Source organism: Lytechinus variegatus, chromosome 13 (genome assembly GCF_018143015.1).
Source record: "Lytechinus variegatus isolate NC3 chromosome 13, Lvar_3.0, whole genome shotgun sequence".
NCBI lineage: Eukaryota > Metazoa > Echinodermata > Echinoidea > Temnopleuroida > Toxopneustidae > Lytechinus > Lytechinus variegatus.
The window spans coordinates 31,288,323-31,432,501 of record NC_054752.1 but is presented as its reverse complement, the minus strand read 5'-3'; the positions used below and the strand labels follow the sequence as shown (position 1 = coordinate 31,432,501).

The following is a 144,179-nucleotide window of genomic DNA, read 5'->3' as shown; positions in this document are numbered from 1 at the left end:
TACAAAAATGGACAGTGCTCACTCAAGTGTAAAATTCTGTCAAAACTTTTACTCTCATTGGATAGATGAGACCCAAGCCCAAGATTATATGTGAAAAAATTACCCACATGTTGTATATTTTTTAATTGTCAGGGATTTTTAAAAGTGTAAACTTTTTTTTGATACGCACTGTATATAGCACATAGGAGATAAGAACTTCTAATTCTCTCATTCAACCTACAGTACTTTGAATTAAAAAATATGTGTTACGACAATGATATTTATATAAAAACATGTCAATTTTACATGATCCGATAAAAAATAGAACATTCCATTTGGCTGGTCATAGTCAATTTGTTCAGAATCATTGGTAACTTTGCAATAAGAATGATTCCCTCATCAACCTATATAAATTCCACTAACCAGTAGTTCTAACATTCATGCTTTCAAACATTCCGGCCCGTATACTGATAGCAGGTTTAACTTAAACTAAGGTTTAAAGTTGAGTATGGGGAGTCAAAAGTATCAAATTTTTTATTAAGTTGTATGTTTCTTATATTTACTGTGCTCTTTCCTGATTCATTGATGGTGAAGACAATCATCTATTTATACTTCTTAGGCAATTATGAATGATTCGAGAGCCAAATGAACTGAAGTATGATATCTCTAATGTTAGTGATTCATGTAAGAATTGGCAATCCATACTTAAAGGTCATATCAAGTCCACCTCAGAAAAATGTTGATTTGAATCAATAGAGAAAAATCAGACAAGCACAATGCTGAAAATTTCATCAAAATCGGATGTAAAATAAGAAAGTTATGACATTTCATAGTTTTGCTTAGTTTTAACAAAATAGTTATACGAACGAGCCAGTTACATCCAAATGAGAGAGTCGATGATGTCACTCACTATTTCTTTTTTTTATTGTTTGAATTATACAATATTTCAAATTTTACGAATTTGACGAGGACCTCCTTGCCTGAAGCACAAAATGTTAAAATAATGGAATTCCACGTGTTCACATGGCAATGACGAGAAAATAAAAATATTTCATATTTCATATCACAAAATACAAAAGAAATAGTGAGTGAGTGATGTCATCAACTCTCATTTGGATGTAACTGGCTCGTTCATATAACTATTTCGTTGAAAATAAGCGAAACTTTAAAATGCCATAACTTTCTTATTTTACATCTGATTTTGATGAAATTTTCAGTGTTATGCTTGTTGAATTTTTCTCTTTTTATTCAAATCAAGTTTTTGTTGGGGTGGACTTGTCCTTTAAACTACAACTTTAAACCTGAGTTTAAGTTAAACCGCTATCAGAATACCGGCCGGATTGTTTAGTACATTTCAGATGCAGCACCAATAATGATTATTTATAATGGAAAATATCTTGAAATTTTGTAGATTATTTAGTTTTTATGTATTTACAGGTTTGGCATTTCTTTGAAGGATTTGTAAGTAACGTTAAATTTCATTATGTATTGCTTATTGTTATATAATTTTCCTTGTATGAATTGTGCTTTAAATCGTTTGTGTAAAGCACTTATCAAATCTCATTATCATTCAGGAATTCATTACAAGTATCATAACAGAAAACTGAATTATCTATCACAGACATACCCGACATGAGTTTCTCACGAGATGCTGCTGCATCCCTTGAGCTGCCGACTGAACTTCCAGTAGTATACACTGCTGATCCTACTCCTGGAACTTCATTGCTGGTAAGGCCAGCTCCCTGCCCTGGGCCAGGACCAGCCATAGCAGGGGCCTGGCTGATTGCTAATGATTCCAGGTCAGGAAACCTGATGAGAGCACTAGATTCTGGCTCTAGTACATTCCGGACAGAATCATATCCTGGCTTTGGAACTTTCATGATGACATCGGCTCCTAGCGCTGGACCAGTGAGGGCCGGAATTCCTTCCTTTGGAACTGGATCATCTCTGTCTGAGTGCTTAGATTTCGGCTCTGGATACTTTTTGCGAATAGCTCCAGGACCTCTGGTCATCGAAGGGCCCTGGCTAATTGGTAAGGTTTCCAGATCCGGAGGTTTCTGAACCTTGCTGGCAGCTACAGAGTCTGGCGCTGGACCTTTGTGAGCCATAACTGGACCAACTGGGTTTTGGGAATCAGATTTTGGCTCTGGATTCTTCTTGCGAACAGCTCCGGGGCCTGGCAGAATACTAGGCTGTGTCTGTGGAAAGGAGAAACTACATGCCAATCTTGGCACTTGTCTTGGGGCCTTCTTCTCTCTTCTCACCATTACTTCTTTCTTCTGCAATTCTTGGTCCTGGACTTGCACTGTATTCACAACAGAAAAGAGTACTGAAGGTGTAAATACACCAGGTCAGAGTGCTTGCCATCAAGAATTCTAAATCATAATCTAATCTTATGGAAGCTATTGGAGGATGAGGAAATGCATCACAGTCATACATAATACACTTATATCTCCAAAAGCATAGACTATGCTACTCTAATGGAGCATTGCAAGAAACTTGCGATCAATTGCAAGTCTATTTTCATTCCCGAAATCAAGCACATGCCATGCAATTAATTGCAAAGTTGCGATTGATTGCTAAGCTGCTCCATGAAACAAGGAGTGTAATCTGATTTGCTAAAGTTAAAAAGTGATCAATCAACTGCAAAACTGAAACAGAATATTTGCGATTGAATGCAAATATTTTCTTGCAACACCCCCTAAGTCCTTGAAATTTTTAAAAGATATAATGCAAGATCATAGAGGAGTATGTAGATATGTGACTGAATGTTTGACTCAAAAGTTACTATAGTTTTAGACCTTCCATATTAGATCATGCCCCATGTCCCATTTTCAGATGGTGCAAAAAGAGACACATACAAAATACACACAAAGGAACAAGAACTAGAAAAAAATGCCCTTGAAATTTTTACCTGGCAGACATAAGAAAACTTGGGAAGGATTTTTTCCAGCAATAGTCTTGAAATCATGGAAATTGCACATATTTCACCCTAGCCCACGGCCTGTCACGCCACCCCCCCCCCCCCCCCAATATGCACTGGACGTGAATTTCAAATCTTAATACAAAATCACTACTTTTTTAAATTTCATTTTATCTTATTCATTAATTTATTATTATCATTTTCTTTCTTTCATTCCTTCCTTTTATTTATCTATTTATCGTATTAGTACTATTTTTTTTTGGGGGGGAGGGTTAAAATCTTTAGTCTTACCATTCAAAATGTGCCCCAGCTCATCAAGAAATTGCTCTGCAGTTAGACCATCAGTGGTGTATCCTTTACGAAGCAAAGCAAACAACGCTGTCTCTTCTTTCTATAAAGGACAAGAGAGAATGAAATCATAATTCTGACTCTTTTTTTTAAAGAAAAGGGATAAATGACTATTTTTTTTTTTAAATGGTGTACATGAAAACAGGTTTGCTTTATATCAAGTGTAATACAATAGTGAAACAAATTACAAATGAGTTTCAAAATGATAACTTTTTTAAGTAAGGAGGGGTGTTTGATTTAAATGATGTGAAAATTATGGAATGGCTACATTTGATTGCAGTTGGCAAAATCTGAAAACATAGAAATGCAGTGTCTTTAGTCAGAGAAAAGAAAATTATAAAATTTTGGCCCAGTGTCGGGAATGCTCTCAGTGCTATCACATTGAACCATCAAAAATTGAAACAGGTTGGCCGATTTTGTGCAGTCCCATATATTCAATTACGTGCAGTGAATGTTACTTGGAGCGTTATAATTTGGATTATTCCTATATCTTGCATCATCACCCACAATATCATCCTTCAGCAAGAAAAAGGGGAATAAGACACCATCGATTGCATAAGAAAATATTAATACTCTAACAGAAAATGAAAAAAAAAAATTGTTTATATTATGACCTCATTACCCTTTGACTTTCCAATCAACAATCAATGTCGTAAATGATCTACAGTTCCCTCATATTTGGCATTCACAAAGTGACAAAAATAGTTGAAATAATAAAATAAATAATAGCTGGTTTTTATATAGTGCTTTTTGCCTGATGATACAAAGCGCTGTTATTATCTCCAAAGCTTTAACTGGAGCTACCATCACCAGTGCTCAGTGCATTCAAGGAATTCATCCTATCAGCTACCCATTCACCTCACCTGGGTTGAGTGCAGCACAATATGGGTAAATTTCTTGCTGAAGGAAAATACAACATGGCTAGGATTCAAGCTCGCAACCCTCTGAAAGGTGAGAGTCAGAACCACTAGACAATGACATGCCCACAAAAAATGTCACCTTAACCACTTGCGTGCAGTCCCATAAATGCAGTCGCGTGTAGTCCTATACACGCAACTATGTGTGTAGTGCTTGTAATCATTTGGTGATTCCCAAGCCTAACAACATTGTTCGCTATATCAATGTGTTACACAAGCGGTCCCAATGTACCATGAAGCTATTAGGTGTGTATGTACCTGGTTGCTATTCTGAGCATCCCGAGGTTTGTTCCTCATGTAGAACTGATACAGACCTCCCATCACCTTGCACAATTCCCTCATATCAAGAAAACATTCTCGAATCAGCTCAGCTCCTAAACAGATAATGAAATGCGTGCATGTGTTGGTGTGAGGTTGGTCCACAAACAATTCAGAAATGCACGGGAGTTAATACATGTACACATAATAATAATTACAATGGAGATGGTGTGATGCTATGAACTAACAATTTAGAATAAGATTAAGAATACCCTCCTACTCCTGTCTCGACTTCCCTGGCATGAATACGTGAATGTGATCAGAAAAAGGGTACACTGAGCTATCACATAAAATTTGCCCCTAAAACGGCAATTACTCTTGTCATTTGCAAAAGAGTCTGTGTAAATAAATTTGGCATGAAATACAGTGCAAAAAATATCACCCACAAGAAGCCCCCCAAAATATCAATTTTCCCATGCATGATGTATTTTTCATTTTCTTTATTTTTATCTTATTTATTTATGTATTATTTATTCTCTATTTATTTATTCATTATTGACTTTTTTTTGGGGGTGTAAAGATTCCGGGTCCGACCACTTGACCGAAGGTCCGCGAGACCGACTTTTTACCCGTCATCGCTTGCCGCAGTCGAGTGGTTTAAGACACCTCATTGCAGCAGTGTAACAGGTTCGTGTTATCGGGGGGGGGGGGGGGGGCAAATAACTAAATAGAATCAGTGGCGTTGCTAGGATTTCACTTAAGGGGGCGGTAGTGAGTACGCAAATCGTGCGAAACACGTCCTGCACGCACGGAACTTCTCTCTAGGGGTGGGGGTGCAGGGAGGGGGTGTTTCTGCTACTTACAAGTATAAACTTGCGATGCCTTATTTCACTGACACTACTTATTTTTATGGTAATTCTGCTCCATGATCTTGAACATGTAATGTTTAACAAGAAAACTGGAAATAGTATGGAAATACATTGAATCTTCATTACTGGCAATCCCATCTTAGCTTTTTTTTCCATTTAAAGAAGAAGAAAGTTCTAAATTCAAATGGAAGTGCCGGTTTAAATCAGTTTTCCTCCGGGAAGCCTGTAATCGGGAGAATGGTCATTCGGCGGAGTTTTCATTGGGGAGTCGCCCTCTGGAGGAGTAGTCCTCTTTTATTGTTGTTGTTACTATTTTTGTTATCATGATATCAGTAGCTGCAGCAGTAGTAGTAGAATTAGAAGTCATAGTAGTAGTAGTTGTTGTAGTAGTAGTATTAGCAGTTATACTATTCTTGTTGCGTTTATCATCATTATTATCATTATTATTATTATCATTAAATCGTTAACATTATTCGGCATTTTTGTTTTGCTTTGTTTCATTTTGTCTCCTTTGTTTTATTCATCACTTTAGTTTATTCAATACATTTTTAAAACCGACACTCCAAATAAATGGATGAATATTTTTCTAAAACCAGACGTTTTATAAACAGTCCTGTATGTTCACGTTATGTCTCTGAAATCCAGATGAAGAAAAAAGAAATAGTAGGTGAGGTAAATGATAACAAAAAAAGGCAGTAAAAGGGAAGGAAAAGGGCCGAGTTCACCTAGAGCATAGAGAAAAGACGTAGACAAAAATCACGAAGAAAAAAAGAAGCGAAATTATTTAGGAATAAGATGTTAACATAATTAAAGAGAACAGAGGAGAGAGAGGGGGGGGGGGGGTTCAAGATGAACGATAGGAGAAATTGAAAGTAAAAAGAGCTATGAGAAAAGTACAGAGGAAAAGAACTGGGAAGAATATCCAATTTATTTGAATATGCTCTGTGTCTATCAGTGTGTGGGATGAGTCTGTGCGTTTCTATGCAAAATATGGTTAGGATATTTTTTTTTAAAATCTTGAAATTTGCAACAACCCACTTCGGATGCGGCGCCACTGTATTTGGGTTCATCAGTCTAATTGTTGTAACATTTTTCAGTTTCACCTCCGTTGTGCAGATTTCTTCAGAGACTATGGCATGATTTCGTTAGACGATGAAGTGAGAGAGGGGATGGGGTGTCCGATTTCGTAGTGTTATGAAAATCATTTTTGCAAACTATTCCCAGTCTAATAATACTCCGGCAGAAGCTGAAATGTTATCTAAAAATTGATATGAAAAAAGGAATATATTAATGAATAGTTAAATGAATGAATTAATGAAAAAAGAACATTTATTACTCGATTACAACTTCTTAGCAAAAAAAAAACGCCACCCCCCAAAAAAGGGGGAAACGTGAGAGAGAAAATAAAAAGGTATAAGAGTACCTAAGACGAGCGAGAGCAGTCACAGCTTCTTCCTCCATTCATGACCCCCCCCCCGGAACGCGGTTCAGTAAATGTTTCACACGCTTCGCGTGCTCACTACCGCCCCCTTGAATTAAATCCTAGCTTCACCACTAATTTTAGACTTAGTTAATGGGAAATTTTGGCTGTGCCCCTCCCGTTTCAGGCAGAAAACGTATAAGAGCGGATGCAGACAAGGAACAATTCAAAGAAACGTCGGACCTTCCGCGCTCCTCGTGGGGGGGGGGTAGTACACTCCCCTCCCTGCACACCCCCTCCCCGGAACGCGCTTCCCGTGCTCACTACTGCCATCTAAACTGAAATCCTATATTGTAGACGGAATTACTGGGAAATATTTGGCTCTGCCCCCCCCTGATAACAGGCACCTGTTACGCCGCTGCAACGAGGCGCCTTAAAAAAAAAGGGAAAAAAAGTCGGTCTCGCGGGCCTTCAGTCTCGCGGACCCTCAGACTTTCGGTCTAGCGGGCTTTCATCAAAGATTCCTTTCACAGTAGAAGGCCAGACCATGTGGTACTGCAAATACAAAAATGTGCGCATTGTGCAACTAAAAACAATTAAATAATCTAGGTAACAATGACTGTTACAGTGCTCTAAAAGCTGAATTTCTATACTCTCACCATTCTTCATTTTCTTTCATTTAGTTTGCTTTTGATGTATATTGCTGGAGTTTTTAAATACAAAATGGTCTGGGAAGAATAAAAGTACAAAATGCAGTTAAGCAAAGGCAGTATATTTTAAGAGATCCATGCATTGAACAGACAAATCCCTTTCCATGAATTACCCTGCTTAATGAACAACGCACTTAATCTTTTTTCTTTTCTTTACAATAGACCAAGATTTTTCATTTTATTTTTTTTTTTTTTTGGGGGGAGGGGAGTAGATGTCAAATCCAAAGATGTAGATGTAATAACATCTTAATAATTTCCTTGAAAAAATGCAAACAAATAATTTTTTTGACAAAAACCGATGCAGATGAGAAATTATTTGTGAAACCTTAATGTCATATCGTCACTATCCAGCACACAAAAAGAATAGTTTTGTTGTTAGTAGAACAGGGGAGGTGTTTCACAAAGATTTAAGTATGACTTAGGTCGCACTTAAATGCCGACGTGTATCTGAAATGCAACGCGCAATCTTATTGATCAATATGCAGTAGTGCGCGTCCTCTTTGCTTGATCTGACCAATGTGGTCAAGCCTTTTATACCTCGCACAACTAGGCATTTAAATGCGACTCTAAGTCATACTTTAATCTTTGTGATACACCCCCCAGGTGTGCCTCTCTGTCCCCTTCCCCAACATACAGTTGAGGCCAAAAGTACATACACCAATGGAATTCAGTGAAATTTGTTGGCTTGCCAAACATCATAAAATTTATTATATCTTCAGAAATATCAATACTACCATGACAAATTTTGTATCAAATGAAAGAGCGTATTAAAGGGATGGTCCGGGCTGAAAATATTTATATCTAAGTAAATAGAGCAAAATGCTGAAATGTCATCAAAATTGGATAAAAAATAAAATTATTGAATTTTAAATTTTATCAATATTTTGTGAAAACAGTTATATGCACATCATCATGAATATTCATTAGGTGGGCTGATGATGTCACATCTCCACTTTCTCTTTTCTTATGTTATTACATGAAGTCATAAATGTTTCGTATTTTCATACATGTGTAAATGATGTGTCTCCATTATGATGAAATAAGTTGCAGCAATAAATAACTAATGCACTTAATCAGTTGTCAATCCAATTGTTTTAGTTCTTGATAGAAAAATTTTGAATAAACCTAATTTCATATAAAATACAAAAGAACAAGTGGGGATATGACATCATCAGCCCACCTAATGAATATTCATAAAGACATGCCTAGAACTGTTTCACCGGAATAATGCAAATCTTTAAAATTCAAGAACTTTGTTGTCCGATTTTGATCCAATTTTCAACATTTTGCTGTGTGAATTTTACACTATGTCTTGAGATATAAATATTTCCAGCCTGGACCATCCCTTTAAGCTCTTTCACATGATTGGGGTGCCATTGGGATTGAAGTATATTTCAGGTGGAATTTTCTTGGAAGAAAAAAAAAACATTTGCCAAATGTATTCTATTGTTTATCATATTTTCAAGCAATCATTTCATAGAAATATATAAAGGTCAAATCTATGATTTTCATGACATTTTATATCATGATATGTCACCACTGAACAAGAAAGTGTAATCTGAAATGAGTGTGTTGAGAAGTAACTAGCACAAATATGAAATGTTTTGTCAAGTTTTTATTTTTAATTTGTCTGAAATATGAAGGTTTGATGGATAAAATGGCACCTAAATATTTTTCAGCTCCTGATGACAAAGCAATGTGATGAAGGGACACAACATACTTGTTTGATATCAAATCCGTAATGATTACCATAGCACAAATATTTTATAAGATAAGTGAATTTTATGTTTGGCAAGTGACAACTTTTCTTTGAATTTCCTGGGTGTAATGTAAACTTCTGGCCTCAACTGTAAAAAGTAAAAAAAAATATGAAGATAATCCACACAACACTCAAGAGTGACATATTGATTAGTACATACTGAAACAATGTGCAAATTGTTCTTCGTGCACCCAACCACTGAATTATCACAAAAATATTTATATATTTTTTCTTACTATTAGTCTGCATCTTAGACTTCTCACTGGCAATAAGGAAGGCTCGAAGGAAGTCATTTATGTGGATATTTCCAGCTGAAAAAAGGTGGAAAAAACATACTAAAAGCAAGTTTTGCTGGAAGTAATTCTTATTAGAAAGATTTAAAATCTCTCTTGTCAGGATAGCCGTTTCATTTTACAGTTATTAATCACTTATTTAGTCTCTTGATTTCATATTATTAGTCATTTTAAATGGCTTGTAAAACAATAGCAAACATGAACTAAAAAGAAAATAGAAGTGGCATTAAAGGTATTGTTTAACTTTGTGAGCAGCTGATTTAAAAAATTCTCAAACCAAGATGAAACATGTGTACAAGTGCATGTATTAGAACTAATAAACCCTGAAAACAACCATTACTGAGACTGAAAAGCTGAAACTACAAGGCAAACCCCGATTTTGTAAATAGGCATCTTATAGACACCTAAATAGTACACATAAGTGTATGGGATTAAATTAAGATGGTGTTTCCGGTCACTTTTTATTTCAATTTTTGAAGCACTAGATAATCATTTTCGAACGCAATTTTTTCTGGGCTTCATTTTTGGAACATATCACAGACACAGGTGACAAGTGTGACCTTCTAGCTCAGATTTTTTTAAAGTCAAACCAATGTTAACAATCACTTTAACCTCATTTCTGACAAACAAAAAAACATAGTTTTTTAATAGCCAAATGAGAGGAAGAGTGAATTCTAATAGAAGTTCCGGGAAAGTTGCCATAGCAACAACCCAAACAGGTTACCCAATACACAGTCCCAAGAGGGCAGGAAAATTCCCCCTTTTCAGTCAATTTTCTTGGTGGTTGGCAAATTGTTTCTTGGAATGATGATTCTTGGAATAAAGATGAGTGACATTAACTCAAAATTTCTTTTGTATATATGTATACATGTATCATCAATGACTTATTTATCAGAGTACAAATTATTTGTCTTTAATTATCGTACTGTGTCCTACACCAAATAATCTTGAATCTTCAGCTGCTGATAATCAAACCCCAAAATATGCAATTTTCTGCACCTCTTTTCCTCACCTTGCATATCCCCATAAACAATGGACTTGTCATGGTAGTCCTCCGCAAGACTCCAAGCTACATCTTGGACAATCTGGAGGACATCATCTAATTCAAATCTCCACTTGCGTCCATCTGATAGCAACAACTCATTCAACGAGACAACGTAACGCACAAATTGCTCTTCCTTCTGTTGGCCAAAAATTAAGATCATAGAAAGTAAGTCAGGTGTTTCACAAAGATTTAAGCATGACGCACTTTAATGCCTAGTTGCGTGTGGTATAAAAGGCGAGACCATATTGGTCAGATCATGCACAGAGGACGCGCACTACTGCGTATTGATCAATTAGATTGCACATTGCATTTGAGATATGCGTCGGCATTTAAGTGCGACTTAAGTCATACTTAAATCTTTGTGAAACACCCCTCAGAAACAACAACTTTATATACACCTCCTATAAAATTCAATAGGGCTGTTGACAGAGAGGGTCAATGTTATAGGCTTTTTTTTTTGCTGGAAACCTAGTTCCATATAACATATTCCACTAAACCATGAGTAAAAGTACATTTTTACCTTTAAGCAATAAACTACAATGCTCTAATTTGTATAACGGTACTTGTGTAAAATTACCCTCTGTCAAAGGTTATTGACGTTTATCTTTGTTGAAAAAAAGCTCAACTAAAAACTAAATATATTTTAGCAAAAAGCCTACAATCCCATTTAATGAGCATTAACAAAGCTACGTGTAGGTTTCCATTGTCAGATATAATTATTAATTTTTAGATCATACCTTTTTGGTATTGGACCATTTCCTTGTACGCAAGACAACAGCAGCTTCAAGACTTTCTTCTCCCTGATGGTTGCAACTCTCAAGGTCAAATACAGGATGTGATTCCTATATCATAGTACAAGAAGGCATACAGTTAATACACTTTGACATTTATACATTTATAGATGAACATTGAACATCTATCATGATATGGGGCTAACAAGAAAAAAAATTAATGTTCAAGCATGCTAACCTCCGAAGTGTGAAACAGTAATGCATAGAGATTTGTTACATCTTTCAAGAACTGTTTAAACTGTGACAAAATACTTTTTTTAAATAACTTATAGATAACGCTGTTTTTATTTCATCCAATTCACACATGGTATATTGATAGGCTAAATACAGATTAACAAAGAATGTGTTTTGAATTTAAATATATACCAATTTTCAGGAAAAACAGTAATTTCTCCTAAGTCAGGCTAACAGAACAGCTTTATTATCATTTTGATTTTAATATTCCTCATATTCATTCAAATTAAATGTAAAAAGCATATGGAGAGCTATTCTTCTCAAAGTACTTAGTAAGACTTAAGGGCACAGCATTAAAAATTATTGGTATATTAAACAACAAAATGTGGTCATGGATTGTTGTCAATAAAGTTTCATGCAAACTTATCACATCTTGGATATTCAGTACAAAATGATTTATATTACCCAATCATTCAAGTGTCAAGTGGTGAGCAGACAGTCTATTATACCATCTGGGACAAAGGTCAAAATTCACAATTCATAGCCCATCTAAAACTGCACCTCTCACAAAACAGATTTCAAAATTAAGTGAAATATGTAATAATTCATAAGTCATCAACCATGTAAGACTGTGCCTTTACAAAAACAGATAGCAAAATTATGTAAAAATTAAATGTGAAGGTGTTACATGATTTTACACAGAACTATATATGATGTTTACTACAGATGTTCATTATCAGTCATTGCTAACTATTACCATTATTGGCTACATTAATTATCAAGTCACTATGATTACAAATCAAGCTTAGGCTAGTTAGTAGTTTGATGAATGTTTAAAAGATACTGACCTCCTGCCTGATATCATAATTCTGGTTTAGGATGTCCCTTTGCCATGCCTGGAAATGTTGGCCATTTGTCGGTCCAAGCATAATCTTCTTTTTTCTGCTGCACAAGTCACCAGGGGACAAGGATGTATCTTCTACCACCTCACATGTACTATCCTAATAAAGTAAAAGGAGATGACATGCAGCATATTTGGCATTCATGGACATAGTAGGCATTATTATTACTGACACTTTTTCTTTCAGGGGATATTTCTATATAACAGCACATATATGTTATATGATAAATATTTTTTTTTTAAAAGGGCACAACTAATCTATAAAAAATAACTCCTGTAAAGAAATTATCAATTTGTTCTTTGAACTCTTGATAAATCAAGAAATGGTCAACTAATAATGAAAATAAAATAAAAAAACCCTCCCAATCCCTACTTCTTTTTAAACTTTCTCATATCACTTTTAACAAGCATGACAAGGAGATTAGAGCACATACCACAAAGAGCTTCCAGCTATTTTGTGTCGCTTCAGAATATATATTTCCTGGTATTGCACAATTTGCTATGCATTTTTTCCATGTATACTACATGTAGACAAAATATATTTCATGGAGCAGATTTTCACAATGAGCTTTTCAGAATCATGTTAAAACGTTTCTCCACCAACCTTAACTGCGAATCAAATTTGAAGAGTAAGATCATTCCCATTATATGAATGTTCTCTACTCACCTCAACAAGGTGAAATCCCCTTTCTTCAAGGGAAGGCTGAAATCCCTTGAAGTCCTCCTCTAGATTGATCAAATGGACATCTGAACCTGTGTCTTCCACAGACGTTCCTAGTTCATCCATTTGAATGACTACCACCTATTTGGAAAGAAAGAAAAAAATGGCTATCAAACTTTGTGAAATAGTCTCGGTAAATATACTGAACTATACTTTGCACTAGTACTCCAATCATTTGTGACTTCCAGTAGTTAGGTAGTACATGATGTACTAACCCAGGGAGCTCCCGCCCGCACAGTTAACGATGTGCATGATCTTCCTTTCTTGATCCCATATTGAGGCATTAGTACTAGGTTTGGATCCAATATCTGGGAGACGTTTCACAAAGACTTTTTTGTCACCAAATACAGAGAAATTAAAAAAAAATTGTTAAAAAACTTGAGACAGACGGCTGCCAACTGTCTAACGTTAAAAGTGTATTATTAGTCATATGGTGAGACTACCACATATCGACCACCTCTTTTGAAACCGACCACTGTGCGCACGTTAAAATTATTGCGTATTACAAACGATACGCGCGGGAGAGTAGGCGCAGTGTCCGTAGAAACGGTAAGAATTGATTTTGCGAGAAAAAGAAAGCAACAAAAAGTAAAAATTTAGTAGAATTAATCAAAATTGTATTGACCAGACCCAAACCCCGCTGAAAAACCAACACATCCGACGGCTTTAGAACAAATATCCGTCGTCAGTCGTCGAATCATGTGCCGGAGCTCGCAGTGGAAGTAGTGAGGCGATCATTTAGCATGTTGACATAGAGTAAAAATATTTCGCCACCGCGACAAGAATTGGCCTTAAACTTACACCCTTTTAATAAGCCCATCCTCCAATTAGCCGCCTAAGAGTAATACGGATAATTCAATAAAAATTGAGTTCACAAACTCCGAAAATAACCCGCACTATTTTTACGAGCGCCCGTCCTGAAAAAGGAGGATAATTGTCATGACAACTGCACACACCCCCTTTGATGCGGTTGTGTTGGAAAAGGGTGAACTTGAGTTGTGACCGCACCATGGCAATTATCCGCATTATTTGGAAATGCGTTCATTAAGTCAAAATCTGGTCCCGATGCTGCTATTATTATGCGGATAATAGCAGCATCAAAATAATGCGGATAACTCTGGTCCTCCTAGCCTGGAGGCGTACGGGAGTAAAGTGGTTGAAGCGGGACATTTTAGCACTTTTTAATCTAGCACCGCTCATGATTTTGCCGCCCTCTATACGCGTCACGTAACTAGGTTGCATTAACAATGGATCAAACATAGCGATGACAACAAATGTGAGTAAACTCTCTTCTACTTTTATTTCTTCATCGCATTTCTGTGATGTTTTTCAAGCATAAGTTTTTTTTTTTTTTTACCAAACGTTGCCAACCGATATTTTTACCCATGTACAGAAGTGTTAACCTCAGATTCTAAACATACTAGCAGTTTGGTGCATTTGTATAGTTGCTTTTCCTTTGGTGTGTGGGACCCTATACATCCCCACGCCAGGCGTTAGGGGGTAAAGGTACGATAGTACTATGATTTTTACTCCCGAACGCCTCCAGGCTAGGTCCTCCTCTGATTTTACGACCCAATTATGCTGCTATTAGCTGCATAATTGGGTTTATGAAAGGGGTATGATACTATGAGTGTATCGCGGGTGGTCGGTTTCAAAAGACGGGTGCAAATGAGCAAATGTCAAAATGTTGTATTCCTTGTTCGTCCATACATGCGCGGATTGAATCAGAGTCGCCGTGGGAAACATGGGAATCTGATCTGCTCGATTTTCTACACAAATGAGATGAAAACTGGGTAAAATTTATGAATATTTTCCCAGATACGAGGCTAAGAACAAAGAAGATTAGGTGGTCGATAAGGCCAAGGGGTAGTTCCAACTTAGACCAAAAGCTTCGCTCTCTGTTATGTTGGTTGTTCAGCTGAACTCCGTTGGCTTCACTCACCAAATACAAAGACCGAAGTTCTAGCGCGATCTGTACAGGGGACTCAATGGCCATATGTTTGTGTACTTAAAACGGATAAAACGGGGAAGTGAATTTACGCGACAGCCGAGGTAAGTCACTGTTTTTGTTCCTTTTAACTTGATTTTTCTCCATTTTTTGGCAATTAATGCCAAGAGGGAATATTCATTTGCATTTTGGTCGCGTTAATTTTCAAAATTTTTATTCACTAAAGACCAAAATTGAAGAGCCCCGACGGGGGATTTTTTGCATTGCAAGTCCCCTAATGGTGGCTGCACGATAGCGAGCCGTCTGTGTACGTGTACGAGGAGAAATTAAAAAAAAAAATTATAAAACTCCTCGAAACAGACGGCTGCCAGCTGTCTAGTTCCAACCATACTCAGTCATACTCTTCATAATGTTAGACTCTAGACTTGAGATCAGTTTAACCAGGGCTCGACACTAGCGGCGGTCCGACGGTCGCAGACCGGTAAAAATCGCTGTCAGGCCGGTAGATTTTCAGAAATAGGAAGATTTACTGGTCCGACATGACCAGTAAAAATATCATTGTCGGACCAGTAATTTTTCCAAAAATAGCAAGATTTTAAGGGTCCGACATGACCAGTAATTGTAATAAAAACCATTGTTGGGCCAATAACTTTTCCAGAAATGGTCAAATTCACCACAAACCATTCCCCCCGATAAATTCTGTCATTCACACGCAGAATACACACAGAATGAATCGCACGTAATTGCTACTAGAGCAGATACAGTGTACATATGCAGCTAGCCAGCCACACAACCCACGTGGTAAATTCTTTACTGGCTGCGCGAACGAAGCTTGGCTAAACTCTGGCAGAAATCTCTCACAGAACTGTCAAAATTCGCGGTTCATACTCATGAAAGGCTCTTATAATGTCCATATTTCCTAAAAATTGGAGTAACTCTGTCATTTGTAAGCAGTAAAAGGATAAATTTTCACTTCTGTTTGGTTCAAACAGATCGGGTTTCGGGTGATATCGTCTGAATACAAGTTAGCCCCACATATGCATTTATGTGTGTGTTGATACACTTGGTTTCTGACTTTCTTTCGTAGCTATTTTAATTGAGCCAAAAAGAAATTGATAAATTATTTATGATCATAAATTTAGCTTTCTTCCTATCTTTCTTTCCTTCTTTCTTTTCAATCTTTCTTTGTTTCTTCCATAATTTTTTTGTTACCGTCTTTCTTTTCCCTTTTTTTTCTTTAATTCGTTCTTTCATTCATTCTATCCTTTACAAAAATATTTTTCTCTATTTCTTTTTTTTCTCTCTCTTTCTTCCTTCCTTTCTTTTTGATATTTTTCTTTAATTCTTGAGTCCATCCATCCTATATTCATCTCTTCTCTTCTTCCTTTCTTTCCTTCCTTTTACCATTTTCTTTCCTTCATTCTTCTTTACTTTCTTTCTTCCTTCTACCCATCATTTATTTACCCTTTTCTTTGTCTCTCAGTCTTTATTTTCTTCCTTTCATCTATTCTTTTACCTTTTTTTTTTATATTGCTTGCATCTTTCCTTCCTTCCTTCCTTTATTTCTTTCCTTCTATCATTTTACCTTTCCTTTATTTCTTCCTTAATTCCTTTCTCCCTTCTTTCAATCCTTCCTTCCTCTCTTTTGTCCTTCTTTCCGTCTCTCCTTTAACCCTTTCTTTTTTACTGCTTCTTTCTTTCCTTTACTACTTTCTGGATTTGTTCTTTCTTTCGTATTGCTTGCTTCATTTCTTTCTTATTTTCGTTCCTTCTTTATTCCTTCATTCCTTTCCTTCTACAGTTCTTTCTTTCCTTCACATCTATCCTTTCTTTACCTTTTCTTTTTTTTTACTTCCTTCATTCCTTCCTTTTTTATTCTTTCTTTTCTTCCCTTTCCTTCCTTTCTCTTATTCTTTCTTTCTTTCCTTCCTTCCTTCTTCGTTTCTGTCTTGCTTTCTTTTTGTCCTTCATTCCTTCATTTCATGGGGGGGGGGGGGTAACAAAAGGCTAGACAAATAAACTTGCGCCTTTTCTTAATGTTTTCTTTATTTTTGGGGACCAGTAGATTTTAGGTTCGGACCAGTAAAAATTTGAAAAACTGGGTATCTACTGGTCTGACATGAATAGGTTGGACCAGTAGAAAAAATGGGTTAGTGTGGAGCCCTGGTTTAACTCAATTGACTTGTAAGTTGTAAAGAAAAATGGAAATTGCGTGAAGCCATTTTAAAATTCTCTTCCAAACAAAGCCATTGCCAAGGTCTCTTGGTGATCAGAGACAAAGCTAAATTCAGCTGGACAATCGTGAGTACGGTCATGACGGACGGTAGTCGGTACAGTCTACACAGTAATGATTAGACCAAAAGCTTCAGTCTCTGTATTTTGGTTGTTCCGCTGAACTACGTTGGCTCCACTCACCAATACATAGACTGAAGAGCTTGGACATGTTGAAGGCCCGTACGTACAATGTACAGACAACGTATTGTGAACTAACGTTTTATAGGTCGCGATTTAAAACTGTTTTTTTAAGCGAAATTTACAGTTTCATGGTTTCTATTATCAGCATGATCAGGAATATATAAGTAACTGCATACCTTGGACCGGAGTTATTGATAAAAATCCTCTGGATGATCCAGACACCTTTCATCTAGACATTTTCACCGGAGCCGACGGTTTTTCTCGCAAGTTGCCATCTTGAATGACGTCATTATCGTTAATATCTCAATATATCGAATGTTGTCTGCTACCTGTGATCGTAGCGGTTAAGCTCGCGTGTGGAGCAGATCGCTTTATGATTAATATCGAAAGCAATATCGATATCACATTCAAAATTGTCGATGCACTCTCCGTTCGTTTGTTATTTTGTGATTTTTGGCTCCTATTTTGGGAGTGATTCTGGCATCCAAGTCGCAAGAAAACATTGGTAAAATACCATTTTCATACTTTTTGATATTTTTGCCATTTTGTCATTTATTATATAGGCCTAGGGCCTATTATAAATTGATATCTTGAGTTGTAGTTGATAAATCCTTAGAGTGTAACTTCGATGTGTAATAATATAGTTTGGACTCTAGCTCTAGGCCCTAGTCTAGATCTAGTCTGGATCTGAATTGACAAAAGTGCTGGTGTTATAATCATGGGAGCCCGCACAGACACTCTTTACCGCATACCGTCGGTGAATGGGGATGAAAGTAAAAACTAAAATGTCAGAAATTGTTGAATAAATCCCCAGAATTTTTGGCAGAAACGACGGTTATTCCTGTCTACAGCCAGGTCTAAGTAATGATTTGCTGGTATTATGTGTTTGCATCTCGCAAGAGCCCGATTCCAGGCCGGGCGGCGGCATCGCCCATCTTTTGGTTTGTCTCCGCATAAATGCGCATTTGCGTAGGCCTTTTAAAATGACAATATTGTTGTTGTCATTTGTCATGCCGCAAAGTCAAGACAGTGCAAGTAACTGCAATTGTCACTGAGAAAGTGAGATGAGTGACCGTCAGTGTCAGATTCTCGGACATGTACCGGTACCGTACCTAACTCACAAGTTATGCCTGTTCAATGCTTAAAAAATAGATACACAAATGTCGAAAATGTGCTTACAATATCGGATAATCTGCCGGATGAGACAGGACCTGGTAACTCGCCCTCCACTAGCTAGCTGTACATGTGCTGCTATATACCATACGATCCAATACGTCATTCTAAAGGCCAAGGGGCGGGGGACCACAACCCGACCATACCATGTACCACCGGACAGCCCGACCCGCTTCCCTGGACAACTCGTCCCGATCGAGTTGACCAGGGTTGGCTCTATCTGAATCGGACAACTCGACCACTTAAATTTTTCTTCAAAATTTCGTGAAACGAAATTTCAAATGTATTTTCCCGCATAATCCAGTCCGATTCAGAGCCAACCCTGGACAACTTGACCGGGACGAGTTGTCCAGAGCAGCGGGTCGGGCTGTCCAGTGTCGGGCTCTCCGGTGGTCGGGCTGTCCCGGAATCATGTAAGGATGACGTAATGCGTACACATGATTCCCGCGCTTCTAGTTTGCAAGAAAAATGCAAGCAGCGTTCTATGCTATGGCAAGCACAGTCTCACATTTCACACTTTAGGTCTAGAATGAAGACTAGACACCAAGGGCTCTGCATGCCTGTTTCGAATGAATAAGAGCCAGCCACAGTAATCTAGTCTCAAAATCTCTCTACTTCAGACTCTGCACAGCAGTCTGCATTATGCACTTTGCGAATAGGGAAAACAAAGGGTCTGCGCCTGCAGACTACACTTTCCTTACAAGGAACAATAAAAAAAATTGGACCTAATTAAATTGATTCACGAACCTATGCCCTTTCGGCCCTTTCCTCCATTGTGTTGTAATTTTCTAAAGGTATGAAGCCATTTTAATTTTTAATGTTATATTTTCCAATTTAGACCTAACGTTACATATTTTCAATGAAATGAAAATGTCCAAGCGATGCATGAAAACGATTTTCAATCATAATTATCAATACAATGAAACGTCGTAATCAACGAATGAAACAAAATAAAACACCCCCCCAAAAAAAAAAAAAAATAATAATCGAGAGGATTACAACAAAAGGTATGCATTCTTAAAACATATCCGTCAAATTGACTAGACCAGAAGTCAGCTGGATGCAACTGATATTATTTAAATGACCCCCCCCCCCTCCGCATAAAGTACGAAAATGAGCAGAAAGTTTACCTTTCTTTTTAGCGATTTTGTATTCAATATTTGCTTTATATCATTATTATTATCAATATTCTTATTAATATTGTTATTACTATTGTTATCACAATTATTATTGTTATCATCATCATCAATATTATTAATATAATGCAAACTTGAAGCCCTTTGCACGGTCGTAAAGATCCTTATTAGCTTTTCTTTCTCGAGGGTTCCACAAATGGGACAGAAGGGTTCCCCTTCGTATACTTCTTTTTTTTATGAAGAGTGCCAGTGGTGGCGGAGTCAACAGTATTTTTTTCTAAGGGATCGATATAGCTGACATGCATGCAGATGACGTATATAGGCGACCCCAAAACTCTTTTATGGGCTACTCAGATCCTTTCTCCATGATCATTGGCGGCGGAAGCCCGGGGGGGCCACTTACATTGACGAGTGGATACCATGCGCGACCAAAAAAACACGTAATAAGGATGTCTTTTTCACGACAGGGCACGTTACGTACGTAACGTGAAAAGGGTGTCAAAAACACAAAAATAATGAAAAAAGGGTATCTATTTCGCTAGTAAAATTACGTGTTTAGGGTCGAATTTGCGGGGATGATAAAACAAAATTAAAATGTTTTATAAAGGATGTCCTTTTTGCCCCAACACTACGTGTTTAGAGTCATATTTGCGCGAGGTGTAGAAGGTGGGGTCGTACTAAACCAAATAAGGTAAAGCCGACAGGACCCGTAACAATAAAACAAGGCTTTACTTGTTTAGGGGTTCATTTCAGGGAATATTTGCCAAGAGTATCGTTTTGTTTCCAATACTTGTTAAGGGTAGGGTTTCACACGCCAATACTTGTTAAGGGGTGCATTTTCAGTATATGGAAATTACGTGTTTAGGGTGCTTTTCGAGACCCCATGGTCGCGCATGGTATCCACTCGTGAATGGAAGTGGCCCCCCCGGGGGCGGAAGCCAAAAATTTTAGGGGGGACGCAGGAAACAAAATTGACATGCAAAAAAATGAAAACTATAAGGTTATTAATTAATTTTTCAAACATTTTCCAGAAAATCTTAGGATGCTGCCTATGGAGAACAATACACGCAGCACTCCCGGCGGCAGCACTATGTATAGAATGTCGAATTTTCTTGTAGAAATAACATACGCGCTGGGCAGTGTTCAAATTTCATGAAACTTAGAGACTATAGCATAATGGGATCAGGACGGTGGAACATATTTTCGTGTTATATATAGGCAAAGGCCAAGTTATGTCGGGGGCAAATAGTTATTTCAGCAAGGCCAGATTACCTGAAGTAGCTGTGTGTTGACTGTGAAAATAAAATTTTGAGCAAAACTTTTTGCAAGGGGATTTTTTTTTAATGCCGGTGAGCGAGCGTAATTCGTAAAACATAATTTGGGGCCCGTTTCATAAAGGACTTGTAGGTGTTGTAACTTTGCCATTATGGCAACTACATACCACTGAAACCTTGATTATGATTGGCTGCTGAGCCCTATCATGGTAGTTTCCATTATGACAGATTACAACAGTTGCAAGTCCTTTATGAAACAGGCCCCTGGTCAGTTATGGCTCTATAACAACTCTATCATGTCTATAGTGTGTTATAAACGTTTAAAATTCTTCCTCTTGAAATGATTTTATTTGTTGCAGAGAAGTGAAGTTATCGTCAGATTTTTCCCTCACGAAACACAATTGCTTGAAGAGAACATAATAGGGCCAAATTACGGAGAGAGAGAGAGAGAGAGAGGGGGGGGGACATTTCTTTGCCTGACCCGAGGGCATGCACTGTAACGTGAGAGGCCAAATGCCATATAGGCCTATTGTTTGGCATGTTAATTCGTTGGATGGAATTCACCCAATTATTTCTCTGTACACAAAGTCATGTAATAGTATACCCCTTCAGGGGTGATGAAAAAAGGATATAAAAAAAATTAAATTTCCAAACAACAATATGCATTACAAATATTAAAAAGCAATACCAGGAACGAGAATTAGTAGATTAAAAATAGTGTTTCTTCCCCAATGGCAAATAAAAAAAAAGATTTTTTTTCGGGGCAAGTACGCCCTGTGCCCCCTCCCGGTTCTGATATTTGGCAGAAAGGAATCAGACTGAAAATTTTGAACAAGCTATAAAAGAAAAAGGGCACTTATCAGAAGTAAATAAGGGCATATTCAAATGGGGCAGTTGGAATGTCATAATGAAGAACAAAATGAGAGTGATGATTTTTTTTAAAAGGATCATTCGGTTAAAAGACAGAAATAGAAATGGTTAATTTTTATTGAACAAAAATCATTTGCGGCACAATGGCCAAATTGCAATGATTTTCAAACATGAAATAAGCAATTATAGGGCCTAACACATTAAAAAAAAATTGTTAATAACTAAGCAATTAGAAAAGGCACACAACAAAGTTTGATGCATTCCAAAGGTGATTTCGGTCAGAAAAAAGGGGATAAGTTTCGCTTCAAAATCGGGGTCGAATCTCTCATACCGAACTCGGCTACGGTGGCCGTGCATAATGGTGTAACACCGGACCGCAGACAAAATTCTTTGCCGGGGGGGGGGGGGGCTGATTCGGGCACCCCAGCACCCTCGCAGTCCCAGAGCCAAACATTCTCTTCATATTAATTTTTGTTTGCTTTGATCCTAGTAATGGTCATCGTATTGCCCAAACTCTATAGGAGATGGATAAAATCATGAAATCATGGGAAATCAACTGGGTTATACTGGGTTATACTGGTATACATAGGTGTTATTACAACACCTAAAAATATGGTTGTTATACATTTACACTCTTTGGTTTTATGTTCAATCTCTACTGAGGGTGTTATTTTAACACCTCAGGGTGTGGTCTCGAGTCTATTAACACCAATTGGTGTCAGTTTTAACACCACAATTTTTACAGTGTAAGTTTGTATAATCCCTTTTTTTATCAAGTATCCTAATTCCGTTGAGTACAGGGTCTGCTGAAAAGTTATGAAAGGGGAGGGGCCGGGTGATCATGCAAAAATGAATCACATATATAAGGCTAATTTCAGAAGGTAATTTTTACGTTTTTTATGTGGTTTTCATGTATTTATTCTTATTTTTATTTATTTATTTATTTATTTCCGTTCAAACAAAAGATATAATACAAGTACAGTGTAATATACACGTTCAAAATAATACATACTCAAAATAATACATACAGTTCTATAACATATCATAACAAAAAGGCAAGTCCCCAAACTTAGTTCCAATACTATATACTGTATATACAAGAGACGGGTGGAAAACGAAATTAAAATACATAATCTACAAAATACCAAAATAGAGCGTATAAGCGACAACAAAAAGTGGAAAATAATTTGGATAATAATTGGAATGATAACGATAATAATGTAAATAGGGGGGGGGGGGGGTGACATTGGCGGCGGAAGCCAAAAAATTAAGGGGGCACCTGAAATTTTGTGATGGATACAACAAAATTGACAAGCAAAAAAAAAAAAGGTTATCAACAAAAAATTTAGGGGGATCGTCCCCCCACCTCTATAATTTAGGGGGGGGGATGTGTCCCCCCATCCCCCCCCGCTTCCGCCGCCTATGGGGGGGGGTGAAGGGTGAAGTCCACCCAGCATCCAGTACGTGGCAGACGCTTTCTCCAACTAAAAGGCAATGTTCAAAATTAACTTTCGGCGAACTCTGATGGGCGCCAAATTTTAATGCAGATTTTTTCCGTGAACTCGGCCGGCGGGACTCGGCACACCGACAAATTTACAATTTTATATGTGTAGTATTTTTTTGTCAAGTTTGATTGTTTTATGGCGCTTTATGATGTTTTTTAAACTCATTTTTGCAAGTGGATTCATTTTTTTTCCTTTTGTCAAAATTGCAGGGCAAATCGATGTTTGCCACATCCCCAATATTTTCATGGGGCGATCGCTCCCTGTCCCTGTCCCATGATAGAAGCAACATGTGTAATGATTTGAGTCTATTTCTTGTGGACTTTTGTGTTATAGGGCCTCACAAGGCAGTGATCATTGGGTCGTATTTTTTTTTACTTTGCAGCAGCCTATATGCATGTTGAGTATCCCATATATTCACTTACATTTATTTGGAAGTTATACGTCCTCCAAACGCAGGTTTCATTCTCACTTGTCACCACTTTCCCTCTTAATATTTTTAAGGGCCGGATGTCGATCATTGGCATTAAAAACTCATCTCCGGCCATGTTCTATAACAAAATTTGAGAATATTGATCTTGATAAAAAAAAAACCGCCAGGCCGAGAGCAACAACACAAAAACCTATTTCCTAACCATTGTCCTACCCCACCATAATTAAATTAATCATCTACATCTATAATACCCATCATGCCCTGATGCATATTATAGATGAAAAATTCTGCAGCATTTTTTTCGCTCGGTCGCTTTATACGTACGCTTCCTCGCATGATATTCTAAATATTTTTTATCGGGGGCGGGCGGGGAACTTGCTTGATCAGTATAAGGCTATATACCCACAATAGGTAATTTTCATTGTAAACCAATGTCGAAAATTTCTCAAGCCCCCCCCCAAAAAAAAAACCCCCAGAAACTTTTAGTCCAGAACCGCGGCCTACTAGATATCGTTAACTTTGTTCAGAGGCAGGACGACGCTGCTGTTTTGACTCGATTCTCAACTTTTCAATTTTCTGTGCTTCTGACAAAAGATTCGTCTGCGTTATAGAAAACGACTGCGAAGTGATTGATAAAATGCCCTCAGAATATTTTGCGTGCGGAAGTTTTCGTATCAATGATAACCCCGGGGGGGGGGGGCACTTCCATTCACGAGTGGATACCATGCGCGACCATGGGGTCTGGAAAAGCACCCTAAACACGTAATTTCCATATTCTGAAAATGCACCCCTTAACAAGTATTGGCGTGTGAAACCCTACCCTTAACAAGTATTGGAAACAAAGCGATACTCTTGGCAAATATTCCCTGAAATGAACCCCTAAACAAGTACAGGAATGTTTTATTGTTACGGGTCCTTCGGTCGTCGGCTTTACCTTATTTGGTTTAGTACGACCCCACCTTCTACACCTCGCGCAAATCGGACTCTAAACACGAAGTGTTGGGGCAAAAAGGACATCCTTTATAAAACATTTTAATTTTGTTTTATCATCCCGACAATTTCGACCCTAAACACGTAATTTTCCTAGTGAAATAGATACCCTTTTTTCATTATTTTTGTGTTTTTGACACCCTTATCACGTTACGTACGTAACGTGCCCTATCGTGAAAAAGACATCCCAGCCTGTTTTTTGGTCGCGCATGGTATCCACTCATCAACGTAAGTGCCCCCCCCCCCCCGGTATGATAACACTTATCACAAGATCGTCTGGTTCTCGTTTTGCCAGTTTGCTGCTGCTGCTCGAACAAACATTTTGATTGAAATCCTTATTCTGATACGACGTCCGCCAAAAAAAAATCAAGGCCATGGGAACAGTTCTTTTTAAATGATATACAGCTTGGTTGTCGCTATTGCCAAAACAACCGATTAAAATTCATGATTACCGTACTACAAAGAGGCCGTTCACTCTCTCTCTGTTTTGATCCTCCTTCCTTCGGAGATTAGCGAAATCTATCGCTATCATTATACTAAAAAAAAAAGAAGAGATCCATGGTGAACCAAGTAAAATGTCATGCAGATCGTTTTTTTTTGGGGGGGGGGTCTTATGCGAGGGTGGAATTTTCAGAAGTGTCAGTCATATGCCCTTTTTACACAGGATTTTCTTAACCCCGGACTATCGCTAACCCCGTACTATCCTTAACCCCGTACTATTTTTTTTCCTTTTCACACATGCCAAATTGTTATTGCTAACCCCGGATAAGGAATGCTTGCTTTTTACACACGAAACTCGCTAACCCCGACTAGTGGTTTTTATCGATCATTCGTAGTACAAGTGCTTCACTCGTACACTTTTTACACACGCTACAATTTCCTTAACCCCGTACTATAGGTGGGGGCCAAATTGCCATTTAGCCCCACCTATAGTACGGGGTTAAGCTTAGCCCACTTTCGTTTTACACATGCGATCTTAACCCCGTACTATTGCTCTTAGCACCGCAATTGGTGGGATAACCCTGCTTTTTTGCAGGGCCAAATAATCCCGTACTATAGGTGGGGTTAGCCCACTTTGCAAAAACGCTGTGTAAAACGAAAGTGGGCTAAGCTTAAAGAGAAATTCCAGTAGTTGCAGTTAACACTGATTTCATGAGAAAGTCTGTAAAACAAGGCTTAATTGTCAGTATATCATCGAGGATCTAGATCTGGTACAGTTACATTAACTGGACTTTGTGAAATCTTGAAATCTACGCTGAAAAATGTTCACTCCGAAAATCCCCAACACAGATATGCGCACGTGGGACAATGTATAATTATTGCTTCGGGCGTCGGGCCCGACGCCCTACCCGAATCCCGTGCTTATTTGCTGATTTCTCAGCAATTACACAATTTCTTCCAGAATCCTTTGGCACATGCGTTTTATTTATACAAACAGACACTTTAGTGGTCATTTCATTGGATTCTGTACGAACTCATTTTGATATCGTTACCAAAACTAGCATTTACCTTTAACCCGTACTATAGGTGGGGCTAAATTGCCATTTAGCCCCACCAATAGTACGGGGTTAAGGAAATTTTAGCCTGTCTAAAAAGGGTCATAATTGCTTGCTTTTCTATTTTTATCCATTCATTTTTGGAAATATACTGGTGTTTATTATATGAACGCACCAATAACGTGCGTATATATTATGCTTGGGCATAATGCATGGTAGGCTACGCAGAGATACACAAATATTCTCCTAGCAGACGACACTATGATTTGTCTTTGTTTGTTATAGAGAGGTTATTTAAAGTTTTATGAAATCAATGAACAAACTTTATAACTCAGTAAATATATTTTATTTCATAAAATTATAATCAATTTGTGATTAATTTTGGATTATTATTTGTTCTCCCCAAAAAACAATAATATTTAAAAATTGTGTTGGCAAAATATGCTTGCTCCACTAAATGTTGTTATGGGAACTGCCTGACCGCATCACACTAATGTACTATAATTAATCATTCGCAAATAATGGAAACTGTATTCTATTGAAATATTTCGCCTGCTTTAATGTATATTTTTAAAAGATATATTACTCCCATATCTTTTCGTTTCCATGAGTTGACAATTTGTTGATTATATTATAGGTCAGTTAAGTACTATTTTATCCATCGCGCATGTGTTCAACTGTGAGAAGTGTACATAATTCTGCTCAAGGCATGCGCAGGAAGCCAGGAAAAACTTACGTTAAACTCAGACTCGAGTAACTTTTAAATTTTAAAAGAAAACGTGAGGTGAATATGAAAAATCTTTTTCACATGTATTCCTCTATCTTCTCTGATTTTAAGTGGTATTAATGATTTGCATTTCTCCTTTTGCTTTGACGTAGGTAATTGTTTTTACGTGATTTGGTTCAGTGTTGATCATCAATTCGAAGTTCAATTTGTATTGTCCCACATGTTGAAGATTATGTAGGTTCTGAGATAGACCAAAAGCTTCGGTCTCTGTTATGTTGCCTGTTCAGCTGAACTCCGTTGGCTTCACTCACCAAATACAGAGACCAAAGTTCTAGCGCGATCTGTACAGGGGACTCAATGGCCATATGTTTATGTACTTAAGATCGGACAAAACGGGGAAGTGAATTTGCGTGACAGCCAAGGAAAGTCACTGTTTTTCACTTTTTGTTCCTTTTAGGCCCGGCTAGGCCCTAGGGGCCTACTTAGTTTTAACTTGATTTTTCTCCGTTTTTTGGCAATTACTTTAGGCCTAATCTAGGTATGTGACAAAAAAAATGAAAGTCCTCAAATCTCAATGAATTTGGTATCATTTCAAAGCCCTTTAAAAGACCTTTCAAATGATACCAAGAACTCAAATTTTCATCAAGAAATTATAAAGTTATTCCAGTTTAAGTCGCGCATATTTATTCAAATTTGTGGTCATTGTCTTAATGTAAAGTCAATGGAGTGCATAACCGATTTTTGTGACCATTTTGTGACCATTTTGAACCCAAGTCTTCAACGGGCTCTAACTTCTTTGTTTTTGAGCCCTTTGAAGTGATTTAGGTATCAATGGAAAGGTGAAAGAAAACTCAATTGATGTGTAATCATTTCACTTGGTAATTTTTCTTCTTATTATGTGTAAAATAATTTCTTTTAATTAATTCTAATTAATTATGCAAATTACAATTACTCGCCTCTTTTTTTGCCAAATGAAGGTAATAATGAGAGATAATTTGTATATAATTTAGTTGGCATCAACACAGCATCATGTAGATAATTTCCTAAATGAATTTGTTTAAAGTATTGTTTTTGTAATTTCTAATGTATTTCTTTGTTTTTCTGATATAAATTACAATTAGCTCTTTTTCAACTTTAGTATTGTGTACATGTATGTATGGGGTCGTTTTTTTTTACAAATGAAAAATATCATTCCTTTTGTACATGTACTTTGTATGGTATAAAAATACAAGTGTGCTTTTCTGATGTATTTGATTGTTTCACCAATTCTTTATGTATTTTATTGTTTCAACAATTTGTTTATAGATGGATAATGTAGCTTTCATTTTGGAGACCGTGGGCATTCGATTCCAATTTTTTTAGGAAGGATGAGCAGCAGAGTCTGAGGGTGTAAAGATGTAGCATTGCATGTAATTCAAGTATCAAGAAGGAAACATAAAAATTAAGCTTTAATATATGCATTTCTTAGATATGTATGATTACAACAAAGGCCATGTTCGAGCACTCCTTTTTTAATGAAAAATAAGTTCATATTCTAGCATGAAATCACTGCACATAAATAAAGCTCTGAACAGCAACAAAAACAGGCATCAAAGCTCCAACACTCAAAACAAGAGAACAAAAGTGACACAAAAACTTATACAAATCCCATCCCCATTTCAACTTATGAACACAACCCCCCCCCCCCCTCCTGCACCCTTCTTGAAAAAAAAATAATTATAATAAAATAGAAAAAAAAATGAATTATAGAAAAAAAATAGAGCCATGTGGAAGTGAAATATTTCCTCTGAGAGTGAAAAATTAAACAACAAATTTTTTTGCATATTAAATCATGGGCGGAAATTGACCCCAAAGGTAGGGGGGTGCTGGCATCGGCGGCGAAAGCCAACAATTTTAGGGGGGACCACCAAATTATTTTGATAATCAAAAAAATACACCAAAGGTTATCAACCAAAAATTATAGGGGGACGCAGAAAACTAAATTTGACAAGCAAAAAAAAAGAAAAGAAAAAAAAAGGTTATAAAAAAAAAAATTGAGGTGGGGGATCGTCCTCGTCCCCCACCTCAAATTAAGGGGGGGTACACTTCCCCCAGCTTTCGCCGCCTATGGATGCTGGCAACTCTGACAAGTTTAAAAAAAAAGTTTATCCCCAAACTGTTCATTTTAACCCAAAAAAGTTTGACCAAAAAAGAAAGAAAAAAAATGTATTATTGTTACATGTCCCCCTATTATTTTGGGTAGGGGGACGTGTCCCCCTGGGATTTCCACCCATGAATTTAATTTTAGAAAAGTCAACATTGATATTCCACTGTCAAAAGCAAATCCAATTTCCAAATGAAACGATAATCAACCACCTAGACTCTTTGACTTGAGTCACATAACCTTGGGATGATAAAATCTTTCTGTGACAAATGTATGTATTAAAATCAATATCAGAATAATTATCTACGGTATAATGACAGAGATTTCCCAAAAAAGGCACAACATAATCATCAAGTAAGCAATTGACGATCTAGTTCAATCCAGCATGAACGACTCACTATCGACCGCTCCCATCTCCCTGCCAACCGCAGGCGCATCGGGCAGCTCGACTGCCGAGAGACCGCTGTGACAAGGGTAGCATCACCCTGCCAACCGCAGGCGCATCGGGCAGCTCGACTGCCGAGAGACCGGCTGTGACAAGGGTAGCTGGCATCTCTTATATCTGGACTGCGCAACGTCAGAATCACGTAAGTTTGGATTTTTTGATAATTCAAATATATTTCCAGTCAAATTGTATACCTAATCGGATTCTTGTTTTACTTACCATAAAAAAATTTCGAACATTTACGCGTCCAAAAATTTGATGAACTTTCAAGCTCCGATATCCACACTTTACAGGCGAGTTTCCACATTGAAACTTACATGTACAGAAAGAGCACATCTTCAGCTGTCTGTTAAAAGGCACGAGATTGCACCTACTATGTGCGCATGCGCTTTAAACCCCATTTTCAATGAGCCTCCCAGACAGAGGCGATGCCACTCGCAGCAAAACCCGCGCGAAAACCGTGCCACCAAAACCAGCGCTCGCGATGCCCCGTATTCGCACATAGCTACCTAATCAGGTTGCCAAGAGGGAATATTAATTTGCATTTTGGTCGCAATAATTGTTAATTTTTTATTCATTAAAGACAAAAATTGAAGAGCCCTGACGTCGTGGGGATTTTGCATTGCAAGTCCCCTAATAATGATGGCTGCATGATAGCGAGCCGTCTGTGTATGCAGTAGAGGCGCATGGCCAATATTGGAGACTGTCTCTCATGAGAGAGATTATCTCCAATATCAGAGACTTTTATAAAGAATTTGGGTATCCAATTTCAGAGACAGTCTCCAGTTTGGGAGACCAATTTTCTTTGTTTACATTTGCTAAAAAAAGCATTACATTGGCGGCAGATAAAAATGTGATAAGCAGATTCCTCATGAAATATTACCCCTTTTCACTGTCTACTTTTGTTTTTATAAGGATTTTTGTTGTCATCCACACACAAAACAAATGGGCTTCTGACCTCAGTGGGACAAAAGTTTGGGTGGAAAAAATCATGCTTTTGTTGGTGTTGTTTCTTTTGTCCTTTTGCAAAGCAAGTCTCCAATATGGGAGATTGTCTCCCTTATTAATATTGCCATTATTGGAGAGAGTCTCCCATATTGGCCGTGCGCCTCTACTGGTATGAGGAGAAATTAAAAAAAAATATTAAACTTAAAAAACTCCTCGAAACAGACGGCTGCCAGCTGTCTAGTTCTGAGATTGAACATTTTAAAGTTGTTTTTTTATCGAGATCGAGATTCATTTGACCACTGTTTTAAGGTAGTTAGTTATTTTATTGTAATTAACATACTTTCCGAAAGTCATCATTTACAAAATCATTCTTTAAAGATTTTTCCCTAAATAAACGAGACTACATGTAGATATTTGATTTGCAATTATTTTTTAGACTGTTCTACATGTAAGTAACGTCTAACCCAGGGAACTGCCGCCCGCTATGCGGGCGGGAGCCCAGGACCTTACCGTGTAATTGACCATACTCACGCGACTAGCGTGAAGATGGTCAAAATAATTTTCCGAATAAATAGTTAAAACAGAAATCAAGCACTTACCACGATTATATGGATGAAGGTCTAACGAGTGGCAGTTTCCTGACATCTGGGCACAAACTGGAACCTCAAAAAAATGAAAAGTTCTCTCCTTCTTCTACCCCAGTCTCGATCGGCCATTTTGTTACGATTAGTAGTTATGGTATTGTTTGGTAAAAACGTAAAATAAAGTTGGCAATGGCCGTGGGTGATTTCAAGTATGGTGTTCGGTGCATTGAGAGCGTGAAAGGGCTGCTGAACTGAGCTCCAACACCAAGCTAGGTTCAGAGGAGCAAAACCAATCGTGTTATTGCTAGCCTATGACATCGTGCCTCTGCGCTGCGCTGCTCTGCTGATCATCTCAGCTTTACGCAAGAAATTCTATTTTTGCTCCCAACACAAAAACCTTTTTTTTTTGAAGAGTTAGATCTACCTCAACTGTAGCTCAGTCAGTTATAGCACTTGTTCTGGATAAGATTGTAGATCTCAATGTGCGTGGGTTCGAGTCCAGCTGATGCGGAAACACATCTAGCAAAAAAAAAAGTCTGATGGTAGTGTGTTAGCGTGCCTCACCTGCATTCAGTGCAGGTGTGAATGCAGGAGGAAAAGGCTTTGTCTATTGGAAAGGATGCTAAGATTGATCCCGTGTATAGGAGAGCAACATCCTTTGCACGTTAAAACCGCTACTCTGTTCTTAAAAGAGCAGAGTGTTCACCTGGTATATTGCATCTGCAGGTCCCTTGCTGTACCCCCGATGCGTTTATGGACAGTAGGGCCCTACATGTATGTTAAGCAGAACAAGACACAGGCTTAAGCTTTCTTCTAGTTGTTTAATACATGTACCATCAGCACAAGTAATTCTCCATCTTGCTATTACTGTTATGCATCTCAGTATTTTTCAATATGTCACTTTCATTTTTTAGGATCCTGCGGGAGTAGCATTGGCCATGGCTGTGGAGAGGCCATTGAGTCAGCTGAACACGGATCCCCTCTCTCCGTTAAGGAGTCAATCCCGTCTCAATGGTGCTTCAATTGTTCTACACGAGTCACTGGTTGCCCCTGAGAAAAAGAAACCAGTTCCAAACCATCTTTTAGACACAAGTAAGTAAAAAACAAAGATTTAAGATGTTCAAAATGTGACTAATGAAATAGTACATGTACATCATAAGAGCCTGTCGGATTGCCTTTTGGGCAAGTTCCATAAATTGTGGGTAAACAGGACATTTAGATCAGGAAGCTATCCCCGTAGATACATTTTAAAGTGCTGTTAAATGTAATTTCATTATTATTATTATTAGTTGTTCATTGTAAAGCCCTTTGATCATATTTTTGGTAAAGCCCTATAAAGTACCTGTTATGTATGTATGTACATGTATGCATGCATGTATGTAAGACAAGTGTTATTTGATCTATTGGTTATAAATTATTGATAAGTGTAAGAGTTGGGCCTCCAATAAATTGAATTATTTTTGCTATAAAACAACTTCTCAAACTTGTAATGGGAAAACACCACAAGGTGTAATATTTCCATGAAGATAGTTTGATAAAATCAAAGTGTCCGAAAGAAAGTTCATTTGTTTTTTGAAGCATCATCTCTGAAAAACTACATGTATAACATAGTCGCTACAGTTTTCAAAGATTTAAATGTTAGAATAAAAGGGAATAAGATAAATCTAAACCGTAAATAATACCTTTTGACGAGTATTAAATTGGACATACTTAAAATATCTTGCATTTTATTTTGGTTTATTTTAGAAATATATCATAAATTATCCCACAATGAAGTACTTCAAGTGGAACCAGCAGTGGTTCACTTCCCCGGGTTTGAACCAGGAAAGGTTCATAGACAAGTTATGGTAAGTACACTGTACACCCTTTATAAATAATGCTATTCTTGGTAGCATTTATGTCGGAAAACATTTGAAAATTTACAAAATGTGAATTACATAATTAAAAAAAAGAAGAATATTGATCTGGAATATCTTTCATTATACCCAAACGGTTATGACAATTTCTAAACTACTAACTCTACTAACATCAATTCAAGTCATTGCTGATGTTATTAACTTTGAAAAAAAAGTTATAAAATGAAAAAAAAAAATCTGTTGCAAGGAGCTGATCAAATAATGACCCAAATAAGACTTGAAATAATGATTTGTCCGAATTATAGCAGGATGCATCCATCATCTCAAATAGATCACCAATTTTGTTCTTGAAGTTGTTAATTACAGTAATCATCTGGTGTGATGAAATTTACAAACTGTGAAGTGTTTTCAGAATTGCAGTGTGTTTTGATGCTTTGAGGTTCAAAAGATGATCAAAATGCCTTTTCACCACTTTGTTTCATGGTTAAATTTGATTTTGTTGCCATTGCCTGTGAAAATTGATTTCTGCAGTGTCAGATATATCTCTTGATGAAACTTAAAATGATGGACATTACATCCATGATGTAATTACCTATAACTAGAAGTAATACGGTTATCTATCTTTTGTGAACTGATGCAAAATAAAGAAATGAGGACCACATTGTTCTTTGCTCACCTTTGAAAAAGTTTTAATTGCGATTTTCATTCTAACCCAAGTCATTTTGCTGTTGTTTAAATATCATTATCAAGCATGTACCAAGACCTCTGATATCATATCAGGAGCTCATATGTAGTCTTATATCTATTTATATGTGATTAAAATTTCTCTGATTTTATTTTGGACAGGGATTTTGGGGGGTGATTTAGAAGAAGAAAAAAATTGACAACTGATGATCAATATATCTTACTCTTAATATGTGCATGTAGTTTTCATCGCTGGCACACCTTCAATAAACAAAAAATGAAAATCCTTCCACAAAATATACAACATTCTTGTACCTGCATATCTGTGATATGCTATGCATCTCATACTAAAATTTGGGTAAGAATTATGCATTTTCTTGATTTCAGAACATCATCAACACATCCTCGGAATGTCAGCAGATGCATATCATCCCTCCGGCTACACGTTATTTCAAAGCATGGTACAAGAAGAGGGATCGTCTGGTCCCAGGTTTATCCATGGAAGTAACAGTAGAGTTCCGACCAGATGAGTGGAGGTACTTCTATGACTGCATCAGGATACATTGTCAGGTACATATAAAATTCTCTGATTGAGTTGGTGTTTTATGAATAATAACTTTTGTCCATGTTATAGTGAAAAGTATGCAGATGAGGATGTCATCATTCATTTTTTAAAACATGCATGTAACAATCTTCAAAAGCATCTCCTCACCCCCTATATATAAAAAAAAAAGAAATTGTGGGATTCTTTGATAAAAAAAGATGGAAAGTTTATATCAAAAAGAAAACACTAAATAAAAATGAACACTGACTTAGGATTGCCTACATGTTTTCCAAAATATTAACTTGGGATTGTGGCATGCACCTGTAATCCCAAGCCCTGGTCACGTCTTTCGGATGATGATGTTAAAGGTCGGTCCCAGTTGTAAATAATCATATCTGATTGATACGCGTCTGGAGAAAAACTCAAACACCCGCACACAAAGTATAATATGATGTGTCCTTTAGTTATCTTCCCATTGACATATGTAGTGATACTTAGTGATCACTTGGCTACTTAACTAATGCATAAAATTTTCCTCTGGAGTTTTTGCCCCCTCTCCCCATCATAATATCCTTGTGCTTCCTCAAAGTCACATGTCATGATTTTGTTTACATGAAGGTTATATTAAACGGGACTGTTTCAGAACAAATTTCAATCAAATGCGACCTTACTTAATCAAAGTTGTGCATGAACGCAACTTCCTCTGCCAAGGAACTCTTATAATGAAGAATACTTTGTCAATTTTTGAGAAGAAATAACCTATTCAGCATATGATTGAGACCACATCGTTTTTCCTCTTTTTATTCCAGAGTACAGAGAACCTTGTGATTCCTGTACATGCATACCCTGTCATGTCAGCTGACTTTCCAGAAATAGTCAAGTTTCCTCCTACACCTGTATCCCAAAGGTAAGATGTAATGGAGCGTCAAGATAGAAGTGACGGCGGTGTTCCATAAAACTGTTCGTACGTTAGGCACAATTTTACGAATGACCAATGACCCTTTCTTGTAGTGGTCAAGATTCTCAAATATTTGTTTTCTGTGAATTCCTTCAAAAACTTGATCCACTTTGTGCTGCACTCGACTCGGGTGAGGTGAATGGGTACCTGGTAAGATATATTCCTTGAGTGCTCTGGGCGCTGCTGATAAAATAAAACTTGAGTTGAAGCCAGGGTAATAATATTTGCTCTTTGTATCCAAAAGCATAAATCCAGCTATTATTATCATATTCCCATCTGCTTAAGTTACAATCCTGTCTTTGTAGATTTAAATTCTGGTTGCTGTAGAGCATCTAAATACAATATTTGATTTTGTCAATAATTAACGAGAATTATTAGAAGTTTGCTCCAATTTTATTAAAACATAAAATTTGGGTATGTCATTAAGTTTAAGAAAGGGTCACCAAAAGTGCATAAAATTGTGTGTAACGGCGCACAAACAGCATCATGAAACAGATCCCTGGACCAGTATTCTTGAGATTTTCAGTTTTATATGTTTATCTTTACATGAATATTTTATGGTAGCTTATGAAACTGACATATTTGAGGTCTATGTAAGGGTATACTCAATGGATTTTATCAGCTGAAATTTCAATTGACTATGTCTGAATGTATATTTAGTTCATTTCCATACTTTGTACGGATACATAGAATTACATGAACACTATGATAATTGCCAGGCAATTTATTGGGATCACCTAAAAGAAGTTATTATGAACTTCTGTTGAAATAATTTATACATTTACTTGTGCACCCATAAAACAAAATGTAGAGATAGAGTCACTAAGAAACACAGACTCTTATCACTGGGAGCTGCCTCTATGGTATTTAACGCATTCTCTCATGCACTCTTTCATTTATTTTTACTCTAGATCTAGACAGATAATTCCTATCAAAGTCTATTATCCTGTTGTAAAGATAGAATTATAAGAAATACCTCCTATTATCATTCTGAGCCGATTTTGATGTTTAATGCATTCCCACTTTTCTCCCCCACCCTCCCACCAGATCAAGAAAGGTAATACCCATCAAGTGCAATATCCCGTTGGATTTTGAATACCAGCTCAAATTCATCCAACCCCACCCTGCTATCACCATCACACCTATGAGCGGGACCGTACCGGGGAATGGTCAGGTCGAGCTGACCGCTACCTATTCCCCTTCGGACTTCAGCACAGCGATCATGAAGCTTCAGTTGATCATCTCTCAGTTCAACACCAAGCCGTTGGATTGCACTTTCATCGGACATTCCAGCCCTGGACTGGCTGTGTAAGTATTGAGCAGTAGCAGATCCAGGTGGGTTAAGGCCACCACACGCCTTACAATTGATCCGAGACTGTGAACAGTCTCCAAAAATTGAAAAGTCACCGATTTGAACTTATAACATTCACATGTTGCAATGGCAGTTGCCGTAGTAACCACATTCCTTAACCAATCAGATTCAAGACTTCTTTATAGTTTTGTAATGACATCCTTTGTGAAATGGGGCCCTCAAACATTGATCCATCTATGATTTCTTTGCACAGTCCTCCTGAAACCCAACCTATCGACACCACAACAGAAGGTCCACTCTCACCGGTCAACACAGCAGTCCAGCTTGACCCCCAGTCCATCTCACCCATATCAATGTCCAGAAGAAAGAAAGGAACGGGCAAGACCACTAAGAAGAAGACAGTCACTGTATCCAAGCCGACCAAGGAAGGCACGGAAAAGAACGGTGTAAGATTCCCATCCAATCTGGATGTCCAGCATTCGGTCAATGCAGTGTTACTGCAGACCCCAGGGAAGCTCACAGTGAAGGAGTTAAGGGAAGGTATGTCTTGACTTTCGGTGGCAGTATTATGTTTTCGGGGCCTCTTCTGTCCATCAATCCTGTTTTCATTCTTGTAATAAATAATAAATTTAAAAAATGTCATCTTCCAACTTGGTAAAAATATGAAGTACGATACATATATCATGGGGTCATGAGGTCATAAGTCAAAGAGGTCATTCTTTGACAATCTTTAATAGAAGTTGTGAGATTTATATATTTTTGCCCTGGCGATGGTGGAGGCATAAATTTTTACTGCATGCAGTCAATAACCCATCCATCCCTTTTTTTATCGTACCTGGAAATCTTTTGATAGTCTGTAATGTTAACAATAGCAAAAAGTTTCATGAATGAATGAACGAATGAATAGATATAGTTTGAAGATTGAACCTTCAAGATAGAAATGAGTTGTGGTTATGATATTGAATGTAAAGGATTTTCTTTTAGGTGACTTATGTGGCATTATTTCTTAATGATAATTTTTGGATGATCAGAGAAGTGAAATCTTGTATGCACCTTGCATTCTCTGTGTATGTTGAAAGATATAATTGATTTCCTGTGTTTTTCATTATAGCTGTACAATCCAAATCAGGGTCGGCCCAAGCACTCAACCCAAGACAGTTAAAGGTAAACTCACTGAATTTTAGCATTTTTCTTAATTTTAAAATTAAAAATTTAACATGTTCTTTGTTCATACAGCTCACAATATTTGTCGAAGTTTGTTCCAGAGCTACTTACATAAACACAAAAGGTGGAAATATGAAGAAAATCTGTAAATTTTCATTTATCAATTCTAAATTTATTAACATGAAAGATGAATGCTAGTGCATGGTATCTACATATACAAAATACTAAGTTTACAATGCTGAATCGGGTTGTCTTCTCAGATGTAAATAACATAAATTTTTACATTGGACTGCTATTTTATTGAGATTTGTTCTTAATAGATTTCACAGAAAGTAGCTGTAATTAATACCGTGCTCATATGTATGTCAATGTACTCTGTATTGCCAAGTTTAATTGTTTGACTGATTCATTTGCATACCTGTAAACTGTGCCAGGATCTGCAAGAACTATGATGGTATGAAGACATTTTACCCTGATATTTAGACTTTCTTTTAGAACTATCCCTCAACTAATAATAATTATAATAGCTAATTTTTATAAAGCGCTTTTCCCAGAATGGCTCAAAGCGGGGATACAGCATATTAATACTCCGGTCATTGGATTCATTTCAATCAAGCACGAAAAGTACACAATTTCCACTCCCTGTGGAGTATTCCTTGCATTCATCACAGCCTCATTATGGCGCTGGCAAAACTGTGGCTTTAAGAAAATAGAAAAGGGTGCACTTTTTGTTGTTGTCTGATAATTCATTTAAAAATGTATCACTTTACAGGAAGCTGTGTTTGATAGGGAAGTGAGGGATGATGTTCAGGCAGAGAGGAGAAATCAAATAAGATGGTAAGTGTTTTGAGTTTGCATAATTTATTTTTTTCCTTTTGGAGGTATCCCCCAAATCCCCCATTTTTTTTTTGGGGGGGGGGGTTGGTTTAGAATAGATATTTCTTAAGGTTGTTAGGTTGGATATTTCATAAGTTTGAAAGATTTATTAGTTCTTTGTTGTACTAGCCAAATGCTTCTTTGGTATGTTTCTAGAAACAGGTTTGTACATCAAGACTCTTGAAATTGACTCCTGTTTTGTGAAGTAATCCCCAGACCTCACAAGATGGAGCTTGAAATTATGATAAAGTGACTAAGGGACAATTCCATAAAAAAGACCCCTATAATTAGGAGTAAAAACATTCCTGAAGGGATTTGACTCTAGTTCATGTAAAAAATTGTAATGCTTTCAAATTACTATGATATCAGTAGTCCATTAAGTGAAATATCATTGGAGAAAAATGCTGGTCAGACCTACAAAAGTTAGTTTTTCATGGAATTGCTCAAATTCAAATGCGAATCTTGTTTAAAATTCCTTGAGGAGGGGACGGCCAAAGCATACATGGAAGAGGCAGTGGAGGAGGAGAGCAGGAGGGTTGGGTTGAGGGTGAAGGATGCACTGAATCGGGCAAGGTGGAGGGCAGGGGGTAAGGGCGATTGTTGCAAGTGTGAGGTGATTCTGGCCAACCCCGTTCACAGGGACAAAACCGGATTTACATGTCAATGTAATGTGCTACATAAATGTAAATTGTGTATTGTATTTAAAACTTTGGATTGATGATGATCAGATTCCAATAATTCTCACTCATCTTCTTAATGCATACTTTAGTTTCCCTGTATGAGATGAGTTTTTGGATGATTAATGTGGTTTCTGATTTAAAACTGGTATTATGATTATCATTCAAACAGGCAAGTCCACCTCGGCAGAGAGCAGATGCCTCAAGAAGAGAGACTACAGATTGTTGAAACAAGAAAAGAAGCTCTCAAAGATTATCATGTGAGTTTTGCATCCCTTTTCCCCCATCTTTGCTGTTGTTTGTTGTTTTGGAGGCATTTATAGTTGACTGTTGTGAAAGTAGGGTTTGAAATAAATAATATTCCCTCAAATGTTGTGTTCATAGTCTCCTTTCATTAATTAGATTTGAGTTTATCTCTTTGACTGCCAAGTAATATACCTGACACGTAAATCCCCCTTTCATCTCATTTTGATTTCTGTAAGCAATTTTCTTAGGTTACAAAAGGGCATTTCCATTAAGTATGTGCTTCCAACTGTTGTCTGTTGGCCCTTCATGAAATGATTTGTCTGTATTTTCTAGTTCATATTAAAAGTTTTAAAGCTAAAAAAACTATCATGGTTTGATCAGGGACCCATTGTGTCAAGACTTGATGTAATGACAAATGCACAATTTATTGATCAATTTACTATCAGCTAATCAAATTAAATGATGTCAGTAGCTTTTAGTTGTTAATGGCAAATTTGCTATCATAACAAGTGTTATGAAATAGGCCCTAGTTGTTGAACTGAAATGAAAGAGGAGCAAAATAGTGGTTGGACATACAGAGAGGTTGATTGTTCAATGGAAGCCATCAAACAAGTTCCTTTCTTTTGTCATCCAGTTCAAGAGAGGAGACCCACTTCCAGAGATAGAGTTTAACCGTGTCTCAACGACATGCACCCAGCGACGCACCTACCGACGGATGACCCATGTCCCTGACCCAGTGGCACAGTTTGACCTCTACTGCAATGACCCCTGGGCCATGAAGCATCGAGCCATCGGACGCTTCCAGCAGGCCGTCCAGAAGGTCATTCTGAGGCAGAGGGCGGCAGACAAGTGGTCCATGCTGAGCAAGCTCGTAGCGGACTACAAGTCTGGGAATGCTGGCAAGGTTGAGAAATGTAAGGAAAGAAGCCTTATGCTTTCCTGAAGAATTTGTATAGTCTAAATGTTATTTTGGAGTTATTTTGTGAAATTTTGATTTTCATGACCTGTACTAACCGCACAGAAACATTGTTAGCACTAACAACGAGCTAACAGATGCCCTGTTACAACCGGTAATGTGGCAGCGATGCATAATGATACAACAATGCATTGCTTACATAGTGAATTAATATTTTGACTTCACAGTCCGAAAGATGTGATTGGACTAACTGTTAGCGCTCTGTTACGCTAACAGCGTTTCTGTGCGGCCGGTCTGATTATTATAGCCCAAAGAGACCTGATGAACTGCATCCAAAATGACTGTGCTTATTGTGTTAAAAAATCCACTGTATTGTCTATTGGAAAGACATTAATCTGCAGTTGCCACTCTCCATCCAGTTGTTAAATGGCACCAGCAGGAAAAAATTCCTTATATATCTCCTTTGATCACTTTAATAGGTGTCCAGCCCAACCTGCATGTTATTGGAGCGCTATTTGTGTTACACAAATGTCTATGTTAATAGTATTATTATTGATATCATTGTAAAAGAAACATGTAAATAAAGGAATAGGAATTTTATGTAAACCTAAATGTAATATGAACATTTACATGATCATTTGTTTTTGATAAATTTACTTTTGATAAAGGTATACTTATTATTGTTGCATTTATCATATAAATCATCCATTATTTCAGTGACATTTGGTAACAATGGTGAGGCCAAATACGACCACTTACCCCTGGAAGTCAGCTCAGACAAGCTACTAACCTACGCCTTCCCATCATACATCTCACCAGATTACAAGGATGATATGGTAAGATACTCGTACCTTGCTTGTTTTAAAAACTCCGTCATTATTTCTTTATTAAAGATAAGTAGTGAAATAGTGTCATATTTAAAGTAGAGATGGATCACTACCATCAGATTTGTAAACACTGTCCTGCTGACATTGCTCTGATAGGGACCAGATGTACTGATTAAAGAATAAATGAAAATCTTGACTGGTTTAGATCTCATAAATTTTACTATTATTCTAAAAGATTTTTTATATGCTATCAAACTCAAACCTTAAGTGAAAGAAGTTGTATTATGGAAAGACGATTTGAAAGCAGGATTTTTCAATTCTCTTGCTTTATTGTATAATTTATAACGTTATTAGAACATCCAATCATTAGACTGCCATATTTGAAGCTCAATTTTGACCTTGTCTGAGATGGCACTAAGCTATAGTGCCATTGGATGAGGGGTGACATGTAACTGTAAATATAGCAGCCTCAAGCAATACTCTTACCCTAAATAGTTATTGGTATGACTAGCATTTATATTTATTCAAATATCAACTTCTACAATATGAAATTAAGGAAATGTCTTGTTTGTGTCATATTCACCAGGCCCCTGATGCACTGGGCATTGTCCCTGCCAAGGCAACAGACATTGAGGTGAAGCGGAAGGTACCGTACCTCGGCCTGAAGGTTCCCCAGCAGTATCGGCTGATGGGGTACAAGGCGCATAGCGTACAGGACGCAGCTGGTGGGTACGTGGCACCCAAGCTGGTCAGACCCCTCAGGACAGGTGCAGAGGTACGTGTTTATCATTACTTACCCCTAAAAGGGCTTGACACTAGCGGCGGTCCGACGGTCCCGGACCGGTAAAAATCGCTGTCGGGCCGGTAGATTTTCAGAAATAGGAAGATTTACTGGTCCGACATGACCAGTAATAGAAACCATTGTTGGGCCAATAACTTTTCCAGAAATGGTCAAATTCACTGCAAACCATCCCCCCCCCCCGATAAATTCTGTCATTCACACACAGAATACACACAGAATGAATCTCACGTAATTGCTACTAGAGCAGATACAATACAGTGTACATATGTAGCTAGCCAGCCACACAACTCACGTGGTAAATTCTTTACTGGCTGCGCGAACGAAGCTTGGCTAAACTCTGGCAGAACTGTCAAAATTCGCGGTTCATGAAAGACTCTTATAATGTCCATATTTCCTAAAAATTGGAGTAACTCTGTCATTTGTAAGCAGTAAAAGGATAAATTTTCACTTTTGTTTGGTTCAAACAGATCAGGTTTCGGGTGATATCCATTACGAAACTTTGTGTTTAAAAATGGATCTCATCTGACACCCCAATTTCAAATTCCAAGCTACTTTCACTCGCCCCCCCATCCCCGATATCAACAAGGAATGGTTATCCTTAAGTAAACAACCACGCACTCTCCCAGATAATCCACCTTCCCCCAAGGAGAAGTGACCTTCATAAGGCCTGGCAGAGAGAGAGAGAGAGAGCAAGAGAGAGAGAGAGGGTGATTTTTTTAACTTATTGTTATTTCGGCAATTGTGGGTCATTTTGCATCGTTCAAAATTTCATGTCGATCTTCATCTAAATTCCGAATCGTTTTTAGATATGCTAATGTCCTAAAACAAATAGAATACAAATTCATTCTTTCAAGATTAATGTCAGCCAGGAAGCTCTGAAGAGTTTGTTTATACTATTACGTAACAAGGACAGCTGCAATCCCACTCCATGCTGTTCATCAGCCTGTTGTGGTGGCAGGCATCGGTGTTATTGGCTCTTATCAGCAGCAGCAGTCACTAAATCGACCCCACCCCAGTTTAAACGCGAGAAATGCAACTTTCCCAAAAAAATGAAATTGGGGTGTCAATACCCCACTTGAGATCCCATTGACTAACACGCAAGGCATTATCAGCAGTCAGATGAACCCCACCCCAGTTTAAACGAGAGCTCTCCCAAAATCTGAAATTGGGGTTTCAAATACCCCACCTGAGGTCCCATTGACACAGCACGCAAGGCAATGGAGTTCCTGTGTTATAAGCTGGTGGGGTATTTTTTAAACACAGGATTCGTGTAATGTCGTCTGAATACAAGTTAGACCCACATATGCATTTATGTGTGTGTTGATACACTTTGTTTCGTGGCTATTTTAATTGAGACAAAAAGAAATTGATAAATTATTTTTGATACTTTTAGCTTTCTTCCTCTGTTTTCTTCCTATCTTTCCTTCTTTCTTTGTTTCTTCCCTATTTTTGGGGGTTACTGTCTTTTTTATTTTCCCTTTTTTTCTTTAATTCGTTCTTTCTATCCTTTTAAAAAATATTTTTCTCTATTTCTTTTTTTCTTTCTTTCTTTTTGATATTTTTCTTTCTTTAATTCTTGAGTCCATCCTATATTCATCTCTTCCTTTCTTTCCTTCCTTTTACCCTTTTCTTTCCTTCATTCTTCATTACTTTCTTTGTTTCTTCCTTCCGCCAATCATTTATTTACCTTTTTTTATTTCTTTTCTTTGTCTCTCAGTCTTTCTTTTTTTCTTCCTTTCATCTATTCTTTTACCTTGCGTTTTTTTTTAATGTTTTCTTTATTTTGGGGGACCAGTAGATTTTAGGTTCGGACCAGTAAAAATTTGAAAAACTGGGTATCTACTGGTCCGACATGAATAGGTTGGACCAGTAGAAAAAATGGGTTAGTGTGGAGCCCTGACTTACCCCTAAATGGGTTTTTTAATATGAATTTGGTAGGTCTGTTCATTTGCATACCAAAGATTTGTGCTTGATGCATTATAATAATAATAATAATACTTGCTTATATAGCGCTTAATACTTTGTAAGAAGTCTCTAAGCGCTACAGTATATGCAGCATAACTACCCTGGCTTTAGCAGTGCAGCTGTTACGCATGCTGCGTTTTCTTCAAGGAATGAATTCCTGCCAGGTACCCATTCACCTCACCTGGGTTGAGTGCAGCACATTGTGGATCAGTTATGCATTCAGATTTGCTCTCTGTCTATTCTAATTTTTTTCTGATGATAACTTAGCGTGGTAAATGTGGACTATTTGACTGATTTGCATGGGACGGGTTAAAAATGATGATGTGGGTTGATTGTCATTGAATAGCTGCGGATCACTGAGAGACACAAGTTTTATGTTTTGATGTTGAATTCCTTCCTAATATCTTTTGAATTTCTGACAGCATAACCTTCACAATGATTATCTTCACCATGACCTCCATTATGAATCAACATGACTGTCATATGTCCTTCACCTCTATGACCTTCTTTCGATCTTCACCATGACTTCCTTCATGAGCTTGACTACATTTGTGTAACATCCTCCATGTTCTCCACAATGCCTTCTACATGGCATTCATGACTTTATAATGATCTTCTCAATGACTTTCACCTTCACTGTCACCCATAAAATTTACCATGACGCTTACCATTTTCCTGCCATAGATCTTTGCCTTTAGAATTCTTCACCATGACAATTCCTTTCTACGTGACCCTCGTGACCTTCACCATGACTTTCACCTAACCTTCACCGTGACCTTGTCATTAACTTTCAGGATGAGACCATCACCATGCCAGTTCCTGAGCCAGCCTGGCAGGAGAAGGATGAGGCAGCTATGGAGAGATTGCAAGGCATCGATGGGGAGGACGACGACGATGAGGAACCGATCGAGCTGGTAACGGGGGAGGCGAGGAAGATGGCTTCTCAACTTGTCCCCCCTGCTGGGCTCTTCAAATCCGTTGACTACCCTTCCCTCCATATATTTGTGAGTGTATTAGCTAGGTGTCTGTGAAATCATTTTGTTAATACCAAGAAAAGTTGCCTTGATCTGTTGATTAATCTATTTTGAACATTTTTTCACTAAACATGATTCATGATGCATTTATGACTCGTTTGATCGACTCAAAGTGATATGAACATTGATAGTTGTGCTTGACAATGATTTTCACTGGAGACAATATATCACAATTTCAAAGATTTTACTGCATACAACGATTAATTACCCAAATATTCGATATCTTGCAGCCCTATATCATATTATTTTTGGTATATGTACTCCGAATTACTAATTCTGCCTGCTTATTTTTTTGCCACACACAGTTGTTTTCAGTGAAGACTTGTAGTTAAGAATTAAACTTCATTTTTTAAAAACATTTCTCATTCAGAACCCTGCGCCAGGTCTTCAAGTCTTCTTACCCCCTCTACCCTACGCTGAAGTAGATCCAGACTTCCATCTCTGCCCCTTGCCTAGGTACACCCACTCTGATCCCAGGAACAAACATGGTGCAACGCTCAAGAGATACCTGGATAAAGAGGTTGGAACATTTCCTAGCTTCATCTTCAAAATGTTGAACAAGATATGTTATTATTGCTATCTTTCTACTTGATAGAAAACACTGGGATTTTATTCTGATTATCAAATCCTGGTTTAATTTGAGGCTTAACAAGAATTCTAGTTAACACTTCTATGGAATGCTAAATGTTCATCTTCCATCCGTAATAGTCATGAATATTGTACCAAACTATTACCTAACCTTATAGTAGAATAGAGGAAATAAGTTGTAAAGTACATTACAGCTTGGTTAGTTCACAGTGTCATAAAATTTTATACTGAAATTCATAAATGTGCCCGCCACGAAGTCTTTAATAAAGTCTTTAAATGAGTATATACTAGTCATTATTTGTCATTTTTATATTGTCTTGAATTTTACCTCTGACCCTTTGACCTTTGTCCATCCAGGATGTAAACAGTGAGTAATGGGATGATACTATTAAATAAATCTGTTCAAACATGATGTCTTTGCTCTTGTTTTGACCTTTGACCTCTCTGACCTTTGTCCCTCTAGGATGTAATAAAAGGAGTAATGGCATGGAAGAAGTTCCCTTCTCAAGGTCTAGTCTCCCTTGCTAACACACCAACGCTAACCAATGTATGGGTACCAAGATGGTGAGTGACAAATTGCTATAGCGCCCTCATTGTGATGCCAACGACAACTCTTTCTAAAATACTGCATCTCTCTCCTCTTCCAAATGATTTTTATTTTTTTAAAGCTGAGTAAACACTACAGTTTTCCTGGGATCGTACTGCTAGTTCTACTGATCAATCCATATTCTTAAATTTCTTTCTTGTGGCATGCGCTATCTAGGAGAAAGTTGTTGGCCCATAAGAAAAGTAGGCCCCTTGAATCTAGTCTCACTGAGACAACCGGTGTGTTGGCTCAGTTGGTAGAGCATCCGTCTCACAGCCGGGGGTTCAAATCCCGGCCGTGTCAGACAAAAAGATGTTTAAAGATGAGAGTTGCTGCTACCCTGTTTGGCGTTCAACAATTAAAGGGATAGAGCTTTGTCGATCTGGTGCTGCACAGTGGCTGCCGGGCCCATGATCAATTGGGCAAAACAAATTTTTGGAATATTTAATTTCTGATGTCTATTTCGAACAACATATGGATTAATGAATGCCGGTGGTGGATGTATTTTTTAAGAAATGCTCAAATTGACTGCAATATTGCTGTAATTATTTTAATTTTACATCATTGAAGGCAGTAAGTAAGCTTTTCCATGAGTAATAATCAAAATCGCTTATCCAGCTGCTATTTCACTCATAATTGTCATCCTTTGGGTCAGACAAGAATGGTCAAGAGCATTATGAGCCTAATGGTCAGTTATTTTCACCATTGACTGAATAATTTGCTTGAGTGTTACGGTACTTTACAGTAAATGTCTTTGAAAATTGTGATTCTAGGTTGAGAAAGGGTACCCTTAGTACCTGAATACCACCTAGTCTACAAACACAGACTCAAATTAGTAACTTAAACCAATTATAATATGTCTAGAGAGAAGACTAGCCTCGAAAATCTTTGGCCCGAATTCACAAAGGTGGTTTTGAAAACCCACAGTTGAGTCCATGGTTTATGAAGATTTCCTGTATAAATATTTTACCACGATTATTAAAAAATTCCAATGCTGATGCACGCTTTTGTCACAGTGTGCTAAATTGACGCTTGTCGCTGTGGTTATCCACGCTATTTTATTCATGAGTACACTGTTTTGAATTAATAGTCCACTCTACAAATAGTGGAGTCATAAATTAAATAGCGTATCTAACCATGGTAACAAGCGTCAATTTAGCTCACTATGACAAAAGCGCGCATCATCATTGGACATGTTATATACATGCGCCCGATGAGCACTATTAAAATAAAGCGTAATTTATACAGGAAATCTGCATAAACCATGGACTCAACTGTGGGTTTTCAAAACCTCATTTGTGAATTCGGCCCTGTGTCTGTGTCAGACAGTCACAGTATATAATGAATCTAGTCTCACTACTTCAGACTTTGCATTACACACTATGTAAATTGCAAAAATCAAAGATCTGTGCCTGCAGACTAATCAACACCTACATGTTACATCCTCAATAAAACAAGTAAATCCAAGGAGATATATCTTTGCAAATCTTTTGTTATTGATTTGTATTACTTGTATCATTATATATTTATCAATGACTTTGTTTGATCGTTCTAATACAGGACGGATACCTTCAGTCCAGATCTACTACCTGAATCTGTACCGGAGCTTCTGGATGGTTTACCGACTGAAGACAAGGAGAACATCGTCTCAGATGACTCGTAAGTCATGTTTTTCCAATACCAATGTGAGACCACACATTTTGTGATTTGGCTCATTAACTTTTAATGCAGAACTCTTAAAAATGATATGAGATAACTTGTTTACGAAGTTTCAGCATTACTCCTATTTGCTTAAGATCGGTATGCTCGATCTGTAATGAAAATCATAAGTCAGAAAAATTGGTACCAGTGGGATTCAAACCTGCCATCTACTGCTTTCCGGGCAGCGAATTAACCACCAGGCTATTCTGGTTCATGGCTAAGCCACGATGAACTGGAATTCAAATACCCTCGATCCTCTTCTTTCTAACTCATTAGTATCCGAATGCCATCCGCCGTGGACAATAGATAGTAAATGAAGAGGCTTTAATAGGAGGAAATTATAATTGGTTTACGAATTTTCGGCATTACTCCTATTTGCTTAATATCGGTATGCTCGATCTGTAATGAAAATCATAAGTCAGAAAAAAAAGCATACCAATCTTAAGCAAATAGGAGTAATGCTGACATTGGGCAAGTTTCTAACGATAACTTCCATATTCATTCATTCAAATTTAATTTTAGGTGAGTTGTGACATTTGCATGAATAGGATAACTGTTAAATGTTCAGTATTTCAATAAATCTGCAATACATGTTATGTTATTTCACCAGGATAGCGAAGTGTTTGACCGATGAAAGATTTGTTTACATACATGGTTTGTTCATGCAGAGATGACGAGGAGGATGAAGGAAAGGAAGAGAAAACAGACGATGTTGCTCTGACACCCGGTATGGTCAATGCCGAGTTCCCCCTGATAGTCCCGCCAAGAACTCCAGATCAGCAGCAACAACCATCGGAAAGGTGAGTCATGATGTGAAGGGTTTGACGTGAATTCCAGTATTGGTGCTTTCCTTGGTATAATGAGGGGTGTTGACAAAGTTGAAAGGTCAAAAGGGGGCTGTTTCACAAAGAGATAAGCGTGACTTTTGAGTCGCATTTAAATTAATCAAATTTTCAGTTTTGTGTGGTATAAAAGATATCAGCGCGTTGGTCGAATCATAAGATGACGCGAGCTGCAAGGTATGTAAAAGATTCCGTGCTACATATCATGCATACGCCAGCATTTAAGCATGGGTCACACTTAACTCTGTGAAACATCCTTAAGGCCCCGGGTTCAAATATTTTAAGGGCAGTGCCACTTCCTACAGGGCACACTTCTCTATTACATTATTACATCTATTACAACAGAAGGAACTTCAAATTCTCCAAACCTAATAAGATGAGTCAATCAAAGGGGCACACGACTATGGCATTCAATCACTTAAGAATTTTTTTTCTGGGTAGAGGACAAGTTGGATTCAATAAATGCATTCAAAACAAAATTACTCAAAGAAAAATGAGGGAAACAAATTAATTGGCCTTTCTCTATTTTTGATCACCATTGAGCTGAATAATTCAAATATCAAACTCTGCCCAGGCTCTTTCCAAGAAATATGTTGGTTTTTGTACAAACTAGGGTTAATGGTATTTGTTGAGGTTGATTTTTATGATGGTGATAGTAGTATTGGTGGTGGTGATTTTGGAGGTTGTGGTTTGGTAGAAGAATATGGACAGGTGATGAACGACAATTTCAGGTTTATGAGGGATTTTTGATGTACATGTATTTGTTGGTAACATGTGGTTTGGGGTTCATTCATTCAATCAATCATTTGTCCATTCATCTGTCAGTCCGTCCATCCATACTTACATTGTTTCATTCATTTATCCACTAATTCATTCATCAGTCCATCCATTCATTTATTCATTCATTAAAATTTGGGTTAAAAGTGCATTCCAATTTAAATATTTAGCCTTAGGTTGAAAGATGCAGGCATTGCTTGACAACCAGTAATTCTTCACAAACATTAAAACATAAAAAAACGAAAAGTACCCACATTACACTCTTGTATGTTCAAAATGTCTTTGTTGTCACAATGTCTTATTGTTCTCACAGTTGATTTTTGAGGGTTGACTTTGCTCTTATATGTGTTGTATAATGTTTTGTCTATGTTGTTTTTGATGTGATTGATTACTTTGTAGTGAGGAGTTTCCCTATGGTTCCAAGCTTCCTACACACAATAATCCAGTCTCGTCCAATGGACCTGTCCCTAGGTAAGTACCACACACACTGGACCCTGGTTTCACAAGACTTGTGTTCCCTGTAACATACGATATTCACAATTGATAATTACTTTTGTACATGGTTTCACATTTAATTGTACAATTCATTGAATAATTTATGTTACCGTCCCTGGTGTTAGTTTCCAGTCACATGGAATTACGGTACTTCTCTAGCTTTGATATTCTCATTCCATTTACTTGTATTTGTTGCAGTGAGGTTCTGTGAAAACTTGCACTGATTAGGGGTTTATGGGTAGTGGAACATTGATCTATCATTAGACCATATATTTTTTAAAGATCGAAGGTATAAAATGTGATACCTGGCCCAATGATACAAAGAAATATAATCTAATCCACTCCACTCCAGGAGTTTATCAATATCTAGTTGTCTAATCAAAGAAATGAAAAAAATATTAATAATACAAAAAACTTTGTTCTACATGATTCTTACCAAGAAAGATAAAGACAAAATTCCAATTCATGCAACAATAATGTAGATAATTATACACACATGTCTTATTTTCAAGTCAAAATGAGAATTAGGCACAAGGTCTCAAGTAAATCCAGTTGGATACTCACTCTACTAATCTTTTCTTACAAATAGAGTCCATTTCTTTCCCATCTGCTATGATTTGTAGGGAGAAGAGAGAACGTGAGCTGGAGCTGTTCCTTAAGAAGAGATACAACAAACTTGGAGAGAAGATTCAAGAGAGAGTAACTCACATGAACAATCTTACAAACGACCCTGATCTGGTCTTACACTGATGTCCTTTGACTTTCAAGAAGATGATTACAGTCTGAACATCTAAGTCTTCATGTTTCTATTCTTAGATCTTGTGAAAGGAATGAAATAAACTTGAAGAGAAGCTTAAAGGGATGGTCTGGGCTGAAAGTATTTATAGCTTATTAAATAGAGTAGAATTCACTGAGCAAAATGCTGAAAATTTCATCAAAATCGGATTTTAGCAATATTTTGTGAAAACAGTTGTCATGAATATTCATTAGGTGGGCTGATGATGTTACATCCCCACTTTCTGTTTTCTTATGTTATTACATAAAATCATAATTTTTTATTATTTCACTCTTGTGTGAATAATATGTCTCCCTTATAATTAAATAAGTTGCAGCAATAAATATCTAATGCACTAAATCAGTTGTCAATCCAATTATTCTAGTTCTTTAAGAAAATAAAAATGAATAAACCTAATTTCATATAAGATACAAAATAACAAGTGGAAATGTAAATCATCAGTCCACTTAATGAATATTCCTGACTGTTTTCACAAAATATTGCTAAATTTTAAAATTCAATAACTTTGTTATTTGTTATCCGATTTTGATGAAATTTTCGGTATTTTGCTCAGTGAATTCTACTCTATTTATTAAGCTAATACTTACAGCCTGGATCATCCCTTTAAAGAAGAAAGTGATCCATATGAATAATCTCAATACTCACATCAAATGAGAAATGTTTCATTCCAAAATGGGGTCATAGACCAGTCATGAGATGTGCAGTGACTTCAAGATTTTAAGCATATGTACTACCATCAATTTTTTAATAAAATGAATTTGATAACTTTGAATTATTTATTTCTTATGCTTGGATATATTATATTTTCACTCAATTTCATCATTCCTTTGTATGAAAGTATATCTTTATCACCTTGTCATCAATGAACACCAAATACTTAGAAAATCCGTCCAATTGAAGCTCATCTATGGCGTCACCTCCCTTTAGATTTGTAAGGTAGCAAAAAGATCAGTATAAATTTTGTCTCAATTTACATGAATGTGCATTTTTTATTCTTTACTAAACACTTAAATCCATAATTGGAATCTGAATACTGGTATGAATATATCACTTTTTTGTCCATTTATTAACATGTACAAAACTTGAAACATCTTGTATATGAAATTATCCTATAACAGATTTGTACCTGAAAAAAAGCAGAAATAACCTTATTCAGAATGCTATCAGTGGTTAAACCCTAAATAGACTGGGCTATTTGGGCTATTTTGATGCCTAAGAAGATGGGGGGGGGGGGTGGGGGCTGATTCATCCCCCTTATGATCTCGGCTGTCGATCGCGTGTGATCGCGACGAAAATAGGCAAGTGCGTTACCCATGGAATTATCTACAAAACTATAATATCATATTCTGAGAATTCTTTCAAATGAGAAAAATCTCATTGCTCATTAATTATGCTAATTTATGCTTAAAATCATAAGTTTGCTCTAATTAATAAAATAATGCCCCTAAAATGCTGATTTTTGTTTCACATACTCTAGATAGGTATATAATCAAATTCATTTTTCAAAAATTCATCATCACATTTATTTTATGTATTCTATATGTATTATTTTTTTTTTTTATTGTTTTTCAATGGAAATTTTCGGGGACTTCATTTTGACCATAAACAAGATATTATTAACTGGTTTTAAGCAGTTAAAGAAAAATAATGATACAGTTTATGAATTTTGGCTAAAACACTAATTGCATTGGGTTTGTACACAAATTCACGTTTTTGAGTAATTTTGGGTCTGCATGCACTTACGAAACGTTGCTTAATTTCGGAACCGCGTACCCGGGGCTCACAATTTTGGTCTCAAAAGTTGCGCGAGATTTAAAAGTAAAAAGTCAGCGAGTGACGCGGTCAAAAATTTCAAGCGGTGGATTTATCACGAAAAATGTCGAGGGGGAGGGGCTGAATCAGCCCCCCCCCCATCTTCTTAGGGTTAAGTCTAATTTAAATATGGGTGGTCAAATTGCATTCAGTATGTTTACTTGAGTTCCGTTTTTGTTTGGTTATTTGTCTGTGCAGCGAATTGTGCAGAAATTTCCAGCTTATTCAGTGATTATCTATAAATACAATTCAATACTTTAATTAATATGTGAGGCAACTAACAACATTCAGAGCTGTGTCTTTTAGTGGGAAACTTGAAAGCTTCTTTGATCATTAGGACCCAATAGAGTACCGAAATGTGACGTCATCAATTTCCCCTAGTTTGAATTTTCAGCATTTTTTATACCATTTTTCAGTAGAGCATGACAAAATACTTCCCATTTCAAAATTTGGTGCGAATTGGTTCATGGGGGCCAGAGATATGACTTCTTGAATACATGATTAGCCCTATTGCAGTCGATGTACGATTGGTCTGGTTCCTAGTGTTGTGTTGGGGTTGGATCGATTGCACTTTAACTTTCAACCAGACTTAAAATGAAGGAGTCAATACAAAGCCTGTACAGTTCATATATACATTTATTGAAGATGATAACTAAGGTGATGATAAATACAAATAATTCAGGAACATGAGTAAGTCTGATGGTGACTATACTCTGCAGTATAAAATATAAACTCTTCTGTAGCTGTCTGTATGCTGGAACAATCTGTAAAGTAATCTGTAACCAATCTAACAATCTCTGAAGTAATCTCTAACAATCTCTGAAGTAATCTGATTTGGGTTCAGAAGTGAACTCCTTTTATATTGGTCTGGTCTAGACTCTTTATGATCAAACAGGTGTTGGTCAACCTTGGACGCTTGACCAAAACAATCTGTACGTCATAACTTTACTCTGAATTGGGGGAGTTGACCTTTTAGGGAGAACATGAAATGTAGTGAATAAGAAACCCATAAAATGTGTGTGCATCAGAAGTTTAGCTGGAAGAAGAATGAGTAATACTTTCTAATGAAAGTTGGAGCTGGTATACTTCCTGTAGAAATATTGATTAAGTATTGATTATGTATAGATATAATATTGAATATGTGAAATATGTCTTATCATCACATAACACTAACTTTTAGAACCAGGTCAATAATACATTGACTTCAATGAGGCTAATTATGTATTCATGAGGTCATATCTTGGTGCCCCCTGGACCGATTCGCACCAAATTTTGGTAGTGGGGGTATTTCATCATGCTCTACCTAAGTACGGTATCAAGGTTCCTTACATGCAAAAATATTTTTTGTGATGTCATCACTATGGTACTCTATTGGCAATGCAGAATAGTTGCTGGAAAAGACACTCTATGTGATTTCTGCTTAACAATGTAACATTGGCCTTGATATAGGTGCCTTGTTGTGAGCATGCAAACATATCAACACCTTGATTTGTGTAATTGGTTCAGTGCTACCATGTAGTTGAAGTTAAGCATTGTTTATTTCTGTTTGTATCATATGTAAATTTGGTAATAGAAAATGTACATATCAGAGTGCCTTTTATATAAATGTATATGATCCAACACTCCTAAATATCATAAGTCTATTGTGTTATTTATTATGATTTTGCTTTTGCTTTTGAATTTCTGTGCCGAAACTTTTTGTTTTCTGTTTTATTAGTAGATTTTAATCATCTCAATTTTTACTTACCAATGTATTCCTGTTCCTGTTTCTTACTCTCTCCTTGCTTCCCATTTGTTTTTTTCTCTCCCTATCTCTATAAATACTTCTACCTTTTTACCTTTTTTCTTTGACTCTTCCCACTTAAAAATGTCAACGTCTATCTTTCAGTCTGTCTCTTTTCCTTCCCATAATCATTTTATTTTTAAATTATTGATCTTGTCTCAATTATCAATTGCTCCCATCATATACACAATGTAAATTTTAAAAAATCTCATGGAATACAATGATTAATTTTTGGTTTTAAATACGGTTTAATTCCATGCTAACATAAATTTTAATCAAATTATTTAGCTACACATTAAAAAGTCTATAGTTGTGCAAAAATAATGCCATAAGCATTAAATTCAAGCAAAAACAATTATACATGCAAACTATTATTTGGGAGTGAAAAAAATGGGAGCCCTGAATGATTTCATAGGATGTCTGTTAACCCAGTGCTCTAGGAAATTTTGTGCTTCAAAATCTACTTGAGGAAATATACTAGTATTCCATATATTAAATCCTGTTGCCATATAATTTTGATTTAATGAAATATGTGAATTATCAACTGGATAGAGAATGACGTTCTTATACTCTGCGAGTCTGCTTTACAATCTGCATAACATGGTTAATGACAATCTAATTTTGCACTGAAATTTCAACTTACACACAGGAATCGCTTAACTTATACAATACTGTCAGAAAACCATTTTCAATGAGGTTTTAGTTGTTAACACAGAGTTGGTAGTTTGTCTGAAAGGGTAATTTAAATAGATGAACATTATCTCCAACTCTCCATCAGAAAAACTCAAAATTTTCCCCAAGAACATCAAGTACATATATTCCTTACTTTTGGGCCAATCCCCTTAAAAAAAATCTCAAACAAAACCACATCCCCTCCCCCCCCAAAAAAAATAATCCAAGGCAACCCTATAATAATAATCCTAAGTATGTTTGCATTATCTTCATGTGAACCTCCAACTTGCCATTCTTTCCGATACACACAGTAATTGAAATTCAAATTTCAATATTTGTAATGAGTCTTTCGGAGAAAGAGCACACTCAATAATGATACCTTTGACACAAAGGTAATTTTACCTTAAACTAAAATATAAATACCACATCCTGCTCAGAGGCAGTAGATAAATATGATATAAATACATTATTTTTTCTTAGTTTGTATATTTTTACAATAATGCTTGCATAATGCAACCTGAAGAAACATCTTGCACACACATTTATGATGGAAAAAGGGGAATAAAGATATAAACTTTCCTATGGTTTATTAGTCATTTAAAAAAAAAATCTGTTCTTCAAATCGCATATGCCAGGCAAAAATTTTGTACTTGTTATCTAATTTAATTAACGTCTTAACAATAACAATATTTTATTAACAGAGGGTAGCCACTTCAGTTATGAAATTGCTCTACCAACGGGCCATGCATTACAATGTTTATCACCCTTCTCAGATCTTCCAATATGTCACCATGTCTGGTAATTCAAAAAATTATTATAACAACAACATAATCGTAAAGGCCTTTTTTAAATCAACCCACTTACATTACCAAAATGCAGTGTTTATGTTATTTACATTTGAAGGGATAAGATTGTGATACACAATATATATTTAGATTGACTATGTTGCATAATAATAAAGCCTACAGGAGCCTGATTTATAGAGACATAATAATGTAAACAAAGGAACTCCATCCCTTGATGTGAAATAATGCCCTCTAAGCTTTGGGATTCACATAATATTCTCTCTCATACCATCTTGTTCTTTTTAATCCATGATAAATCCAATACCCTTTTCATAAACCTATCCTCCAATTAGCCGCCTAAGAGTAATGCGGATAATTCAATAAAAATTGCGTTCATAAACTCCGAAAATAGGCCGCATTATTTTTACGAAACGCCCGTCCTGAAAAAGGCGGATAATCGCCATGACAACTGGACACGCCCCCTCCGATGCGGTTGTGTTGGAAAACGGTGACCTTGTGACCGCACCATGGCAACTATCCGCATTATTTGGAAATGCGTTCATAAACTCAAAATCTTATCCCGATGCCGCTATTATGCGGATAATAGCAGCATCAGAGTAATGCGGATAACTCTTGTCCTCCAATTTTACAACCAAATTAAGCTGCTATTAGCCGCCTAATTCATTTTAATGGGGTTTATGAAAGGGGTGCAAATGTCCTGTGATAAATATTGTGACTTTTTGTTTCAAGAAAGAGAAAAATATAATAGAGGCAACATCAGCTAGGGTGGAAAAAAATCCAAACCCAAGTGAGAGCAGAAAATTTTGCATCAGCCTGGGAGATCTCCCATCTTAGTAAGTTGCAACCTTTGTTTATAGGCAAAAACAGGTACAGCGATCAAGATAAGATCACCTAGAGAGGTTCCAAATGGAGTTTCATAAAGCTGTTATTAAGTTACACATAACTATATGAACAAATGGAACATATTCTTGTGCAAGTTGAGATACCTTAAATATTCTATGGTCTAACCCACCCCCTCCAAAAAAAAACTTGAATTTCCTATAACCCTGATCAAATTTGGACAATAATTTATGCCAAATGCCTGCTAACAAAAATAAATTAAATCAAATCTACTGAGAGCCGAGTGATAGATAGATAATCTGACCCTGATTAAGCATGTAAGAACATGTTCCAATATTTCATATAGTCATACGGAACTTACAGCCTAATGAAAACATATAGAGAGTCGCAAATCACAAGACCTAGTGACTGATACTACATGTACAACTGATTATAATGACTGACTGGGCATTAAGGCCACCGCACACCTTACGACTGTTCGCGATCCGATTTTGGAACAAATCGCATTTTGCTAATTTTCTGAAAATGTGAATAGAACACATCATTTTATTTGGGGTTAAAATCAATTGAAAGAATACTTATATAACCATTTTGAAAGATTGAAAGCCTTTATTTTTTAGTATAGGCCAAATTAGCTTCAAATCGTACCCAATCTTACGACTGCTATGGCGTCATTACGACTAAGATAATAAATTGCTTTCATTCTAAGAAGGATGATAGCATAGTCACAGATTTGAACATAGGTATTCGTACAATGATTTCGAACATTACACAGTAAGATATTCCAAGTCTCAATATTAGCATCTAATTCTACTACGTTTTATTTAAACATTGAGTCGCAGACCAATCGTAAGGTGTGTGGTCACCTTTAGGGTCAATGCACAGCAATCAATCATAATACATTGCACTACAATCAATGACTAGGGTTTGTGTTACTGGCCCCTGACGGGTGTTTCATAAAGCTGTTCGTAAGTTAAGAGCGACTGGTGATCCATTCTTGTGGTAAATGGTATATTGAATTGGCGATGGTTTAGCTCGTAAGAAGGGTTCACCAGTCGCTCTTAACTTATGAACAGCTTTATGAAATGGCCCACTGGTGTATTATGACTACTGTAGGTAGGGATTATTTTCCACTGGCTGCGACCTTGGCAGCGGCCTTCGCGGCGTCTTTCAAGATCTTCTTCTTGAGGGCGCTCTTGTAAGAGAGGATGTCGCCTTTCCATGGAGTCACGGTCTGTTTCTCACATACCCAGATCTCCTTGGCAACCTGGAGGTGAAAAAAAAAAGAGGTCTCAAAAGACGCACTGAAAGGAAAAAAAATTACAAGGGGGCTCCTCTGGATAAACTCAAAAGCCTGTATTATGAAGTTGGTTTAATTTAAACTCATGTTTAAAGTTGTGGTTTAATTATGGGAAGCCAAAAGTATCAAAATTTTTATTAAGTTATATGTTTCTTATATTTACTGTGCTCTTTCCTGATTCATCGATGGTGAATACTATCATCTATTTATACTTCCTAGACAATTATGAATGATTTGAGAGCCAAATGAGCTTAAGTATGATATCTCTACCATTAGTGATTTATGTAATAATTGGCTATCCATACTTAAACCGCAACTTTAAACCCAAGTTTAAGTTAAAGCTGCTATCAGAATATGGGCGAAAGAGTCCTGTAAAATCCCCTTTCACTGCAATATCAATGCAGAATATAGATTTACATAAGGTTATAAAAAGTAGTCCTCGAAAAAAAAAAATTCAAAAAGAAAATAGTCACTTAGAGATTCTCACATTACAAATTTATCACTAAAATAACAAGGTGGGGTGGGGGTAGGAGCCCATTTTAGACATAAAATTGATGATTGATGGAGAAGCTACTATGGTAATTGCCAATAACTGTCAACTTGTCTTACCACCTAGAATGGATACTACAGTGTGATTGGTCAATAGCTGGTCACATGATATTTACTATAGGCATTGTAACTTATATTTTCACACCTGGTAAATTTTGATGGTGATATTGTCAAGCTGATCAAATAGGTTTTTTTTTTGGCAATGAATGTCAATCAAAGCTCAAATCTTTACATAAGTGGAACATGGAGATGAAATGTAGCGATTGGTTTTACAAACACGGTGAAGTTATATTTCTGCTGAGCCCAAGTTAATCTTGTGTTCCACCATGTTTCAAACAAATTCTTCCTTCCTATCAAACACCTGTATCTTCTTTAAACCAAATTCAAACTCACCTGATTAATGAGACGGAAGTCGTGACTGACCAGCACCAGGCCTCCGTCGAAACCGTTGATGGCGTCAGCCAGGGCATCGATGGTCTCGATGTCGAGATGGTTGGTGGGTTCGTCAAGGAGTAATAGATGAGGACACTGCGAGGCTAGCCAGGCGAAGATGACCCGACATCGCTGACCATCGGAAAGGTTACGTATAGGACAGATCTGAAACAGCAAAAAGAAGAGTACAGAGACATCTGAATGAACCACTCCATATTACATATAAACTGAATGGGGTTGGGAACAGAGCTGCCAACCTGAACAAGAACAATTCAGTATTTCTACAGCTGAAAATCAGTATTTTGGTGAGGAAATCAGTATTTTGAAAGAAATATCATAGAACACATAAAACTGAAACTTTAGAATTAAGTATTTTGCATGAAACCATCAGTATTCTTATCTTTCAGTACTAAATACTGAACATCTGTACTGCTTGGCAGCTCTGTGAGAAAAGTGAACATGGAGGAAAAATTAGATTATATTAATCAGAGGTACCATGGTCTGGTGGTTCTGTACCTCGCGTTTGATTTTGAGAATCAACGGTTTGAATCTCGGCTAAGCTACTACTTACCCTAAAATTGCTCAGAAATGAATAAAAAATATGTTCTGAAAGTGGAATTTTGGGAATATGAACAGAAAGATGATTGAAATTTCCAGTACGTTGCCAATATGGAGAAAATTATTAACTTTTCCTCCTTTAAATGTTTTGAATAAAAAACAAAACAAAAGATATTGATACAATTAATATATAAGTAGAAGTAAGTGTGCTTATTTTTTTTTTTATTAACCATTTTTTTTCTTCAAAGATTTGGGGTCTGTATAAAGTTATTTAGCCAACCCATGAGCTGAGGGTGCTTTGTCCCAAATCAGGGAATGACCACTTACCTGTTGCTTGCCTGTGAGCCCATACCGTCCGATAATCCGTCTCATCTCCTCAATTTCCTTGATCTGTGGGAAACATTTCATCATCCAATTCAATGAACTCATGTCTAAATCCAACAGGTCTTGGAGATGCTGCATGGAAAAGAACAACAAAATTGGAATAAGCAAGCTAGAGAGAGGGCAGGGACAAGCCAAGAAAGAAGAAAAAAAAGCAGGAGAAAAAGGGAAGCTTATTTTTTTTGCTGATGAGGCAACAAGACCCCATTTATCCGAAAAGTCTGGTGCTCAAGAGAGTGAAAAACAAACACTATCTGCTTTTTTATTCAATTCACAGAGGTGGAATTTTCAGAGGGCATCATAAGACAAATTTTGCAGCAACAAGCCTGAAACAGTGATTATCCTCAAATCAGGGATGCCAATTAGGCTTGACAGAATAGTCTGAAAATCATCTACACAGGCCATTTTCCTTTTTTTATAAAATGGCATCCCTGTGAGATACAGACAGGGTCTTGCTACCCCTAATCAATGCTGCATGTTCATATGTCTTTATGGAAATAACCTTTGACCCTTACCTGATGGTACCTTCCTATCCTAAGATGTGAGTTCTTTCTGACTAGTCCATCGGTTGGGACCAGCTCTCCTACCAGTAGCTTTAGAAGGGTGGACTTGCCGGCCCCGTTGGGCCCTACTAAGGCTATCCTGCTATCCAGGTCCAGACCAAACTCTAGATCCTTGTAGATTAGGGGCTGCCGATGGAAGAAAAAAAAATCATGGATTTTGTCAGTGATGGAAAAAATAGAGGGTGATGGGCAGACTAAATCACCCCCTCAAACCTTGGTAAAAAAACATTATTACTTTCTAATTGGGTTTTTAAACTCTAAGAAGTCAAAAACATTCTAGCCAAATCAGATGAAATACTACGACAGTCATTTTTCTCAATTAATTTACACCTTGAACAAAATAAACAAGACTTAAAAAGTACTTTGAGGTATTTGGTCCTTAATAGTGGGAGTCAGACTAAATTCGCTTCGGTCTGTTGTTGTCATCGTGACCCTTGACCCTAAGGTCAAAGGTAACTGTAATTCGGCCTTTTGTGTCATCATTCTCCCTCATGGAACTCAAATCCTCTTATTTCATAGACATTCTTTACAATATCATCACCACTCTTATTACCTTCACAAACACAATCATGGTCATCCCCACCATAGCTACCATTATCACCATGACCAAAACCACTACCAACCTCACCGCACCACCATGGCCATCAGCATCATCCTCATCATCATGACCACCACCACCATTATCATTATCATCACCATCAACATCATCGTCGTCATAGTCATCATCATCATCATCATCATCATCATCACCATCATCATCACCATCATCATCATCATCACCATCACCATCAATCATCATCATCATCATCGTCGTCGTCATAGCCATTGTCATCACATCATCATCATCATCATCATCATCATCACCATCATCATCATCATCATCATCATCATCATCATCATCATCATCATCATCATCATCATCACCATCACCATCACCATCACCATCACCATCATCATCATCATCATCATCATCATCATCATCATCATCATCATCATCCTCCTCCTCATCACCACCACCACCACTACCAACAACAGCAATAGCATCACCACCATCATCATAACCATCACCACCCAACACCACTATAATGTAGTTTACCTTATCATCTGCATAGCGGAAGGATACATGCTGAACCATCAACACAGGTGGTGGCACCTTGCCACATTCCGGGAAATAGAATGATATAGTCTGCAGGCCCAAAAAAAAAAAAATGAAAGCAAAGATGTGATCAATCTGCTCCACAATCTCACTGTCCTGAAAATCACCACAAATGCTATTTGAAAAGCTATATTATCATCTACAGGCAGTTGGACTAGAGCTTTCATGTGGTGGAATGGATTATCATTTGCTGACCCTAGATTTAGTGAGAAGCACTGGATATAACTATAATGTAGTCACATCTGCACGGCTCACATTTGACCTTTGACATTGGACCTTGATACCCCCAACACTTCTCAGATCATCATTGATCATATATGCATACAAGTTGACCCATTAATATTTGCAGTTGATCCATCAAATCATTCTTCAGCTACGAACCTGAACAAGAACATTTCAGTATAAATTTCAAAAGGTATAAATCAGTACTTTGGTGAGGAAATCAGTATTTTCAAAGAAATCCCAGAGGACAACATATAAAACTGAACTTAAGAAACAATAATAATATAGGGTATTCATATTGCACACATAACCACCTTGTTATAGGTGCTCAAGGCACTCCTATATTACCCGGCTAAGCTAGGCGTTCAGAGCGCACACAGCTTAAGAATTACTTCCTACCGGTACCTATTTACCTCACCTGGGTTGAGTGCAGCACATTATGGATCAGTTTCTTGCTGAAGAAAATTACGCCATGGCTGGGATTCGAACCCATGACCCTCTGTTTCAAAGTTTGGAGACTAATCCACTGGGCCACAATGCTCCACGTATCAGTATTTTGCATGAAGGCATCAGTCTTCTTCCTCATTTTTCAGTACTAGTTAGCAGCTCTGATTCAGCGTCTCATTTCATTTTCCCAAGGACGGAACTTGCTGACCTAAAATCTGCCCAACAATCCATAATCCTTACCTTATCTGATACTACTTTCTCTGTGAGGCCAGCAGCGACCATCTTACTCAGCGTCTTCTCTTTGCTCTGAGCTTGCCTGGCTAGTTTGGCACTTCCGTGACCAAACCTTGCTATATAATCCTGAAAAAAAAAAGAGTGAAATGGTCAAAATATTTATTCCAATAATGAACAAAATATCAGTTCTTATCCAAGTTAATTGATCTGAAGTGACCTTCCATTTACCTGAAATAATACTCAACTAATTTTTGATACATTATATCCTTGTTTAATATAATAACACAGATAATTCATAAAAATCCCTGAAATTATAAATCCTAACAATTGGTTTATTTTTTTTCAAAGTCGACATCACTTTATTGAACCTTAAAAAACACATTTGACATTGAATTCATCCATTGCTGATATGAAAATGTGAAAATATAGGTACTAATACTTTTAAAATCACCTTGAAAATTCAAAATCTTTACCTTGGTTAATTTTTTTTTCATTGATAGCACATCATGGTCAAAGTTCATTGACCCTAAATGACCTTTGACCTTGAAAATGTAACCCGCAACTTGTACAAGATGATCCATGCTACTTGTTTACTCCTATGTATGAAAAAGGACCTTATACAGTGTACATTTCAAATTTATGACATTTCAAAAACTTAACATTGTTAAGATTTAAATGTTAATATACCAACATGATCAAAGTTCATTGACCCTAGATAACCTCTGACCTTGATCATTTGGCCCAAAACTGATGCAAGAGTATCAATAGTACTTGATTACCCTTATGTCCAAGTTTCATGACTTGGTCCCTATATATCCTAAGTTATGATGTCACTCCCAAAATTTAACCTTACAGTAATGTCAATGTTGAAAATACAGCCACGCTGCTGTCAGATAAGCAGTGCCTACAGTCTTGCTCTGCTATGAAGTCGAAAGAAATATTCCCATGGATATATTTCAGATATATACATATACTATTTTCAAACTTTAAATCATATGTTTAAAGGAATCATTTATAGAAATCTAAATGGACTTATACTAGGGCTGTGAGCCATCATCATTGAATACCATGTCTCTTCACAGATTGTTCTGAATCTGGTAAAGCAAGTTAGGTTATTATAATCATCTGATGGCAAAAATGTAGGCTGAATTCACAAAGGTGGTTTTTAAAACCATCGGTTGAACCCTTGGTTTATGCAGATTTCCTGTATAAATTACGCTTATTTTAAGCATATTTGAAAACTTCTGATGGTTTTAAAAACCATTTTTGTGAATTCGGGCCATTAAGGGATATTTCACTCCTAGAATAATTTAAGACAAGCTATCCCAAAGCTAATAGTAACCCACCAGATAAGTTTCTCTGTAAATTACCAAAGTAATAATTTGGTCTTCAAAAAGCAAAAAGCAGAAAAAAAAAATTGTTAAAATAGAACAGAAAACAAGACAAGAGTTTCATTGACACAATTTTATGCAGTCTGCTTGGAAGTGTCACTGCTCTAGTGAACCCAAAACCTTGTTTTCTCCTTGTTCATTGAAGTTCTCACTGAATTTCTTCTATATAAAATCATGTACATGTGTGGGTTATTGTTGACCAATTTCAACTAGATATGTATCATATGAAAGCTTAGGATGTGGTTTTTTAAACTCAAAATAAATCTAAAAAATCATTTTTGGCAACTTAGAGTTGGTTACGGGGACCAAACTATTATATGGGCTTTTTACAGAGGACCATCCATGGTGACTTATTACTGGTTTTGGGGTGGCTGGTAATTTATGATAATGGGGTGTGTTCACACTAACCTTCATGTGAGCCATTTGATCCTGTTCCCACTGGTATTTCTTCATCTGATTCTCTTCTTGCTCAAGCCTAGTCTTAACATATGAATCAAAGTTACCCTAGAAAAAAACAGGAAGATAAGCATGTTAGATTATGTGTGTAATCGATTTTCTTTAGACTTGTATCAATCAGATATGATTATTTACGTCTGGGACCGACCTTTAACGTCACCATCCGAAAGACATGACCAGGGCTTGAACCTCTGCATCAATTTGTAACTTCCCCACACACAAAGTGTGGAGTACAGGCCCACACAACAATGTCCAACAGACTCTTGACATTAGTCTGATCTACAGAAAATCATCTCATTTTATTGGTACTTTATTTACATAGGGAAGCATTGGCAGTAACAAAATGACTTTCTACAGCAGCACTGTTCACATTACATAGAATTTGTTATAATAACATATTCTCTACAGGATGGAAGATTAAATATCAGTGTGAACCTTTCATGTGAACAGGGCATGCTTCTGAGTTCTTATACCAGTGATACCATCATCATTCGAATACCTTCTCTCCAACTTAACTCAATCAGAATCTGGTAAAGCAAAAGGTTTCTTTATAATCATGCAATGGTTCACACTATTCAGGAAGTTTACACGGGTCGTGTGGTCCAGTGGTTAGAGTATTGGACTCATAATCGCAAGGTTGTGAGTTCGAATCCCAACTCTGCCATTGTCTCCTCTTTGATAAAAAGGCCCAAGAGTGATATCTGTCGTCTATTACGTCAGCCACTATGACTGATTAACCTAGACGTAAAATATTTCCAAGGTAATTGGTTATATACCATCTTGGCGTTTACCAGCAAAAAATGCTGTCCTGCCGAGTTCCTACGGGAGTTACCACAAACAGAAACAGCAAACAGAAGTTACAATAATTCAACAATTCTAAATTACCAGTTTCAAAATTTCCCGATGGCAGCTAGTGAATGGAATACAAGAACATTTACCTATTTTATAATCATTGATTTTTCATTACATCTGTAGAGATGAGGAACCTTAAGGCTATATACTACTGTGGGAGTCAGAAAAAAAATCACTCCCAAAAAAATACCACCTAAAAGGGGAAAAATGTATCATAAAAAAGATTATTATTCCAAAATAATTTGATACCATACATATGTAGTATAGTATAGGTTTATCCTTGGATACTTAGGCAGTCTTTGCTGTGATATCAATTTTGATTTGTGCCAAAGGTATGACTGAAATTAATGAATGTTATTGCAGATGAAAATGGATAACCCTTTGAAATTATTTTAAGTGTGTGATTTGTTGATAGATTTCACCAAACCTATATTAATGTTTTTTTAAGATTCAGCTAATGAAAACCAACATGATGCAAGGGTACACTTCCTCTCTAACAGATGGACACGATTGCCCGTATTCTGAAGTCAGGTTTCACTTAGACCATGGTCTAACTCTGTGCTAAAATTATTGAAAGCCAAAAGCGTCAAAATTTTTATTAAGTTGTATGTTTCTTATGTTTACTGTGTTCTTTTCTGATTTATCCATGGTGAAGATGATCATCTATTTGTACTTCCTAGACAATCATGAATGATTTGAGAGCCAAGTTAGTATGATGTCTCTACTGTTAGTGATTTATGTAACAATTTGGCTATCCATACTTGAACCACAACTTTAAACCTGAGTTTAAGTTAAACCCGACTTTAGAATATGGCCAATGTATCAAACAAAATGAAAACTTAGGAAAAAGGGAAGAAATACTTACTCCATAGCTATTTAATTTCTGTTTATGTACATGAAGTATATTTGTACAGACTCCATTCAAGAAGTCTTGTGAGTGTGATATAAGAACCAATATCCTCTTGTACCTGAGTGATGGAAACAAAAATAAAATTAAATTTAAAAAGGTTAACAACAAAATTGAAAAAGAAATTGCTATACTTTATGACATGTCACTTGATAATCATTTTGATCTTATATGAAAGTCATATTTTGTTTAAACGGTTTTGGCCCTGGGAAAAATTGATATTTTCACCTTAAAGTCAATATTAATTGCTTCTACTCATAATAAATGAACTTTGAGCTATTTTGAACAAAGGCACTAAAAATTGTCCTCCGCCTCAAGTATTGTAACCTTAACATTTAACGCTGCCGTTCAATACTTACATAAGTTTAATTGTATTGCATAAAACTGAAATATGCACATCTTTCAAAATAATTCATTGAAATATGATGAATAAAACTATCAAATGATAGCTTGATTAAGATATTTCCTTAGAAAAACCTTGAAATTTCAATAATGCATGCAGATTTTTTTTATACGATCCTTGGGAAAATAATATCCCTACCCTTCTCCTCAAGTATATAAAAGTAACAAGAAATTCTAGTTTCAGTCAGTATTTATTCTTGTGGAAAAATGTGAAACAAATTCCAACCAAGGATGAATAAACTCTCTAAAAGACGTGAATATGGATGAAAACAATAGGATTTGACAGAAATAACTGACCCTTTCAATTCTTCCTCAAGCCACACGCAAGCTTCTAGATCGAGATGATTTGTGGGCTCGTCGAGCAGTAATAAATGGGGTTTTACGAAGAGCGCCCTCGCTAGGGATATCCTCATCCGCCACCCTCCAGAGAAGTCTTTTGTCTTTGTGTGCATCATCTCTTTGGTGAAGCCGAGACCGTGGAGGATGCGACCTGCGTTGACCTCCGCCTTGTCAGCGTCCAGCTCATCCAAACGGTCGTAGATATCCAGTAACCTGTCTTCAGCCTCTGTGATTGGATAAAAATTTGAACTTTGACCTTAACATTGACTTTTATACATGTAGAGATAAATCAGAGTTTGAACTTTTTTCCATTAATGCTACTTGATATATACTCAGGAAGTCACTACCAGTACAGGATCCTGTTACAGAAATAGTTCATTTGATTGTCAACCAATGAAACAGGCATATTAGGGCTTGCGCTTGATATTTTTTTTTGGTTGTGTTAAAACACAACACTTTGTGCAATAGGTCCTTGGCCTGTAACATAAGAGATGCAGTCAACTAATCTCTATCTACATGTACATGTACATATATGGAAAACCATGGACAAAAGTTACCATCAATTACAAATGTTAATTTGCATCCATTTATAAAAAATTCCCAGTGGGTGTTTCATTGCTGTTCGTAAGTTAAGAGCGACTGGTGATCCTCTTTATGCGTTAAATAATCTCTCATGAACATGTTAATGGCGAATATCATTTACCACAATAAAGGATCACCAGTTGTTTTCAAAGTCACTCTTAACTTACCTACAGATTTATGAAAAGGTCTCCTGGGGCCTGTTGCAGAAAGAGTTGCGTTTTGTTGATTGGTTGAAAATCAAGTTGCGCATGATTTTTAGAGTTGCGATCGATTGCAACTCTTTCTGCAATGGGCCCCTGGTGTATGGAACTGCCTAATGTAAAGGTGATATTTCATTTTCATGACATACATGTATGTATCCAGACTGATGATTTTTTTTCCAAATGAAAATGAGGAAATCAAGTGAGTCTGAAACTCAACTAGAAGAAGAGACTGGGATGAAAGTACTTATCATTTGTTGTATTCATCTACTGTAGATCTGTGATGATGCATGCTACAGCACATCTATAACAAGTGTGACTGGCATGACCGACATCCCAGTGTAACTTCCAGGGATCAAGGTCCCATCTTACAAAGAGTTGCGATTGATCCGATCGACCACAACTATGAAAAGCCAGCAACGCCTAACATCTAAATTGCAAGTTTATTCAAAATATTTTCTAGATGATGATGTATATTCATACATTCATCTTTGTCTAGGCAATTCAGTGTGCTTCTATTTGTTTACTACAGATATTTTGCTAATTTCCTGCAGGAAAAATTATGACATTGATGGACTGCCATACAGTTAAAGTTGATTGGATCCATCACAACTCTTTGTAACAGGGGACCCTATTCTTGTTTTCATTATTGCAACGGTAAAAAGCAAACAAGTATTGCTCGATAGAGGAAGATCAAATGATTTTAAAAAATGAACAAACCTGGGCCATCTAAATGTGCCAGTTCTTCTGATTCTTTCTCCAGTCGTACCCTCTCAGCGTCTACCTCTAGGACACATTCTAGAGCAGTCTTGTCGCTGGCGGCCATCTCCCTTGATAGATGGAAGATGTCCATGTGATGCGGGATGGGTACTTCACGCTTCCCTATTGCATGCAGTAAAGTCGACTTGCCTGCGATACAGAATTACAATTTAAAACGAATAGTGCAGCTGCTTAAAGATAAATGCTAGGTGTGGTACTGATTTCAAAATGAGTTTGTGTCTGTATCTATGAATAAAAAATATTTGCCCAAAAAATTCTTGAAGAAATTGTGTATTAGGCAGAGAAATGAGCAAAATAAGCATGACATTTCATCAAAATTCTGCGTCTTTTTCCAAGTACATGTAATAATGACACATTGCCCCAGATGTGCTTATCTATGTTGGCCAGCTTTTGTTTTCAGGTGAGATTTCATGATTTCACACAGTTCAGTAGATCGAAGATGACAATGACATAGTGATGATAATAGTCTACCCTGGTTTTACAGACTTTCTCCTGAAATCTGTGTTTTTTGTAACTACTTTCATTTATCATTAAGGTAATGCAAAATGGAGAAATATGCTGACAGGAGTAGACATACTTCAAGGAATACAGGCTTAGTAAACACAACCACCTGAAGGAGTGCTCTTTCAAGTGGCCACCATGCACAGTTTGGGGACATTTCGACCTTGTGATATTATCAGCACCAGTTAATCTATTAAAGGACAAGTCCACCCCAACAAAATCTTGATTTGAATAAAGAGAAAAATTCAACAAGCATAACACTGAAAATTTCATCAAAATCGGATGTAAAATAAGAAAGTTATGACATTTTAAAGTTTCGCTTCATTTCACAAAACAGTTATATGAACGACCCAGTTACATCCAAATGAGATGTTGATGATGTCACTCACTCACTATTTCTTTTGTTTTTTATTGTTTAAAATATGAAATATTTTGATTTTCTCGTCATTGTCATGTGAAATGAAGTTTCATTCCTCCCTGAACACGTGGAATTCCATTATTTTGTGCTTCAGGCAAGGAGGTCCTTATCATCAAATTCGTAAAAATTGAAATATTGTATAATTCAAACAATAAAAAAACAAAAGAAATAGTGAGTGACATCATCGACTCTCTCATTTGGATGTAACTGGCTCGTTCATATAACTATTTTGTTAAAAATAAGCCAAACTTTGAAATGTCATAACTTTCTTATTTTACATCCGATTTTCATGAAATCTTCAGCATTGTGCTTGTCTGATTTTTCTCTATTGATTCAAATCAACATTTTTCTGAGGTGGACTTGACCTTTAATGCTACAATCACCCATGTCATTTGGACCTACATGTACATGCAGTAGACCATACCACCTTCCAACAACAAACTTAAATCTTTGAATCAACGAACTGTTCGACCCTGTGGCGTTGACTGTCTTAAGGACATGCATCATATTATAACCAGCTTCATGGAGAATCCCTTGTTACTCTACCATGATTACACTCACCCAAGCCATTGAGACCAAGTAGAGGATACCATATGGACGATACTGCCTACTGGCATTGAGCTCAATATTTATATCAAGTAACAATTTGACCGTGACGAGGACAGTCTTAAGGTCATGTGTCACATCATGTGTGGAGCGCCGTGGCCCACTGGATTAGTCTCTGGACTTTGAAACAGAGGGTCGTAGGTTCGAATCCCAGCCATGGAGTAGTTTCCTTCAACAAGGAATTCATCCACAGTGTGCTGCACTCGACCCAGGTGAGGTAAATGGGCACCGGCAGGAAGAAATTCCTCAAAAATCTGTGTGCACCTGAATAGGTAGCCTAGCTTAGCCAGGGTAATAAAAGCAGGGCCCGCTGGGAGAACAGTTTTCGGAACTGAGTGGCTACCCTGGGTAAATAACGTATACTGTTATTATTATTATAAACAGCTTTATAGAACATCCCAAATTTATTTACAATTACACTCACCTGAACCATTTAGACCTAGTAGACCATACCGTCTACCAGCATTGAGTTCAATCTTTGAATCCAGGAACAATTCGACACCATGGAATGTCAGCGTAACGTTGATGATCTTAAGATCACAGCTGGCTGGATGTGAGACTAATACACCTGTACAAGACCTGGCGTTGGCACTGATGTCGACATCGTTGAGGTCATCGATGATGCCATTCACTGCAGAAGGATATCATAAATAGATTCTTATGAAAAACAAGGTTTTGAAAAGTTATTGTCAGAAATTTACTGTACATATCCCGCTTTCATAAACCTTGCGAAAAAATAAAACATTGTATAAATTAATGACAACCCTGCTGTCAGAGAATAATGCTGTAAGATTTCAGTAGCTTGTAACTTTCGAATGAAAACAAGTTGTATTAAAAAGGGCCTATATCTATAGGAAGCAAATGCCTGTGTATTTCTTAACTTACGTTTAGGCAAAAGGATATCAATCATTGATCTTTTTAAAATTAAGTTTCAATAAAAAACATTATCACATTTCATGTGAAGCATTTTACACCACCTTTGATCACTTCTTGTTTTTGTATTTTTTTATTAAATCTACAAGGTGTATAAGTTGCAAATTCCAAAACCTCAAGCAGCCATCATCATTTGAATACCACATATCTTCACAGATAGATCTGAATCTGGTAAAGCAATTTTGGCAAGTATAATCATCTGATGGCAAAAACTAAACATTTTTTTTTTCAACCTAAGAGATGGCAAATGTACATTTGTGCATGCATCCAAAACATCATCAAAATCAAGTGATTGTTGTGCAGTGAATACATGTAAGTCTTATATTCACAGAGTCACTAAAAATCAAAACAAATTTCATGGGAACTAGATGGAAATCATAGACAAGGTGTTCTAAAATATTACAATTCAAAGAAACTATGATATGTTAAAAAAAGAAAAGAAAAGAGATTTTACCACTGATATAAGGCATGTGTTTAGTGATTGTATTGCATTGGCATGTACAATATTGTACAATCTAGGGAATACCCACGACCCTGTTGCATAAAAGTTACTACGGTGATAACTTTAATATCCGGTGTAAACTACTATTCAATCCTTGATCCCGACTGGCTATTGACCATTGCTACCATGGTATGTAATTATCATAGGATGGCAAAGTTATTGCAATGGTCACTTTCATGCAACGGCACCAAGTTCGATTCCATTCCCTTTGTTCAAAAATTACGATCACGTATATCTCAGCTTAACTAACCTCCATTTGTTTGTCCATTGGTTGTACCATTGGTAGTGCCGTTGGTTTCTGCTTTCTTGGCTCCGCCTTTTCCCTTTGGTGCCCTCTTTTTTGGCATAGTGAAGAGAAGTTATCAGAACACCACAGCGAACAAAACTCTACTTTCAGGGCTGTGAAGTTCACTTCAGGTACCACTAGGAAGACACTGAAAACAGCCTCCAACTTTGGTCTTCAGGCACTGATGTTACCTAGAATTAAAAAAAGAAAAGAAAGGGCAGTTGTGTTGGAGTCAACTGATACAAGCATTGACCATATATAAGACCATAGTAGATCCATTTAAATTGCATCTAATTGTTGTCTATCGGCTGTCAGCCAAACACGTTCGTGTTAACATTTTAAGTTTATGATGAACAGGAAATACTAACACCAAATTTGGCTCAAGCTGCATAAGACACATGACGACAATCAATCATTGGAAACCGACACCAGCTCTTTCAAATAAAACTTGGATATTAAATAACATATTTAACGAAGCTGGTAAGCTGATATCATACTTCTTTAACAACTTTGCATTATTGTGCTCTGTTTCCCCTACCAAAACAAAAGGGGAATTAAGCATAAACAAGCTAGACCGTAATCATGATCATGCTAATCGACAAGGGTGTGGTAGTTTATCACCCTTTTCTCCATAGACGATGTAGTTAACGTGGTTAAGCGTCGTGTGAAACACGGCAGTGCACCGGCACTACGAGTACTGTTCTATGGGAGACTTCGGTCTATTGATGGAGAGGATGCCGCGGAGCCAGACAATGTCTCAATGGAGCATAAAAAATCCTGACAGAATTAGATTGAGAGTGAGACAGCCACCTTTCTATTAAATTTTCATGATTTTATAAGGAATAACTTAATTAGATCTAACGTTACATTTCCTAGATCTAGTCTGATCTTAGACCAAAAGCTTCAGTCCAGGTCTCTGTTATATTGGTTGTTTCGCTGAACTATGTTGGCTCCACTCAACAATACAGAGAGCCAGAGACTAAAGTTCTGACTTGATCTATAAGTACAGGGAGTCAATAGTATTAAGTTCGGATAAACCAGGGAAGTGGGAGCCAGGAGTTGCGCGACAGCTGAAGTAAGTCACTGTTTTTTCTCCTTTTGAATTGATTTTATCCTGTGTTGGTGCATTTCAGGGCAAAACAGAATAATCTTTTTTTTGCATGTTTGGTTCAGTACTTGCTTGTTATTATAGTTTTATGAAATAAAGACAAAAGCGATGAGCCCTGTCGGTGAGCCTGGAGGCGTTTGGGGAGTGAAAGTTTAATACTCTAAGTATATCACTCCCCTAACGCCTGGCGCTGGTCTATATAGGCTCCCACGTACCGAGGAAAAAGGCAACTATACAAATGCACCAAACTGCTAGTTATGTTTAGAATCTGAGGTTAACACTTCTGTACATGGGTAAAAATATCGGTTGGCAAAGTTTGGCAAAAAATGGATAGTTATGGTTAAAAAATATCGCAGAAATGCGATGAAGAAATAAAAGTAGAAGAGAGTTTACTCACATTTGTTGTCATCGCCATCTTTGATCCATTGTTAATGCAACCTAGTTACGTGACGCGTATAGAGGGCGGCAAAATCATGAGCGGTGCTAGATTAAAAAGTGCTAAAATGTCCCGCTTCAACCACTGATCTGAAAATCAGAGATGCCAAGTTCAAAGACCAGCTATGCGTGAGATTTTCTGTGAATCTGAGTGAGATCACAGACATTGTGTACAATGTATATAGGGAGAGGCTGTGATAGTTGCGTGAGACAGAGATTTGAGGGGATGAACAAGAGTCCAAAATGCTTGATCTCACGCATAATGCGTGAGACTTGGTAGCTCTGGAAAATACTTATTTTTAGTTCAGTGGTTGAAGCGGGACATTTTAGCACTTTTTAATCTAGCACCGCTCATGATTTTGCCACCCTCTATACGCGTCACGTAACTAGGTTGCATTAACAATGGATCAAAGATGGCGATGACAACAAATGTGAGTAAACTCTCTTCTACTTTTATTTCTTCATCGCATTTCTGCGATATTTTTTAACCATAACTATCCATTTTTTGCCAAACGTTGCCAACCAATATTTGTCCCAGGCCATGTACAGAAGTGTTAACCTCAGATTCTAAACATAACTAGCAGTTTGGTGCATTTGTTTAGTTGCCTTTTCCCTCGGTACGTGGGAGCCTATAATATAGACCAGCGCCAGGGGAGTGATATACGTAGAGTATTAAACTTTCACCCCCCAAACACCTCCAGGCTATTGTCGTTGGGGTTTTGCATTGCACAGTTTTTCACTATCGCGAGCCGTCTGTGTATGAGGAGAAATTTGAAAAATATAAAAATGTTAAAAAACGTTAATAAGATTAAGAGTCCTAGAAACAGATGGCTGCTAGCCGTCTAGTGAGTCAGTTCTACGAGTACGACTAGTATGAGTGTTGGATCTGAACGTCACTGACGACGCATCGTCAGACTCAGGGACAGAGTTACGTTGTCAATATAATATCATCTATCACATCAAATATGAATGGGAAAGAAGTCAGTCAGAATAGACGTCTAACGTTAGATCTAACTTAATGTTAGACACTGTCAGTGTCACACAGATCACAGACAGACCTACTTCAGTCAGAACCTAAACATGGTCATGCATGGAAAAGTCACTCATCATCACTCAGCATCAGACAGCGTCACAGAGTCAGACATTTGTCATATGTCAGAGCAGTCATTACCGGTATTTATTTTAGACACTACACAGTCATTGACAGTCGGAATCACACAAATTTCAGCACAAACTCATCACCAGTCAATCGCGCATACCGTATCGACATCGACGTAAAATTGTGCCAAATGAATCAGAATACAAAAAGTAGAATCACTTACTGTACGACTGCTTTGATTCTTTGTCTGAAAATCTTTGGTTGGTTATTAGTGATACACGCAGAACACATGTGAAATACCGGCGCGCGTTTCCTAGTTTTCCGAATGAATGAAAGAATATCGTCGCAATCAAATGACGTCATGAGCCGGCTTTTCTAGTCTGTGTACCAAACACTTTAATTTACTGCCTATATTGTCGTATATCTGAAGCACTGTCGATGTAAAATTATATAATAAAGTCGTGAAAATAATTAGAAATCAATTTTTAAATTTACTAAAATGCTAATTACATCATGTTTACAAAGATAGTGGAACGATTTTCTCTAGACGTGTCTTCTATTTAGACTACTAATTTCCGGCGCTTCGAAGAAAATTTCAGTCGCTGTTTTATCATTGTCCTTTTTTGTTGGTCTTTCTTTTTACATAAGCTAAAATTTTCAAATACTAGATAGTTTTAAAAAACATAAATACCGAATAAAAATGCAAAATTATTATTTTTTGTATATATCTAACTTTAAAATAATGATTTCCGATATCAATTACACTTCTATGTTAATTTAAAGACTTGGATGAAACTATTTTTAGGATTGAATTAAAGGGTCGATGCACACGTACAGATCAATGATTAAAGGTTAGGTCTACCCTAGTTCAAGTTTCAAGTTCAGGTTTTAAGATAAAAAAGGGTGAGTACAAAAAGAAGATCTATGAATCAGATGACGCAAAAATACAATATAGAATATATGCCCCATAAAAATACATGTGTAGGCCTATCCATTTTAAAGATCTATTTCTTAAAGTAACATTTATACAATCGACCGGGATAATTGAATATATCAGTAGGCACAACTCTACGTAAGCCCTCCAATGTAGACTCCTAACAAGAAAATTGCAACATTTTACAAAGGTTGCATCTTTCAGAAAAAAAGATATGTTGATACCATATTCACAAGAATAGGCCTATAGTATATAGCCGTGGTGAGATGGTGGTCGGCTGTCAAGGGCCGCGAACGGATTTGAATTGAAAATGGAGGGGGAGGGGCTGACCATGTAAAAAACACACGCGGTTTTGTACATTTTTATTGATAAACAGGGGCTGAAGCCCTAAGTTAGTTCCGCCCCTCCCATTCTGCGACTCACGTTTTAGAACCAGGTATGATTATTTACGTCTGGGACAGACCTAAGGCTCGAAGCTCGAAACTTTCATGCTCGAACCAGGCAGGCACATTTTCCAATTGTTTGAATTAAACACTTATTTTATTTTTTTATACAAAATTGACAATACTTTTGGACCAGCTTAACTGAACCACAAATTGTTGAAACATTTGTAATTCATTGGTATTTCCGCATGTCTGGAGAAAATTAAGATATTTCATCGTTAATTAAATGATATAAAAAAATAGTGTGTGATGTCATCAATCCCATTTAAGCTGCATACTAACCAGCAGGATGTGCAAAATAAGCATATAACTGTCAATGGTGCAAGAAAGGTATGAGAAACAGATGAGGAATTGCTCTTTTACATTATGGTAAATGTTGACTTTAAAGGACAAGTCCACCCATAATATAAAATTTGAATAAAAGTAGAAAAATGCAGCAACCATAACACTGAAGATTTCGTCGAATTCGGATGGAAAATAAGAAAGTTATGACATTTTAAAGTTTAAACAATATTTCGAAAACGATAGGTATAGATTCTATTTTCCAAGTTTTGGTAAAATGGTTTTAGTAAAAGGAAACTGATCAGTCAGTGAGGAAGTGTAACATTTTCTGTCCTTCAGTTATTTGATTTATTTCGTTTTGTTTACCACAGTGCAGGGTAACCCCAACAGTTTACTAAGCACTGTTTTTCTTGTGGCCCTAGCTGCCCCCAACGTTGACACCGTAGGCGTAGCTGAATGTACATAAATATGTGAAGAGTAAACTCAACTTTATTGTATTATGTAACAATACAATATTTCTTTTAAAATATGTGAATTCCACATACATGACTTTGAGACAGGATAATACTAATAATTTTCTTTGTCGTGGTCAAGTGCCCGAAGGACCCCGCCCCTCTAGGCCCTAGCTGTGAACGATTTATCACGAGGGGGTGCTGGTTTTGAAAAAAAAAAATTCACTTCAAGATGAAGGTGATTTGGGTTATATCTTAGCATACCAAACTTATACGCAGCACCCCCAGCACCCATGCACGCTCCTCAGGGCCATCCTCCATCCCACCATGGACCTATTGCTCCCACGTATAGACCAGTGGAAATAATTGTAACCTATAAGCCCTATAAAAGTGACTATTCAATATAGATCATGCTATTCCTGAAAGTAGATCATGCTATATGTCTTAAGGTAGTCATGTTAAATGCCTTAAGTTAAGGGTTGTAATTATTTTGTGGGTGACCGCAATGCTCATAAAAACACAGTTCTCTTGTTTTGTCTCGAGAATTGCGAAGTCTAGAATAAAAGCCATCAGCCCTTGGCTATTGAGATGTAGCCATGATGTAGACCAAGCCCTATGATCGATAAGAATTGATTAATGACCAAGAATGAAGCTGCAAGAGGGGGGGGGGGGGGTGGCGTTTACCCCCCCCCCCAAAAAAAAAGGGGGGGGGGAAAGATGGTTCTTATGACAATAAATTATTCTTATTTATACTAACATACATACATTTATTTTGAAATCATTTTTGAAGTATATACAGAGTAATCGAAATGTTGTTATTGAAATTTTCTTTACGTAAGTCGATTCTGTACTGAATTTTCCGAAATGACATAATTTCTATTAATTAACATCACGGTGCAGACAAATAATTTGTTTCATCGGAGTAAATGAGAGTTAGACGAAGTGGATATTAGACCAATAGGAGTCTATATAGACCCCAAAAGAATTAGTTCATAGTAGACCAAATGGGTTTGGCTCATGTAGTATGAAACCATTTGAGAAGTAAACAAACTATATATATATATATATCATTAAAGTTATTTATGGTGTTCATATTTATTTGTCATTAATTCACTTTAATCTTATTTTTATCTATCCATTATTTAATTAATCTATTTGATTTATTCAACAATTTCTGTATTTCTAAAATTTATTTCTTTTGTTTCTATTATTTTGAAAAACTTTTCAATTCATTTTTCCTCTCATAATTTTCCCCTGTTTTATTTACTTCTGGTTATACTTACACTGATGTCAGAAAGTTATTTTTTAGGATCATTTAGTTTCACAAGCTATTGGTGATTTTTAAAACAGTGGTCTATGTTCCAATACGTTTCTCTTATGAGATGTATGACAATAATTTAACTCTCAGTAAACAAGTAACTGCATCATCGGCTCTCTAATCTAATATCTTATTCACATTCTCAAGTTGTGCAGTCACATAATGGGGGTCATGATTTGATTTAATTTGATTTGATTTACCAATGTAAAACAATACATATAAAACTACAACATAATACAATACATGATAAAATAACATTGGATTGATCGCGTTACTCAGCTGAGCGATTAGAGCACAACTGTTCTGTCGAGGGGTCCAGATATATTAAATAAACAACATTAAATTCATATTACAAAAATAAATTCATTAGCAAATTTGTATAACATAATTTAAGCAAAAACAGTTACAGGGAAAAAGAACAGCAATCCCACCCCACCCTACAATAGGCACTCTGTATTACCCCCCCCCCACCCACAATCCACCGAAAAATACCCCAAAAATTATATTTTTGAACCTTGGTTTAAAGGTCAGTCCACTTCAGAAAAAAATTTATTTGAATCAATAGAGAAAAATCAGACGAGCACAATGCTGAAAATTTCATCAAAATCGAATGTAAAATATGAAAGTTATGACATTTCAAAGTTTCGCTTATTTTTAACATTATAGTTATATGAACGAGCCAGTTACATCCAAATGAGAGAGTCGATGATGTCACCCACTCACTATTTCTTTTGTTTTTTATTGTTTAAATTATACAATATTTCAATTTTTACGAATTTGACGATTATGACCTCCTTGCCTGAAGCACAAAATGTTAAAATAATGGAATTCCATGTGTTCAGGGAGGAATGAAACTTCATTTCACATGACAATGACGAGAAAATCAAAATATTTCATATTTCATATAATAAAATACAAAAGAAATAGTGAGTGAGTGATGTCATCAGTTTCCTCATTTGCATACCAACCGAGATGTACATATAACTGTTTTGTGAAATGAAGCGAAACTTTAAAATGTCATAACTTTCTTATTTTACATCCGATTTTGAGTAAATTTTCAGTGTTGTGCTTGTTGAATTTTTCTCTTTTTATTCAAATCAAGTTTTTGTTGGGGTAGACTTGTCCTTTAAAGGGAAATAGTTTTCAGAATTTAGTCATTAAGTGTCCTAATGAATGTATTATAATTGGAAGATGATTTTATAGGAGATAAATGATTAGACTGCGAAGCCCCACGGTATGAAAACATTCAACGACATGATTCAGTACGTGGCTTAGGTAAACATGGTAAAGATAAGTTTCCAATTGAGCGTATAAGGAATAGTTGTGATAAATAGTATTAAAAGTATTAAAATAATCTTTCAATAAGGGGCACTGAGATGTCTTTTGTAAAATCAAATGAAAATGTAAAATGTCACAACTTTGTGTCTTTTGCGATGTCTTTTTAGGTTTATTAGGTTTTGTAAACTGCTTAATTTATTTTATATATATCATTTTTATTATTTATTTGAAATATGCTCTCTTTTCATTTGTTTTTGTATATTACTTGGTTTTAATTGTTTGTATTATTGGTGGCAGCATTTTATAAGACTTCGATGTTCTTCCTAGCTGTCTGCACATTCTATTTTATTGTATATATTTTTTCTACCTTGTAATTGTTTTTAATTTTGAATGAAATAAATTAAAATTGAATTGAATTTAACTTTCTTGTTCGACACCAGATTCGTGGGAAATCCTTGCGTCATGCTCATTTAATTTATTTTTTCCCCTCTTCGATTCAAATTTGTTTTGCAGATTGACTTGATATGACCATTTGATAAAATATTGAAGGCATGAGTGAAGTTTTAAGTCCCGTAGGTTCTAACTACTCTCTTTAGCTGGCGTTATTTTTAATTTCAGAAGAGATCGCTGGAATTATAAGTATTCTCCCAATTTTGAAGGAATCTTTGGCCTATTATTTTCGTGTAACACCACGACCAAACAAAATCAATGAAACCTCCAGGTAGTCTTAAAACATTCATATCATCATTCTAAAAACCGCTACGCTCATCACTCGAAGAAAGAAATGAGAACAATGGGCGCCCATAACAATCCTTTGGAATCAAACGGAGTACAATGGAAGATTATGGAGAAGTCAAGCGGTAATACCCCGAGGTGTGCATGGTGTGAATATCTGAATAAATGGATGGGAGATCGGGTATGAATCTATGGCAGGCCCGTGGTGTTAAAATTAAACGGACGATACGGATATCGGCCCCCCCCAAAGGGTGTCACGGATATCAACGATGAAAGAAACCTTCTGATTGGTTTCTGGTCAATGTTTTGTAACATTTTAGTTTTGTAGTAATCTTCATTATGATCTTGCTTGGATATCGCAATTTAGCTAGAGCCAACTTTTTTGTTACGGAGTCAACGGCCACTTTTAAAAATCATCATTCTCTCAAGCAATGGATGTATTTCCACAGAATAGAGAAAAATATATGAAAACTCCAACCAAAAAGTGACACTTACACACTGTAAAAAAGTTTAGTTCACATTTACTCTGATCGCTATAATATTAGGATACTTGTACATCATTAAAAAAAAAGTTAATTGGTCGATTGAATTCAGAGGTCATTGCGTTTGTTGTTTTTTTTTCATAAGGGCCCCTGAGAGAAATTGAACGACCCCCCTTTTTTTGCTTTTCAGAATGCTGATGGACGGAAATAGCGTTCCCCTTTTAACTCTCTTTTTTTATTGGCTGTGAGGAGTTTCTGCCCCTCAAGACGAGTTGTTATTATACCCCATTGTTTCATTGGTCAAAAACTCGAGGAGTCATCAAACATGTGTCCCAATGAAGATGATTGATTAGTTATGGCATTGCGTGCTTGCCATAGGATCCCATATTGAAATGAGATCAATCGTTAATTCTTTCTTTGCATTCAGCAGACAATTCTTCACTTCACTTCCTCGAACAAGATACCATGACACGCACGGAAGATAACAATTATCCATTCAAATACGGAAAACAAAACGAACATTGCGCGCGAGCGACTTATTTAGTGGAGACTCATGTAGCTACTCATTATTCGGTGTTGTTTGCCTGGGTTAATTGTTATTCTTTTAACATCTTTCAATTCCAGAACTTCAGAAAGGCTATAGTTTTCTATTGGTGTTTTGCAGCAGATATGGGTAAGTATAAATTTGATAAGTATCAAGCTAATATATTTCAGGTTGTAGATGTTCCATGAGGAAAACAAATTCTTATCATCGGTGTAAACACTAGAGTATTAATTGTTAAAAGATATTTTACTCCGACGTCGACGAATGGTGTAAGTGTTGGTTTTAAAAAGTGATTTGATCTGTAATAAGATAACGATTTTAAGGGGGATGAGTTCTGGATACAAAATACTTTTTTTTTTCAGACGGGTAAGAGTGAATGGAAGCGGGAGAAAAATTGAAATATGTAGGTAATAAATAGATTCTGTCATACAGATTTGGCATAACAAGAGGTAAAATCTGACAGACATTATTAAAAGTTAATCGGAAAATACGTTTCGTGCAATCATAACAAAAACATAGAGGTACAAATCAAATGATAGGAAATCGGTATGTATGCTAAGAGGGAGAAAAACGCGAAAAGGAAAGAGAAAGGCTAAGGGAAACACTTTGCTGACTCCCCGACTTTAAGCCAACCAAATCCAACCACGGATGAAAGAAGGTACACCACAGGAGAATGAGAGGGGAAGAATATGATTTATAACATCTAAGGTATATAGCTTCCGTAGGAATATTGCTATATTCTTTGAAAAATTCAATAACATGGATGAAAGTCTGTCTTAAAAAAAATATAGGCTCTGTTCACTCGACAGAGAAACTTTTAAAGGAAGCCCCACGATGTGAATAGAGAGCAAATAAAGAATGGACGATGAAAAAAAGCATTTCAATCATCTTTTATTTTCTAAAACAAAGCATTCATTAATAATGCTGGCTTAGTGGTAGACATGGCAGAGCGCCCGCCTCATGAACGGAAGGTCGTGGGTTTGATCCTCGGCCGAATCATACCAGAGACTTGTAAAAATGGGACCTTCTGTCTTTTTGCTAGGCGCTCAGCATTTAGATCGGAGAAGGGCCCCCTGGTAGCAGTGTCCTAACTGAAGTGGCTACCCTGGTTAAATAAAACATTATTATCATTATTATTGTCATTATTGTCATTTTCAGCATTATCATCATCATCAGCATCATCATTATCATTAGTATCATTAGTATTACCATTATTATCAATATTTTTTATTTTTTTTATTATTATGGTTATTATCATATACCACACACATTAGAGCTTATTTCCATCATTACTTCTTTACAAATAATATGTATACAAATTTGAGTGACTTTGTAAGGAACACAAATTGTGCAGGTAAGAGTGTGTGTGTGAGATACTTGGTTGACTACGGTGTAGTGTGCGTGTTTTTGAAAAAAAGTGTGTGTGACGCTGAAGATGTGTTGGTGGGTTAGTGTCTTAGAAAGAAAGTCGTATATTGGTGTGTGTCAGGGTGGATGCGTGTTAGGCTGTGCGTGTGTGTGTGGGGGGGGGGGGGGGTTGACAGTACGTGTGTGTGTTTGTGTGTGTGAGGGTGACAGTGGGTGTGTGTGTGTGTGTGTGTGTGGGAGCAGGTTTGTTTGTGAGCGTGTGTGTACACTGCTGATTAATATTGTAAGAACTGTTTGTTTTAAAGAGAAAGAAATGACATATCCTTTAATATCAGTGAGAGTGTGTTTGAGTGCGCTGAGATACAGTGAAGAGGGGGAAGTGTTCATCTCTCTATGCATTTCTAATCACTCGGGTGAATTTTGCTCCTATTATTCCTTCGGGGTGTATCCTGCGATGGCAAAGAATTTTACTTCCTCCCGGAATAAATGAAAGAAACATCTCTAGTCACGTTTCGTCTCCTCTACTTTATACACACATCGGAATGTGAATTGGAAATAATAGACATTACATGAAAAAAAAATATGCCTAACATTGAACGCGCCTATAATAAAGAAAAATTGGTGATCGCGATCGATACTGGTTTCCCCGATGACACTATCGGATACAAAAGGTGTTATCGATTCAGTCTAGCCGCAGTCCTCATACTATACTATGTGGTGAACATCACGAAGTGAAATTGATCTCACTATAAGATATCGACAAAGAAAAGTACATATGTTTGTTCTACCCACATCATCATTACAACTCTTCACGATGTTATTGTTGTCTTTGACCTTTCAGTTGACGTCACTTAATTGAATTATGTCTCGTAATGTTCTTAATTGTCTAACTAGCGAGAAAGCGAAACAAATACAAGAAGGAAAACTGGAAAGTAACAAGAACATAATCTGTCCATAAAATCATGTAGTTAAAAAATATTAGATTATGGTAAGAAAATATAACGAGATCACGTGATGCCACAGGCGCAAGTAGGGCCTATACTGTTCTTGCCATAACAACTTTGTCATTCTTATCCAAATGATTAAAATTGCAGTAAAGATCACCAAATTTGTTGCCACCCTACTGGAAAGAACACAGTGTCTCAAAGTGTGTGGCACAGTGTGTTCACAGTGTGAAACACAGTGTGAACTCACCTTCACACTGTTAAAATTTAGCATTTTAACAGTATGAATCACATATTCATATAGTCGACCATGTGAACACGGTGCGAACACACACACACACACTGTGGAGGTCCATAGTGTAACAATATCTTCACACTGTGGTAAGAATTTTTACAGTGTGAATAATATTTTCACATACTACACTTTGTGAAGACACTGTAATCGTGATCAGGGGTCTGTTACATAAAGAGATGTAATCGAAATAAATCCCCCCCCAAAAAAAAAACGAAATTTTATTTTCATCCAATAAAAAGCGCGCACTTTTTACTTGTGTCTGATTATTTAGTAGTAATTCAAACGCCCATTCACTTAGGCAAAGGTTGTTTAGACTAAGTATTACCTCAATCAAATTTGATTTTGCTTCAAATTAATTATTTCGTAAATGTTGTATTATTATTGTCATTTTTTAAGAAATGTACCATTTTGAATCAAATAGTATCAGGCCAGCAAATATGATTTGATAAAGAGAATTAACATGATAAGTTTATACGTTTTCATCATTCCTGTATCTTTATCATTCTTTGTGTATAAAGTATTTTATAAATGATGATATGATAACTTATTACAGATTCATGATGAAAAGTATTACATTCTATTTACTAATATTAGACTTTAACTAGGCTCCTTTTAGTGATGCGTTTAGAAACTACTCTTTCATTTTATTGCATAATAGAGCACGATCATGAACCAGTTTTTCCACGCTATCAAATTCTTTATTAGCATGTTATTTCTCTACTGACAGATTGCTATGAATTTGATGTTCTTAATTTATGACACATGGCAATCTTTCTTTGTCATGTTATTTCTTCAATGAAAAAAAGAAACTAAAGACTTACATGGGCTTGGATATTAACTAGATTAGAGTAGATATATGTTTCGTTTTATTTTCGGATTTCTGTCATTAGCTTGCAACTAAAAGGGAAATTACAGAGAAAAGGATCTCTTTGCAAATTAATCAAGATGTAATATATCATTTAAAATAACAACTGCAGCATGTGTCTAAGCCATCATATTTGGTCTCTCTATTTTCTTGCATTCGCAGTTGCTTCTGTATTTCAAGGAAGAAATCGATTACACCCACAGCTGCTGGAACTAAGCTCAATGTTTTGCTATAAATTCTGTCTTTCTACTTGTTTTCATTTGAATAGCCGTTGATTTGTCTAAGATAGATTCCTTTCAACTTTATACTACCAATACATACGTCAGTGTGGCAGGTGAAAATTTAGCGAAAATAGCATTAACAAACACCCTCATCATAAAAGACATAATCACTACTTTATCACTGTCCTAATGGAACGAAAGACGCCTCAGACATCTGCCGATATCGTGAATGTAATGGAACTATATATATAGGATCGAAACCATACTCGCTTAAAAATAACAGTGAGAAATTCTTAATTACTGCAGCGAGTTTACTGCACCGATGTTATTAATTGTTAAGAATCTCAATAAATCTTTCTTTTCAATTGCCTTTTGTCTTTTATTTTTTGTACATGCAGGGCATTTGAATGATGACGTACACCACTCCGCAAATCTGTACATTATTTCAATTCGCACCAATCAAGGAGATGCCAGACGGAAATGCCTTCACCTGCGAGGAACAGACGACTAGTCAGACGGCATTCAATTTACGTGCCAAAAATATGAGCAGCTAGCTCAATATGTTCGCCAGCATTAGGGGGTACATCAGTTTTGATTCAGCTCACTAAGTGAGATATACCATCGAGAGATGAGAAACTTGGAAATATTAATGTCATTAGATGTGTTAAATTGGAATCATAAAGGCATCTACATTCCGACGAAGACTGAAAGGATTGGTAAAATAACTTATTCTAGTTTGTTTATAAAATGGTGATTCCATTTTCTGTGAATAGTTTAATACTACAGCAGCCCGTTGGACACGTCAAAGACAAATCGAAGTGATATTGGAGAAAAAAATTTGTCAAGACGTTGGATTCGATTAATATCATCTGTGGAAAGGATTGTGCTTTATCCACACAAATTATAGCATTAAATTGTACTCTAACAAAATACATCAGTCATAGTATATCTTGAATAATGCAAACGTCAACATTCTGGATTGCACTATATTTCAGATCCTAGCGTCACGAGTTTCTTCAATTGTTTCATTTCCTCTTCTGTATTTCCTGATCTTTTGGATTAGAAATGTCAATGACATTCGATGGGGAAAGTGAGTGAAAGGGTATGGATGGTAGAACACACAAGGTCATTGGCATACTCGGTTTAACAAGGCTCCATTCGGTGAATCACGCTCTTCTGTGTTCGAGCGAAACACGATGATGACGGTTGATGATCAAACTACAGGCCGATCGATCACGAAAATCAGATCATCCGATGAAGCGAGGAAGGTAATTAATGAGTTATTGACGAGGAGAAAATCGAATACTAAGATCGTGAAAGAGGTCATCTTGAATCATGATGAAGGGTCACGTGATAAACGAAGGAATAACCCATCTCGGGAGGCTGACAAAATCCCAAAGCGATCGAACTCATTTTCGTTGCCGAAAACTGAGGATGCTGCTGCCGTTGGTGGCAACGCATCACCAAGGAATCCGCGTGCGGTAGGAGCTGGAGGACGTAAGGTTTCGGGACGGCGGCTAATCTCAACCGCGTCAACCCCGCGAAGATCAAAGAGTGAAACGAATTTAAATCAACCGCTCCCAGAGCTTGATGCCCATCAAAGACACGCGTCAATGACACAGCTTGTGTCATTACAACCACAACCTACCACACCACGTCACCCATCGTCAAATCTCGACAAGAATAACACAGATGCCGGCGCGAAGCATGCTGCCAATGCCAAGTCGCCAGGGTATTACAGTAGAAAAATGCAGGACCAACCGGAACAGCACCTTGCCTCGATGCACAACCGACCCAACAAGGAGAAATCGTCTCCTGCCCAGCGGTTCATTGATGCAAAACTGAAGTCGCGGTCAGAGAACTGTCTCTTACAGTCGGGGAAACGCCGGAAACAACCCGGCGGCGCTAATGCCAAACACGGTGGAAACTCGCTCACTCCTCGCAGTCCCGCAGTCGGTCGGCGTTATGAGACGCGTGAAAAATCTCGACCGGTAACGGATGCGGTTGACGCAAGTTTTGAACCGCCGCGAACCAAAGTGGTACGAGAGCGGTCATTCGACATGACATTTCCCGGTTACGACGCACGATATGAGCAGCAGATAGAGGTTCCTCAACTCGATGACGTTGATAAGGAGATAGAAGATGAATGTAAAAAGAAATCAGTTGACAAGTGCAGAAGATGGATGAACAGATATATGAATTATGAATAGATTTTTTCTGTGAAAAAGCAGGCATGCAGGTATATAAGTTAAATGAAAAAAAATAGCAGATAGAGAAAACCTTTATATACATGATTTTTATATTTAGATCTGGAATGAAATGTTCCTTAATAACACATCCGTCCAGAGTATTAAAACAATAATAAGATAAAAAAAAGATGCGCTACACATTACTGTACAAAAATATCATCCCAAGATTTATGTCTATCATGTATACTCGTAAAATGCGAGGATAATTTTAGCGATAAATCAAGATGTACAGTTTTATTTTAAGGATATGAAACATTAGTTTTTATCATTCTTATTTTATTCCAAGTTCTGAAATAATTAACGATGGAAACAAATCGATCGTGTTATACTGAAATTCATGAATATGACGTAAAAGTTGACAGAGCTTCGGTCTTTGACATAGATCATATGAAGTATTTAATACACTATATCCGGAATATGTTTGATTTGCTCTTGTTATGAGAGTGATGGGTTTTATTAAGAGAAAATCGAATCCTAAAGATGTAAAAAATACATTATAAAAGCAGACAGTTTTTTTTTAAATATTAGTAAAACTAATGGAACCCCACGTTTTGATTGTGAAACATAACTGCTATGATGAGTTATGATGATTTATGTGATTTGTTTTCTTCTGCGGTAAATAGTGAATTTTAATCGGCGGCATACCTCGTGAAATTAAGCCAAAGAAACATAGACAGAATATCATTGAAAGGACATCAGGGAGTATCGCGACATACGGAGGATTCAAGACAAAAGAAAATATATTGTCATATAACCTTCATAACAAAAAAAAAGTCATTGTCGAAAATTTGGGAATCAAACAGCAGTTTAGTCATTGACTATGGACAAACGACATATTTGCAACTTTTCGTCAGCTCCGCAACTGAAAACGAAACTGCATGCTCTTCAGGGTTCAACAATTTTCGACAAAGGCATCCCAGCTGTTTTTTTTTTGGGGGGGCGGGGGCGTTCATTTTACGGGCATTTTTAAATATATTTATTATGTTCTTGGATCCTCCGTATATATGGCGAAGCGAAAACTCCCTCCTGACGGGAACAATCTCTTTAAATCCATTAACGAATGACGGATGTCAGTCCATAATAGGTCCATGGTAATCCCTTCTTTCGAGATATATCCCTCGATCGAATGGAAATAAATTTGTCAGATTATCTTTGATAGGAAACCATATTTTGTACGAAGGCAAACGCAGTTCTGCTTGTAAACGTTATAAGCTTACTGACGGATCCAGGGGGAGGGGGCAAAGCCGGCCCGTGCCCCCCCCCCTTTGAGAGGCACAATTAAAATTTGTAGTGTAAAAATGTAGTTAAAACAGACGTGTGCCCGCCCCCTTTTGAAAGTGAAAACCCTTTTTTCCCTTTCTTTTATTTTGCTTGTCAAACTTTTTCCTAAGGAAAACCTGCCCCCATTGGTAAATCCTGGATCCGCCCTTTTATAAGCTCAGACATCTGTTTTGCCATACATAATATGGAATACAAGTAAAAATCGTAGTTGTGTATGATATACATTACAATTTTAGCTTTCACAAATGGTATTAAGATCGAAGGAGATACTAAGTATAGAGATTAGAATTGTATTCTATTTTGACAATCATGAAAACCGTACTTTTTTCAGATATTATAATTATGTTTGTAAAAAGATTTAAATACACAAGAATTTACATGAAATATTTAACTCATTGTTGTGAATGGGAGAATTGAAATGTGTAGAATAATTTCGATTTTTATTATATACTTTTGGGGTCGTTTGTGGTAATGAGGTTTATAAAGGGAACTTCTATGTTTGCAACTCTACCTTTTACAAAACAAATCATAAACTATTTCAGTGGGATATTTCACTTTCCGATTTCTTGCCTAATTTGCTCCTATTTCATAATGTATATTTATCAATGATTTGATGGTGATTGTTTTATGTACTTAAAAGAAATCCTTATGAAGGGCGCTATGAATCATATTTTTGTAAGCATTTTGTGTAATAAAATTGATTCGTTTTGAAAAAAAAGGATTCATTATTGTACTGTTCAGTTATATATTAAATAACAAACTCGGGAATGAGACAAAGAGTCAGAATATTATGTTTTATATCATTCCAATTCAGGATTTATTTGAAATAGGAGAGGACTCATGTATTGAAAGTTTGGGTGTGACTGGTTTCGTCATATCGATACTAAGTACACTCACTATTGCCTTGGAGCGTCTCATCATCCTTGGCATCGACATGATCGTTGCTCTCGGAAGCCGTCGCATCGTCACTGCCAGGCGATCCATAGCTGTATGTGTGGTCGTTTGAATAGTTGTGCCAGCAATCAATTTTCTTCTTGGAGTTCAGAGGCACTTCAACACATTGTATCTCCGTGTATCATATGGTCATCTCTCTTCATCACGGCGATATGTTACACGGCGATATGTTACATCCTCATCCACAAAAACATCACTAGGATCTCTGAGAATGTCGGACTCAACGACGCAGCGCTCCAGCGACGCGCAAGAAAGTACTCGTGACTTTTTCCCATGTGGTCGCAAACACGCGCGAGCGCGTGCTGTTTCATCATGTGCTGCATCGCTTTTGTAGAATACATCTCCTACGTGTATTATCATCAAGATCATCGAGAACTAGGAACTCTTTGGTTGTTCGTCCTATTCGAGATAGTAAACGGCATACTGAACCCGGTAATAATCTGGTTGCGTCTGACTGATTTCAGAGCACAGTTACGCGCTTGCTTTAAGAGACTAGGGTGTCGAAAGACGCATGAATACCAGAACTCGTCTCATGTTACATTGGATTTGACAACCACCACAACGAATCGACCAGTTTCTACCACAAACATCGTCATGCACGACATCAAGGTGAATTGACTGTTGGACAAAATGATTAGCCTAACCTTATTTTGCATCCGCTCTAGACAGTTTTTGTCTCACCTGCATAGCAGATTGAGACTATAGGCGCCGCATTTACGACGGCGGTGGCGTCAACATCAAATCTTAACACGAAGGTTAAGTGTTTGAAATGTCATTATAACTTAGACATGATATGGACCGAGTTCATGAAACTGAGACATAAGGGTAATGGTGTATCGCTAAACATCCTGCTCGAGTTTCAGGTCACATGACCAAGGTCAAAGATCATTTAGGGTCAACAAGCTTTAGCCATGTTGGAGGAACTTGTGGAATTGTCAACATAACTGAAATTTTATGGATATAGTAGAAACTTTGACATAAGGGTAATCAAGTATAAATGATTGTTTTGCACACATCTTAGGTCACATGATCATGCAAGGTCAAAGGTCATTTTTGGTCAATCAATGGACATAGTATTTTTTATCATATGAATTTTTTCTTTTTGTGAAAAATTATCCTATAGCTGTTTCCAAAGTCCGCACTGCTATATCGAATCGCTTAGTGCAAGCGAGACTGCCAGAGGCGTTCCACTGCGCGATAGCTCAGTCGGTAGAGCGGGGGTTTCGGATTCCGGTGACCCGGGTTCGATTCCCAAGTGGTGCGCTAGGGCCCTTTGGTAAGGCATTTATCCTCATTACCAGGTCCCTCGGAGAGGACCTTAAGCCGTTGGTCCCCTGGTTGCTTGCTCACAGGCATTCGTGCTTTCTTAGCAGTCAGGTAAAACAACCTCGGTATAACGGTATAACTATAAGTCTATAAAAAATAAACATAGAACACGTCATTTTCAGATTCATTAAAAAAAATATGTGAAAAGATATCAAGAAAATTAATCAAATGGGTGGAATGTGTAAAATATTATTCTTCTGCAGCTTAGATGGAGTTAGAAATGTACTTGTCATTTCATTAAGGCTCATTTTCCAAGAAAGAAGTAAGCCTATATGATGTACAGTCAAAGATTGCATGCCTTCATGATCATGCATTTTGTTGAGATATCGCGGAATGGTGATTAGTCCTCTTGTGGCTCCTACCTTTTTTGTGAGTTTGTTTTTTTTAGTGGAGCGTTGTGGCTCAGTGGATTAGTCTCTTTACTTTAAAACATAGTAAAACAGGGGGTCGTGGGTTCGAATCCCAGTCATGGCGTGATGCCCTTCAGCATGAAATTGATCTACACTGTGCCGAACACGACTCATGTAATGTAAATGGGTACTCGGTATGATTAATTCCTTGATTACATGAGCACCTTTGATAAAGGTCTGTTCGCCACAGAGTAGCTTTATATCCTGTGGCAAAGAGCGAGTTATATATCCAGCTATGTTATATCATAATTATTTTGTTGTTTGTGATTTCTGCCAAATGGTTGGTAGTTTCGACATTGAAGGTAGTGAGGGTAATTGAGAAAAAAAACCAAGTTCGAATTAACCTTTGATATATTTTGCCGATTTAAACCTTTAAGAATGGCAGATCCACTGAAAATATACATCTGTCATGCTGCTATGCTGGTGTTCTCGTCTTTGGGTACCTTGATAAACCTAGCCACCTTGTGTGCCATCTTACTGAACAAGGCGTTAAAGGAACAGCATATATCTTTACTTTCAACGTGGCTCTCGCAGATTGCACCTCGGCTGTTTCAATGTTCATCTTCAAGTTGCATGAGTTCGCGGTGAGATGTAGACTTATTAGTACGATAGATGCTGAAAGTGCAGTGTGTAAATTAAGATGCGTGTGTATGCGTGTGTGTATGTGGGAGGGTTTTTGGTGCTTGTCTTGTGATTGGTGTGGGAGAGGGGAAGGAATGTTAGGACTATTGTATGATTAGAGAATAGTATAGGTGCACACATGGCAAAGTGTGGGTAACAGTGGAAGATTTTGATAATACTTATCGCTATATCGATAATCGTTGATGATAAAATAATAATCGTCGAATCAAAATGCAGTCAAAAGTGTCCACTGTGTCTTTTTATGAAAACCTGTCTTAAGTGGCCACCAAAATTCCAATCCATTTGAAAGGAAATCATGAATATGTTAAAGAACCTCTCTATGATGACCACCATTCTACAGTTCTTCGGTAACCCTTGGGGTGCCTGAATAGACAGGTTTGACAGTATAAGGCCCTGATAGTGAATGGTATTCTTATGTTTTATCATTCTAATGCAGGATGTATTTGAAATAGGAAACGACTTATGGATTCGATGTCTGTATGCGACTGGTTTACTCATATCGATACTATATACACTCGCCATCGCTTTCAAGCGTCATCCTTCGCATTGATGCTCTCAGAAACAGTCCCATCGTCACTGGCAGACGATCTGTAGCTGTCTGTGTGGTAATTTGGATAGTTGTGCCGGCGACATATTTTCTTATTCTTGGATTTAACGGGTTTAACAGTCTTGCAACAGAGACTGTTTTAAAAATTTTATCTCCCTGTATCATAATGCCATCTCTTCATCATCACGGCAATATGTTTTATCCTCATCTACAAAAAAAAATCGCCAGTATCTCTGAAAACATCGGACTCAGTGACGCAGCGCTCCAGCGACGCGCAAACAACAGCAAGAAAGTAATCGTGCCCTTTGCCCTTGTGGTCGCAAGCACGAGCGCGTGCTGGATCTTCATGTGTTCCATTATTCTTGTAGAACACATATCCTACGTGTACTATAAAAAATTGGATACTCCTTGGTTTCCTGTACTATCCAAGATTGGAGAAGTGTTAGCAAACATTAACGGCATGCTGAACCCGGTCATAATCTGGATGCTTCTGACTGAATTTAGAACACAGCTACGCTCTTGCTTTACGAGAATAGGGTGTCGAAAGGCTGATGAATCCCAGAGCTCTAACATCAATATCCCTACGCAACTTCAATGCGAATTGACTGTTGGACCCAGCGATAAGCCTATAAGCTTACTTTGCATCTAGACCTGTGGGGAACATGTACTTAAATATAGCAAATTTATGTTTGAATAGTGTATCTATTAGATTAAATTCAATTCCATTAATTCCGTTTTCTTTAAAAGTATGATAATACAAAATATACAAAATTATTTTCATGCAAAAGTAAAAATGAAAATGAAACAGGGAACTGCAAAAAGCCAAGAGGCCTTGTACATGCGCAGTTCCAAAAACATTAAGTAGATTGTAAAGAAATAATTTGTATATAAGCATAATTTCAATCAGGGCTCTAGATTTTGCAGCCCGCGCAAAACTAACTGTTATAAGACCTAATGGATGCCGTGGAACATGTCACTTCTGACATCTAAACAGTCGAATCTGAATCTGAAAAGAAAAAAGCTGATGAGTTCAAATCAGCCAAAGCGTTTTGTGTTGAAATTCAAGCAAAACTTAAAAGTTAAATTCAAGACATTAGTGGATACCTGGATCTAATGTCAAATTAGATAAGAGGAAGCAGACAAAGGCGTCCGGTGGGGGGGGGGGGGCGATCAATTAGTAACTTCCCCACATAGCTTGGATTACAGGCGCACGCCACAACGCCCAGTATGCAGTCTCTAAGATCCTGAAACGTCAACGTGCAGTCTCTAATGGCGCTGTCACACCTTGGCGTTTTAGACAGCGTATTCCCGACGTATGAGGAATTTGGCGAATACGCTGGCGTACGTCGAATACGTTACGGGTAAGTTTTGCATACGTTAAGAGTACGCTAAAACACGCTGGTATACGTCGTCATACGGCGAGGTCGTCGAAAAATTTTGTGCCAGCACAACATTTTTCGACGTATGCCAGCGTATGGCTCATACGTCCCGCATACGCGGGCCATAAGTAGTAGGCAAGTTCCGCGATCGTTGATACACGTTACTCGTAAGTTACTCATAAGTCGATGTACGTCGCGATAATGTCCAGCGTACCCTAAAACTTACTTCTACCCTATGAGTAACGTGCTTTGAACGTATGTGTAACTTAACTCCAACGTATATTGACTTATGAAGACGTGCTCCGGACGACCACAAAACTTACTGAACGTGTTTATAAATTACAGCTACCGTATAATGGCGTATTGACAACGTTTATAGGAATTGGTATACAAAGGTGGGGTACACAGGAGGAACCCATCAGAACTCATGAAGACTTCATGGTGAACAGATGCCCATGCCATTCGAGAGATGATATATCGTGCAGTTATGATTTGAATAGTCGAGCGGCAGCCTTTTTATAGGCTACGACACGTGTTCGTCAGCGATACGCTGCCGCGCGCTATGCGTAAGTTAGGCTATCGTAGGGCATAAGTTGTGTACGCCAGCAATACGCTAAGCATTCGTTTGAATACGTTACTTATAAGTTAACGAAGCGTTCGATATAAGTTACTAATACGTTATGTATACGTCCAACTCGTTATGAATACGCTAAGTATACGCCCAGAGATGAAAAAAAATCAAAGTTCAGCGTATGCCGACGTTTTACAGAAATTTTGATACGTCGGGCTTACGCTGTCTAAAACGCCAAGGTATGACAGCGCCATAAGATCCTGAAACGTCAACGTGAGGCGGGGAATGTGCGGCCACGGAAATCTCCAGGACGTCCCATATTGACCACAAGAATAGATGATCGCCAACTGTTGAATTTCAGCCGCAGAAACCGGAAAATGCCCACGAGCCGTCTTCGTCGCTTGTGGAGGAGATATCATGGGATCAACGTTTCCCGGTCAACCGTTAATCGCAGATTGCTCCAACATGGTTACCCAGCACGACGGTTGACCAAATGTCCACGCCTGTCTGTTCGCCTCAGAGTAGCTCAACTTTTTGGGCTAGGGAGCACAGAAGGCTTCATCCAGGGCATTGGCAACATGTGGTCTTCACGGACAAGAGCCGGTTCATCATTGACCGAAAGGATGGGAGACAACGAGTTCTTCGATTAGCCGGGGAAAACCTTCGCGATGAGTGTATCCACGAGACGACTCAAGGCGGAGGCGGCTCAGTGATGATATGGGCCGGCATCCATTATTGAGGGAAAACGCCACTGGTGGTTCCGGACGAAAACGTCAACGCCGCCGCCTACAGGGATATCTTGGAGTTCCACTGACTTCCATATGCAAGACGAGTGTATGGGCACAATTTCCGACTGCAGGATGACAACGCTAGACCGCACAGGGCCGCTGCAGTAAGGGAATTCCTGGAGGCAGAGGGTGTCATACAATTATTCGCCGGATATGAACCCCAAAGAGCATGCATGGGATGCCCAAGGCCGAGCCATCAACGACAGAGAGGTCTTTCCTCAAAATTCGGCAGGAGTTGGCAGATGCTCTGAGGGAAGAATGGGACGCTATGCCTGTTGACGTCATCAACAAGCTAGTGGACAGCATGCCACGACGTCTGCATGCGCTGGTTCGTGCCAGGGGTGGACATACCCGATACTAGTGACTGAGTAAGAACAATGACTCAAGTTTGATACAAACTTGTCCATGAAATCACAAAAAAAGAAGTCATCTGGAAAACTGAGAGAGATTGAAAATAAATATCTCATGATCCTTTAATTTACTGTATATTGTCGTCATTGTTGTTCTATGCTCATGGCATCCATCGCTTAGGACATAAACTTGTAAAATATCACTGTCAAACGTGTGTAAAAGGCAGGATAATAAAGTAAAGTGGTTATCATGCACCATAAATGCCATATTCAAATCATGTTGTAATAATTACGATGTGAAAATTTGGTGAAAAAAAATATACATGTATATATATAAATAGTCTGCTTCGGCATAAGGAATAAAGTAATCACAGGCTTAGTAAATACCGTGGAAATAAAATCGTAGATTTTAAAAGGAGCATAGCTCTCAAAAATGAAAGGTAAAGTCATACTTTTCGTCAATGCCCATGATGTGACAAAAAAGAGAATTCAAAATCCATTTTGAATCATGATGACAGTTCGCCTTTGTCATCTTGCAGTCATGGTAACGCGTTTTAGAAGCGTCTTTTACAGTGCGCTTCCTCCATCTTCAGCGCATTGATTTCTTTGAAAGGTGAGTTACACAATCCGTATGCCCATGAACAGACGTGTTTTTCACGACTGTTTCAGAAACGGATTTGAATTCTCTATTTTGTCACATCATGGGCATTGACGAAGATCGTGACTTTACCTTTCATTTTTGAGAGCTATGCTCCTTTTAAAATCTCTGATTTTATTTCCACTGCATTTACTAAACCTTTTGTGATTATTTTATATACAGCGCGTCCCAAAAAAAACTATACACTTTTGAAATGGCCGCCAAATAAACAATCTAGCACTTTGGGGAAAAAGACTCTCATATATGGATAGCCAATGAAGTCAACTTTCAAATGACACCAAAAAGTTGGAAAAATATTAATGCTTGAGCGAGCACTGCCCACTGAAACAAAGGGTATGAAAATTAGGGTGGGCTGGAATTAGCCTTCCAATTTATTTCAGTTGTTGAGAGGCAAATCATTTCGAACTTACAAAGTTAAGGGCGTTGTGATAAATTAATGATCAACCCTGATCAGTTTTGATAGCTTAAGCAAATTTTTTAAGTTATTAAATTGAACTTTTATGCATGAGTGAACACAAATTACACTTTTGGAGCAGCATTTCAGCTTTATCATTTGGATCTCTTTTGGGGCAGCATTTCAACTTTATCATGGCGATCTCAGCAATGTGTTCATGGGAGTCGGCCAGTCGGGAGAATAGGGGGTGAGATAGGGCTTAAGTGGGAGAAGTAGGTTGATGGAATAAGGGTCAACAGAACATTCAGCCCCGCCCCCTCCTCTTTCCCACCCTCCCCTCCTGTTGAGAGACTGATGGCTATTCTTATGTACATGTGAAGTCCAGAGCAGAATGTTGGTTTAATGATTAATTCTGAATTAGGGCATCAACTTTTTCCTATCAATCATTCAATCAACAATTTATCAGTAAATTAACTCATTCAATATGCAATGTGATCAATAAAACATTCATTTTTTTTCCAATAAATTATTTCATTAATCATCATAATCATTAATTTTTTGGGGCAATCATTCAAACTGACCATCAGCCACCGGTCACTTTGAAGTTAAGTTTTGAAAAGGCTACAATCCGGGAGATGAGACAGAGAGAGGGGGGGGGGGGGGGGCTGGAAAATGGAGGTGAAGAGGGGAGTACCTACATGTATGACTTTTAATTTGTAAAACGACAAAAAGAAGAGGAATGCCCTTTTAACCAAGTCTTAGCATACCTCGCCCTCTTGCTTGTAACAGGTACATGTACCATCACGTTACTCTGACTCTCATGAACACACTTCTGATGTCCACAAGATGAATATGCTACACTAAAATTGCATTCCTGTTCACTCATGCAGTACATTTCGATTGAGTAATTCATGAAATTTGCCTATTAAAACCAAAACTCATTCACTCATGAATAACACCCTTAGCTTTGTAAGTTCCAAAGGACTAACCTCTCAAAAAACTGTATGGCTAATTCCTGCCCAGCCTAGCCAAGCTTAGTCTCCCAGGAGGAGAGAAGTGGGGGGAGGGGGTAGAGATGGAGGGAGGGGTTGCTAAATGTTCTGTTGACCTTAAGCCCATCCACTTACTTCACTTACCTAAGTCATATTACCCCCTTCTCCTGACTGTCATGAACACATTGTTAAGATCCACATGATCCACATGATAAAGCTGCACTAAAAATTGCAATTCATGATCACTCATGCATTAAATTTCAATTTAATAACGTATGAAATTTTCACAAACAACAAATTGATAACATCTGATCTTTAACTCACCAAATAACCTTCAACTTTGCAAGTACCAAACAAAACATCTGAAAGAAATTGGAAGGCTAATTCCAGCCCACCCTAATTTGCATACCCTCTGTTTCAGTGGGCAGTGCTCGCTCAAGCATGAATAATTTTCCAACTTTTTGGTGTCATTTGAAAGTTGACTTTATTGGCTTTCCATATCTATAAGTCTTTTCCCCCAAAGTGCTACATTTTTTATTTGGCAGCCATTTCAAAAGTGTATAGTTTTTTTTGGGACGCACTGTATATCATGTCTAAAAAGCTGCTAAGAGTTTTTTCTTTTTATCTCGTTGATCTTGATTTCAGAAAGAAAACGTGCGTCTATAAAATGGGTCTATGATCGCGTCCTTCTTTTCCTGTCATGTAAAATAATATACGATCGTGTGCCTTTACAAAAATGGCGCCCATTCACCAGCACTATCCAAAGTTATATTTGTATGAAACATTTCATGCCACTCCCTGCGTGGATAACCTCGCTTTTGACAGGTTAAAGAGGAATTGGATGTATTGAAACCCGTTAGCATTCATTCCTTTTAGTCCTTTTATTCCTTTTCTTCGTAATTAGGTTTAATTTCATCTCAAGTTCATAACTGACACCCACCAAAATGACCAAAAAGCGTGTAGATCCAACGTGACTTTGATGTTCGCTGTAATACCAACTCTTGATTTGACATTAGACCCGTGGGGGTACTTAATGGAAACAAGATTAGTGTCGAGAGATTTTGAGGGTTCTATTGCATTCTCATTTCGATACCGATTGGACTACTCTCACACGAATTGAATTCCCAAAATACTGATCTTATAAAGTAAGTAAGTATTCTGTTTTCCCACTATTTGTTCATGTCCTGCATGTTGATTTGATTTTTCTGTTTGTTTAAAGTCTGTTAAGAAAAAACAAACAGAGAAACGTTTCGTCCTGATTCACTCTAAAGGAAAAATGTGTGGACAGTTATAAACTTAATTGAAGAGGTTGAAGATGTAGATATTCTTCTGCAGTACAGATGGATGAAGTCGTGGTAGTATAGGCCTGGAGTCTGGGCTGTTTAAGTCAGGCTCATTTTCCATGAAATAGATTAGCCTACACGATGTGCCGTCAACAATTGCATGCCTTCATAATTATGCATTTAGTTGAGATATAGTGAATAATCGTCTTGCATCTCCAACTTATTTTGCGTTGTGGCTCAGATGATTAGTCTCCGTACTTTGAGAATTATAATTTTGTTGTTGATGTTTTCTGATAAATGAATAATAGTTTCAACCTTAACATTATTGGGATTGGTCTGAATTAACCCCAAATATAATTTTGCTGATTTTAACTTTTAAGAATGGCTGATTCATTACAAAATGACATCTATCATGCTGCTATGTTCGTGTTCCCGTCTTTGGGCACCGTGATCAACCTAGCCACCGTGTGTGCCATCTTACTGAACAAGGCGTTAAGGAAGGAACAGCATATCTTCACTTTTAGCTTGGCTCTCGCAGATTGCATCTCAGCTTTCGCAATGTTCATCTCCAACTTGTTTGAGTTTCTCGAGGTGAGATGTACGCTTATTACTTAGTATGATATGCTTATCAGATGATGGTGAAAAATCGTGTATATGTGTGTGTGTAGATGAGTTATGCGTGTGAGTGCGGGAGGGTGTGGGTTGTTGGGAGGGATGGAATGCATAGACAATTATGACTGTTGTGTGTTTTGGGGAAAAGAGTAGGTATAAGTGTGGATGCTGTGGAAGATAAATAATAACTAAATAATAATAAACATTGCTATTGATAATCATTAATGATTAAATAACAATTCTTTATGTATAGGATGAAAAAATTGGCCTTCATGGTTAATATATGGAATCCTTATGTTTTCTCATTCTAATGCAGATTTCATTTCAAATCGAAGCTGACACATGGATTGAATGTCTGTTTGTGGCTTGTTTGGTAATGTCGATACTAAGTACACTTGCCATAGCCTTCGAGCGTCTCATCATCCTTCGCATTGACGCTCTCGGAAGCCGTCGCATCGTCACTGCCAAGCGATCTATAACTCTCTGCATGGTTGTTTGGATAATTGTGCAGGCGGTGTATTTTCTTGTTTGTGGATTTAGCAAAGCTGCATCATACACTCTTCTGTATTTTGTATCTCCATGTATCGTACTGGCATCTCTCTTCATCACGGCCATATGTTACATCCTCATCTACAAAAAGATCGCCAGGATCTCTGAGAACGTCGGACTCAACGACGCAGCGCTCCAGCGACGCGCGAAAAACAGCAAGAAAGTACTCGTGACCTTTGCCCTAGTAGTCGCAAGCACGAGCGCCTGTTGGGCTATCATGGTCTTCTTTCTTGTGGTGGAATACATCTATTCACTCATCGTAAAGAATCATCAGGGTCAGCTGGAAATTCATTGGTCGATACTTTTCGATATTGGCGACATATTAGTAAGCATAAACGGCATACTGAACCCGGTCATAATCTGGTTGCGTCTGACTGATTTCAGAGCACAGCTACGTGCTAGCTTTGAGAGACTAGGGTGTCGAAAATCCCAGAGCTCGTCCCAAGTGACATCGGATCCGACAACAACCGTAACCAATCGATCCGTCTCCACCATCGACATCACTATGGACGACATCGAGGCAAATTGACTGCACGTTGAACTCAGTGATGAGCCTACCCTTACTTTGTATCTAGACCTGTGACGAAAACGTACATAAATATAACCCTCCAACGTTTAAGTACTGTATCTATTAACGAATTTGTACATAAGCATAATTTCATTTAGGGCTCTAGATTTTCAGTGCGCGCAAACTGTTATAAGACTTAATGGACGCCGTAGATTTATTATTACAGTGTATTCCCTCTGTGATGCACCACGGGCCAAAGAACAGAACAGAGAGAATGTATTACCAAATTCCCTTCATGACAAAGTACAACCAAGAACTCTTTGTCGAAATTTGTGAATCAAAACAGCAGTTTAGTCCTTGGCTCTGGACAGACGACATAAATATCTGTAACTTTTCGTCAGCTCCGAAACTTTCGACGAACCTTCTGTTCCGTTTCACCAATTTTCTACAAAGACCTCCCAGCTGTCATTGGTCATTTGCTGAGTATTTTCAATACATTTTCTGTGTCCTGTATATTGTGGACGGTGGATATGTGCCGCGGAGGGGACCCCCGTTTTTATACTCAATTTTCCGTTCCAAGGCATACTATTTACCCTTGGCGGCCAGGTGCCAAATGGGTATTTGTTTTCCTTCTGCTCCAGGGGATACCATTTTCGTTCCGGCCCGTAGTTTATGACGTCAAACGCCGAGGCGTTACTCTTCTGCCCAAAGCCTTCTGTCAGGGAAGAAATTTATTGAATTTGATTCCTTTGATTAGACTCATGTTCTGAGTTTATAATGATAGTTCATGTGTTGTGAATATTTAAACCTAGGTAAAATGTACATGTGTTAGGAAAATAATTCACATCCCCCATCAGGTGGATGGCATATTTTGTACAGGTGTTTAAAGATAGTTATATACAGTTCTCTTTAATGAATACATTTGTGCAAGTGCACAGGAAGTGTCTTTGGTTATAAAGAATGTATTGCTTTATGCACTCACCTGTTATTGAATTCTTTGAATCACTTTGTAGAAATTTCACAGTTAGTCCTAGTAATGGTAGGGTAACTAACAATTATAAGACCTAATTGATGCCGTGGAATATTATACTTCTGACATCTAGGCAGTCGAATCTGAATCTGAAAAGAAAGATTAAAGCTGATGAGTTAAAATCAGCCAAAGTGTTTTGTGTTGAAATTCAAGCAAAACTTAAAGGTTAAATTCGAGATATTAGTGGATACCTAGATCTAATGTCAAATTAGATCAGAGGAAACAGATGTTTTTTCTTTCTTTGGAAGTGTCCTTACAACCGAAAAGATAGGGTCAATTCTCGACGCCCCATCTTAACTCATGGACATGGTCCATGGCTATGCACGGGGGGGGGGGGGGTCTTGTTGCCCTACTCAGGAAATCCCCCCTCGAAATTTTTATTTGCTGTTTTTCCACGTTTAACATTATTGGAGAAAAAAGCTTGGAATTATTTGATATTTAATGGAATACAAAATAAATAGAGTGTGCAATGCCTAATTGCCTAATTTTGTGCAAATAGTATAAGATTTTATGTCTTTCTTATCTTTATCCAGTTTATATAAAATTTTCAGTACATGCGCTTGTGTGTGACTTGTATGTGATAATGCTATAGGTCTGTGAGAGGAGATAGGAATAGATAGACAGAAAGTGAAAGGGAGAGGGGAATCATGTCTAAAAAGCTGCCAAGATTTTTTTCTTTTTATCTCATTGATCTTCATTTCAGAGAGAAAACGTGCGTCTACAAAATGGGTCTATGATCGCGACCTCCTTTTCCTGTCATATGAAATAATGTGCAATCGTATGCCTTTACATAAATGGCGCCCATTCACCAGCACTAGCCAAAGTTATATTTGTATGAATCATTTTAAAGAGGTTAAAGAGGAATTGGATGTATTGTAAACCCGTTAGCATGATCAGTCCTTTTAGTCCTTTTATTCCTTTTCTTCGTAATTAGGTTTAATTTCATCTCAAGTTCATAACTGACACCGACCAAAATGACCAAAAAGCGTGTAGATCCAACGTGACTTTGATGTTCGCTGTAATACCAACTCTTGATTTGACATTAGACGCGTGGGGGTACTTAATGGAAACAAGATTAGTGTCGAGAGATTTTGAGGGTTCTATTACATTCTCATTTCGATACCGATTGGACTACTCTCGCTCGAATTGAATTCCCAAAATACTGATCTTATAAAGTAAGTATTCTGTTTTCCCACTATTTGTTCATGTCCCGTGCGTTGATTTGATTTTCCTGTTTGTTTAAAGTCTGTATTAAAAAAAAACAGAGAAACGTTTCTTCCTGATTCACTCTAAAGGAAAAATGTGTGGACATTTATAACTTAATTGAAGAGGTTGAAGATGCAGATATTCTTCTGCAGTACAGATGGATGAAGTCGTGGTAGTTTAGACCTGGAGTATGTGGCCGTTTAAGTCAGGCTCATTTTCCATGAAATAGATTAGCCTATATGATGTGCTGTCAACAATGGCATGCCTTCATAATTATGCATTTTGTTGAGATACAGTGAATAATCGTCTTGTATCTCCAACCTATTTTACGTTGTGGCTCAGATGATTAGTGTCCGTACTTTGAGAATTATTATTTTGTTGTTGATGTTTTCTGATAAATGAATAATAGTTTCAACCTTAACATTATTGGGATTGGTCTGAATTAACCCCAAATATAATTTTGCCGATTTTTACTTTTAAGAATGGCAGATCCATTGAGAACATACATCTATCATGCTGCTATGTTCGTGTTCCCGTCTTTGGGCACTGTGATCAACCTAGCCACCGTGTGCGCCATCTTACTGAACAAGGCGTTAAGGAAGGAACAGCATATCTTCACTTTTAGCTTGGCTCTCGCAGATTGCATCTCAGCTTTCGCAATGTTCATCTCCAACTTGTTTGAGTTTCTCGAGGTGAGATGTACGCTTGTTAATTAGCATAATGTTTATCACATGATGATGATGATGAAACGTATGTGTGTAAATGAAGTGCGTGTGCGAGGGCGTGGGTCGTTTGGAGGGAGGAGGGTATAGGCAATAAGGACTGTTGTGTGTTTTGCGGAAAAGGATAGGTATAAGTCAGAGTGTGGATGTTGTGGAAGAGGTGGATAATAATAAACATCGCTATTGATGATCATCGATGATAATGTACAGAATGAATAATATAGGGCCTGCATAGTTAATATATGGAATCCTTATGTTTTCTCATTCTAATACAGATTTCATTTGAAATGGGAGCTGACTCATGGACTCGATGTCTGTTTGTGACTGGTTTGGTCATATCGATACTAAGTACACTCGCCATCGCTTTCGAGCGTCTCATCATCCTTCGCATTGACGCTCTCGGAAGCCGTCGCATCGTCACTGCCAAGCGATCTATAGCTGTTTGTATGGTCGTTTGGATAGTTGTGTCCGCGGTATATTTTCTTCTTCATGGATTTAGCAGAGCAGCTGTATCTTACACTCTTATCTATTTCATATCTCCGTGTATCGTACTGGCATCTCTCTTCATCATGGCCATATGTTACATCCTCATCTACAAAAAGATCGCCAGGATCTCTGAGAACGTCGGACTCAACGACGCAGCGCTCCAGCGACGCGCGAAAAACAGCAAGAAAGTACTCGTGACCTTTGCCCTAGTAGTCGCAAGCACGAGCGCCTGTTGGGCTATCATGGTCTTCTTTCTTGTGGTGGAATACATCTATTCACTCATCGTAAAGAATCATCAGGGTCAGCTGGAAATTCATTGGTCGATACTTTTCGATATTGGCGACATATTAGTAAGCATAAACGGCATACTGAACCCGGTCATAATCTGGTTGCGTCTGACTGATTTCAGAGCACAGCTACGTGCTAGCTTTGAGAGACTAGGGTGTCGAAAATCCCAGAACTCGTCCCAAGTGACATCGGATCCGACAACAACCGTAACCAATCGATCCGTCTCTACCATCGACATCACTATGGACGACATCGAGGCAAATTGACTGCACGTTGAACTCAGTGATGAGCCTACCCTTACTTTGTATCTAGACCTGTGACGAAAACGTACATAAATATAACCCTCCAACGTTTAAGTACTGTATCTATTAACGAATTTGTACATAAGCATAATTTCATTTAGGGCTCTAGATTTTCAGTGCGCGCAAACTGTTATAAGACCTAATGGACGCCGTAGATTTATTATTACGGTGTATTCCCTCTGTGATGCACCACGGGCCCAAGAACAGGGGCCCGTTGCAGAAAGAGTTGCACTCAATCGTAACTCTAAAAAACATGTGCAACTTGATTTTCAACCAATCAACAGCGCGCATTTGGGACTTGCGATTGATTTTTTGACTTGTGTTTAAACGCACTCTTTCTGCAACGGGCCGCTGAACAGAGAAAATGTATTACCAAACGCCCTTCGCAACAAAGAACACCAAGAACTCTTTGTCGAAAATTGTGAATCAAAACAGCAGTTTAGACCTTGGCTCTGGACAAACGACATACTGTATCTGTAACTTTTCGTCACCTCCCAAACTTTCGACGAACCTTCTGTTCCGTTTCACCAATTTCCTACAAAGATCTCCCAGCTGTCATTGGTCATTTGCTGAGTATTTTCAATACATTTTCTGTGTCCTGTGTTCTGTATATTGTGGACGGTGGGTATGTGCCGCGGAGGGGACCCCCGTTTTTATACTAAATTTTCCGTTTCAAGGCATACTATTTACCCTTGGTGCCAAATGGGGATTTGTTTTCCTTCTGCTCCAGGGGATACCATTTTCGTTCCGGCCCGTAGTTTATGACGTCAAACGCCGAGGTGTTACTCTTCTGCCCAAAGCCTTCTGTCAAGGAAGAAATTTATTGAATTTAATTCCTTTGATTTGACTCATGTTCTGAGTTTATAATGATAGTTCGTGTGTTGTAAATATTTAAACCTAGGTAAAAATGTACATGTGTTAGGAAAATAATTCACATCCCCCATCAGGTGGATGGCATATTTTGTACAGGTGTTTAAAGATAGTTATATACAGTTCTCTTTAATGAATAAATTTGTGCAAGTGCACAGGAAGTGTCTTTGGTTATAAAGAATGTATTGCTTTATGCACTCACCTATTATTGAAATTCTTTGAATCACTTTGTAGAAATTTCACAGTTAGTCCTAGTAACGGTAGGGTAACTAACAATTATAAGACCTAATTGATGCCGTGGAATATCATACTTCTGACATCTAGACAGTCGAATCTGAATCTGAAAAGAAAGATTAAAGCTGATGAGTTAAAATCAGCCAAAGTGTTTTGTGTTGAAATTCAAGCAAAACTTAAAGGTTAAATTCGAGATATTAGTGGATACCTAGATCAAATGTCAAATTAGATCAGAGGAAACAGATGTTTTTTCTTTCTTTGGAAGTGTCCTTACAACCGAAAAGATAGGGTCAATTCTCGACGCCCCATTTTAACTCATGGACATGGTCCATGGCTATGCACGGGGGGGGGGGGGTCTTGTAGACCTACTCAGGAAATCCCCCTCGAAATTTTTATTTGCTGTTTTTCCACGTTTAACATTATTGGAGAAAAAACTTGGAATTATTTGATATTTAATGGAATACAAAATAAATAGAGTGTGCAATGCCTAATTGCCTAATTTTGTGCAAATAGTATAAGATTTTATGTCATTCTTATCTTTATCCAGTTTATATACAATTTTCAGTACATGCGCTTGTGTGTGACTTGTATGTGATAATGCTATAGGTCTGTGAGAGGAGATAGGAATAGATAGACAGAAAGTGAAAGGGAGAGGGGAATCATGTCTAAAAAGCTGCCAAGATTTTTTTCTTTTTATCTCATTGATCTTCATTTCAGAGAGAAAACGTGCGTCTATCAAAATTGGTCTATGATCGCGACCTCCTTTTCCTGTCATATGAAATAATGTGCAATCGTATGCCTTTACATAAATGGCGCCCATTCACCAGCACTAGCCAAAGTTATATTTGTATGAATCATTTTAAAGAGGTTAAAGAGGAATTGGATGTATTGTAAACCCGTTAGCATGATCAGTCCTTTTAGTCCTTTTATTCCTTTTCTTCGTAATTAGGTTTAATTTCATCTCAAGTTCATAACTGACACCGACCAAAATGACCAAAAAGCGTGTAGATCCAACGTGACTTTGATGTTCGCTGTAATACCAACTCTTGATTTGACATTAGACGCGTGGGGGTATTTAATAGAAACAAGATTAGTGTCGAGTGATTTTGAGGGTTCTATTACATTCTCATTTCGATACCGATTGGACTACTCTCGCTCGAATTGAATTCCCAAAATACTGATCTTATAAAGTAAGTATTCTGTTTCCCATTATTTGTTCATGTCCCGTGCGTTGATTTGATTTTCCTGTTTGTTTAAAGTCTGTATAAAAAAAAACAGAGAAACGTTTCTTCCTGATTCACTCTAAAGGAAAAATGTGTGGACAGTTATAAACTTAATTGAAGAGGTTGAAGATGTAGATATTCTTCTGCAGTACAGATGGATGAAGTCGTGGTAGTATAGGCCTGGAGTATGTGGCTATTTAAGTCAGGCTCATTTTCCATGAAATAGATTAGCCTACACGATGTGCCGTCAACAATTGCATGCCTTCATAATTATGCATTTTGTTGAGATATAGTGAATAATCGTCTTGCATCTCCAACTTATTTTGCGTTGTGGCTCAGATGATTAGTCTCCGTACTTTAGAATTATTATTTTGTTGTTGATGTTTTCTGATAAATGAATAACAGTTTCAACCTTAACATAATTGGGATTGGTCTGAATTAACCCCAAATATAATTCTGCTGATTTTAACTTTTAAGAATGGCTGATTCATTACAAAATGACATCTATCATGCTGCTATGTTCGTGTTCCCGTCTTTGGGCACCGTGATCAACCTAGCCACCGTGTGTGCCATCTTACTGAACAAGGCGTTAAGGAAGGAACAGCATATCTTCACTTTTAGCTTGGCTCTCGCAGATTGCATCTCAGCTTTCGCAATGTTCATCTCCAACTTGTTTGAGTTTCTCGAGGTGAGATGTACGCTTATTACTTAGTATGATATGCTTATCAGATGATGGTGAAAAATCGTGTATATGTGTGTGTAGATGAGTTATGCGTGTGAGTGCGGGAGGGTGTGGGTTGTTGGGAGGGATGGAATGCATAGACAATTATGACTGTTGTGTGTTTTGGGGAAAAGAGTAGGTATAAGTGTGGATGCTGTGGAAGATAAATAATAACTAAATAATAATAAACATTGCTATTGATAATCATTAATGATTAAATAACAATTCTTTATGTATAGGATGAAAAAATTGGCCTTCATGGTTAATATATGGAATCCTTATGTTTTCTCATTCTAATTCAGATTTCATTTCAAATGGAAGCTGACCCATGGATTGAATGTCTGTTTATGGCTGGTTTGGTAATGTCGATACTAAGTACACTTGTCATAGCCTTCGAGCGTCTCATCATCCTTCGCATTGACGCTCTCGGAAGCCGTCGCATCGTCACTGCCAAGCGATCTATAACTCTCTGCATGGTTGCTTGGATAATTCTGCAGGCGGTGTATTTTCTTTTTTGTGGATTTAGCAAAGCTGCATCACACACTCTTCTGTATTTTGTATCTCCATGTATCGTACTGGCATCTCTCTTCATCACGGCCATATGTTACATCCTCATCTACAAACAGATCGCCAGGATCTCTGAGAACGTCGGACTCAACGATGCAGCGCTCCAGCGACGCGCGAAAAACAGCAAGAAAGTACTCGTGACCTTTGCCCTAGTAGTCGCAAGCACGAGCGCCTGTTGGGCTATCATGGTCCTCTTTCTTGTGGTGGAATACATCTATTCACTCATCGTAAACAATCATCAGGCTCAGCTGGAAATTCATTGGTCGATACTTTTCGATATTGGCGACATATTAGTAAGCATAAACGGCATACTGAACCCGGTCATAATCTGGTTGCGTCTGACTGATTTCAGAGCACAGCTACGTGCTAGCTTTGAGAGACTAGGGTGTCGAAAATCCCAGAGCTCGTCCCAAGTGACATCGGATCCGACAACAACCGTAACCAATCGATCCGTCTCTACCATCGACATCACTATGGACGACATCGAGGCAAATTGACTGCACGTTGAACTCAGTGATGAGCCTACCCTTACTTTGTATCTAGACCTGTGACGAAAACGTACATAAATATAACCCTCCAACGTTTAAGTACTGTATCTATTAACGAATTTGTACATAAGCATAATTTCATTTAGGGCTCTAGATTTTCAGTGCGCGCAAACTGTTATAAGACCTAATGGACGCCGTAGATTTATTATTACGGTGTATTCCCTCTGTGATGCACCACGGGCCAAAGAACAGAACAGAGAGAATGTATTACCAAATTCCCTTCATGACAAAGTACAACCAAGAACTCTTTGTCGAAATTTGTGAATCAAAACAGCAGTTTAGTCCTTGGCTCTGGACAGACGACATAAATATCTGTAACTTTTCGTCAGCTCCGAAACTTTCGACGAACCTTCTGTTCCGTTTCACCAATTTTCTACAAAGACCTCCCAGCTGTCATTGGTCATTTGCTGAGTATTTTCAATACATTTTCTGTGTCCTGTATATTGTGGACGGTGGATATGTGCCGCGGAGGGGACCCCCGTTTTTATACTCAATTTTCCGTTCCAAGGCATACTATTTACCCTTGGCGGCCAGGTGCCAAATGGGTATTTGTTTTCCTTCTGCTCCAGGGGATACCATTTTCGTTCCGGCCCGTAGTTTATGACGTCAAACGCCGAGGCGTTACTCTTCTGCCCAAAGCCTTCTGTCAGGGAAGAAATTTATTGAATTTGATTCCTTTGATTAGACTCATGTTCTGAGTTTATAATGATAGTTCATGTGTTGTGAATATTTAAACCTAGGTAAAAATGTACATGTGTTAGGAAAATAATTCACATCCCCCATCAGGTGGATGGCATATTTTGTACAGGTGTTTAAAGATAGTTATATACAGTTCTCTTTAATGAATACATTTGTGCAAGTGCACAGGAAGTGTCTTTGGTTATAAAGAATGTATTGCTTTATGCACTCACCTGTTATTGAATTCTTTGAATCACTTTGTAGAAATTTCACAGTTAGTCCTAGTAATGGTAGGGTAACTAACAATTATAAGACCTAATTGATGCCGTGGAATATTATACTTCTGACATCTAGGCAGTCGAATCTGAATCTGAAAAGAAAGATTAAAGCTGATGAGTTAAAATCAGCCAAAGTGTTTTGTGTTGAAATTCAAGCAAAACTTAAAGGTTAAATTCGAGATATTAGTGGATACCTAGATCTAATGTCAAATTAGATCAGAGGAAACAGATGTTTTTTCTTTCTTTGGAAGTGTCCTTACAACCGAAAAGATAGGGTCAATTCTCGACGCCCCATCTTAACTCATGGACATGGTCCATGGCTATGCACGGGGGGGGGGGTCTTGTTGCCCTACTCAGGAAATCCCCCCTCGAAATTTTTATTTGCTGTTTTTCCACGTTTAACATTATTGGAGAAAAAAGCTTGGAATTATTTGATATTTAATGGAATACAAAATAAATAGAGTGTGCAATGCCTAATTGCCTAATTTTGTGCAAATAGTATAAGATTTTATGTCTTCCTTATCTTTATCCAGTTTATATAAAATTTTCAGTACATGCGCTTGTGTGTGATTTGTATGTGATAATGCTATAGGTCTGTGAGAGGAGATAGTAATAGATAGACAGAAAGTGAAAGGGAGAGGGGAATCATGTCTAAAAAGCTGCCAAGATTTTTTTCTTTTTATCTCATTGATCTTCATTTCAGAGAGAAAACGTGCGTCTACAAAATGGGTCTATGATCGCGACCTCCTTTTCCTGTCATATAAAATAATGTCCAATCGTATGCCTTTACAAAAATGGCGCCCATTCACCAGCACTATCCAAAGTTATATTTGTATGAATCATTTTAAAGAGGTTAAAGAGGAATTGGATGTATTGTAAACCCGTTAGCATGATCAGTCCTTTTAGTCCTTTTCTTCGTAATTAGGTTTAATTTCATCTCAAGTTCATAACTGACACCGACCAAAATGACCAAAAAGCGTGTAGATCCAACGTGACTTTGATGTTCGCTAATACCAACTCTTGATTTGACATTAGACGCGTGGGGGTACTTAATGGAAACAAGATTAGTGTCGAGAGATTTTGAGGGTTCTATTACATTCTCATTTCGATACCGATTGGACTACTCTCGCTCGAATTGAATTCCCAAAATACTGATCTTATAAAGTAAGTATTCTGTTTTCCCACTATTTGTTCATGTCCCGTGCGTTGATTTGATTTTCCTGTTTGTTTAAAGTCTGTATTAAAAAAAAACAGAGAAACGTTTCTTCCTGATTCACTCTAAAGGAAAAATGTGTGGACATTTATAACTTAATTGAAGAGGTTGAAGATGCAGATATTCTTCTGCAGTACAGATGGATGAAGTCGTGGTAGTTTAGACCTGGAGTATGTGGCCGTTTAAGTCAGGCTCATTTTCCATGAAATAGATTAGCCTATATGTTGTGCTGTCAACAATGGCATGCCTTCATAATTATGCATTTTGTTGAGATACAGTGAATAATCGTCTTGTATCTCCAACCTATTTTACGTTGTGGCTCAGATGATTAGTGTCCGTACTTTGAGAATTATTATTTTGTTGTTGATGTTTTCTGATAAATGAATAATAGTTTCAACCTTAACATAATTGGGATTGGTCTGAATTAACCCCAAATATAATTTTGCCGATTTTAACTTTTAAGAATGGCCGATTCATTACGAAATGACATCTATCATGCTGCTATGTTCGTGTTCCCGTCTTTGGGCACCGTGATCAACCTAGCCACCGTGTGCGCCATCTTACTGAACAAGGCGTTAAGGAAGGAACAGCATATCTTCACTTTTAGCTTGGCTCTCGCAGATTGCATCTCAGCTTTCGCAATGTTCATCTCCAACTTGTTTGAGTTTCTCGAGGTGAGATGTACGCTTGTTAATTAGCATAATGTTTATCACATGATGATGGTGAAACGTATGTGTGTAAATGAAGTGCGTGTGCGAGGGTGTGAGTTGTTTGGAGGGATGGAGGGTATAGGCAATAAGGACTGTTGTGTTTTGCGGAAAAGGATAGGTATAAGTCAGAGTGTGGATGTTGTGGAAGAGGTGGATAATAATAAACATCGCTATTGATGATCATCGATGATAATGTACAGAATGAATAATATAGGGCCTGCATAGTTAATATATGGAATCCTTATGTTTTCTCATTCTAATACAGATTTCATTTGAAATGGGAGCTGACTCATGGACTCGATGTCTGTTTGTGACTGGTTTGGTCATATCGATACTAAGTACACTCGCCATCGCTTTCGAGCGTCTCATCATCCTTCGCATTGACGCTCTCGGAAGCCGTCGCATCGTCACTGCCAAGCGATCTATAGCTGTTTGTATGGTCGTTTGGATAGTTGTGTCCGCGGTATATTTTCTTCTTCATGGATTTAGCAGAGCAGCTGTATCTTACACTCTTGTCTATTTCATATCTCCGTGTATCGTACTGGCATCTCTCTTCATCATGGCTATATGTTACATCCTTATCTACAAAAAGATCGCCAGGATCTCTGAGAACGTCGGACTCAACGACGCAGCGCTCCAGCGACGCGCGAAAAACAGCAAGAAAGTACTCGTGACCTTTGCCTTAGTAGTCGCAAGCATGAGCGCCTGTTGGGCTATCATGGTCTTCTTTCTTGTGGTGGAATACATCTATTCACTCATCGTAAACAATCATCAGGCTCGGCTGGAAATTCATTGGTCGATACTTTTCGATATTGGCGACATATTAGTAAGCATAAACGGCATACTGAACCCGGTCATAATCTGGTTGCGTCTGACTGATTTCAGAGCACAGCTACGTGCTAGCTTTGAGAGACTAGGGTGTCGAAAATCCCAGAACTCGTCCCAAGTGACATCGGATCCGACAACAACCGTAACCAATCGATCCGTCTCTACCATCGACATCACTATGGACGACATCGAGGCAAATTGACTGCACGTTGAACTCAGTGATGAGCCTACCCTTACTTTGTATCTAGACCTGTGACGAAAACGTACATAAATATAACCCTCCAACGTTTAAGTACTGTATCTATTAACGAATTTGTACATAAGCATAATTTCATTTAGGGCTCTAGATTTTCAGTGCGCGCAAACTGTTATAAGACCTAATGGACGCCGTAGATTTATTATTACGGTGTATTCCCTCTGTGATGCACCACGGGCCCAAGAACAGGGGCCCGTTGCAGAAAGAGTTGCACTCAATCGCAACTCTAAAAAAACATGCGCAACTTGATTTTCAACCAATCAACAGCGCGCATTTGGGACTTGCGATTGATTTTTTGACTTGCGTTTAAACGCACTCTTTCTGCAACGGGCCCCTGAACAGAGAAAATGTATTGCCAAATGCCCTTCGCAACAAAGAACACCAAGAACTCTTTGTCGAAAATTGTGAATCACAACAGTAGTTTAGTCCTTGGCTCTGGACAAACGACATACTGTATTTGTAACTTTTCGTCAGCTCCGAAACTTTCGACGAACCTTCTGTTCCGTTTCACCAATTTTCTGTGTCCTGTGTTCTGTATATTGTGGACGGTGGGTATGTGCCGCGGAGGGGACCCCCGTTTTTATACTCAATTTTCCGTTTCAAGGCATACTATTTACCCTTGGTGCCAAATGGGGATTTGTTTTCCTTCTGCTCCAGGGGATACCATTTTCGTTCCGGCCCGTAGTTTATGACGTCAACGCCGAGGTGTTACTCTTCTGCCCAAAGCCTTCTGTCAGGGAAGAAATTTATTGAATTTAATTCCTTTGATTAGACTCATGTTCTGAGTTTATAATGATAGTTCATGTGTTGTGAATATTTAAACCTAGGTAAAAATGTACATGTGTTAGGAATATCCTTCACATCCCTATCAGGTGGATGACATATTTTGTACAGGTGTTTTAAGATGGTTATATACAGTAAATAAATACATTTGTACAAGTGCACAGGAAGTGTCTTTGGTTATAAAGAATGTATTGCTTTATGCACTCACCTGTTATTGAATTCTTTGAATCACTTTATAGAAATTTTACAGTCAGTCCTAGAAACGGTAGGGTATATTAGGAGGGTAATTTCAGTAAATCAGGGAGAACCAGCTAAGCTAGAATAGACCACGGATGTTAGTGTAGGCAGTCGATGACGAGATAACGACCCCAGCTGCCACCGGTTCTCCCGGTTCTCCACCGACATGATTCGTAAAAATTCATGTCATCATTTGGGGCTTGATCTCGTCCACAAATTCGTTGAAGCTACATCTCTCTGATCTGGGGGCTACTCATAGAGGGTCAGCACTGTCTGCGGAGGCCGAGTGGACCGACCACCAGGGCCGAGTGGGGCATGTCAGGCCAGAAGCATGGGCGGAAATCTCTCCCAAAAGGTAGGGGGGGGGGGGTGACCAGGGTCTGGAAAATTTGACAAGCCCCCCCCAAAAAGGATGTTGTCTAAAATTTAAGGTCATTTCGACGAAAATATATTTGACAAGCAAAAAAAAAAAAGGTCATCTCGTCCCAAAACGCACGTTTTATTCCCATTTTGAGTGATATATTTCTTAGCATCACCAAAGACCCAAAATGGTAGGGGGGACATTTGATATTGTGTCCCCCCTACTATTTTGAGTAGGGGGGGGGGACACGTCCCCCCTGTGATTTCCGCCCATGTCCAGAAGAGATGATGGGGGCTCGAGTCAACAATTCGTCGTACGCACCACGAACCGTCCTCTCTGCGCACTTCGATGCGAAAGTTAGTTTGGCAGAAAACGCATTTAAAGAAAAGCTTTTCTAAAACCAGCAATAAGTGCACCTTCAAGGACAGCAAATTATTTACCGGTGTCTTCGTTCGACCGTTCAGATTCCAAAGTTTCATCCCGTATCTTTATATTTTCTTGAATTGAATTATTTACGCTACAGTGGGCATCGTAACAGAGAGGACGGTTCGTGGAATAGATACAGTGCGCTATTGCGCTTCGCGATTTCAACACGAACCGTCCACTCTGTTACGATGCCCATTGAAGCGTAAATAATTCACTTCAAGAAAATACAAAGATACGGGATGAAACTTTGGAATCTGAACTATCGAACGAAGACGCCGGTCAATAATTTGCTCTCCTTTTAGGTGCATTTATTGCTGGTTTTTCTTTAAATGCGTTTTCTGCCAAAATTACTTACGCATCGAAGTGCGCAGCGAGGACGGTTCGTGGTGCGTGGACGAATTATTGTTAAGTTATATTTTGTTATCAATATTTAAGTATATTTTCATGTACAATTATTGTAAAACAAAATTAAAAAGGAAACAACATAATGATCTAAGAAATTTGATTAAATCTTTTAATAACTGTATTTATCAGTTTTACGTATTCCTTATTTGGTGTCAAGCAACAGTAGGTAATAAAAAGTCACCCCCACGACACCTTCATGCATAATAGCTTATAAGAATTCGAATGGGTGGCGAGCTAGCTGTCTACATTCAGTGGAATGGCGCTGGCCCGCGCCTGGGTATATATCATATCATAGATACAGCGCAGCTAGCAGGGATGAACGCCGACGGCACGGGATCGTCACTCAGATTTAGAAGGCAACAAGAAACAAGTTCTAGGGCATCAACATTTTACTAAAACTCTAGTTCCAGGGTCCCATTATTTGTCATGTTTATCAGTTCCAGGTCATCATATTTACAAGATTTAGTTCCAGGGACCCTCATATTCCAATATTTTGAGTAGTTCCAGGGACCCCCACAGGCCCCACTTTCATAATGAGCAATTCCCCCTAATTGTGACTTGCCAGTAGCATACACCTACCACATACTGGGTCGAGTGCCCCCCCCCCCGAATCCAGACAGTTGAATCTGAAAATAAGATCGGTGATGAGTTATAGTGAAAACTAAACAAAGCTAAAAGTTAGATTCGAGATATGTAAACGGATGGACCTTGTAACAAATCCAGGGTCCGTTTCATTAAGCTGTTCGTAAGTTAAGAGCGACTTTATAGTAGACTTGTTAAGAGGTTGAACGCTGCATTTTTGAGTACAAATGTCCCACTTGGCACAAATGTTCCTTGAGTCAAAAGAAAAAGATTCATCCAAAGAGACACGCTGTCTCTATGCAAATAAGCAAGTAATTTGCATAAATTTGCATATTATGTCGATATAGTAAAAACAAGTATTTCAGAATATTATATTTAACCAGAACTGCCCTAAAATTGGAAATAAAGACTGAGGGTAAGACAGGGAAGAAAATTGTCATAAAATAATTGGGATATCCTTGTTTATTATTACCTAATTTACATAAATTATGCAAATTATAATTTAAAACAGAGTATTTTTTCATGAATCCTGAACTGTTTTTAAAAAACAGCAACTAATACACAATGTCTACATGAAAGAGAATATATTAGCGAAAACATCGATATGCTTCATGACAGTATAAGTGTCTTAATTTGCTTAGAAAGAGGGCAAATATGTCAAAATGTATGACGTGATATTGCACTAAAACGAGACCAAAACAACCACTATGTCCAGTCACACTCACGAATCGGACAATAAAGCGATCAATGGTATGTCATTCGAGATAACACAATCTCAACACAATAGCTTCCATCTGCTTCTCGTATCGCTTTTGTTGGTGTGTCTGCCACACCGTAATCTATATACGGGCAAAATGCATTTCGGTATCGGTAAAACACTATTAATTTTGTTTTATTTGTTTTTAATTTGTTTCTGTTGGAAAATTTACAGGAGACATTGCTTTGCAGTTTACTGCTTTTATGAAAGTCTGGCACATGAATCATGACGAATGTATCCTACCTCAATCCATATTTTAACTTTATCAAAATATATATCTTTTGGAGACCCCGAAGTGGCAAAACTGCTTCCCCCAGAATTCCCGCTACTTTACAAAACCAGTTTAACTTGTATAATCGACTTGGAAAAGACAGATGTATGAGACATCAGTTAACATGTTTCCTGAAGAAAGTTTTTTTTTTTATTTAAGCCTACGCCCACGGGAGCCCTCCGAATTTATTCCATCCCCTCCCCGTATTTTGACTTTAAATTAAAAAAAATATCGTGTTTTAAAACCATCGGCAAGGTTAATTGCGTTATTTGGTATAATAAAGCAACTGTTATATCTATATTTTTATATTTACATTCATCATTGATAATATTATAATTATTATTAATATTACTATTATTGTTCTGCCGTTTGTAATAATTCTCTAGCACAGTAAAGGCTATAACCCAACAGGAGATTGTCTAGGATACCCTTTCCCTTTTTGGTTTCATGTATTAAAAAATAGTTTATTGTCTTTAGAACTCATAAAAGATTACTTATGCTTGTATTGATATCTTGGAAAAGATTGAGGATAAAATACTGTACAATTGACATGTAGAAGAGCTGTGGTACGTAGAAGAACAGCCACACAGCTCTTTATGTATTCCACTCTGTTGAATTCAAATATTTTTAGAGCCCAATCGGAAGAAAGATGCATTTCTATTAAACATATAGAAGATGGTTATATATCTCATAAAATAAGTTCGTGTACGTGACGGTGGTCTGTCTAAGTTGCCCAACCGTTTATTTTGTTTTGACAATATATATTTAGAATATCGTCTAAATGAAGCCCTCATCTGGAAAAGGGCACTTATTAAAGGCAGCATGTACATTATAGAGGAGGCCCTGGTACTTGGAAGCGGGGGCTGAAGCTTGTTAAATTTCTTGGGACCAAAATTTTACATTAAACCTTTTTTGCTTTTCAAATTTTACTTGGATTAACTTGGATGTTGAGACGTAAAGCAATATGATTATGTGCCCCATCAAGAATTTACATTAAGAAATTTATTATTATTTATTTATTTATTTATTTTGTTTTATTTATTTTATACTGCAGGGTAGGCCTGTTCAGTTCTTAAAACTGCTTTACAAAGGCGCCCTGCAGTTTAAAATACATGTCAAGATAAATATAAAATATATCATCAAAAAACATTCAACGTCAAAAATACAAAATACAAACTATTTAACATCAGAAACAATTAACATAAAAAAAATTTAGAGTGGGAAATGACAATCTAAACATACAAGTACATAGCATTGTAAATCAATGGAATATTATTTCGCTCTTCATCAATTCGTATGAAAGGCTTTGCATAATTTTTAAAAACAAGCAAATAAACAAAAAGGATTGCACTAACACACGCAGCACCCCCCCCCCTTGCTTCCAATTACCAGGGCCTCCTCTATATAATGTACATGCTGCCTTTAATAAGTGCCCTTTTCCAGATGAGGGCTTTATTTAGACGAAATTCTAAATATATATTGTCAAAACAAAATAAAGGGTTGGGCAACTTCGACAGGCCTCCGTCATGTATATCGATAATGCTGTATTAATGTATTATATTAATCAATGAGTTTTAACCTGGGGTTGCCATTTTTTTCAAGCAATCTGCTTATGATGACAATCCTTCTTCTGCAAATTGTAAATGTTAACTAATTTGGTATGAGATCAGTTTTGTTTGTAATGATATTTTTAGTACACTTAGTTATGATTCATGCCAAAAAAGTTCTCAATATACTATATTTGTTATGTTATGGAAAATGTATCATATACGAATGATGTGATTGCAGAAGTAAACAATAAAATCAAATGTACAAGAATTTATTTTATGCGATGTAAAATAATGCCTTCTATGTTTTTTTTTTCAAGAGGAGAAAGTAAAGAGGCTTTACTGTGTGTAGTAAAATGTATCTTTCTTCCGAATGGGCACTAAAAATATTTAGATTTAACATAGAGTGGAATCAATAAAGGGGTTTTAGTATTTTATAGCTTACGTGTGGCTTTTCTTCAATATACCACAGCTCTTCTACATGTTAATTGTAGAGTATTTTCTCCTCAATCTATTCGAAGATATCAATACAAAAAAGTAATCTTTTAATAGTTCTGAAGACAAACTAGTTTTGAATACATTAAACCAAAAGGGGAAAGGGTATCCTAGGCATGCTCCTGTTGGGTTTTAGCCTTAACTGTGCTGGAGCATTATTACAAATAATAATGATAATAATAATAACAACAATAATAATAATAATGATAATAATAATATTAATATAGATGAATATGAAATATAGATATAACAGTTGCTTTATTATACCAAAAACGCAATTTGCCTTGCCGGTGGCTTTAAAACACGATATTTTTTTATTTAGTGTCGAAATACAGAGAGGGGACGGGGTAAATTAGGAGGGATCCCGTGGAAGTAGGCTTAAATAATAAAAAAAACTATCTTCAGGAAACATGTTAACTGATGTCTCATACATCTCTCTTTTCCAAGTCGATAATACAAGTCAAACAGGTTTTGTAAAGTAGCGGGAATGCCGCGGGGGAATGCAGTTTTGCCACTTCGGGGTCTCCAAAAGATATATATTTCAACAAAGTTAAACTATGGATTGAGGTGGGGTACATTCATCGTGATTCATGTGCCAGAGCTTCATTAAAGCAGTAATCTGCAAAGCAATGTCTCCTGTAAAATTTCCAAGAGAAACAAATTAGAAACAAATAAAACAAAATTAATAGTGTTTTACCGATACCGTAATGCATTTTGCCCGCCTCCCATAGATTACGGTGTGGCAGATACACCAACAAAAGCGATACGAGAAGCCGATGGAAGCTATTGTGTTGAGATTGTGTATCTCGAATGACATACCATTGATCGCTTTATTGTCCGATTCGTGAGTGTGACTGTGACATAGAGGTTGTTTTGGTCTCGTTTTAGCGCAATATCACGTCATACATTTTGACATATTTGCCCTCTTTCTAAGCAAATTAAGACACTAATACTGTCATGAAGCATATCGATGTTTTCGCTAATATATTCTCTATCATGACATGTTGACATTGTGTATAATTGCTGCTATTTATAAAACAGTTAAGGATTCATGAAAAAATACTTTGTTTTAAATTATAATTTGCATAATTTATGTAAATTAGGTAATAATAAACAAGGATATCTCAACCATTTTATGTCAATTTTCTTCCCTTTCTTACCCTAAGTCTTTATTTCCAATTTTAGGGCAGTTCTGGTTAAATATATATTCTGAAATACTTGTTTTTACTATATCGACATAATATGCAAATTTATGCAAATTACTTGCTTATTTGCATAGAGACAGCGTGTCTCTTTGGATGAATCCTTTTCTTTTGACTCAAGGAACATTTGTGCCAAGTGGGACATTTGTACTCAAAAATGCAGCGTTCACCCCTTTTTTTGCAGTTAACAAGTCTACTTTAAGAACGACTGGTGATCCTTTCGTGTAATAAATGATATAGGAGATGGTTAAGCGCGTAAGAAAGGATCACCAGTCGTTCTTACAGTCGCTCTTATCTTACGAACAGCTTTATGAAATACCCACCGGATCAGGAGATTTCTTCTTTGAAAGTGTCCGTACGACAGGATCTATTCTCAAAGCCCCATTTTACCTCATGGAATGGCCGTATGCAGTGGAGGGGGGGGGGTGTCTGGTTGGCTTTTTGCTAATTGTCTAAAGCATATGCACCAGCTTCTCAATAGAAAAAAACGAGGGCACTCGAAAACTGGTCAATCGCTGCACACCCTCGTCTACATGCAGGAGCACCATTATTTTTTTTTTAAGGTTCACAACTCCTTGATTAAGTTAATCAATCCTGCGTCCAACCACGAACATTTGAAGATGTAGAAATTTGCTCAGAAAATATTAGTATACAGTGCGTCCCACAAAAAAAAACCAAACCGAGATTTATCGATAATTTAGCATAACTTAATCACAAATATAATAGGCGAATGATCTACCATTCCAAAGCTTATAATCTCTTTTTTCATCTGAAATTACTTAAATTGTTTATCATTCATGCATGAGTGAGCAAAGTCAATTTGAAGAGGGGATACCAAAAAATCACTTGGCGGGCTGTATTTGGGTTTCAAAAGGAAAACCACATTCTTTGATACCTCAATTACAGAAAATGGTCAAGCATGCAAGCATTGTTTCGAGGGAACATAACTTTTTTACTTCTTGACCAATTTCTGTTCTTGAAATTCAGATACCCCCCCGCCAGATAAGTTTTTGGGTATCCTTTCTTCAAATTGCTTTTGCTCACTCATGCGTGAATGAGGAATAATACGAGTAATATGTATCTGTTCATAGCACATTAATTACTCCCAATGAATAATTATCAGAACTTGTTCCATGTGGATTCAAATCGGGGCCACCATGCTTTAGGGAGAGTATTTGCCACTTATCGTGTATCGTATGTAAATAACATTGTGTCATTCTAAATACAAGGAAAACTGTACATGCAGTTGAAACTAAAGAGGAAGAAATCAGTCTGGAAGATGAATGAGAGAAAAAAAATATAGTGGAGTTAGGATGATGTAAAAATGTCAAATTTGTCTTATTGGATACATGTCTAAAAATTTGAAATGTGAAACCAGAAATTGTGTGTTATACATTATTTACTGTGTATGGCTCTGTCCTTGATTATAGTTTTTACAGAAAACTAAACTAAAAAAAACACTGTGCAGTTTTATTTCATGTAGGAAAATGGGTGATATGATACCAAGCTTATGGTACATGTTTTGATTAAAGTCTTGTTATAGATTGCCTGACATCATTTGACCTACCATTAACATATCTGCACATTAGGTGATCTTTTCATGTATTTAATCTCTTGTAAATGTTATAATTGCATTTTACTTGCCACAAGCTTAAATTAGTTACCAAACACGATAGCTTTATTCTATTCTAGTATCACTTTCTGTCATAATTACTTATAGGTCATATATGTGTGAAAAGTGGGCGTGGCGAATGGCCTTCATTAGAATATAAGTTTCCTTTACAGCTATACACGTAGCATGAAAGCGCTATCTCTGTAAATGTATGCAATACCATTTTGTATAATAATACTTCCTTTTATAATGCATGACATGTAAATTATTCCCTCATATTTCTTTCACTGATCTACAAATCTCACAATATTTGTGTACAACCGTTTTAAGCGGTGACCGTATCACACTAGTTTAGTATAAAAAAGAGATAAAAAAGAAATAGAATGTGACGATGTTTGTCTGTTTACAGTTTTCATTTACAGAATCACAAGATTAAACTCTTCGGTGATGAATTCGAACAACCATTGAAGTTATATCATATAAATTTTGAAAATAAATGGAGAATAGGCATTTCATTCTCTGAAATTTTTGATAGCAAAAGAATATTCTCGACTTACGAGTGACATACATATTACACACAAACCTCGAATATGAAGCCAAAAGATTAATAAAAAAAATGCATTTGAAAATTGAATCGTCACACTTTATTAATGTACGAATAGATATGTTCCGACAAAATTATGTGAAAACGTGACCAAAAACATAAGGGAGAGAGAGAGATAGGGGTAGGGTCGGTCGGGACTGCGCTTGAGAGTGAGAAAGAGAGAGACTTTAATATGGATTCGAAAGAAATAATGGAATTGCTGTTTGTTTATTTGTGCGTAGATGTTAGGGTTAATAATAACAATAATAATAATAATAATAATGATAATAATAATAATAATAATAATAATAATAATAATAGGCATTTATATAGCGCCATCTATCTAGAAATATTCTATTCCGAGGCGCGTTGTTATTATTATTATTATTACCCCGGCTTTAGCTCGAGTATACGGAGGTGTGCGTATGTGACAGAGAGATCGTATGTGTGGGTTACGGAAGGGGTGCGTGTAAAAAAAGTATAGAATTGTATATTGGGGGATATATATGTGGGAGAAAGAAAGAAAGAAATGGGGATCTTTATCAATAAAAAAAATGGAGGGAAGAGATGACGGAGAAAATACAGACTTTCAAGAACGTTGACTGCCCTTGGTAAGAGACGGATCAATATTCAAGGAGCTATACCTAGATGTAGAAAGTTCTATTAGATATTACGCTGTTTTCTATGCTGCAATCATATTGTTGAATTGAATTGATAACGTTATTATTTCATTTAATTTCCACTTTTAAAACAAATATCATAATATACATAACAAATGTATACATAAACATAGTGTATAAATGATCAAATTAAGTATCTAACATAAGTATTTAAGCATAAGGTACACTACAAAATGTAAAAAAAGTGAGGAGCCTAAATAAAAAGCAGTGCTTGTAGAAAATTAGGCTCCCAATGGGGAGAAAAATATAAGTTGTTACTTTGAGCGAACAAATGTGGAAACAGAATACATCTTTATCACATAGATTGTTTTACACAAAATATATCGAAAGGCATCAAGTTACCTGACGGGAAATTTGCTTTTCACTGGTGCATTACAAATACAAAATAATGCTTACAAGCAAATGAAGTTTACAAATGAGATGACAAATATGAATAAATCAACAAGTTAGCAGGAATAATAAACTTAATTTAAACATAGGGTTTATATGGTCAAAATCTTGTAACCATAATTATAACGTTCGAATAGAGATTAAGGTATAAAGAATCAGAATCCGGGCATACATTCATTCGGTGGCTAATTGTCAAATTGATCAGTATCTTTGTGCAGTAGCGTTGAAGAGGGAAATCGAGTTTGGGGTGAAAGATTGTTGATGTCATTGTTGAAATCATAAAGCCAGATTATACGTCAACAACCTCGTCATCATACCTAATCAAAGAAATTAAATGCTAATCAAAAATTAATTCAGAATATTGTACTAAATATTTTCCCGACATTGCTTTGATATTGATTACTTTACATTGCTTTATTATCTGGAGACGCGTAAAAGAAAATCTCAATATAAAATTGATGACATAAAAGACAGAATAGAAAACCGAATGACAATAAAATCTTGAAGAAATAAAAAAAATCGGTGAGAGTGAAAAATGGAAGGGATAAGTCTATTGATATAATTAAAAAGGCATGAGAGAAGTATTAGAGATTGGAAGAAGTGGGATAGATAGGGAGAGAAAGAGAGGGTGAGAGGGGATGCACGATTCTAATCGAAAAATTGTGACCACTTGTGTAGTGAAAAAGAGGGGGGGGGGGGGGGGCAGTCTACCCCCTGACGAGTCACAGTCATTTTTTTTTCTGGTATTTGTGGTTTAAGACCCTTTTTCTTCTTTTTAATTTGCCCCCCCCCTGTGAAAAATCCTAGGTACGCCACGGGGGGGGGGGATCGCTTAAAGTAAATCCAGGTAGATTGTGTAATAAAAAAAAGTATTACGGGAATTCGTCCTTCAATGGAATGTGACATATAAAGTACAGACAAACATCAAATTCTATAGCGAAATGACTTTTGATATTGAAGTTTGACATTTTATTGATATTTAGATAAATGCATTCCGACAAATGCATCCCTAGTCTATCGGAAATAGAGTAAGAGGTCGAACAGTAAAAGAACGGAATGGCAAGGATGGAGATTGATGGGGGAAAAGACAGAAAAGAGAAAAGTAAAAATGTGAGGGTGTGTGTGTGTGTGTGTATGCAAAGGATGGCGTGTGCGTGAGGCTGGTACAGGGTTGGATTGCACGTGGATCCCTGTGTAAGATTGTGTGTGATGATACAAAAGGGAGTGTGTGAGGAACGTGGGTGTGCGTACATGGGGGAGTGTGTATGTGTGTGCGTGTGTGTAAGAGAGAAAGGGGTAGGGGGATAAAGAGCGAGCAAAGAGCTTTTCACGAGCAGAGATGAAGCTGACTTCAGACTGTGAAATGTTGGCTTACATTGGTAAAAGGCAAATGGATCATAAACACTGAGAGCTAGATAGTGGATGCATTTGTTTTTTGTCTAGTACTCTGTAACCGTAATAATGGATATTGAAGTCGAACAGTGGGCCTACAATTGCAATGACAGTTTATGACACTCCATATTATTTACAGCCATCACCTACTTCTTAAAAACTATTGCGTTGTCACATCAATTTCACCTCACTTTATTAATCCAGTTCAAAGGGTTTAATAGGATACTAAAATCGTGAAAATCAGATTTGGGCTAACATTTATTTTCTCTGCCTATATCCTACAACTGTACAAATGACAGGTGATTTGAGTTTTTATTAGCCAGTGGAAAACCAAACTCAAATGATTTATGACAGAAAATGTTGAATAAAATTGAACTTTGACGGAGAATGAAAAATGTATTGAAAAAGAAGGAAAATCGAAGATCTAGGGTAAGTGGTGAATCTATTGCCAGAATTAAAAAAAAGGCATACATTTAACACAAGACGAGTAGAGAAGACGAAAGGATTAGAAATAGAGAGGAAGAAAGAGTGTGTGTGTGTGTGTGAGAGAGGTAGAGAGAGAGAGAGAGAGAGATAGCAAGAGGGGGGGGGGGAGAGGGAGGGGAGATCATGATAAAGAGGGTTAAAGAGAAAACTGCATGAGATGAGACAGAAAGAGAAGTGGCGGTGGAAAAAAAAGAGATCGGTCGAATATTCGAAAGGTTGAGTATCTAGATTACACTGAATATAACAAAAAAAAATCAATGAGAGAGTGGGGGGGGGGGGCAATATTGAGTTGGCAGGAACAGGTGAAAACATGGGTTATCTACATTTCGTGGGAGTATTCAAAAGAAAAATAGAAAAAATATAGGTAAATAAAACCCCCAATATTCTTTCAGTTGATATCTCTTAACGATTTGGACTCTGACCGATGTAATGATTAGACGTCGACTTCCACAGATGTGTGAGATCATCGATCACGGGACGTTTGTCCAAGACGTCGAATGCGATGTTTCAGCTTCTTGTAACTAATTTTGGTGATGCTGCAAAGATAGGGGCGAAAAGATTATCAATTATTTTTAGATTAATCATCACTACTGCCATTAATGTAATAATAATTAAAATGTATATCACCACCACCACAGCCATCATCGCCAACATCTTAATGATGATCGCGATCATCATTAACACCATCATTAATCATCATTATAATAACCATCATCATTATCACCTTCATCATCATCATTATCACCTTTATCATCATCATCATCATTATCACCATCATTTATCACCATTATCATCAACATCGTCATAACCATAACCATCACCATCATTAATTATCATTATCATCACCAGCATTAATCATCATTATCATCACCATCATCATCATCACCATCATCATAACCATCATCATCATAATCATCATCATCACCACCACCATCATCTTCACCATCATCATCATCGTCGTCATCATCACCATCATCATCATCACCATCATAACCATCATCATCATCATCATCATCATCACCACCACCATCATCATCACCATCATCATCATCGTCGTCATCATCACCATCATCATCACCATGTTTACGGGAAGGCCTACTGTTAGAAGAAGTAATAGCACAGTAGTCTCGCAGTAGCAGCATATAGAGGTAACAGTATAGAGAAGAAAATAATACATTGGCTTGGAAAGTTTTACTCACTAAATATCTACGGGTCCAAAGTCCTCATTGGGCGGGTGCCATTCCAAAGTCACACCGTGGTCATCTACCCCATCATCGTCGAACTTCAATACGATTTGGATACCGGTATCGATGCATTTGTAGATTTCCAAATCGGGACTGGGGCTCTTAAAGCGTCCAATATTGGTTTCACTGATCGACGGGATAGTTGCGGCGTCTGCCTGTCTAGCTTCGGGTATGTAGATACCTACTGGAGCGTTTGATTCCTCGATGGTTGAAACTGATGAAAGAAATGGAGTTGATTTTCATTAACAAAGTCAAGGGCGGTGCAGCTCTGGCAATTGGGCCTATTTGTTATTTTCTAACATCAATATCTGATCTTACCTGCTTACGATTCTAAACTGCTTTTCCGCAACAGTTTGCACATAATTTAAAAAAAAAATGGGGACTTATTCTCTTTGCGGTGTCCCCCTCTCAAATAAAAGTAAACGAGTCATTTTTTCTGTAATAGATAGGCTATACATCACACTCTACAAGGGGCAATTCAAACAAATACGACGATCGTGTTAAAAAACACAATAACATCACTTTAAACCCTTGAACACAATGATACTAGTACATTGTAAAAAAATTGTGAATATCAATGGAGGGGTAGCTCAAACAACACATTTTAATTAATTAAAGATTTTGTTTGACTGCATGTTAATTTTGTGAAAATTGATTAAGACCCCACACAATTGGGCCACATTCTCCTAAATTTTTGATAAATCGTGATTGATATTCAACTAAGTGCTTCTGTAAAGATTGTAGTCTTTGTTCATAATTTGATGAATGGTTGACGTCATTGATTACAGCAGAACCTTTGCTAGATCTAAAGTATATAGCACATGAGGGGCGACGACGCGTAGAAGAACAATGTGGGCGATCTTCTTTCATGTGATTTGCATGCGAATAAAAAAATGGTGAGGGTGGGGGGGGGGAAAAAAGAGTATTAGATATGTGTTGGAATGTGTCAGTAGATAAAAAACCCCGCTTTTTATCAGGTGGGTGTTTCATAAAACTGTTCGTAAGTTAAGAGCGACTTTAAGAACGACTGGTGATCCCTTCTTACGAGCGTAACCATGGCAAGCCGTATTGATATATATTGTGATTTTGTGATATCACGAATTTGAATTACTGATATCACTAATTCGAATTACTGATATCACTAATTCGATTTAGTGATATCACTAATTCGATTTAGTGATATCACCAAATCGAATTAGTGATATCACTAATTCCCATATGTTTTTTCACACAAATCCCTTTTTTGATATCAAGAAATAGAATTCGTGATATCACTAAATCGAATTAGTGATATCACTCAATCGAATTAGTGATATCACAAATTCGAATTTGTGATATCACTAAATGAATTTGTGATATCAAAAATTCGAATTAGTGATATCAGGAATTGAATTTGTGATATCACGAATTCTATTTCGTGATATCAAAAAAGGGGTTTGTGTAGTAAATGAATAGAAATTAGTGATATCACTAATTCGAATTTGTGATATCACAAAATGAATTTGTGATATCACTAAATCGAATTAGTGATATCACTAAATCGAATTAGTGATATCACTAAATCGAATATGTGATATCACTAATTCCAATTTTTGATATCACAAATTCATTTAGTGATATCACTAATACGATTTTGTGATATCATTAATTCGACTTAGTGATATCACTAATTCGAATTAGTGATATCACTAATTTGATTTAGTGATATCACTAATTCGAATTAGTGATATGACAAAAGAAATTTAGCACTCATGTTGTGAAAGATATCGCTTTGATTTCGAGCTTTACCTCAGTGCTAGAATTCACGTGGTATTTTGAGCTTTACTTTAGTGCTAGAATTCACGTGGTATTTTGAGCTTTACTTTAGTGCTAGAATTACGTGGTATTTTGAGCTTTACTTTAGTGCTAGAATTCACGTGGTATTTTGAGCTTTACTTTAGTGCTAGAATTCACGTGGTATTTTGAGCTTTACTTTAGTGCTAGAATTCACGTGGTATTTTGAGCTTTGCTTTAGTGCTAGAATTCACGTGGTATTTTGAGCTTTACTTTAGTGCTAGAATTCACGTGGTATTTTGAGCTTTACTTTAGTGCTAGAATTCACGTGGTATTTTGAGCTTTACTTTAGTGCTAGAATTCACGTGGTATTTTGAGCTTTACTTTAGTGCTCAAATTCAGCTCTGTTTCTATCGCTAGTTTAGCGTTTTAATTCACTTGGTATTTATTACATTGATACAAAAAATAACCTGTGATCTAAACCTTTACATTAGTGCAATAATTCAGTTCTGATTTTTTTTTTGGCACTTTATTCGTTTAAATCGATTGGCAACATATCAAGAATGAAATTAAGGATATGTTGCCAATTTCTATGTAACCATTCAGTATTCTCTTTTGACGTATGATATTTTGGGGTTTGTTTTTTTTTATTACAAAAAATAACTTATACTTTATTTGCATTTTTATGGTTGAAATTTAGTTTTGAGTGGCACATTAGACAAAAAAATGAACGCTAATTGTGCAAAAATTGGCAACATATCAGTAATTCATTTCGTGATATGTTGCCAATTTGTTGTTTTTAAATATTATTATTATTTTTTCGACATCGCGTCTACTACACACTCTCGCTAAACTACACTCACGTTGCCACAAGGCACAATCTTCATGTGCCAATCCATCATTAATTATCTCTTCATGTTTTATGGACAATTCCAAATTTGAGTAATATGGCGGCTAATGTCAATGATGATGTGGTACCAGACAGCGTACTCTCAAGAATGAGTAGAACTCTGCGAGAAGTGGAAACACTGATTTTGAACGATGAACGTGTATTGGCGAAGGTAAAGTTGGACGCAGTGAAAGTAAACCTCGAAAGAGTAGCCGCTGGTCTCGCTGTCGAAATGCATGGTTATCTCAAAGAATGTGTTAACAAATTGTTGGATATCTGCCAGCGCGAGGAAGGGGATGAACATGATGTTGATGATGACCATGAGGCAAGTAGTAACGGTAGTGCTCGTACAAGACGTAGCAGCAGTACTTTTGAGATTGAGGAAGATGGTAGGCCTAGATCTAGTCCTAGATCTACTTTGTCTTCGACTTCTGCTCATCAAGACAGAGCCGGAGCTGGAGGCGGAGTCAGGAATGCTAGGGCCAGTGGCAGAGTTAGTGCAGCATCCACTTCAAGTTCAAATCCTCGTTTTAGTGCACCAAGAGTGAAATCAGGTAGGCTTACTACGATAAATTAGACCAAAATGGGGTGCTAATCATGCACTTTCTTATCCAGCCTGTCCATTTGTTTACACACGAACGAACGTTTTAAGAACGAGGCATAGATCTAGGCCTACACTCAATCAAATGCATAGGCCTAGACCTGGCTACAGCACCCACTGCACTGACAGGAGTGTGTAGTAGACGAGATGTCGAAGAAATAATAATAATATTTAAAAACAACAAATTGGCAACATATCACGAAATGAATTACTGATATGTTGCCAATTTTTGCACAATTAGCGTTCATTTTTTTTGTCTAATGTGCCACTCAAAACTAAATTTCAACCATAAAAATGCAAATAAAGTATAAGTTGTTCATTTTTTGTAATAAAAAAACAAACCTCAAAATATCATACGTCAAAAGAGAATACTGAATGATTACATAGAAATTGGCAACATATCCTTAATTTCATTCTTGATATGTTGCCAATCGATTTAAACGAATAAAGTGCAAAAAAAAAATCAGAACTGAATTATTGCACTAATGTAAAGGTTTAGATCACAGGTTATTTTTTGCATCAATGTAATAAATACCAAGTGAATTAAAACGCTAAACTAGCGATAGAAACAGAGCTGAATTTGAGCACTAAAGTAAAGCTCAAAATATCACGTGAATTCTAGCACTAAAGTAAAGCTCAAAATACCACGTGAATTCTAGCACTAAAGTAAAGCTCAAAATACCACGTGAATTCTAGCACTAAAGTAAAGCTCAAAATACCACGTGAATTCTAGCACTAAAGTAAAGCTCAAAATACCACGTGAATTCTAGCACTAAAGTAAAGCTCAAAATACCACGTGAATTCTAGCACTAAAGTAAAGCTCAAAATACCACGTGAATTCCAGCACTAAAGTAAAGCTCAAAATACCACGTGAATTCTAGCACTAAAGTAAAGCTCAAAATACCACGTGAATTCTAGCACTAAAGTAAAGCTCAAAATACCACGTGAATTCTAGCACTAAAGTAAAGCTCAAAATACCACGTGAATTCTAGCACTGAGGTAAAGCTCGAAATCAAAGCGATATCTTTCACAACATGAGTGCTAAATTTCTTTTGTCATTTTGTGATATCACTAATTCGAATTAGTGATATCACTAAATCAAATTAGTGATATCACTAATTCGAATTAGTGATATCACTAATTCGAATTTTTGATATCACAAATTCATTTAGTGATATCACAAATTCGAATTTGTGATATCACTAATTCGATTTAGTGATATCACAAATTCTATTTCTTGATATCAAAAAAGGGATTTGTGTGAAAAACATATGGGAATTAGTGATATCACTAATTCGATTTGGTGATATCACTAAATCGAATTAGTGATATCACTAAATCGAATTAGTGATATCAGTAATTCGAATTCGTGATATCAGTAATTCGAATTCGTGATATCACAAAATCACAATATATATCAATACGGCTTGCCATACGTGCGTAACCATCGCAAATGAATATACCATTTACCACAATATAGGATCACCAGTCGTTCTTAAAGTCATTCATAGCTTAACGAACAGCTTTATGAAACAGCCCCAGGTCTGCTTTTGATAACTCCCTCCTCACATCGTAATTGCGCCTACACCCATCCCTCCTTCCAGCTCTATCTTGAGCCACGTACCCTTATTAATACGGTCACACCAACGAAACCGACTCCAAACCGACCGACGGTAAGTCATTGGAAATAACATGATAGCTTTGATCGGTCTGGGGGTGTTTCACAAAGATTTAAGTATGACTTAGAGTCGCACTTAAATGCCTAGTTACGCGCAGTTTAAAAGGCATGACAGCATTGGTCAAATCATGCCAAGAGGACGCGCACTAGTGCGTATTGATCAATAAGATTGCGCGTTGCATATCATGTACGCGTCGACATTTAAGTGCGACCTAAGTCATACTTAAATCTTTGTGAAACACCCCCCTGGAGTCACTTCCCTTGGTATGACTGTGGCATTAAACTGAGTCACAACAAACTGTTATATTACTAGAATTATGAAAAGACGAGTCCGAGATTTCCAATCGATGCCAAGCGGGCGCCAGCGGATCGTGCCCCGTATAAGGGTGGGGGTAATCAGGTAGAAGTAGAGGTGACTATAACCGGCTCCCATCGAGGACCAACATAATTAGACAAATCTAATTTCGCAGTGGTTTTTGTCATCAGGTAATGTGACTCATTTTCAATAATTCAATTGAACATCAGTGTTTGCGGTTAGATCTTTCTTCAAAATAATGCTCAGTCAGAATGGCGAAACGTACTCCAGAGCGACCAAAGATATTACGTTATCACGAAAGGTATACCACCGGGCGATTTGAAGTTGGTTTCATATGTGTGATTGCACCATGTAAGGTACAATGGTGTTATATCCGCCCCCCCTCCATATCGCAAAAATAGAATCACTAATATGCTTATGATTTGCAATGTTTATATTGAAGAGTATATTCATCTCTCACAAAAATATGATTGATTGCGAAATACACTTAAAAATATTTCGTGTGTGTTTATTTTGTTTCTCCCAAGGTATATTTGTTTAGATAAATACATGAAAATCCTAAAAATTACCTTTTTCATCTAATGTAACTTTGCTAAAGACAAAAAAAACGAGTTTGGCCTTTATTCATAGACATTATAATGTACAAAAAAATCTAGAACAAACCATGAATGACATTTAAAAGAGGGATAAAAAAAGTTGATTTAAAAAAAAGAATCATCTAAAAGCCTTAACAATATTATTTGTTATGATACGAAAGGATGCAATTTCAAATAATTAGTGTTCGTTTCCTTTTCATATTGTTGTATTTTCTTTAGATCCTGTTCTCGGCATACTTCTATCATACTTTTGCAACTATTCATTTACAGACATCTTTACTTTGTACATGGTATTTTGTTATTGTATTGTACGTCCTGTCTTCTTGTCTTCTATTTACTCAGATATGTCCTGTACGTTCTATCGTTTAATATCATTCCTTTATTTTGAACGATTTGAATATTAAATAAATATGACTTACTATATGCTAACATACAAATTCATACAAAATCCCAGACATCAATCTTCCGATGATATCAAGCTTTGTTTAAAGTCAACATTAATTCAAATTCATTCAATGCGATTCCTATGATTTTAGATGTCATGCAGATATCATCATTATCAACTTCGTGAAGATGAAACTTACCAAAGACGGTCTTGTGATGAAAATAGTTGACTAGCTCCAACTTCTGCTTATAAAGAAATAACGGAGCAAAAGTAGTATTTTCTAAGGGCACGTTGTGCGGAACCGCAGCCAAATCAGCCGGGCTGGGAATTGCCTGACATAGATCCCTTTTTGTCCATCGCATCGGACGTCCATAGACTCTTAAATCAATCGCGGACAGAAAGAATACCGAAAAGAATTCGATATTAAACACTAAAACGAGTACACTGGCGGTTCTCCTCATTATTTTCCTTTTTGGTATAATTTCCGTCTATAATGATTGAAAAATGTGCTTGACACGACACGGGCGACGATTTTCGAATTCGATCTCAAGAAATGATCGCTGAAGCAGTATCGAGAGATAGATTGATAATAGTATTCACGTGACCTCGTTGGTGTCACGTGTCGTTAGCTGTATGACCAATGTGACGGAACAATGGCCCCGAAATAGTGGAATGACGAAAAGAACGAACAGTAGGCCTGTTAAGTAGTTTTCGCTCTGCAACGTACCGACAATTCAAGAACACAGTAAATCTATTGAAAATGCCGTCAAATGACATGTATCAGCTGGGAGGTATCTGTCGACAATCATAAGTGAATCTGAGCAGTAGTTTTGTCCTATAAGTTGACGAAAAAATAGCAAGTAATCGTTTGTCCAGAGTCCTGGATGAAATTGCTGTTCCACCAATTTTCGACAAAGACTTCTTGGTAGCTCTTTGTCATGAATAGCATTTGTAAATACTTTTTATCCGTTTACGAATCCTCTGTACGTCGCTGTGCGGAGACTCCCTGGTTCTGTACAAGTATAGTTTATAATTTTCCATGTGCGATAGGTGATCCGGTGTATGGCGAAAGCACGCAGAGATCAAAAGGTAAACTGTCGTTTGGTTAAAATCTGCTTCGTTTGCTTTCCGTTTCTTCTTTTCTACTCACAATTTGAGCCGATTGTCACTTATCCCATGAAACTTTTTTTGTCTAATTTCCAGTTAAGCTACATCAATTTCGTATATATAGGCCTACTGTCCACTTGTCTAACAGCACTAATAGTAAAAAAATAAATATAAAAACAATGTCTATCCAAAAACGTTCCGTCATAAGACCAACAAACTTTGATTTCTGTGTATCCATAAAAGAATGGGAAAGTGTAATTAAAAAGACAACATGAAGTTTAGGTCCAAAATGAGTATATGTGTACTTTAAATGTATATTCTTCGTTTCCGTGCTTCTGTGAAGAGCAAAATTATCATTGTCTTCACAGACTTTTGAATGGTCCGTCCATGTATAAATATTTTCGAAGAGTTAACATGTCGTCACATATAAATAGAGGGCGCAACAGCTGCGTTAAGACGTATTTTTGCATCCTCTGAAACTAAGATTATCTGGAAATATCAACGAGATGAATAATCATTAGGTTTCAGTATTCAGGATATCAATATATTTATTTCACCCTTTTAATGATTCGGATACCCTCTATATTGCTGCTCATTTCAATATTTCGAACGTTTATTTTGTAAATGGTTTAACATGTACGCATAGAAAGCGTCGCCACACTCTGAATAGGACCTTCCCAGAGAACCCAAACCCGTTTTCATTCGGACAGATAATGGTGGTGTCACACCTTGGCGTTTTAGACAGCGTATGCCCGACGTATCAAAATTTCTCTAAAACGTCGGCATACGCTGAACTTTGATTTTTTTTCAACTCTGGGCGTATACTTAGCGTATTCATAACGAGTTGGACGTATACATAACGTATTAGTAACTTATATCGAACACTTCGTTAACTTATAAGAAACGTATTCCAATGAATGCTTAGCGTATTGCTGGCGTACACAACTTATGCCCTACGATAGCCTAACTTACGCATAGCGCGCGGCAGCGTATCGCTGACGTACACGTGTCGTAGCCTATAAAAAGGCTGCCGCTCGACTATTCAAATCATAACCGCACGATACATCACCGTATCAACACCACCGCCATGCCGAAGAAAACTCATGTGAACCCCACCTTTATATACCAATTCCTATAAACGTCAATACGCCATTATACGGTAGCTGTAAGTTATAAACACGTTCAGTAAGTTTTGTGGTCGTCCGGAGCACGTCTTCATACGTCAATATACGTTGGAGTTAAGTTACACATACGTTCAAAGCACGTTACTCATAGGTTAGAAGTAAGTTTTAGGGTACTGGACATTATCTCGCCGTACATCGACTTATGAGTAATTTACGAGTAACGTGTGTCAACGTGTATCAACGATCGCGTAACTTGCCTACAACTTATGGCCCGCGTATGCGGGACGTATGAGCCATACGCTGGCATACGTCGAAAAATTTTGTGCTTGCACAAAATTTTTCGACGACCTCGCCGTATGACGACGTATACCAGCGTGTTTTAGCGTACTCTTAACGTATGCAAAACTTACCCGTAACGTATTCGAGGTACGCCAGCGTATTCGCCCAATTCCTCATACGTCGGGCATACGCTGTCTAAAACGCCAAGGTGTGACAGCGCAACGTAAGAAATTAGGACAAGAAATTAATTACGGGTGAGAACTCATGTTAGTCTTTGGAAGGTGTTACTATATAGAAAATGTCTTTTTGCCTCCAAAATGGTTGATTTTCCCATGAATAGGCAAAATATGGAATAGGGGTGGGTAACGTTGACAGCCACCGAGGGGGGGGGGGAGGCATTGCTGTGCCAGCACTTCTTTATATATAGCTGATAGAAAAGTCTACTCTTCCGTCTCCAGGAAGTTTCAACAAATAAAAGTGGCTCTAATTTGAAGTAAATTTTTTTTACCTTAACGGGGGCTCGAAAATGGCATATTTTCCCATAATAATTATAGGTTAAATACCGAAAATGGGTGGGTGACCTCGGCACAGCCCCCTGAGGGGTTAGGATTCGCTGTGCAAGCACTTCTTTCTGTTTCTGGTAACTCCCATAGGAGCTCGGCAGGACAGCGTTTTGCTGGTAAACGCCAACTGGTATATAACCAATTACATCTTTATATGTAGCTGATAGAAGAAAATTTACCCTTTCGTCTGCAAGTGGTTTCAAATGAATAAAAGTGGGTTTAATATATTGCAGAAACGCGTTTTGCCCCATAGGTGTTTCAGAATGGCGAATTCTCCAAGAGAAAGACAAAACACGATAAATGAATGGGGGTGACTTCGAAAGCCCCCTGAGGGAGTAGGCTCTGCTGTGTCAGCACTTGTTTAAACGTAGCTGATACAGGAATCTACTCTTTTGTCTCCAAGTGGTTTTAAGAAAATAAAAGTGATTCTACTTTATATAGCAGAAGCGCATTTGCCTCAATGGGGCTCTAAAATGGCGATTTTTTTTCCAAGAAATAGGCAAAATACGAATAAAGGTTGGGTGACTTCAGCAGCCCCTGAAGGGGCCATGCTTCAGTGTTCTAGTTCGTGTTTATATGTCGCTGTCTCCAAATGATTACACAACAACAAATGTGGCTTTTTACTGCAAGGCAGAAACACCCTTTTCCTCCACGGGGCTCCAAAATAGCGAATTTTCCAAGAAATTGACAAAACATGATTAAGAGATATGGGATAGTTCGGCAGCCCCCTGAGGGAGTAGGCATTGCTGTGCCAGCAATTCTTTATATGAAGCTGATAGAAAAAACCCCTACCTTTCTGTCTCCAATCGATTTCAAATATAAAAAAATTCCGAATCACCATTTTGCCAAATTTGGGCTCCAAAAAGCACGATATTTTAAATAGTCATGTATAAGGGAAGGAGTACCTTCGACGGGCTCTTGCGGGACTATGCTTTAAGTTGTCCGAACGTAATTGCATGAAACAGGCAGAACAATGCCTCCTCTAATTTTTCCAAGTGGTTTCATTAACATAGTAATTGTTTCAATAGCTGATATTTTGCATCAGTTGTTGATGTTTATGATAAAACAGGTAGACATCAATACACATGCAAATTTTTGACAAAAACATGCAAGTTTTGGCATAAATTCTCATTTTTTTTTCAAAAATTATTAGCCAGATTGTCCAGAAAACAGTTTTTACTATACTAAACTATAGTAAAAATCCTTATTCATTTAAGATTTTCCTTATGTGCAAAATGTATGAGAATAATTGATTTTCATGAAAAATCCAAGATGGCCGCCAAATTTGCCAATTTGGAACGACGTGGGATACGATTTAGCAAAGGAAACATCAAGATTCACTAACCAGACACTTCAGGCAATGCAAAAAAAAGCTCTTCAGAATATGGGGGTGGATGGTAATTACCCCTATTTCCGACTAGACTAAAGTGCATTAACCCTTTTATGGCTTGTAATGAATGCAATATCAGACAAGGAGCCTCTTGATCAGACACGATTTATCTTCATTCTCCATTATTTTCCGAGAGTGTAGTCAGGTTCTGTTACTTTTATTACTGTAGTAAAGTACATTCATCTCTCAATTCGAACAGTTTTTGTTTAATGTGCTTGTCATGATCTTAGAAGACGCCATGGCAGTACGCATTTTTTTTCCGGGGGGGGGGGCAAGAAGAGTAACAATTTTCGAAAATTGAAAGAGAGGGAGCGTGGGGACACTTTTGTATTATTAAAAATGAAAGTTAAGGATTTTGTGCACAAATTTGGAGAACTTTGTGACGATTTTCAGTGAAATAATTGCAAGATTCCAAATTTTCTTGGGGGCAACTTCCCCTGCCCTCTGCTGCGTACGGCCATGCTCGTTGCAAAGATTGTTCATGTCGACAACAAAGACTTCTACTTCGTAAAACTGTTAAGTACGACTTTCGAGGTGCGTTCCGATAGCTTATATTTCATTACTGTTACGAAATTCTAAGAATGTTTGAAACATTTCGATTGAATTCAAGGAGAATCAAGATTATTTAGAAAGTACAATCATCATCAGAAGACGATCGTTTGCTGCTCCAAAGTACCCAAATTTCAAGAAGTGGCAGGGTCAACATCAAAAGACAACTAGAAGTTTCAACTGGTTTCATCTGTGCGCAACCGATTCCGGTTGGTATCTTAATAATTATAAAGAATTCTCTTACGAAAATTGTGCAGATTATCGATTTTAAAATATCGCCATTCCAGTTAACTGCTTGATTTCTGCTGTTTCCGAATAAAAGTGTAGAGGTATTTTATATATTCACATTATTTATTGACAAATTACGGTTAGTGTTACTGCATTTTCTCAAGTTTTCGGATCCTCAGTTACCTTTTCTCAACAGTAGCAGTGCAAATCACAAATCTCCAACCAAGAAAACATCCCTCTAAATGGTTCGTTGCAAATAAACTCAAGTGGGATTTTGACCTTTTTAAAAGCGTAAAATAGTTTGCCAAAAGGTGATGTAAAAATGTAAACGTTTTCTGGATCAACATTTGCTTTTTTCTTTTAAATAGATTCTTCAGTCGTTTCTCCTGATCACATAGCACTGAAAATGCTATTTTACGTCCATGCTTCACCTAACACTGACCCTTCGTCTAGAATGTCGAATGGGCTTGAGCCAAAATGAATAGAAAGAAATTGGCATATTGAAAGCACCATTTTGAATTGAATAGTCCGAAATAATTTAGTCTTTACATCCATTTGTGATTATATTGGAATAATGCACCAATTCGTTATCATGAATGAAATGTTTCGGTTTGTTTTTGCTTCGCTAAATATTATTGATGTTGGCGGCTATCAGCTTGCTTACACGACACTGACCCGGTCATTTATTCTTGGCCCTCCTTTCTGCCCTAAAAATTTACCCGAAACTTGCGCGTAACTTACAAGTACGTATAAAGCCTACAGGACCATTATATATATTAAACTGTAAGGACTATTCAGTTCATAGTAAATTCTAAGAACCTACTCTTAATTTTTTAAATAAAAAATTGCATATGATATTTGTTAGAATCACCAAACTAATGGCTAACACATAATAAAAAAATAATTACGGAAAATGTGTAAATTACATTAAAATAATGAAGTAAAAATGAAGGTGACCATGAAACACTGGTAAAAAATAGTGCAAGGACAGACATATTAAGAATTAAAGTATTGAATTATTGTGAATTTTAAAGATTTATCATAAAAGGTATTGCACTATTTTGGCATCTCTTATAGTATTGCACTTGCGCCTAATTCCAGTTTTTCCTGAGCATGTATTTACTTTCTTTTCTTGATCCAAGATCCAATTAGTGGTATTAACATTATTTACTACGGACAGTGCAAACTCACGACATAACCGCTTTCTTCTATCTTCCAAAGAACTTCAACGGACTTGACTAAATTGCCGGCCTTTTTAAATATGTTAAAGGACAAGTCTACCCCAGGAGAAAGTTTATTTGAATAAAATAAGAAAAAATCAATAAGCGCAACACTGAAAATTTCATCAAAATCGGATGTTGAATAATTAAGAAAGTTATGACTTTTTAATTTTCGCTTAATTTCACATGAGGGGACGGATGGCATCATTCACTCACGACATGTAGTTATTTTATATTTTATTGTATTAAATATGAAATATTTTAATTTTCTCCCCATTGTAATGTGAACCAAAGTCTTATTCTTTCCTGAACATGTGGAACATTGTTTTGACATTTTATGGCTCCGTCAAGTCGGTCATTATAGTCAAATCTGTGCTAAATGAAATGTATAATTCAAAACAATAAGAAACAAAAGAAATAGTGAGTGAGGGACATCATCGATTCTCTCACTTGCATATCACTGATTTGTCCATATAACTATTTTCCGAAAAATAAGAAAAATTTCAAAATGTCATAACTTTCTTATTTAACATCCGATTATGCTGAAATTTTCAGCGATATGCTCGATTGATTTTTATCTATTGATTCAAATCAACATTTTTCTGGGGTGGACTTGACCTTTAATGAGACCCTTTCATTAGCTCGATAATTTTTCTGGAGAAAGGATAGTAAAAAAAGTGAGGAAATATCATAATAATGTTGTTAGCTGCCCAATAAGCAACATCTTGGAAAATAAATATTTTTATTTATAACCAGTGGCGTACCGTGGGTCACGGCATTGGGGGCACCAGCAAAAAATTTGGTTACTTATTGCGCGCAAAAAGCGCGCTCAGTTGCTAAGTATACTGACCTAATAGAGGCATTTTAAGGACAGTGCCATTAAACGGATATGTGCCTCACTCATGCGAGCGCGAAACGCGAGCTGAACATTTTTGGTATTCAAACCTAAAAAGGGACATTAGCAATTTTTTGTAATCATGATACGTACCTTTCTCTAAACAAACAATGCGAGCGCGAAGCGCGAGCTGAAATTTTTTTGTATATTGACCTCAAAAAGGGACATTTTAAGGACTGTATTTTAGGAATCCATCAAGAGTATACATATCTCACCAAAGTCATCTAATGCGAGTGTCAAGCGCTTGTTGATTTTGTAAGAAGTACATCTAAACCCGTGAAGCATTTGTAGTCTTTGTAATGATGATGAACATACGCATCTCACTAATCGAATATTGCGAGCGCGAAGCGCGAGCTGAAAATTTAGGAAATTTAGACCTTTGGGGAGCTTTCTAAGGCTTGTTTGTAAGAATTCACTAAGACCATACTTATTTCACTAACCAAATGATGCGAGCGCGAAGCGCGAGCTGAAATTATTTTATATTTAGATCAGAAAATGGACATTTAAAGGACTGATTTTAGGAATACACGAAGAGCAGACATATCTCACTAATCCACTAATGCGAATGCGGACAGGCAATATTTCATATTAAGGCCTTAAAATTGGGCAATCACGTTAATTATTTATGAAAAAGAAGCATATGTCACATAAAACAATAAAAACATGAAGTGCGTGGAAATATATTTGGTGTATATCGACTTGAAAACGGGAGTATATATCTCGTTAAACAAACAATACGAGCACCAGGAACTATAAAGACATAGGCCCAGTGCAAATTATGTTTCGTAAAATTATGAAGAAAAAAATTCTTTTGTAATATAACATAACACAATTATAACATTATAATAAAAAATAATTTCTTCTTTCCCACTACGTTTCTTTGTCTTTCTCCCTCTTTTTCTCCTTTTCCCCGTTTTTTTTTGGCCAGCAGATATGGGGGCACGTGCCCCCCATGCCCCCCGTAGTTACGCCACTGTTTATAACCATTCTTTTTTACTGGTTCACTGGCATGTTGATTATGTGTCTCACTATATTTTATTTGTGTATGTCTGATAAAGATTCCACTTTCTAGAATCAGACAAACGATTTTGATTTCGCAGGGAATCGAGACATACATCAAACGTCATCATGCATGTTTGCAAAGAATAATTTATTTTGGACGAGTACTCGTTTCAGACCGTTACTTTCATTTCCTCATAAAGCTTATATATATGAACAACGCGTCTGACGATCGCAAGCGCATGTAATGATGATTTCTAATATTCCAAGAACATTGAATTTCATTGCATTTATTTCTTAAAACGTTGTACACATTCTGGGACAGGAAGAAAAACATGAGGGAATTAAAAAACAGAATAATGGCGCAGTCACTTCTAATACGGCGGGTGGAAAACGGCCGTTTCAACATTTTTTTGCACCAGCTACATAATAGGTGGTTCGAATGAAAATGAATAAAACGGCTGTTTCAGACTCGCCGTAGGGAAATGTGACTGCGGCATAAGGAAGAGGATTGAAAGACAGTGTTACCTTATATCATATCCCTCCTTTATAGACAAGAAAAAGATGACGCATTTTGGATATACTATCTCCAACCCCGCTAATACCATAATATCTTCCTCTTTTTTCTTGCAGGGTATGGGTCATTCGAAGGTTATTCCAATGATGTACGCCACAGTTTTATGCTTGACTCTTGGTAAATTCCGTTTCGTGATTCCACTATATTTCACATTAAGTTGTTTTTAATATAAGTACAAGGCTTTGAATTATAAGTTATTTATAAGAGGTTGGACTGTCCACATTAGAATAAATAATTCTCTGTATATATTTTCGAAAGATAACTCCGGGGTCGTTTCTTATAGCCGATCGTTACACCCCCTTTACACCAGATGAAGTTCCCGCTCGTTCTTGAAGTTCAAAAGAAACCCTAGGACGTGGCACCAACTTCGTTTGATTTTCTCGAAAGATGTGAAATTTTCACATGCGTGCTAAGTCCGCGCAACGTCTTTGTGGGGTTTATTTTGCGTGTCCGGTGTTCCCACTAAGTTTATTCTGAGCGCAGAACCGGTCCATGCTGCGTCTAAGCGGTTCCCGTATCGTTCTGACTGCATCCAGCAGATTGCGCTACTTGCTTTGTCTCGTTTATTTGGACATAGACCCAACTGATACCCCCATAACACCAACGCTACGTCCATGCAGTTCTTTCTGCATTAAAAAAAACGCCATGACGCAGTGGGAAATGCTAAAGCGTATACTGACAGTATAGCGAGAACTGTTGTTGACGTAGCATAGTCTGCATGATCTCCGGAGACCAATTTACCGCCACGTGGACTATGAACATGTCCAAAGTCCACGTAGCGGAAACGCTGTCTGAACAGCGCGTAGTAATGACGCCGTATAGGACCTACTAACAACCCCACCGACGTAGCATAGACGTAGAGGTCACGGGAAGAACGTGGCAAAATCTCTGTCCATGTCTACTGCTACTACGCGACCACTACGCGGCCATCACGCACACCTAGTTGGCGCTACGTCCAAATAGACCAAGGTACAACAAGTCGCACAATCTGCTGGAAGTAGTCAGAACGTAGCGGGAACCTCTTCGACGCAGCATAGTCCGCTTTTGGCGCAAAATAAACCTAGTGGGAACTTCACAAGGACATGGTGGGGACGAAGCATGAACTTGACAAACTTCACATTTTTTTGAAAATTAAATGAAGCTGGCGCCGGATGCTGTGGAATTTCAACAAAGTAGTTGGAACTTCACCTGATATAGGACGTAGCGACAACTGAATGTGCTTGGCGGCCGCGCAGTAGACATAGACAGAGTTGTTGCACGTACTTTCCGTTCCATCACGTCTATGCTACATCGTTCGAGCTGTTAGTAAAAGTAGGTCCTAAGGAGGTCCTTGCTGCGTTATTACGACTCTCTGTTCTGTTGTCGCTCCTGCTACGCGGACTTTGGACATGTTCAAAGTCCACGTAGCGGAAAATGGGCCTCCGGAGATCATGCAGACTATGCCACGTCAATAGAAGTTATCGCTACGCTCTCAATACGCTGTAGCAACTCCTGCTGCGTCATGGCCATTTTTCGTTGACGCATAGCGATAACTGTATGGACGTAGCGTTTGTGTAATATACACATGGCTGGTGATCCTATATCGTCTTTTAGAAATAATAATTTTGATTTATAAATCTACAAAGATTTTACTTGAAAAGTATAGCTAATGAAAGTAAATTTATAGATTACTAAATATCTCATTTAGCATCGGAAAAATGGTCACCAGTCGTTCCCAAAGTCGTGCGCAGTGGTGGAATGAGCCCAAAATTTCGAGGGAGCCAGAATATGTCGTATCGGGCAAAATATATCTGTATATAAAAAATAAAAGTTGCGAGCGAACCATGCTAGCAAAAATATCGACATTTTTATTACACAAAAAAAAAATCAAATTTTGTGACAGATTTTAACAAAATATCAAAAGTAATATATTTTACCATTCTTTTTCTCTTTTTTTTGGTCGTGAAAAATCTGCAGCTCATGAGTAGCTTTATGAAACACCATCTTAGTATATCAAATACTGTTTTAGATCCTTTCTTACGTTAGAAAGATACACCTCGGCACTTTTAGTTAATTCATCTCCATACTGGACCCAGATCTTGATTTTCTGTCATGATTCATTTTTTTAAAAATCAATTTAACTTATCTATTTATCTAGAGAAAATTATTACGAAAATATGATTATCAGAAAATGCATGAATAGCAACTTCTAAATCGGAAGTTATGACTGGGAAAAGTTCTGAATACAAGTCGATTGCTTATGAAGCATTTTGAAAAAAAAATCGATGCAAGGCCATAAAGAGGAGTAAGTTTTTGTATTTTCCTATGCAGCATCCATCGTGTCATCGGATGAAAGCGACAGCGATATAAAGACTAGTTGCACAGACAGGTATGGACTAAATTACACACTACCACGGTTCTTCGAGTGCAGCAAGAAGGAACATCCTAATGGTAGTATGATACAAACCATCCCAAAGCTCATTCTTTCTCCAATCAAAGAAGATGGATGCCTCCGAACTGAACATGGACTAGGTATTCCTCCAGGGCATCGAGTTTGTAGATTTCCAGGTAGGTTAAGGGGCTATCACACCTGGGGTCCGTTGCAGAAAGAGTTGTGCTTAAACGCAAGTCAAAAATCATTCTCAAGTCCCGAATGCGTGCTGTTGATTGGTTGAAAATCAAGTTGCACATGATTTTTAGAGTTGCGATTGATTGCAATTCTTTCTGCAACGGGACCCAGAGGCCCTTTGCAGAAAGAGCTCCAATCAAATGTAAAGGCACTGCTGCATCGTCCCGTGTAAGCGTTTTGTGTACCTCGGGCAACAATAATTTTGCTACCCGCAAGGTCGAACGCGTTGACAGTATCTCGCACGCATGTTGCCCGCATCCGGAGGGCAAGCAGGTCTGATTTGCCCGTGGAATGCTCAAAACTTGTTCCGGGCGAGTTGCATATGATTGCCCGCAGGTTCCACACAGAACGCCAGTAGGAGACCCGAAGAGGCCGCAAGTGAGACACATGCAGTTAAAGCCCGGTTACACCATAACCGAATCAGTTGCGAATTCATCCGAATTGTCGTTTCGAGAGTATTGTATTCTCCCTCCTCGAGTGTGAGAAAATTCAGGAGGAATTCGGGTTCTCTGGATGTAAAAAAAAAACCCAGCCGAATACAAACTTTAATCGGCCACATTCGGGATGTATATGGTTGGATTGGAAACAGCAATCGGGGCAGATTCGTACCTTTTCGTATTGTTTGGGGAGTAACGGCCCGACTCATCTAGCAAAAAGAGACCTGAATATCACTAATAGAGCTGAATCTGCCCAGAATGCCCCGAAAAATATCTACGAATTCATACAAATCTTCACCCAATTACAA

The 144,179-nt window shown here is 37.3% G+C and overlaps 8 protein-coding genes across 13 annotated transcripts in view; 5 read left to right on the top strand and 3 right to left on the bottom strand.

The window, feature by feature from the left end:
- The window catches only part of LOC121426360, a 25,807-nt gene extending 7,059 nt beyond the window's left edge, over nucleotides 1-18,748 (bottom strand). Inside the window, exons 1-10 of one of the 3 annotated variants that reach the window (XM_041622641.1) lie at nucleotides 18,651-18,748; nucleotides 13,055-13,189; nucleotides 12,335-12,487; nucleotides 11,259-11,363; nucleotides 10,489-10,657; nucleotides 9,420-9,494; nucleotides 4,426-4,541; nucleotides 3,194-3,293; nucleotides 2,168-2,284; nucleotides 1,607-1,903 (exon numbers count right to left, since the gene is read on the bottom strand). In XM_041622641.1, the coding sequence (XP_041478575.1) occupies nucleotides 1,607-1,903; nucleotides 2,168-2,284; nucleotides 3,194-3,293; nucleotides 4,426-4,541; nucleotides 9,420-9,494; nucleotides 10,489-10,657; nucleotides 11,259-11,363; nucleotides 12,335-12,487; nucleotides 13,055-13,174 (1,252 nt within the window). In that variant the 5' untranslated portion in view covers nucleotides 13,175-13,189; nucleotides 18,651-18,748. Of the gene's footprint in view, nucleotides 1-1,606; nucleotides 2,285-3,193; nucleotides 3,294-4,425; nucleotides 4,542-9,419; nucleotides 9,495-10,488; nucleotides 10,658-11,258; nucleotides 11,364-12,334; nucleotides 12,488-13,054; nucleotides 13,190-17,647 lie in introns of all 3 variants that reach the window. The other 2 variants (XM_041622639.1, XM_041622640.1) reach the window with 2 other exon arrangements.
- Nucleotides 18,749-27,022: 8,274 nt separating this feature from the next.
- Nucleotides 27,023-50,962, top strand: LOC121426156 (cilia- and flagella-associated protein 221-like). 4 transcript variants are annotated; one of them, XM_041622338.1, is made up of 20 exons: nucleotides 27,023-27,129; nucleotides 32,107-32,284; nucleotides 32,939-33,039; nucleotides 34,120-34,302; nucleotides 35,086-35,183; nucleotides 36,282-36,542; nucleotides 36,803-37,086; nucleotides 37,658-37,710; nucleotides 38,483-38,547; nucleotides 39,436-39,523; nucleotides 40,144-40,423; nucleotides 41,143-41,261; nucleotides 41,839-42,027; nucleotides 44,814-45,023; nucleotides 45,424-45,573; nucleotides 46,105-46,205; nucleotides 47,788-47,886; nucleotides 48,597-48,728; nucleotides 49,947-50,018; nucleotides 50,666-50,962. In XM_041622338.1, exons 2-20 carry the CDS (start codon nucleotides 32,131-32,133, stop codon nucleotides 50,790-50,792), a joined length of 2,766 nt encoding a protein of 921 aa, XP_041478272.1. In that variant the 5' UTR covers nucleotides 27,023-27,129; nucleotides 32,107-32,130; the 3' UTR covers nucleotides 50,793-50,962. The 4 variants fall into 4 exon arrangements, with proteins under 4 accessions (XP_041478272.1, XP_041478270.1, XP_041478274.1 ...); XM_041622336.1 differs by having other exon boundaries at nucleotides 36,800-37,086; nucleotides 50,666-50,961; XM_041622337.1 differs by having other exon boundaries at nucleotides 27,082-27,124; nucleotides 36,800-37,086; nucleotides 50,666-50,961.
- A 3,715-nt stretch (nucleotides 50,963-54,677) lies between these two features.
- LOC121426028 (ATP-binding cassette sub-family F member 2-like) lies at nucleotides 54,678-71,946 on the bottom strand. Its single transcript, XM_041622157.1, has 12 exons — nucleotides 71,713-71,946; nucleotides 70,452-70,658; nucleotides 68,443-68,631; nucleotides 66,899-67,166; nucleotides 66,158-66,260; nucleotides 64,393-64,488; nucleotides 62,600-62,719; nucleotides 61,631-61,720; nucleotides 60,487-60,660; nucleotides 59,918-60,046; nucleotides 58,994-59,197; nucleotides 54,678-58,018 (listed from the first exon to the last, which is right to left on the bottom strand). The coding sequence occupies exons 1-12, from the start codon at nucleotides 71,807-71,809 to the stop codon at nucleotides 57,875-57,877; spliced, it is 1,821 nt and encodes a 606-aa protein (XP_041478091.1). The 5' UTR covers nucleotides 71,810-71,946; the 3' UTR covers nucleotides 54,678-57,874.
- Nucleotides 71,947-80,741: 8,795 nt separating this feature from the next.
- Nucleotides 80,742-87,589, top strand: LOC121426457. Its single transcript, XM_041622766.1, has 2 exons — nucleotides 80,742-80,987; nucleotides 84,950-87,589. Exon 2 carries the CDS (start codon nucleotides 85,748-85,750, stop codon nucleotides 86,759-86,761), a length of 1,014 nt encoding a protein of 337 aa, XP_041478700.1. The 5' UTR covers nucleotides 80,742-80,987; nucleotides 84,950-85,747; the 3' UTR covers nucleotides 86,762-87,589.
- A 15,173-nt stretch (nucleotides 87,590-102,762) lies between these two features.
- LOC121426014 (adenosine receptor A3-like) lies at nucleotides 102,763-104,042 on the top strand. Its single transcript, XM_041622142.1, has 2 exons — nucleotides 102,763-102,972; nucleotides 103,278-104,042. The coding sequence occupies exons 1-2, from the start codon at nucleotides 102,763-102,765 to the stop codon at nucleotides 104,040-104,042; spliced, it is 975 nt and encodes a 324-aa protein (XP_041478076.1).
- Nucleotides 104,043-106,883: 2,841 nt separating this feature from the next.
- Nucleotides 106,884-108,190, top strand: LOC121426013 (adenosine receptor A3-like). The gene is made up of 2 exons (XM_041622141.1): nucleotides 106,884-107,093; nucleotides 107,429-108,190. The coding sequence occupies exons 1-2, from the start codon at nucleotides 106,884-106,886 to the stop codon at nucleotides 108,188-108,190; spliced, it is 972 nt and encodes a 323-aa protein (XP_041478075.1).
- Nucleotides 108,191-110,874: 2,684 nt separating this feature from the next.
- LOC121426012 (adenosine receptor A3-like) lies at nucleotides 110,875-112,150 on the top strand. The gene is made up of 2 exons (XM_041622140.1): nucleotides 110,875-111,084; nucleotides 111,386-112,150. The coding sequence occupies exons 1-2, from the start codon at nucleotides 110,875-110,877 to the stop codon at nucleotides 112,148-112,150; spliced, it is 975 nt and encodes a 324-aa protein (XP_041478074.1).
- An 11,231-nt stretch (nucleotides 112,151-123,381) lies between these two features.
- Nucleotides 123,382-132,444, bottom strand: LOC121425914. Its single transcript, XM_041622022.1, has 3 exons — nucleotides 132,095-132,444; nucleotides 125,613-125,871; nucleotides 123,382-124,949 (listed from the first exon to the last, which is right to left on the bottom strand). Exons 1-3 carry the CDS (start codon nucleotides 132,354-132,356, stop codon nucleotides 124,877-124,879), a joined length of 594 nt encoding a protein of 197 aa, XP_041477956.1. The 5' UTR covers nucleotides 132,357-132,444; the 3' UTR covers nucleotides 123,382-124,876.
- Nucleotides 132,445-144,179: the final 11,735 nt, after the last annotated feature.

Coding starts and splice junctions, on each gene's coding strand:
- LOC121425914 (XM_041622022.1), bottom strand. CDS start 132,356: ATGAGGAGAACCGCCAGTGTACTCGTTTTAGTGTTTAATATCGAATTC. Junction 125,872..132,094: donor TCATCACAAGACCGTCTTTG/GTAAGTTTCATC, acceptor TTCTTTCATCAG/TTTCAACCATCGAGGAATCA. Junction 124,950..125,612: donor TTTGGACCCGTAGATATTTA/GTGAGTAAAACT, acceptor CTATCTTTGCAG/CATCACCAAAATTAGTTACA.
- LOC121426013 (XM_041622141.1), top strand. CDS start 106,884: ATGGCTGATTCATTACAAAATGACATCTATCATGCTGCTATGTTCGTG. Junction 107,094..107,428: donor ACTTGTTTGAGTTTCTCGAG/GTGAGATGTACG, acceptor ATTCTAATTCAG/ATTTCATTTCAAATGGAAGC.
- LOC121426012 (XM_041622140.1), top strand. CDS start 110,875: ATGGCCGATTCATTACGAAATGACATCTATCATGCTGCTATGTTCGTG. Junction 111,085..111,385: donor ACTTGTTTGAGTTTCTCGAG/GTGAGATGTACG, acceptor ATTCTAATACAG/ATTTCATTTGAAATGGGAGC.
- LOC121426014 (XM_041622142.1), top strand. CDS start 102,763: ATGGCAGATCCATTGAGAACATACATCTATCATGCTGCTATGTTCGTG. Junction 102,973..103,277: donor ACTTGTTTGAGTTTCTCGAG/GTGAGATGTACG, acceptor ATTCTAATACAG/ATTTCATTTGAAATGGGAGC.
- LOC121426028 (XM_041622157.1), bottom strand. CDS start 71,809: ATGCCAAAAAAGAGGGCACCAAAGGGAAAAGGCGGAGCCAAGAAAGCA. Junction 64,489..66,157: donor AGAAATTAAATAGCTATGGA/GTAAGTATTTCT, acceptor GTTTTTTTCTAG/GGTAACTTTGATTCATATGT. Junction 60,047..60,486: donor GGATAGGAAGGTACCATCAG/GTAAGGGTCAAA, acceptor TTTTCCATGCAG/CATCTCCAAGACCTGTTGGA.
- LOC121426156 (XM_041622336.1), top strand. CDS start 32,131: ATGGCTGTGGAGAGGCCATTGAGTCAGCTGAACACGGATCCCCTCTCT. Junction 35,184..36,281: donor CCTACACCTGTATCCCAAAG/GTAAGATGTAAT, acceptor CCCTCCCACCAG/ATCAAGAAAGGTAATACCCA. Junction 38,548..39,435: donor AGGAGAAATCAAATAAGATG/GTAAGTGTTTTG, acceptor TCATTCAAACAG/GCAAGTCCACCTCGGCAGAG.
- LOC121426457 (XM_041622766.1), top strand. CDS start 85,748: ATGATGACGGTTGATGATCAAACTACAGGCCGATCGATCACGAAAATC.